At 42.1% G+C, this 144,179-nt stretch overlaps 1 protein-coding gene across 11 annotated transcripts; it reads left to right on the forward strand.

Moving 5' to 3' along the window:
* Positions 1-44,699: 44,699 nt before the first annotated feature.
* ARHGAP12 (Rho GTPase activating protein 12) lies at positions 44,700-113,437 on the forward strand. Of its 11 annotated transcripts, none has more exons than XM_053409610.1 (19): positions 44,701-44,868; positions 51,464-52,196; positions 75,153-75,416; positions 79,424-79,564; positions 82,115-82,195; positions 95,248-95,373; positions 98,070-98,138; positions 98,375-98,449; positions 99,747-99,808; positions 100,624-100,705; positions 101,351-101,452; positions 101,735-101,833; positions 104,018-104,120; positions 104,564-104,683; positions 106,849-106,947; positions 108,715-108,792; positions 110,037-110,171; positions 111,210-111,312; positions 111,872-113,437. In XM_053409610.1, the coding sequence occupies exons 2-19, from the start codon at positions 51,531-51,533 to the stop codon at positions 112,044-112,046; spliced, it is 2,580 nt and encodes an 859-aa protein (XP_053265585.1). In that variant the 5' UTR covers positions 44,701-44,868; positions 51,464-51,530; the 3' UTR covers positions 112,047-113,437. The 11 variants fall into 11 exon arrangements, with proteins under 11 accessions (XP_053265587.1, XP_053265590.1, XP_053265585.1 ...); XM_053409609.1 differs by having other exon boundaries at positions 44,702-44,868; positions 101,348-101,452; XM_053409612.1 differs by lacking the exon at positions 98,070-98,138 and having other exon boundaries at positions 44,700-44,868.
* Positions 113,438-144,179: the final 30,742 nt, after the last annotated feature.

The raw sequence follows: 144,179 nt of genomic DNA on the forward strand, positions 1-144,179 counted from the left end.
GCAAAAAATAATAATAATAATCAAATGCATGATGCAATAGTATGGCTGCAGTGTTTCCAAAGGAACATGCTGCTGTAAAATTTGGCTGACTGAGCAATCACTGTATCCTACCCTTTTTGCAGCACAACTTGCAGGGTAAGGGGTCACTAGGTTATACCGACACAGCTATAGCTGGTCAAAGATATGTGCTTAGTGTTCATTTAGCCACAAAAATAAAAAGTTCATTAGGTAGCACTTGGGGACACATAATTCTTAGTTTTTATACTGGTTTTCTTTGTGTATACAGTATATGTTATCTCAGTCATCTTTCTATCACCCTTGTAAGATAGATCAGTGTGCTAACTAACAGTTCATCCTTGAATATATGGCACACCCATGCCTCTATATTTTTCTTTACTTTGCAGAAAGAGAGACTCTCTTTTGAGGCTGAGTGAGAGAGAGTGGCTTGCCTGGTACATTCATGTCTGAGCTCAAATTTGAGTCATGGGCTTCACAGCTGACAGCTGACACTGTGCTACATGACCCTAAGATGTTTACTCAAAAACATCCCATTGCATTGAATGGAAATGCTCTCAAAGAAGCATGTTTAGGCTTACAGCCATGCAGTGCAACCATCACCATACCTACTGAGTTCAGTGGCATTTACTCCCATATAAGTGGGTTAGGACTGCAGCCTTAGTCATCGCTCTGCATCTGCTCATGTACTTGGTACCATTTTCCATATCCGTCAACCTCTGATTGCCCTTCCCTCAAGTTCTGCTACGCAGCTGGAGAACATGTACAGATATACATACACCTGGTCTCAATGTAGCCTTTTCACTGGACACAGCTGGGACAGATTCAGGTTATATGTGATTTTGTTGTCCAAAAAGAAAAAAAATGGAAAGGAGATAAATGCAGATTAGAGAACACAATTTCTCTTTCAACATAAATCCATAGTTATTTAGATGTCCCGTTTCTCCCTCTCTCTGCCTCCTCATATTTGTTCCACAGTCTCAGATAATGTGTAGCTCAAATGAGGTTACCCTTGACCATTTCACAGCTGCACAAAAGTTGAGTAAGAGGTTACACAAAAGGAAAGGAAAACTGAAGGGGAGAGTTCATCTTGGTTTAAAATGGTTTCAGGCAAGAATGCTAGTACTGTCTCATTGTGACCAGGCGATGTAGATTGTGCCTCAGGTGGCAGATTGTGGGGTGCCATCATCAGTTAGGAAACTGTCAATTCCTTAATTTATTTTCATCGTCTGGATTTTCCTCCTCTGGCACAAAAATGCATTGGTTTATAAGTCCTTGAGGGTCCTAAAGACAAGTTGCAGTAAGCTATCTAATCAGGATGTTGATGGTTCCCAAGGTATTATCTGTGGGCACAGCCTAAACCACTGTTGTCTCCCCCAGAGCAGCAAGAGCACTCATGTGCTATAGGATTTTTTACCCCCTGGCAAAGGCTTGTGCATATTCCAGGGCAGGCAACTTTGCAAGCCTTTCTACATCATCCCTTCCCACTCATGACGAAGCTGTGTACAGGCCCAGGGACAAAAGGGAAGTAATTTTAATTGCACAAGGGATCACAAGGAACTCCAGGGAATGGGGCAATTATTTTCACAAGCTTTTTGAGTCAGGGAGGTGCATGTGCTTTTGACATATGGCATGGCTGTGATTCATAAGGAATACTCTCCTGCCCTGTGGTGCAATGTGCATCCAAAACAAATGCACCTGACAGTGGGATTGTTCTTTGGATCTGCTCAGTCACAATGTGCACACTTGTCATCCTTTGTACAGCAAAACTATTTGGGCTGTGTTGTAAGAGCTGGGCTGGCCTATAGGATTGTTTTGCTTTGCTTTACCGTACCTTGACATATAAAAGTGCTGCTACTTCTTTTCTACTTGGCTGTTTCTCAACTGTTCTGGAGGCTTGACCACTTTGCTAGGTCTGGGGTCCAGCATCAGGACACCACAGGAATGAGACTGTTTTCTGCTTGGGGGTACTCTACGGCCTGATTGGCATAGATGGCATGTATGGGGTTGGGTAACGGACTTGTGTATTGGGGTGCCATGTCCTTTAAAAACTGATTCGATCTCCAATTCTATTACTTAGCTTCAAGCCTCTTTTTATTTATGTCCCGTTTTGTCTACAGGGCTCTGATCACATACATTGTCTTTGTCTTTGTCATCATTATTGCTGTCTTCTTTCAGTAATTACCTCAAGTACTTTAAACGAGACACCCTTGATGCCTCACATCCAGACACTAACACTCCCAGCTCATTCTTTCAGTGCCTTCTCTATTTAGGCACAGGTTCAGTCATTGAAGGGAAACCATACTTCCTCATGGGGTTTGGTAAGTGACGATTAACTTCAAAGCATGAACATTTTGCTGTTACTCTTCAAACATTCATTTATTTACATGCCCCCTTTTCCACGGTGAACTGTGCCCAAAGCAGCTTACAATAAACATTCAAGATACAGAGCATTGAGATGGAGGAGAGTCGATGTACAAATCAGTAAAACCAAACTGACAACCCCTCCCCCCACAAATTTAGCAAACATAGAATAAATTCATTGTTGTAAAGGGAACCAGTCTTAAATAGAAAGCAAAGCAAAAGTTAACCGACATTGAAGTACCAGATTCTGGTATGGCTGCACTCCAAGGAGCCTCAGTCACCTGGCTTAAGTTCAGTTCAGCAGTTCAGCAGGCTAGATGGCATTCAGCTGATTCTCACAAGGCTGCTGCGGGGGATGATGACAGCAGCAGAAAGGAAATGCTGGGACGGCAGTGATGGGAAGGCCTCTTTGCCTGCCGCTGGGAAATTCCACCTGCTGGGGCAGGTCTTACTGCACGAGGTCGTCTCACTAGGTTGGGTGACATACAGCAAGCACCTACATCTCTCCCCCAGAGGGGACCAACAGCAGCAAAAGGGAAATGTCCTTGGAGGGCAATGATGGTAAGTCCTCTTCCCCAGCCACCTAGCAGAGCACGTGCTTTGAATGCAAGAGGCTTCAGCCTTAAATCCCTCGCTGTATCTTCAAGTATGACTGAGAGAATCCTTGCCTTTGGAAAGAGCCACTGACCGTTAGTGTCAACATTACTGAGCTAGATGGACCAATGACAAGGCAGATTCTTATATTCCTGTGTGTATTGTTTCAATGGCTTGTGAACATGTGAGAAATCCAGCTCATTCATTTCTAAGCCCTTGTCCCTGTTTCACATTCCCTGTTGCATCTAAGCAATGTTCTTAACCTTCCCTTTGGCCAGGGGCATAGGAGCCAAGGCCTGAGGTCCCTTTGCACCCCCCCGCAATAAAATATTTGAGGGGGCCGCTCCCCAAGTTTATGGGCATTGACATTAAAGTTATGTGCATGTACCATGTCTTGTGATTGAACATGTGGGGTGAGGCTTACCTGTCCCCCATATTTTATTCAAGTTGGCACCTCTGGCCAGGGTGGGGAACCTTAGGCCTAGAAGCCAGGTGTGGCCCCTCTCTGGGCCCCTCTCTGGGGACCTTGGAACTCTCTCCAGGCCATTCCCTCACTGATCTTGCTTTGCTTGCTTAAGGGTTTTTGCCTGTCTGGAATGTGTCCTTGAACTCTGATGATATCTTTAGCTTGCCTGGATATTAGACAAGAAAGGGTTGTGAATATGTGCAGCCTCCTGTGCAAAGGTAAAATTAACATTTGTTGCACCACTGGCATGTGGCCCTCAGAAGGTTGTGCAGACTGCAATGTGGCCCTCCATCTGAAAAGGCCCCCCCTCCTATCTTAGGCAAGGCAGCTGCCCTTTAGTCCAACAATCCTTGTGCACTCCATATCAGAACTAGGGGCTGAGAAATCCCCCTTAGCTACTCAAAGAGATGAGTTTTGATAGTCCCAAGTCACCTTCAGCTGTACACTTGCTGGTTTGCTGAAAGAGGGAATTAGGTGATTAGAATTACAATGCCGGCATGGAATTGTTCACTGGGTATTTCTGAGTTCATTGAGGGAGTGAACTATTTAGAAGAGTCTACTATAGCAACGCATTATCTGTGTATTGCTACATCTATTATAACTGCCTCATAATTTCATCTGATAGCGGCCGCTTCCTGTATTCCTGAGCATTAGTAAAATAAATTTTTACAAATTGCTGGCAAAAATCCAGCTCGGGTGTGTTCTACCATTTGGAAATTGCCGCAAGCAGCTATTGACCTACAGTGTAGCACTAGACTGGTGTACAGTAAATGCCACTCAATAATTCCACTGCCTGGCTAATTCCAGGGGATCATGACTTGCCTGCTTCTGAAAGGCTGGTGGTGGATGAAGAAGTCTGAACTGGCCCTGTGGTGTCTTTGTGCTCTGGTTTCGCTCCAAACTCTTAGCAGGGATAACAAGAACCTCCTGGGCACAGCTGCTTGTCATTCTTCTCATATCTGACTGAGGCTCTGTTGGCACATTTCTGGTTCATCGACTCAAGAAAGTCCTGTGTCTTGTCTTTGTGGTCCATGTTTAATGGGGGCAGGCATTCCACTCTGGGGAAGGACACCAGGCTGTGTCACAAGGCCTGCTTTAAACACCCCAAGCTGGCCACTGCTTCTGGAGGACCCTGCCCAGTGTTGAAGTAAGATTCAGTAGCCAATGGGGCTGATTTTTGTATGTGGCTCTGCGGAGGGGAACATCTTGAACATTGCCTCAGGCAGCCACAAGTCTTGGGCCAGCCCTGATGCAAGAACAGGGCTCTTCTGTAGAGAATATGGAGGAGGGGCTAATTGATAGCATACTGTTGCTGTCCTGCTGTTGATGTTTTGTTGCGTTCTTCATTGTTGTGCTGTGTTTTTAGAGGGGAGGGGGACTTTGCATTTACATTGGTTTTACTATGAATTGAGAGGCAGCTTGTTTGTGGATCTTAAGATGAAAGAGTGGGATAGAATTGTTTTAAATAATGACAGTCCAAAGGGTGTATGTTTGTTCTCTTATGGGTATAATACAGAAACAGGAAGAAAGGCTGAAGGACAGAAAAGACATGGCTCTCACCTTGCAAATCTGCAGATAAGGCTGGCAAAATGCTAAAACCACAAGCCACTTGGAAGAGGAAGCAAAACATGACACCTCCTCACAATGTGATTCTCATTCAGCCCAAAGTCATATAAATGCTTGTGTGTCCCTTTATAATCCTTGGCTACAGGGCGGCTTCAGTCCTCAAAACCTGATGTCAGAGCCTCTAACAAACCAGTTGTGCTAACAGCTGCAAGATTTGAGACCATGGTGAGGAGCACATTAAATCCCTTTTTAATAAGCTCCTTATTAAAGTGCAAACATATTACTTATTCTTTCTGATGTAATGGATGTTTTATTCCTAGTGGATTTTGCAACCAGCCCTAGCAACACTTATGTTTTTGCTCTCTTGTGCTTTTTTTGTGTGGACTGGGTCAGAGGGGTTTTGTTTATTTTTGTTTATTATTATTTTTGCCTCTGAACAAAAATGCTCAAGCACTTATCTCATTGCCTTGTTTTCCTTCCTTGAGATCAGAAGAAAGTTATCTCATTTATGCATGTGCCCAGGGCCTTGGAATTAAAAAGAAGTTTTTGTTGTCTCTGAGAGAGCTGCCATCATCCATTTCCAGGGTTATTCAGTGTGTGTGGATATATTAATCCCCCACAGGCATACACTGAAGCATCCAAGACATGGGCCTCATTATTTCTTCCACCATTATCATCCCCCTGGATTTGCTTTCAGGCCTTGCTTCCCAGAATGCAAAACTGGAACAGACTTTTTTCTTTTACCCACAGGGATATTGCAAGAGATGAATACAGTATATTGAATACTGTCAGTTGTTTGGTTACTATTGCACACAGTTTGAGCTTCATATAGAGTTTTTAACCGCGATATTCTTTGAACTTTGGAGTGTACCTACAGCACAGGACTTTTCTGAGCAGCCTGAGCCCTGAACTCTAGAGGGTCTTCTAAATTTGATCACTCGGAACCTTGCAGTATTTTAATACATAATTTAGTTTCAGTATTGTGTCTTGTGGTGTGTGTGCAAATGAAGGGTTTGCTACTGCATCTTTTATAAACCGCAGTCTAATATTTTAGACACAGTCGTACCTTGGATCCTGAACGCCTTGTAAGTTGGAACGTTTTGGCTCCCAGAAGTGAGGGTTCTGGTTTGTGAATGTTCTCTGGAACCTGAATGTCCGACGCGACTTCCGCAGCTTCCGATTGGCTGCAGGAGCTGGCACACCTTGGTTTCCAAACGTTTTGGAAGTCGAACGGACTTCCGGAACAGATTCTGTTCGACTTCTGAGGTACCATTGTACTGCTTTATAGTCCATGGTGTTTATCTGACTGGACACACGTGCATCATAGCATCTTTGGGTATTGTTCCATATTTAAAATAACACACTTTAATGGTTCCAAATATTTTGTGTGTCCGATGGCTAAAGATGTCTCCTGCAACCTGCACTGGAGATGCCCTGCATTTTTAGATCGTATTTATTCTGCTTAGCATGTATCACAAAGCCCATCACTCACTTATAATTAATTCTGCCTGGAGATAATTTTAAGCCAAGGTTTAGAGGTAGCGCAGGGATACACTTCTTTATATAGCCTCTGTACCTTAAGGAATGTGTTATAGATAGCATGAGGAGCGACCGGGGGATTGTCCTACTCAGTAACTAGGGCAGGGAGATTGCTGGGTTGCATCCTTTTCTGTTCGTGGCCTATAAAGCTGTGAGGAAGGAAAAATGTCCTCCCCATCTCAGGTCTGTAAATAAAAAAACTCAGTAGAAGGTATGCTGCCATAGATTAATAGAGACACAGAGCCGTAGAGCTGAAAGGGCTGATTAAGGTCAACTAGACCAACCCCCTGCAATGCAGGAATCTCTTTTGCCCAACGTGAGACTCGAACCCATGACCCTGAGATTAAGAGTCTCGTGCTGTACTATCCCAGCTGGACAACAGTAATCAAAGTTTCCCTCTCATTATTCGATTGATCACTTAGATTGTTTTAAATGGAGCTGACAATTTTTTTATTGTCTCTGAAAAAGCAGTTGGTTGGTTGGCTGGTTGCTTTTGGTCTGTTTAATAAGACCGACATGGATTTTATTTGCTGTGGAAATAAAATCGCAACTCCACCCACTGCTTCCCTGACACTCTCTGATGGCTTGGTACCTGGAGTAGAAGCAAGAGAGACCACAACACCTGACGAACCTTCAGAGGAGACATTCGAGCGTTGTGGGAACGACTGGTGGGCGGACTTTCCAGATGAGTGTCTTCATGTGAAGTAAAGGCACAGTTATTACCTTGGTGTTGCAGGGAATCCAATTCCTTGCTCTCAAGCTGAAATCCTTTCTCTGTGGGAAAACGCAGCCCCCATTGCTTCCTCCTCTCACATCTGCTTAAGTTTGAGGAGTTAATTGTTCCTGGGAATGGATCGAAACTCAATGGTGGAGCATATGTTTTGCAGACAAGACATTTTGAGGTTCAGGCCTTGACATCTCCAGTTAAAAGGGGTCAGGTAACAGCAGGTGATGTGAAAGACCTCTTCCCAAGAGCTGCTGCCTGTTAGTCCAGTAAGGATATGTGTGGACATCCGTATGTGGATGCACTGAACCACACTGTGTGAATGGGTCGTATTATATGCATGTGGTGGTGCTTTGCTGGTTGCCATCTACTGCTTCACCTCCTACTTCTGTTTGCTATTGGCCAAGAGTACAACCTAGCCTTTTTTCTGCCATCAGCCCAAACAAAAGGATACATCGTGCCTGTTTCCACAGCCACAGTTCTATCACCTCCAGACAATTTTCTAGGGTTCTAGGGAAATTCCCCCTTTTAAGCACACTGGGAAATTCCCAAATAATTACATCAAAACCCCCAATTTGGCTATACTCCTACTCTGCGGCTGGCATAGCCTAATGGTTAATGCCACCACAAATGTCCAATTAAGAATGCCACATGGGTGTGTGTCTTGTGCTGTTGTAGTGCAGTGGAGAACCAGGTCCTCCCATCCGGACACCGTTCTCCCCAGTGAATAGAAATAGAAGCGTTGGAAGGAAACAAAATTCTTACGATGCATCAAGTCCGATTTCTCTTAATAAATATTTTTCCCCACCCTTTTCTGTTTCTCATGGAGATTAAAAATAAATGGTGATGTTCCAAGGACTTTCACACATAAGAGCCAGATAATGAGAGCAGATGTTCAGGGTAAACAATCTGGGAACATGGCTTTTGAAAGGGCCGTTTGTCCTTTTGCTTTGCTTTATGGACTGTGAACCTGCAACTGGAGAGTGTGAAGAACAGATAGGCCCTGAAACTATGTTCTTGGGCGAGACTCTAAAATGTGTGGAAGGCACTACAAATTTCATAAGAGAACAACACATTCCCTTGGAACGGAACCTTGCAGGACTAGTTTGAGCACTCATTGATTTATTTAATTCAGAGTTTTAGTATTTTGGCAACATTGCTGCCAAGTCAGATGTTCATATGCCTGAACCCTGAGAAGGTTGCCTGGGCGAGGGTGTTCAGCTGTGCCCACATTTTGCTGGTACAGTGTTGCATATCCAAGTCCTGTACTGAATATCTGAGTTTTGTGGGGATGAGCAACCTCCAGGTGTTGGGTTCTCTGGCCAGTGGTGAGGGATTGACAGGGTCCGTCATCCAGCAAGATCTGGAGGGCAACAGGTTCTCCAACCCTGCCTAATAGAATACTGGATTGCATGCTGAGCACTTGCTGAAAACAGCAACATGGATCTGAGCTGCTTCTGCTTCTCATCCTCTGGAGTAAGTTCTCAGCTTGAGAGGCAAACATCTCTTCTCTCTGCTACAAAGTCTCTGTTTGTTCTCTAGCACTCTCAGAAGGGTACTTACTTTGGCATTGCAGTGATGTGCAGATTTGCAAATATAATCTAAATATTGATATATTTTAAGGATTTGTTCTCCATTACCTGGGAGTTCTAGTAACAAACAGCTGATAATCGTCTCTTGTTTCAGATCAGAAATGTTCATTCTTCAGAATTCCTAATGTTTCCCACCTATGCACTGTTGTATAACCAGTATATCCATTCAAAAAGCAGATGGTCAAGTATATGACAGCCCTAGAGATGCTGGAGAAAATGACTGTCCTGCCTTCACTTGGGCTCACATAGTCACCCTCCCAGACTGAACAATCATGGCCAAGGCAGATGAACCAGGAAGTCCACCCTGCTCCAAGAACTGTTTTCTCCTCATGCTGCCTTCTCAGCTTGGCCTCATCCTCACACTTACAACTGGGTGAAGATAGTGGGTGGGTAGTGAAGTGGGTGGGTAGGTGTGTGGGTGGAGAGAGCCATGCTTGAGCAAGCAATGAGATAGTACTTTGGAATGTGGCAAGGCTTTTTTTTTAATATAATATTTTATTTTTTAAAATGGCACCGTGGTTTTTGAGGAGCTTCCTCCACAAAGCAGTTTACAATCTCCAATAAAAATCAGCTCCACCTAAAGATAAAGTAGAAAAGACAGCACAACTGAACAATAAGCCAGCATGAAAGGTAGTGGATAGAAATAGAATGTTAAACGTACAACAAAAACACCATTAAGGAATTAAAAAAACAAGAATTAAAAGGGCAGAAATGAAAAGAAGCTGATTTGGGAGAAATGGATAGTTTTCAAGAAACATCGCACACATAACAATGTTGGGGCTTCACGTCTGAGGAAACAGAATCCCAGAGAAGGTTAAAGGCTCATGCACGAGTCTTAGCACACTTTGCCAAAGGGGCATGTGTTGTGCTAGCAGCTCATGAAAACATTTTACGGCAATCCACCTAACAGGATTGGAGCAGAGGAAACTGTCTTCCTATGTTTTACTCTGCATGGCAGCAGTTCTCTCTGGGGTTTCAGGCAGGGTACTTTCCCAGCCGTCCCTCAAGATGCCAGGAACTAGATGTGTGACTTCTTCCATGTAAAGCTTCCGTCTACCACAGAGCTACAATCATTCTCCAAGTGAATCAGCATCTGACCCCAGTGGCATATCTGGTTGCAACAGTGCCATCGCCAACCAGAGAGGAGGCTTTTGGTAGGCAAGAGATATTACCTACTTTTGACTGGAGAAAGGATTGAGTGTGGTTGCATTATTTCAACACCAACACCACCACGATGCATGAAAAGCTGATGGTCTTACAAGAGATGTCTTTTTCACAGCTGGATGTTGAATACATCCAGTAACTTGTTTTGTCTTGTTCGTTGTTCTCTGTCCCTACAGAAATAGCTGTGTCTCCTTTCCTTTTCCCTACTGGGAAGTTATAATTACCAACCCTACAAGGTGGTAACTGGTGGTGGCTGTGTGTGAATGCAATAACCCCCCTTTAAGGAGGCAAATTAACAGTGGCATTGTGTCTGGAGGGTTATGCCAGTGTGCCTCTAGGCAAAATGAGTTTGCAGGCTGTTTCTGTTTTGCTTTTACAAAGCAGCTATATTTCTCCAACTTACGTTTGTTTTGGGCAGTTTCACAATGCTTCCTTCACTTACAGAATTTGGGTAAAATATCATTGGGGGTGGGGGAAGAAATATTTTCTGCCTTCCAGTCTTATTAAATTACAATGTGCCATGATGAGAAAGCAAGGAATGACCCCATCACTCTGGAAAAATGGGTGTTTTTGTGAGTCACTCACAGTCCCTCAGGGCACATATATTTTTCTGTTTATATAGCAGAAGAAATCGGCCGCCAATCCTCTTCCTTGCAAAATGAGTCTCTGCATGCACTTTTCTGTTGGGTTCCAGTCATGTGACTTTGTGAAGAGCGACTCACATAACTGGAATCCAACGAAAGGTGCACTCGCAGGCTATGCAGTCTGCTGTATTTGTATTTTGAAACCTGGGTGACAGGAAAAAAGACATGCATTCATTCTGTTTACTGCTTGAGCTCTGTGACTTGACTTCCAGGAATCTTGAAATTATTATGTGGTAGTTGACCCTGTCTTTCCGGGAGATGGCAATAAGTCATAACGGATGAGCAGGACAAATGGAATGTTCTAGTCATGGTGCAGTCGGGTAGGGTGTGGACATTGTAATGAAAAAAGGAGCTGCCACTGTTGTAATGGGGGGAGCTACCATCCAAGAGAAACCGAGATACAGAAACAATAAATAAATGATTGTGAAAACGATTAGAGCCATGCATGTACCAAGGAAGGAAGGAATGCATAATTCATCAATCGTCCTCTTGATGGGATTTAGAGTAGGCAGGTTTCTCACCATCTTGTCGGCTTTTAAAGATGAATTAAGATGAACATTGTGTTTTTCCAAATTATTTGCAGGGTATCTAGAGAATCTTAAAAAGGTGATTTGTGCTAATGTTCTTTGTTAGGGTAGGCTTGTTGTGGTTTTGAGGCCATCTTTTGGCGTTTGGGGACAGTCAGGTTGAGATTTGCCAATGCAGGAGAATTAGGAAAGCAGACCTGGAGTACGTTTTACTTAAATTCCACTTGTACGATACTGCTATATATTTTTAATGGACTCCCTGATGGTAGGGGAATTATTGCAAAATGCATTGGGCATTTAAAGCAGAGAAATACTGTTGTTAAGGGCAGCCTGTTCTCTTATCAATAGACATTTGTGGCATAACATCTGCATTGTTGTTTGAGAGAGAATAACTCTTTTATTTTGCATTAACTGGTCTTCAGGTTTTCCTCTAACTCTGACCACAGTTATGAGCTTGATTCAGATCACAGCAACACTCCAGCCAACAGGATAGTCCTGTTTTTCCAGGTTCTATTCAAATGGGGATTTGAATTTAAGTCTCCAGGTCCTAGTAGTCCAACTCTCTCACATTTATTTAGGCTGCAACAGTTAGCTATATACATAATATAAATGTATATATCATTTTGGTTTTTGTTGCACATTTAAAAAAAAAAAAGGTTGAAATCCTATACAAGTTTACCTGTAAGTCCAACTGGACTTTGAATAAGACATGTAGAGCATCTCATCGTTTGACTGTTTATATGCCACCCAATAACAGATGCTTTCTAGGCTGCAAAATTCAGTTAACCAATGCAGGCTTCCAACCCCATGGTAGTTGAATAGCTGGAATTTATTTTTTTTGGGGGGGGGAGAGGGGTGTTAGCAGAAGATGATCAAGATGGGGTGGCAAATAGAAGTTCTTCTGTGTGTCACAACCATGTCATGGCTTATCACACTTGGTTTTTTGCATTTTATTAAAACATACCAAAAAAAGGCATTCTGCTAGGATGTGGTTTACTGGCTTTCATACAGGAAACACATTTCATGTCTTATATACAATCCAAACCTAATAGTACTGCAGGCCAGGCACACCAGGTGCACAAGATTAAGGCTGCCATCTATTCTCCATATTTCTGGACAGTTGACCTTTGCGCATTAAGAGCATGATAACATCATTAAGTAAAACAACAGCTGGATTCTGGTAGATCCTGTACAGAAGTGACGGTAAGCTTGATTCAGGAACAGGGATATGAATGGCTTGTGCATGGTACCATGAACCAGTTGCCCACACAGTTTCCTGTTTGTTGCTCAGATTGTCTGGAGCTGGGCTGCTAAACACACACACACTTTCTAAATATTTTGCATTTTGAGTATTTTGTTTGTTTGTTTGACTTGATCCAAAGTGGAATAATTTTTCATTTCAAAATGTTGATACTTTGGTTTTTCTATCTGAGAGCATTCTTGCAGTGAATCTTACCTATTGTTAGACCTGGCCCTTATCAAGTTGGTGGTGGGATGGTATTAAGTAGTGGGTTGACAAAGCAGACGACACAGAAATTCCTCCAAGTAGTTCTTTATAAGCTGGAACTGAACTGAACTGAACTGAACAGCTCAGCCGGCCTGCTTTTATAGGCAGCCGGCTGTCAACATTGTAACAACAGCAACAACCCAGGGTTTCCCGCCTAAATTAACTGATGTGGACCTGAGTGAAAACTATATACACCATAACCCTGGTGGCCAGGGTGAGAACTTCAATACATAACAGATGGAGCAGGCCAAAGGCAGAGGAGGAGTGTTAAAGTGGCTTGTCGCTGACGAAGGCATGAGAAGAATTACCCAGTTGCTCGGAGTAGCAAGCACGTTTTAGTAGGAGTTGAGGAATACATGCTAGAACATAAGAAGAGCCTTCTGGATCAGGTCTGTGTCCCATCTAATCCAGCACCCTGTTCTCCCAGGGGCCACCCAGATACCTGTGGGAAACCCACAAGCAGCAGGACCCAAGCACAAGAGCACTCTCCCCTCCTGTGGTTTCCAGCTGTGAAGGCAGAACATTACCACCTGCTTTGGCTTACTTATAGCGACCATGTGCCCTGCCTCACAGAGAACAGTCCTCAGCTTGAAAGGATGCGTAGTGCAAGTCTAGTTTAAAGTCAAAGAAACATCATGAGGTGGGGAGGAGACTCCATGTTGTCCATCTAATAATAAATAATAATAATAAATTTTATTTATACCTCGCCCTCCCCAGCCAAGATCAGGCTCAGGGTGGCTAACATCAGATATAAAAACAATTGATTGAGATACAACTTAAAAACAAGATTAAAATACAACATTAAAATGCGGCCTCATTTCAGTAGGAACTCAAATCAAAAACTTTTTTGGGGATGAAAACATCAAGGCCTGGTCCTACGTGGGCCAGAAAAAAGCCAGGGAAGTCCCCAAATAGGAGTTCCAGTTAGCTGGAACTACAGTTAGCTGCCAGACAACACGGCTCTCTCACTGAGAGAAAGCAGGTGAATAGGTATCAACAAAAAGGTGCAGCCAGGACTGGCCAGTGGCATCCTGACTGGGGCTATGGGCCTTGCCTGTTTCCTGACAGTGCTGACACCTGAAACCTGCCCTGCTCACACAACTGTGGTCCCTCACATTTTCATAGCTACTTCACTGGCCTCAATGCATTTTTCACACCAAGTCCAGCCAACACCCTGTTTGACATTCTATATTTTGTATCGCCCCTTTTAGAACACATTTTAAGCATAAGTATCTCAAGAGTTTCACTGCAGACTCTCTCGTTCGTTCCCTAATGGGATTATTAGGCATGTCCTTCTAAACAGAATAAGCAAACACGGAACACTAAGCTGAAAAATGCATTGTGGCCAAAGAATGAACAGACAGAAGTCCTTCCACATCTATGTTTTTAAAGGAAAGTACACACAGGTGGGGCACACGCAGCTGCATATTCCTCTGACAGGAACACTACACAAGCCAGCAGGCAGACCTTTGTTTTGTTTTGGTATGTGATAAATGTACGCGACACCCTGCAATCACAGAAAAAGATTCTGGTCAGAATGTTCAGCCAGCTGTGTGGCCTAGTGGGAATGGATATTCGCAGGGGCCTCTGCAATATTACGAAAGCTCCAGTCTGGCACCAACGCTTCATATTTCCTAGTTTAAGATTGGATGCTAAGGCGGCAACAATGAAAATCCAGCTCAGCTGGATACATTTTTAACAAGTGCCTTTGTTTAGCAGCCAACCAAATCTGCACATGTTGATCCTCTCTTTTGCTTTGGCTGCCTTGCCTCTAATATCATCATTTCAGATATCCAACCATTCTGATTTTTTAAATATATGTTTAAACCCACGGGATCCCAGGCTGCTTCAGCATACTCAAAGCTCTTATTTTACCTGTGTTGGACAGTTGGAGGTCCAGTCCTTTTGAGTAACCTGCCTGTGCACACCCTACAAATTAAATGCAATAATGAAACAAGGAGATGCACTACAGATTGAATAATCTGTAAATATTAGTTTTGCCCATCTTTCCAAGCTTTAAATACGCTTTGCAACATTTCTGCATTAAGTTGTGTTTTTCACTTTTAAAAAAAATTCACATGGAATTTGCATGTGCTTTCATGAGCATTTCTCCTGATATCTGCATTTCTGTATGCTATTCTGACTAATGTATAAATTTGTGCAAGCAAATTCCCCGAGTAGAATGTAGCTTTTGCATATTATTCTCACGAGTAGCTGCATGCTTGTACGCACTTTTTTAGCTGGAGAACTGCGTTACAAAATGTGCAGAAGTGCAAATTTTGAAGGACAGCTATGCTATGTTTTGGTTCACTTATTGTGCGAATTAGGCAAGTGCACATTATAACATGAACCAGACAAATGTTTCCCCCTATAAGGAGCACAATCCAGTATCTCTAGTCTCTATCATCCTGCTGTCCGTGAGTGATAAGGGCTTGCTGCGTGACTGGAGAGAACCACACGGCACAACACCCACACGTCCCTCTGAACATTTCACTCTGAATAAAATTTCTGTTGCTGAAGGAATACTGTTAACCTCCATACTTCCTAAATAAGCATTTTCTCCAAGTGTTAAAAGCAGGGACCACCTGTTTCTTGTTTTAAATATTGGAAAGAGAACCTGATTATTTGCACAAGTGACCAAGCAGAAGCACAAAGAAACCTAACAGAGAAAAAAGTGGCCCGATAAATTATACATCAGAGCTATGATAACTAGAATGAATTATGCATCAGAGCAATGATAAATAGGACTCCTGCAGAGGATCCTCTCATTTGTGCTGTTCCACGTGTACCAACATCACATAGTGAACAGCTTATACTGCGCAGCTGTAGCAAAGCTAAGGCTGGGGGCCAGACTCCCAACCCCAGAGCAAATAAATGTGGGGGTCAGAGAGTTGTCTGCACCCCCGCCTTGCATTCAGTCAGCAGTATCCAACAACATTGCTGCCCTGGAGCCCCAGGAAAGCCAGATCACAAGGACCAGAAACAGGGCTATGCCTGTCCATTCATCAGCTCACAAATGGATGGCATTAATAGTCTGAAGAAGCAAACCCTTAAGGCTGAAGCTCAATTTAATATGAATTCAGCTTCATCAAATTAAAGCTGTTTATCTTCAATCCTTCTTTAGCTAAGGCAATGTGCTGTCCTGGTGTTGATCGCAGAACAGGGAAAAGCATAACTAAGAGACTCCGCTCATTCTCAGTTTCATTGTAATCCTTAGAATTAAGCACAGCAGACAACTCAGGTTTTTATATAGTCGTCTTTGGTAATTCAGTGTTCTGTTGTTTCTGCAGTTTGATCATGATAAAAGCTGTTTTCTTTATGTTAGCAAAATAGTGTTTCTCTATCATCTGCTCGCCAAGTGACCTAAATCCCCTCTCCCTTTAGACATTTTTCTTTTTTAAAAGGCTATTTGGATAGACTAAGGCCTTTCTCAGATCGTTCAGGAAAAGCTCAACCCCAACAAAACTAGGATGGGGAAGGAAGCATCATGATGTCAACCTTTGAAGGGCAATTCTCCTCCTCCTCGATTTGTTCCAGGACAAGTCTTTCCCATTGCCTTGTTTTGACTACAGAGCTCAACATTTGTGCATGTTTTCAATTCCCGTCAACTTCAGTGGAACTTAGAAGGGCTACAAGTGAACTGAGGCTGATGACCTCAAGTTAAACCAGTGGCACTGGGCTGGCTGGTTTAACAGCTTTCCCTGTTCGATACATAGGAGAGAGAGAGGGGTAAAGCAACAGACCAAGACGCATAGCTGTATAATATATAGCATCCATTAGAGCAGGAGTAGCTAAAATAGTGCCCTCCAGATGATGCTGGACTTCAGGTCCCATCAGCACTGATCATTGTGGCCAAGGATGATGGGAATTGTAGTCCAACATCTGAAGGGCACCATGTTGGCTGGCCCAGCACTAGGAATAGGGCCTTCCTGCAGTGGCCTCTTCTCTGTGGAATGCCCTCTCTTATCAAGTCCATGTGGCTACCTCCTTCTTAGCTAATACATTTGCATCCTGTCAAACCCTTTTGGTGCAATGTCAGTTCTTCTTGCATATTGCATTGGCTGTCTGGCAGGCTCAACTTGAATGCTGCTTTTGAACTCCTAAAACAGGGATGGGGAACCTATGGTCCTCTGTGGTTGGACTACTACCATCCTTGATTGTTGGTTGTGCTGACTGGGGTTGATGGGAGTTGTAGTCCAAAAATATCTGGAGGTCCATGTGTTCCCCTCTCCTCAACAGCTTGGGACCTGGTTCATTCTAGGGCTATCTGTGTCTGTAGATTCCTGCTTGCCAGTTAAAACTGTTGTAGGTACACCTGCTTGTGGTCTTGCCTTAAGTGACATCGTACTGCTGTGTGTCCAAGGCAGCCTTTCCAGTGAGCCTGTTGAATTCCCTCCCCTTGGAGCAAAATCTGGCCCCTTGTCATTTGACATGTAGACATTTACTGAAAACTACTATTGTTTTGGGAAACTTTGGGTGCTTGACTTTTGACTTTTTGCTATAATTTGCTCTTTACCTGCTGCTGTCTTAAACTCTTTGTTTGTCATTCATACTTCAGTGTTGTTGTTGTTTATTTAAAAAAAAAGGTTGTAAATCATTTTGTCTGCCCATGACAGAAAAGCAGTGTAAAATAATACCTCAAAATTCAAAAGCAAATCTTGTGGGGCTTATTCTGCTTCTTTTGTGATTTGATAAAACATTTTCTTCTTCTTACATTTTAAAGACTGCAGTTTACAGCATAACCCTAAGCATATTTACTCAGAAGTAAATCCTGCCATGTCCAGTGGGGTTTACCCCCCAATAAATGCGCACAGGACTGTAGCCTTACAGTGCAATCCTACACTGTAGCATTTGCTCCCGTGTAACTGAGTATATTATGACCACAACCTTAATTATTTGGGTTTTAAATGGTTCTTATTGTTATAAGCAGCTGGTGGTAATGGGTTTGGCCTGAATCTGCTTCTTCTTATGGAGAGGCTGTCTTATTCTTCACACTACATCACTGGCGGGGAGGGGGGGGAGAGAGAGAGTAAAAATAATTCCAAAAATGTTCTCTTGGTTGTGCAATCTCTTGAGTAAGCAGAAATGCATGAGGACTGCTGTAGAACTCACCTACTGTAGCACTTTGTGAACTCCTGTGCAGGCGGCTGTGTAAGAATTTGCAAAACACCATTGCTGGCTCTAATCTTTCTGCTTGCTGTTTTTTTAGATCCAAACTAGGATGGCCCACATTCCCTGTAAAGGATGCTGTTAGGAGAGCTCTCTGGTCCAACTCTGGTTTAAGTTAAACAACCATCAGTACGGAGAGCAGGGAGAGGGCCAGTGTCAGACTTCTGTTGGCCCTTGGCACAGTGCTGCCAATGGCATTTCTTATGACAGTTTTGTAACAAATAAATAGTTCCTAGCAGTGCTTTTTTGTGGGGGTACTGAAGGGTATGCAGTACCAGCACCTTAAAAAAATTAAAGTATGGCACTTTCAAAGGCAGAATTGATGTCTGGGGGTGGGGGATTTCCAAAAGGTTGCACTTTCTCCTGGATCAATCGAAAAATCGTGTTTTTTGGTGTTTTTGTAAAAAGAAGCTCAATATTTTTGGGATCTTTCTATAAAAAGCTTAACGACTTTTGGGGTATTTTGGTTTTTACTTTTTGAAATATGGCAACCCTAGTGCTGACATCTTTTTTTTTTTTTAAGAGCACTGGTTCTTAGGAAAATGCTGAAGTGTCTCAGATGTTGTGTTCTGCTGTTCCCGGAACATAACACAGAGAAGAAAACTAGGTTCCCCAAGTGAAAGAGGCCTTGCTTCCTGTTCATTCATTGTTCAGGCTAATAATGTTTGCAAGGTTTGCTGTTTACTGTGCTGACTCAGCACAGAAGGGTTGAGATCTCTAATACTGTACAAACAAAATAATCATACCCTGCACTTCTGTGCCATTTTCCCTTTTAGAATTCCAAAGAACTTATGTAAATAATGTCAAGCCCTGCGAATGAAGAAAGTGAGGGAAACCCGTTCAACAAGAGTCAGCAACAAAAATCACTTTGATTAGTCCAAGAGATGAGAACAACAGAGGCTGCTGGAGATTTGTAAGGTAATGTTTTGTGAATAAAGGGAATGTTAGGCTTACGCATAAAACAAAGTTCATTAACAATCCATGTAACAGTGTCTTAGCAAGAAACTCTAGAAGCCCACCAAGTGCTTTTTGGATTTTAATTTAACCAGAAGAGAATTTCACCATTTACAGCTTTGAAGGGCTTTTCCTCCTGTGCTTCATCATCAGACGTGCTTTCACTCCAGCTTGGTGTGTACTGGCACATCTAGGTACTTATTAACCATCTATTTGCAGTGGGTGGCAGCTGCCATATCCACATCGAACTTCATGCAGACATAACAAGTATGTGCATTCATAACCTATCCAACATACTTAGCAAACTGAATTTTAATTATAGTATGAGGCATTAGAGCTGTCCTGTAGGGTCAAACTAAGGGAGATTTAGTCCATTCACATCACAATCCTATACATGTCCATTGAGAAGCAAGTCCCACAGAGTGCAACTTAGATTATTCCCCCACTGAGAGTGGTTATGGGATTGCAGGCTGCATAGGCAGTTTTAGGGTAGCACAGCCAGTGTGGCCACACTGCAGGGGGCACCACAACAATGCTGTAGAGCAGAATGTGGGAGGTGTTGGCAGGGAGGACTAATTTAAGCGTTGCACAGGGCGCTGCTGAAATTTGAGAGCCCAAAGTCCTCCATTGCAGCCTGTTCTCTGTGGAATGGCCAATCCTTTCAAAGAGCCATTTAAATAAGTGAAGAAGAAGAAGAAGAGCTTGGACTTCATATCCCGCTTTATCACTACCCGAAGGAGTCTCAAAGCGGCTAACATTCTCCTTTCCCTTCCTCCCCCACAACAAACACTCTGTGAGGTGAGTGGGGCTGAGAGACTTCAGAGAAGTGTGACTAGCCCAAGGTCACCCAGCAGCTGCATGTGGAGGAGCGGAGATGCGAACCCGGTTCACCAGATTACAAGACTACCGCTCTTAACCACTACACCACACTGGCTTTGACCATCTCCCACAACAGTTTACCCACCAAATGGTGTGTGTGTGTGTGCAGTAAAGTTGTGCTAGTTGTTGTTCATTTCTGTCTGCTCAAATTCATTCTTGGTCTGTTTGGTAGGGCAGAGTTTGTCCATTATTTACTTGCCATCTATCTGTTTTATGTTCAAATATTAAACAGGCAAAAGCTAGAAAAGCAAATAAAACAGCACCCTCATCTCAGCCCCTTAGTGGTCCCTTCATTAGTTGATGGCATGAGCTGTCTGTCGTGGGGAAGAGCCTTGTCTTGGAGGTGGAACATCTGCTTTGCATGCAAAAGGTCCCTGTTTCAACCCTCAGCATCTTCAGGCAGGGCTGGGAGAAAACCCTGCTTCAAATCCTGGAGAGCTGCTGCCCAATAGTGTAAATAAGGCTGAGCGAGACAGACCAATTGTCTGACTCAGTATAAGGCCGCCTCCTATGTTCCTATTCCCTGACATTTGTGTTTCCTTATAGCACCATCATAACAGAACCTGGTCTCAGAAGGAAGCTACAAGGAAACAGCATCACAGAACAGTAGGGCCCACTCCATTTTGATTCTGGGTCTTGTGACGTTGGCCAAACCGGTGCCTAAAAACATACACAAAGCATACAATTTATTTTTGGCAAAAAAGAAGCAGCATTAAGTGATTGTTCACTGCAGCAGGTGATGGGAAGCTGTTGAAAACTTTCTGCTAGAAATCATGGGAGTGTGCCCATCTAACCAGAAATGTTTTCCTCGTGCTGTTACAATTGCGCTCCGAGGAGGCGGCATTTGTATTGTTTTATGTGTGGAGGTGGCAAAAGTATTGCTATAAAAGAGGTGAGTAGGAAGGAGCTGACAAGGAACTGAACTAAGGAACAGAGCGGAGAGGCGTTTTGCCTGGAGATGCTTGCATGTCAGGCTTACGAGATGGCTTTTAAGAAATAATGACTAAAGCTGCAATCCTAGGCAACTTACTTTGGGAACAAGTTCCTCTGAATTCGGTGGCCCATGAGTGTGCTTGGACTGGGAAGCCCTGGGCTCTAATCCCTGCTCAGACGTGGGTTTACCGGATGACCTTGCACCAGGTCGCAATGAGGATCAACCTGAGTCTTTCTTATTAGGAAAAAATCACAAGGAAAACAATGGTGACTAGAATTAGTAAGCAGTAACCCTTAGTTACCGAACATTGATTCAGTTTCTGGCTTTCTGGATAATGAGGTGTTCAACTCATATCACTTGTTTCATATAACGCTCACTGGCTCAAAGGGACTTGCTTCTGATATTTTACAGGATTGCATCATGCATCACTGGTTCACTCATTTTATTGAGTGTGTTTGTGTGGTATTTATTGGTTTAAAGACAGACAATTAAAGCTCTATAAATACATTTGTGGTTTTATTGCTTGTTTCCTTGATTTGTGAGCTCCTCTGAGAGTCTTTTTGGCTGAAGAGTGTGGTAAACAGGCTTTAAGTAAGTAACTAATCCAATTATTTCTCTGGGACGCGAATGGAATGGTTGTCACAAATTATGCAACTGTTGTCTAAAACACAGTGAAGTACATTGTGTACAGTACATACTATGGAAAACCCCTGTTCTTTAAGGACTGTGCGGTCACTTAAGAATCGTTTAATTGATAGGTATTTGACCACCAGCTCCAGAATGAGTTTCACAGATGTTGCTTACAAAGATAGATAATAGAATTCATTTTAAGGCCAAGATTATTTAACATAACTGATTCAGTTTCTTTCCCAAATCTTAATACCAGTTCAGGCACAAACTATGCAAAATCAGTTTGTTTGGCAATCCCTAGGAAGAAAAGAAGAAGTAAATAATAACAATAATGATTAAAAACCCACCTTTCTGCTCACCACTAAAAGTGGAAACTATTGGAAGAAAAAGAGATTTATCACTTGCTGCTGCTGCCTCAACTCATTGCTAGTTCATGACAACATACCATTTGGCAGCTGATGGTTGCATGCATGTAGCAGCAGATATCATCTTGATGACGAAGGGCCAACCCTACCCACAAGCTGCTGTTTCTTTCTTCCGTTCCTCATCCTGCTATTAGACTCAGTGGATTGAACTCCACTTGCAAGGCTGTACCTTGAAACCTACTTTGAGACAGGCAATTGGGAGTTCTTCCAGAAAAATAAAAAGTAAGAAAGGAAATCCTCTGAACTATAAGCCTGCCTGCAACAATATCTGGGCTACAGTGCATGAAAGCTTCTGTCACAATAAATCTTTGTTGATCCTCTGAGCCCTTCTGCTCTGAGTCTTCCTTGAATATGCATTGCTCCTGCTTCTGAATATGCATCTTGGCTACAGGCTCTGAGATTACCCTGGCCCTTTGTGTTTAGGTTCTAGTACTGAGAAGACCATTACATGAACCTCAGTTCTTGCTTTCAGCCCAAGGTTGAAATCTTAAGACATCCCTTACAAATACAGTCATACCTTGGTTCGCATTGTGAGTCGAATGCTTTGGCTCCCAAATGCCGCAAACCCGGAAGTGAGTGTTCCAGTTTGCGAACGTTCTTTGGAACCCCTAACGTCCGACGCAGCTTCAGATTGCCTGAGCTTCCTGCAGCCAATCAGAAGCCGCGCCTTGGTTTCTGAATGTTTTGGAAGTCGAATGGACTTCTGGAACGGATTCCGTTTGACTTCCGAGGTACCACTATAACAACATGAAGATACAAAAAAGAGAGAAGGGAAGCAAACCACCAAAGTTAAATGGAGATTACCCTTTCTGGACATTATAGGTGATATCCAGAGTTAGTCATGCTCAAAATAAACCATTGATTTTATATGGGTCTGCTCTGAATAGGACTATATTTGGATATCACCCTATGTTTTTGAGAAGGAAATCAGGTCATTTGAAAGTTAACTGAAAGGAAAGTCATTAAAAAATTCTCTAAAGATATCCCAGTGGGCCTGCTACTGCACTCTTGCATATGGATCTTTATAGCCTTAAACATTTATATCCTTAAAAAACCACCTTTCTCTTATACAGCACTTTTCATCCCAAAGGGCTTTAGATTTAATTTAGGCATCAGCAGTGGGAGTTGCATAAATGGTTTGAGGGCATTAAATGGCTGGGTGTAGACACCTGAATCATTGCCTTTTGTTAAGGAACAGCCAGCACTGAGGAATTAACTTGACAGCCATCCTTCACTTGCTAAATTATTTTATTGGGCTGTTTCCAGGAAAGGCCAGGAAGTTAGACGCTTATGTATTATACCATGTTGGTGGGTTAAGAGAATATACTTCTCACCAGAACAGCACTGGAAGAAGATATCCTGCTTGTCTAGAGGAAACGTTTATGTGATGAGAAGTTCTGCTAGGCATAGAATTAACATAGAATCATAGAGTTGTAGAGTTGGAAGGGACCATGAGGGTCACATAGGCCATGCATGGGCCAAACCACATTGCCATTGCCCCACAGGAGGATTTGCCCAGATACTTGGTCTCTCTCATGGAAGTCTGCACAACTCACTAAATGCACTGACTTATAATGGCAGGGCCTCAGATGCATAGGTAAATGTTTCAGAGTACTTTCAGGAAACAAATAATAATACCCCCAACAACCTCCTCAGAACGATATGAGGAGGCTGGGGAATTCTTGTTCTCTGAAAGTACTCTGAAACCTTTACATGGGCATCTGACACCCTCCCCATATCTTTTGGCGTACAGTATTTAGCAACAGTATGCCAATCGTTCCTCTATAATGTGCCAGTTCCCACAAACCTTTGCTCATGTTGACATGAGAGTTCCAACAGGCATGTGTCAGAGGCAAGCCTGTGGCAAGCTGGTTCTTGTGTTGCTTAACAGCTTACCTATTGCCATTCAGTACGATGAGTAAACTTTTTGTACCCTGTTATGCACGCAGAGTATCAACCCTGACGATTGCTTCCAGCATGCACCCAGCTGTGGTGTATGTCCCAGCCTTCGTATCTTGTCTATAAAGGAGGATCTGATAAATAAAATATCTTGCTGGGATAGCTCAGCAGGTAGAGCATGAGACTCTTGATTTCAGGGTTGTGGGTTCAAGCCCCATGCCGGGCAAAATATTCCTGCATTGTAGGGGGTTGGACTAAATGACCTTTGTGGTCCCTTCCAACTATACAATTCTATGATTCTAATAGGTTTCGTAGTTGATCTTTCTTCTTACCACTCACTTATCTACCTGGCACTGCAGAGCCCATCTAAAATGATAGAGGCACCACTTTTTGTAAGAAATGAATAAGGAAGGCTGCTCCTAAACAGGAGTTTTATACTTGGAAATGCATCCAGTTTCAAGAAGCTTGTTGCAATAAAATGTTTCTTACCAAGGATTCTGTTCATCTCCTCTTTAACTTCCCCGGGGGAAACCTAACCATACTTCATAGTGTTAAGCACAAGGAAAGGCATTCTAATTTAGACCAGGGATGTTCAGCTTCAGTTCCCATCAGTCCTAGCCAGCATGGCCAATGGCCAGAGATTATGAAAGTTGTATTTTTTATTATTTTTATTTTATTATTATTATTATTATTATTATTATTATTATTATTATTATTATTATTTGTATACTGCCTTTCATCCATAGAGCTCAGGGCAGTTCATAGCAGCTGGAGGGACACAAGTTCCTTATTATTGATATAAATTAATATGCCTGCCTTACAAATACTGTACTTCTGCATATGACATGACAACGCTTATTGTCTATCTTCCCAGACATGTCCTGTCTTACACCATTCAGCAAACCAAACCAGACAGCATTCAATAAGCTGAGTAAACTGCTGTTTGCAATAAATGGTAACCTTTGGGAGCAAATGGCAGCAGGGGTGGCAGTTTTCAGTGGGAAACTACCATGAAGCCCTGATCCACATTGGGCCACATCAAGAACCCTGTGCTTGCTTCTCTTTCAAAATAAAAGTGGCAACATTAAGCATACTTAAAAACAACAACAAGCATGATTACTGTAACGTGTGGTTTGGCCCCTACTGTGAGAAACAGGAGGCCAGCCAAGTGTATGTGGAATGATATTATTTTTGTTTAACTTGAGTTCACTGCAGAATTCAGTTCACATCATTGATAATATTGGAAAGACTGCATACGAAGAACAGGAGCTGCAAAATACAGTTAATTAAGAATATTTATTTTTTTAAAAAAATTCTTTGTCAGCTGTTATTTCTTATTTGCAGAGAAAACCTGCTCATGCTTAGGATCCCCACAAATGACTCCCCCCCCCCAACTGAGTGATTGTTCTTCCCATTTTTCCATATATTTTCTCCTCTTGGCTGTTTTGGCCGACCCAGCTGTCGCCATCCCTGGACTCCCTGCCTGTTTTCTTCCTTACTTTATTAGTGATCATGAGCAATTAAGATGTTAATGCTGTTATTTGAGGTATGATGAGATTAATGGAGCACGCACAGTTCAACCCTTTCAATTTAATTGCTGTAACTATCTGAAAGCTTTTGCACTTATCTTGCCATCCATTTTCTTAGCTCCCACATTTTAAACGTTCAGCAAGATATTAGTTTTTTTTCCAGCTGTGTGGCCTAGCCTACAAAAGAACATCAATAAAAGATTAAGCAAACAAAATATGTGATATGGCTCAAAAAACATACATTATGCAGGATTTGTCTGGTCTGTCAGTCAGGCATTAGACATATGTGAGCTGAGACAAAAGGTTAGCAAAATATCATCACGCGTATTCCTTTCTGTCTGGCAGCATTTAAAATTTAAAAACACATTTAGCTGACCACATCCAGAAGGTTTCATTTGAAAGATCATGATAACTGAAAGATAGTTGACAGCCTTATGGTGTCTACTCAGAAGTAAGTCCTGTTGAATTGAATAGGGTTTAGTCACAGGTACGTGGGGTTAGGATTGCAGCAGAAGTCATATTCTTTTTTTTTTTAAGTAATATTTTATTAAGTTTAACAATAGAAAAGTAGAACAATAAAAACACAAAGAAAATATAAAACACAACAATACGAACTTTCACGATACAAGAAAACAAAACAAAAAAAGACAATCAACACTCAAAAAGTAGAATAAGAAAAACACAAATCACTCTTTTCCAATTATTCATCTTCAATTAACTTATTTTCCTGACTTCCTCACGCCTCCCTTTTTTATATCCCCTTTTTAACAATTAGTTCAGCAAATTCATATCCTACTACTTTATCCTTATTTATTTTACCTCCCAAATTTCAATTTTTTATCTCTTATTACTAGAACCCCTTCATTTTAATTCAATGTCATCAGCATTCATACATTTTACAATACTTCTGTAAATAAGTTTTAAATTTCCTCCAATCTTCTTCCACCAACTCTTCTCCCTGGTCTCGGATTCTGCCAGTCATCTCAGCCATTTCCATATAGTCGATTACTTGCATCTGCCATTCTTCCAAGGTGGGTAATTCTTGTGTCTTCCAATACTTTGCAATGAGTATTCTTGCTGCTGCTGTAGCGTACATAAAAAAAGTTCTATCAGAAGTCATATTCACATGGTTTAATTTAATGCAAGTTACTGTATTTTTCGCTCCATAAGACGCACCTGACCATAAGACGCACCTAGTTTTTAGAGTAGGAAAACAAGAAAAAAAATATTCTGAATGAAAAAGTGGCTGTATGATTTTTGTGGTTCATGCTGTGGCCACAGACATGATATGTGATTTGATGGTGAGTTTCTCTCCTCATTGCTTGCTTTAGTATTCCTGTCTCCTCTCCTTGCAACTTCGCTGTCTTTACCTCCCCCCTCCCAGGCAGCCTCCTTTATCGCTAGAGTCCCTTGTCTCCCTCCCAGTCGTTTGCCGATCAGTGGCTCAGCAGCTTTGTTTCAACACCCCCTTCCCTCTTTCTAAAAAAAAAAAAGCATGATCTGCTTTTTGCCCCTGGGCAATTCGGCTCTAGGGACCACACATTCGCTCCATAAGATGCACAGACATTTCCCCTTACTTTTTAGGAGGAAAAAGTGCATGTTATGGAGCAGAAAATATGGTACTTTCTCAACCTTAAAGTTCATATCCAAATTGCTCTTGACCCTCAGCTGTCTACCCCAAGGCTAGCCAGGCTCTCTGTAACATCAGAGCTACTAAGTCTCTAAGTCAGGCATCCTCAACTTTGGCCCTCCAGATGTTTTGAGACTACAATTCCCTGACCACTAGTCCTGCTAGCTAGGGATCAGGGGAGTTGTAGGCCAAAAACATCTAGAGGGCCAAGGTTGAGGAAGCTTGCTCTAAGGCAATGTCATGGACTGGTTGGATGCAGAGGAGTGGTGGGAGACAAACCAGCTAGGGAACCCCCAGGGGAAGAAGTCTCAGAGCTGGGGGATTGGTGGTGGCATGATGATGCGTGGCCAGAGGGAGAAGAGGGAGCAGGCTGGGAGGAGGAAGAAGTATCAGAAGCTAAAGAGGTAACAGGGTTTAGTGAGAAGGACGGGGCTGTGGCAGAGAATAGTTTAGGCTCAGAGGCAGGAGATGAGTCTGGAGAGGAGGGGGGCCAAGAGGCAACAAGGAGGCAGCCTAGGGAGTCTTTCCCTCACCCTGGTCTCCCAAAACATGCAGAGATATGAAGTGTGTGGAGCAAAGAGAGGGGAAGAACCTGGGGAGGAGCCTTAGAGAGCTGTGGGAAGGACCTTCAGTCCTCGCAACTGCCTCCTTGGGGCAACACCTACTGGAAATAGTTGCTGTGCTCACTAGGCCTGTGCTGTTTTGGGTTTTTTGAATGAAGAGTTAACTTCACTGACACTGGTGTTTTCATTGCTGACCTACTACTGACTCCAGATCCTGACAGGCAGACGGAGGGAAAGTTACACCTTTGCCTGAAATGCATCACTGTGACGTCATAGCAGTTCAGCCACTCACAGTGGGGCAAAACAACCATAGAGCTATAAATATAAGGGCTATTAATGAATAAGGGATTGTATTTTGGAGTAGGCTTAATGAATTATTTTTTAAAATTATGCAACTCAAGCACTTGAAAAACAGACGAACCAATTTATTTATATCTTCATCAGCATGTTTTGCAGTTCAAAGCTGTTTCCTCTTCCCTAAAGGGAAGATACAGGGGATAAAGAAGAACATCTGTTCCCTTCTGCCCACATTAATTATAGTATGCAAATACCCCAATGTGTGTGTCCAAGCACTTGTGCTCATACAGTGGGGCTTCTGCAACTTCTGACTACAGCTCCTCATGCTGCCTTAGGCTTCTCCCTTCAGTTTCCAGGAATGGTTTCTTGTTCTTATACATTTCATTTCTATAGTGGATAGAGCAGGGCAGATGTACTCAAATTGTAATCTGTGGACCATTGGTAATCCATGAACTCCACTCAGGTTGTAGAAAGGTTCAACTCCATGGAAAGGTTGTGGAACATGTAATAATTATTATTGCACTTACTATTAATTCTAATGATGATAATGATGGTGATAAATTTATTATTTATACCCCGCCCATCAGGCTGGGTTTCGCCAACCACTCTGGGTGGCTTCCAACAAAATATAAAAAATACAAAAATACATCAAACATTAAAAACTTCCCTAAACAGGGCTGCCTTCAGGTGTTTTTCTAAAAGTCAGATAGTTGTTTATTTCCTTGACATCTGATGGGAGGGCGTTCCACGGCGCGGTCACCACTACTGAGAAGGTCCTTTGCCTGGTTCCCTGTAACTTCACTTCTCACAGTGAGGGAACTGCCGGAAGGCCCTCAGCTGAACTATGGGGGTGGAGACGCTCCTTCAGGTATATGATGGAGAATGAGACTCTCTTTACCAGGGCTGGATTATCAAAGCAGAACAATAATGCCCTGCATTAAAGCTTGTGGTTTTCATAATGAGTCTAGAATTGACAGTGATCCTGGCAGTGAAGAAAGAAACCCAAAGCATGTGCCTTGATTTGTAGAATCAAGAAAGGGGGGAGGGAAGCTCATTAAGTTATCTGCTGAGATCCCCATCAATTTTCAAATGGTCTGCAGGGGGAAACAGTTTAAGAACTGCTGGCAAAGGGATCTACTGTGATAAGAGAATGGGCCTCAGAAGCTCTAGGTCACGGGGTGGAGACTCTGGTCCTCTGGTCCTCCATACATTGTCAACTCAGGGCCAGCCAATGGCCAGGAATAATGGGAATTGTGTTCCAGTAACATCTGGAGGGCCATAGGTTCCCAACCCATGCTCTGTTGATGTGCTGACGTCCTTTGGATCCTGCCCACTGCTTGCTCATGTGCGGCCGGTGCTCCACAACCCTAGAAATCCTGCCTGCACACCTTTAGTATAATGGAAACATGTCTGGAACAAGATTGCAGCCACAGGCTACCTAACTGCTGTGCTGGCCTGTGAATACAGTTTCAGTTCTTAATACACTTAATCAAGTTTATAAATTCTAGAGAAGATAAGAAATCTTAAGTTAATGTAATTGATTATCTGATAAGGAGTGTTATGTACTGAAGTTCTCACCCTGGGCCAGTAGGGGGATACTGTAGATAGTTATGCAAATGAAGGATCGAAAAGTGCCGTTCAGTGATTGGATAGTTTTGTATGCAAATGAAGGATCGAAAAGTGACGTTCAGTGATTGGATAGTTTTAGAAAATGGCAACAGTTACATTGTTCTGGAGCTCTATATAAGCAGGCTGACTGAGCTCCTCAGCTTAGTTCTGTTCCAGCTTACAAAATAAAGAGCTGCTTTGGAGAAATCGTTGTGTCGTCTGCTCATGTGCGGCCGGTGCTCCACAACCCTAGAAATCCTGCCTGCACACATTTAGTATAATGGAAACATGTCTGGAACAAGATTGCAGCCACAGGCTACCTAACTGCTGTGCTGGCCTGTAAATACAGTTTCAGTTCTTAATACACTTAATCAAGTTTATTAATTCTAGAGAATATAAGAAATCTTAAGTTAATATAATTGATTATCTGATAAGGAGCATGGCCTAAGGCTGCAATCCTAACTCTATTTACTGGGGAGTAAACCCCATTGAATTCAAGAGGACTTACTACGTAGACGCAGATTGGATTGTACTATAATTTTTCCGTTTAGTGTACCATGTTATTTGAAAAGCAGCATAGTATGAATATTTAACTGCTCCAACATGAATATGCAGTGAATGCAACGCAAGATTACCTCTGCTTCTGTGGATCTATATGGACAGTAATTAAAAATTAACTAAGATAATGGTGTTTCAGAGCTCTATAATTTTGGTTTAGCATTGAACCTGAAACCACTCAGTGGTTTCTTTTGGTTCCTACCCAAAACCACGACGCATAGTTCTATCCTCTTTCACTTCCTATGTCAAAAACTATTATTGATTTTTCTCTGCTCAAAAGAGGAGCAGACATTACACACCAGTGTCAATATACTGGGCTGTGGTATTACGCAGTGTCACCACATTACATATTCTAAATGCACATACAACATTCATACCACACAAATTATTTACGGAAATACAAGCAGAAGCTTAGATGCATTGGCCTTCTTCAGACATAATGATAAATTATTATTTGTTGTTATGAGGACGAGCCTAGGGCTTATGTGCTCACTGTACCCCTCCTCCTCTTCTGTGGCCACAACGGGATCAAAAGCTCTCACTTCTGTTTTTAACTAATGTCTGAACCGAGACAAACTCTAGTTATTCAAGTATGATTTACAGAAGCAAGCTAACTTCAAACTGTGGTTTATGAAGCTGGCTTGTTTCTATAAAGCACGGCTGAAATCAGCCACTCACTCTTTAGGGTTCAGATGTAACGCTAAACTGTGGCTGATTGAAATCACAACTGAAACTTCCTCATAGGTGTGCTGGATGAGGAGGGAGGAGTGCATGTGCCCGCATAATGATAAACACACATAATGCTTATGAAAATGTTTTACCGATGGTCTATCACACTGGTAAAATTAGCAAAAATGTATAAGGCGTGTAATAAGTGTTGGAAATGTAAGGAAACAGAAGGAACGTTTTATCACATGTGGTGGGAGTGTAAGAAAGTGAAGGGATTTTGGGAGATGATATACAATGAAATGAAAAAGATGTTAAAATGTACATTTACAAAGAAACCAGAGATATTTCTTTTAGGGATTACAGGAAAGGAAATAAGAAGAAAGGACTGTAAACTTTTCCAATATGCAGTTACAGCAGCAAGAATTCTACTGGCCCAGAAATGGAAACAAGAGGAAATACCGACGGTAGAAGAATGGAGACTGAAGCTGACAGACTATGCAGAACTGGACAGACTAACTGGGAAAATCAGATATCTTCGAGACTTAAAGTTCATCGAGGACTGGGGGGAATTTGTTGAATATCTGAAAAGAACGTGTGATGTGCAAACAACGCTAGTGGGGTTCCAAGAAGCACTGTGAAAGTTGAGATATATTGTTTGAAAGAAATAGAAGTGGGAGGGAAGGTTAATGGCAATATAAACAGAAGAAATGCGTAACTGGGAGGTAAATATGGATGATTGTCAGAGAAGCTGAAGGAAGTCCAAATAGAGTTAAATTTGTGGAAATTCTGATATGATTGTTTATTTGTGTTGGAAAATTAATAAAAATTATTTAAAAAAAAAGATAAACACACATAATGTACATAATGATAAATCATTGTTTATTGCAGGGTTAGGGAACCTGTGGTCTTTCAGGTTTTATTAGGCTGCAGTCCCCTGAGTCCATGATCGGTCAGAGATGACTGGATGGAGGCAGGGTGCAGTGAAAGCAAGGCAGATCTTTATTTTTCTGTTGCAACAGAATTCCAAGGAGGCAAGAGAGACCCTGAACCAAGAAGAAACATCTCTCTTAAGGGTTTGCATTTTGGCGTGGAGAAGGACATCCCCTCTACAAACAGTCAGAAATTACATCACACATAAGGTGGGGTTACTGTGGCTCAGGCAGGCCAAGGTGGGATATTCCTGAGGATTTAGCAAGTTTCACATAGTTCCAGACACAGTTGATAAGACAATTAGAATGCTGGTCAGACATCTGGGCAAACATTCACAATTAATACAAAAGAGGTTCATAGATATAGGAGAGAAAGGCCTTCAGAAACTTCCCCTGATTGCTATCTGCCTACCTGTTCTCAGGCAAGGGGGGTTAAGGAGGCAGAGGAAATATTTATAGTCTTTAGGAGAGCCAAGATGGCTTTTGGATTGCTAGCCTGTACTTCTGTAGACATGTGATTATGTATGTGTGTTTACCTTGTGCAATTATCCACATTTATTCTATATTTGAGACCTTAGAATTCCTATAACAATATCATCACTGATTCTGGCTGGACACTTTAAGAAACAGGGTATTGAACTAGATTAATCTCTGACATGATTGAGTAGGGTTCTTCTTACATTCCCAGCATCAACACTCATCACCAAATTACAATTTCCAATGTTTTTATTGTACTGAGAAGCAATAAGAAGCAGATACAAAATGGATACAAATGTGCTATGAATATGTAAGGGCAGCAATAGTGGGAAACCACATCTAGGATCATTCAGAGCAACTGTATCGACTCAGATCATGAATAATTAATAATAATAATAATATTTTTTATTTGTATCCTGCCCTCCCCGGTGAAAGCCGGGCTCAGAGCAGCTGACAAGTAAAAATAGCACAGTGTACATAAAATCACACAGTCAATTAATTAAAATACAGGCGTGAATGCGGGAAGCAAGAGAAAATAGATGACAATAAAAATATAGAAGTGGGCAAGAGTGGCGTTGTGTGATGTAGAGTTTCAAAACAATGAAAATATAAAGGCATTCTTAACTTGATAATAGCATGACTGTTCTGTGTGTTTCAAGGCAAAGAGAAATAAAGGTTGTACAGTGGTGCCCCGCAAGACGAATGCCTCGCAAGACGGAAAACTCGCTAGACGAAAGGGTTTTCCGTTTTATGAGCTACTTCGTAAGACGAATTTCCCTATGGGCTTGCTTCGCAAGACAAAAACGTCTTGCAAGTTTGTTTCCTTTTTCTTAACACCATTAATACAGTTGCAACTTGACTTCGAGGAGCAACTCATAGAACGCAGTGTACATAGTAGCCTTTTTTGAGGTTCTTAAAGACTTTGGTGATCTTTGAAGCTTTTCCAAAACTTCTTTTGCAGCCATTTGGTAAGTTAAGCTTTTAAAACTTTTTTGGGGGGTTTTGGATTTTGGGTTGGGGTGTTTGGAATTCAAGGACTTGGTGTTGGGGAGGGGTTTGCAAGAATCTGGAAGCTTGTGTGGTTTTTTTCCTGCATTTTTATGATTTTCTGTGACCATTGGGACACTCTGCTGTTTTTTAAAAAAAATTCTGGATTTGAATTTCTGTGTGCTTGGGTGGCTGGGGGAACAGTTGGGGAGGGGTTTGCAAGAATCTGGAAGCTTGTGTCCCCCCCCCCTGCATTTTTATGATTTTCTGTGACCATTGGGGCATTCTGCTGTTTTTTTTAAAAAAAATCTGGATTTGAATTTCTGTGTGCTGGGTGGCTGGGGGAACAGTTGGGGAGGGGTTTGCAAGAATCTGGAAGCTTGTTCCCCCCCCCCCTGCATTTTTATGATTTTCTGTGACCATTGGGCCACTCTGCTGTTTTTTAAAAAAAATTCTGGGTTTGAATGTTGAAATGCTCTTTACAGTATGTGTGACTTTAAAGAGCACTTAATAAACTCTTGTTGTACCAAATTTGGCTTTGTTTGGACTTTTTTTGACCATAGGAACGCATTAATTGATTTTCAATGCATTCCTATGGGATTTCGTGCTTCGCAAGACGAAAAATTCGCTAGACGAAAAAATTCGCGGAACGAATTAATTTCGTCTTGCGAGGCACCACTGTACTTGAAATGCCTGAAGGCTTCTTTATGCAATCTGGATACTTCTGAAGAATGTCAGCAACAAGCAACAAGTCTTGGTTCTTAGCTATTTCATTGAGGAATAAGTGTTCATGCAAACAATAGTAGGCCTGTTATCTCTGATAGGTGGGTGGAGTCAATGTTTTCACAGATAAAGGCAGAGACCTGCGAATGACCCAAGACAGTCAGTAAAAGGCTGGTGCCTAAATTTATGGATTCCCTTGTTCATGTAAGCAGCAGTTAGCATATCAAGACTGAAATAATTTGAATCCTTATTAGGAAAACATGAAATTTATTAGCAGAGCCCTTGTGTGTGTATTTGTATGGATATAACCATAAATATATATTAGAGTGGTGCATCTCTGATGATAGCTGAAGTCATTTTCCAAAATGATATTCCTCTTCCGCTTTGCTGTTCAGCAAAGGATGCCTATAATTAATCAGTGTGCTGCATGGCCAGCTGTATTGTAGGATTAGGAGCATATTGGAAGAATAGAGGGTTATTTTAGGGCTAGGTTACAGACTTCTTTGGACTGCAGCAGAATTTCAGAATGCTGATGGCAGATCACATCTTTGAATGTTCTCCCACATTAAAAAAGAAAAGAAAAAGAAACCCACCCAGCACATTAAATGAACAAACATTGCCTAAGCTAATACCAGGCTTGCTAGTCTGAGGATGCATACAAACATGATACCCTATTGTAAAGGTAAAGGGACCCCTGACCGTTAGGTCCAGTTGCAGACGACTCTGGGGTTGCGGCACTCATCCCGACGTACAGCTTCCGGGTCATGTGGCCAGCATGACAAAGCCGTTCCTGCGAACCAGAGCAGCACACGGAAACGCCGTTTACCTTCCCGCCGGAGCGGTACCTATTTATCTACTTGCACTTTGACGTGCTTTTGAATTGCTAGGTGGGCAGCAGGAGCAGGGACCGAGCAACGGGAGCTCACCCCGTCGTGTGGATTCGAACCGCTGACCTTTTGATCGGCAAGCCCTAGGCTCTGTGGTTTAACCCACAATGCCACCTGTGTCCTTGATACCCCATTGTAGGCATGGGCAAACTCAGCCCTGTAGATGTTTTATGCCTACAACTCCCATGATCCCTAGCTAACTGGACCAGTGGTGGGGGATGATGGGAATTGTAGTCCCAAAACATCTGGAGGGCCAAACCTGCCTATGCCTGCCCTATTGTATTCTCAGTGGTATAGTCCAGGAAGGCGGACACAATGTGATTCTTCAGAGTGGGTTGAAGATATTTGTGTGTGTGTCTAGCAGGGAAGAGAACTCAGACCAAACAAAAACAATGCATTCTGAAGAATCCTGGCAAATCCAGCAACTCTTGTATGGATCACAGATTAATTAAATATTTTGTTCCACTTTCTGCTTGTCCTGTGACTTAAATGTCTGAATATTGGCTCCGAATCAGAAGACGTGTTATAAGTTATCTTACAAAGGGAAAAAATATTTTGAAGCATCTTAAGCAGGGGTCGGCAACCTAAGGTCCATGGGCCACAAACGGCCCATGGGGGTCATTTAACCGGCCCATGGACCTCCGCCGCCCACTTGGGTACCCCTGCCGCCCATTTAGTCAGCTCCCGTGCACTGTGCTAAACTGGCGCAGAGCAGAGCGGGGACCGCCTCCTGTGACACTGGCTGGCTGGCTTCCCATTGGCTGCAGGAAGCTCCTGCAATCAGTGGGAAGCTGCACGTGCCTCCTCTACGCCGGAAGGAGCGCTGGAAATACCGTTTGCGCATGCGTGTGTGTGTGCACTTGGGCCCACCGTGGCGTCTGCGGGACCGTGAACCGGCCCAAGCCACAAAAACTTTGCCGACCCCTGATCTTAAGGATACTTCATTTGTTTCTCTGCTTAAAAGGTGCAATACGTTACCTTTGTTCAGACATGTAATCGAAGGCAATATAAGCTAAAAGCTGAAATAATTATGAATCCCTGCTAAGCTGGAAGAAAAACAATTTAAATAATTTAAAATCCAGTTATGGGTATGTGCCATTTTTTCCAGCTGAATGCAGTTTTTTTTTAATTACATAAGTATAAATTAAACTGCATAGAGAACATTTTAAAATAAGGTGATTTTAATATTTTGCCTTTTGTGACATTCTAGATATATTGCATTAAGTTTTGTTCATTTTTTCCTGCATTTTGACAACGTGATATCCTTTTTTATATATATAAAAAAAGGATGATGGAAGTAATTATATTCTCACGTGGCTTGTGATGTTTAGGTTTGAGGAAATATAATTATTTTTGAAGTGCAGGATAAAACGGACAAATCTAGATTGTGTCTATGATGCACACCAGCTGCTATCATAGAAAACAGAATGAACTCCCACTAACTTAAGTGGGACTTGCAGAAAATGTGCTTAGGGTCAGGCTACATTGGTAGTGCTATCCTCCCAAGTCATAACCACCGATGTAACATTCCTTGGGAATTGTGAAGAGATCATTATGGATGTGTGTGAAAAGAGTGATTTTAAATGGCCTTCAACTGTGGTGGGATGCTGGATGCTGAAGAGCTGAGTCTTAAGTTAATTTGTTAGAGCAGGGAATGTGAGTAGGAGGGAATTTAATGAAAAAGAGAGAGGAGGAGGTGAATAGAAGGGAATGTTAGCATTTTAGACATCGGAGTCATGGCAGACTTGTATGCAAGGATGAAGGAGAGTGCTTTTCACATTTCTGCTGTCAGGGATATTCTGTTCCTCAAAACTGGAGCTGTCTTCACATACCCTTCACAACTTCCTGCCTCTGTTCCTCAACAATAGCAGAAAGGCATATGTGAAGAGTAGGGGGGGTGATATTTTAGCAATGTAGATTGCAACACCCGAGTACAGAGTGGGAAACAGATAAGAAAAATGAAAGGAGAATGAACAAACTAGGGAACTGACTCTTATGCAATTGACCATATATAAAACCTGCGGACCAAGGTTACACAATATCTAGTTTCCTGAAAATATTACTTGACCACAACATATTTAGTGCCATGCTGGCAGAGAAATAAGTCCAGCCCCACTTTACAGACACACCCTGTTAGTGATGATGACCATGAATGTGTTATACGTGTTCACAGTACTTTACAGAGAGATAAGCAATGAGATAGGTCCCTGTTCCTAAAGGGAGGACAATCCAAAATAGATAGTGGTGAAATAACAGAGGAGAAAGTTGCTTCAAACTGAGTTGCACTACTGGTTCATCTATCTCAGTATTGTCTACACTGACTGGCAGCAGCTGACAAGATTCAAACTTGGAGAGTCTTTCCAAACCCTACCTGGATAAGGCATGGAACCTGGGTTGTTTTGCATGCACAGCCTGTTCATCTATCACTGAGTGACCCATACACAGTGAAAGAAACTCTGGGCACATTTTGCTGCACATGCAAATGTAAGCCTTGGTAACAGGAATGAGCATTAAAGAAGATAAGCTACAATACATGTTGGGGGTTGTGTTGAGAATGTCTGGGGGCATTGGCACAATAAGCTGGGGAATAATATTTTATTTAGTCATTTATTTTATAAATCTGTCTGATCCTTCGTTATAAACATTTCCAGGCTAGCTAACAATACTGGATAAAACTGAAACAACCATAAAACCACAAAAGAATAAAATATTCAATGGATTTCTGGCATTAAAACCATATTGTCAAATGTTAAAAAGCCTGGGTAAATAAATAAGTGCTGAAAGGACAATGCAATTCAAAACTGTTTAAATCCACGCTTTTTCATTTAAGCTGCTTTTGTCTTGTTTAACTCGGGGTGCATTCGTATCTACCCTCTCGCTCAACTGTAATCCAGCAGAAACAATAGTGAAGCCTTAGATTAGCAGTACCCGGAGGTCCAGCGGTCCGCCAACCCCGTGGCCAGAGGGGAAAAACAATTCCAGAGACTTCTTGGTCAGAGAAAAGAGATTTATTGCAAATCTGTGCACAGAGACAGTCAGCAGAATATAGTTTCTGAAATCTGACTGTGTTGTTACCATGTTCAGCAAGCATTTTTATACCTGAAAGCATTCACCCTCCTCCCATACCTCCCCCCCAATATTTGCTGGCTAAGGCTGCTAGCTAAGCACTTCCTCTGCTGGTTAAGCATTTTCTCTGCTCAGTAAGCACCCCCTCCCACCTTCTTGTACACGTGTCTTTCTTTTGCTAGCTAAGCATTTCCTTCGTATCTCTTCTTATCTTGCATTACTTAAAGCAGAAGTAAAGCAGGAAACATCTTGCTAGTGGTTTTTAGTTGACAGCAGTTTTTGGCTAGGCAGGAAACGACCTTCTGACCTGTAGCTAGCATCAGCAGTTTCAGATAGCTGGTTAGACAGGAAACGGTCTCCTGACCTGTCTGATTTAGGCTTTGCAAATAACTGCATTTTTGAGTTTGAGCTTGTGTAGCCATCCTAGCAGAGTGCCGGAATTTACTATGTGTAGATAATATTAATGATTAACCGTTCCCCTCTCCCTTCACTCCCTCCTCTTCTTCTGAACAACCTAATACTTAGGTTCGTTCTGGGGTATGGGCCTATACTCCCTCATCACAGCGATGACTGTGGGTCCTAGCTTCCGTGACAGGAGTCTTTGCATCATTTGCTGCAAGCATTGCAATAAGCAGGGGATACAGAGGCAAAGAAGCAAAAGGATCAATAGCGGTCCTGCCAATAATACTATAACATTCCTGAGCCAACTGCCATCAGGGAGCCAGGAATACAACCAACCCCATGCATCACTCCCTGTGGCTTTCAGCGGGTTTTCAGCTATCATTGTTTCCATGTGGTTGATGGTGACTGAAATATTATCTAGGACATATCTATTTTATTGCTGAAGGGCCCACTGATACTCGTGCTCTATCAGCTGCCTTGCTTTTTGGGAGGTTGTGTCCCACCTCTCTGAGGAGGAGCCTATTATCTTAACCAATTTTCCCACCTGTCCTTGTGGATGCTTAATACTCTCATGATTTCCTCCCAACATACTGTATCCGAAAGGGGCTTCTCCCTCTACATATATTAACATATACCCACAGGAATATATATCCACCCTTGCAGAGGCCTGACACACGGAGTGACCATATCAAAGAGTTCTGGCCCCAATATCAAAAGTCCTGGCGGTGCCTCAGAATTTGCTGGGGAAAAAAAAAAAAGTCTCTACGTTGGGGACGCTGCCCGCGGGCGTCCCTCCCATCCACTTGTCCAGTCGTCTGGCGCTCTTCTGGAGATGGTTAGCTTCAGAGGATCATCAGGATTTGGTGTAACTGTCCAGTCTAAAATAGCCTTCTTCACTTAAGTGTGGTGGACCCAAGGGGTGAGGTCAGCAATTTTAACAGCAATGGGCCTGGGTCCACCTGTTAAGACAGAGAGAAAATCTCGGGAGAATTACTGCACATAATTATTCAATTGCACATCTTGGCTAGCATATGGAGTTAACATTCTAACATATGGAACTGGTCTTCCAAACAGAATCTCAAAAGGAGACAGGTGGGTTCGCTTTGACGGGAGACTGCGGACCCTGAGTAACGCCAAGGGCAACATGGTCACCCAATTAGTCCCGGTTTCCTGTGTCAGCTTGGACAGCTGATTCTTTAGAGTCCTGTTCATTCTCTCTACCTTTCCAGAACTCTGGGGTCTATAAGCAGTATGCAGCTTCCAGTTGATCTGGAGCGCTTTTGCCAGTCCCTGTAGGACGGCATGAACAAATGCTGGTCCATTGTCAGATCCTATGGACCTTGGCACTCCATAGCGAGGGATGATTTCCCTAAGCAGGCACCTGGTTACTTCAAATGCCTCCTATGTTGGAGCAGTCGCTCTAGATGCACCTACACTCCTTCAGTCGCCCTTCGTGGGATGGGATACTTATTTACTGCAACAGGATTGACAAATGGCTTGGGCTTCACGATTATTGGTGGGATATTCTTTGCCATTCCTGGGGGGTTCACTTGTTCCAGAATACTGGCGGGGATGGGTCCCTCCTCTTCTTTTACCATCATGAGGTGCCAGTACTCCCTCAGGGGTGCCTCCACAACCAGTTCCCCAAGTGACATATTGGACAATGTGGCTTCTCCCGATGGCTTAAAAGTAATTTGGGCTTGCAACTTTACCAACAAATCTCTTCCTAATAATAGAATAGGGCATTCTCTCTTCCAGTGCCCTTCCTGTCGGCAGATGGCGCACTGATTCCTCCCCAGACGGCTTCGCCCTCCTCCCCGGGCACTTCCTCTTTCCTGAGGGGTGGGTGTGGTAGCCTGTAATGCCGTCAACTTCCTTGTTTGATACTACTTCAACATCTATTCCAGCCCATGATCGATGCACCCCTCATGCTTCTGGATTTTTTCTTTTGGCGAATATTGGACGCTGCTTGAGCTACAAAGGCAGCCTTTATAATGGGGCGTTGGCAATATCATCTGGGTTCTCCTCAAAGGTAGGGTTCTAATTTCTCCAATTGCACACATCAGCACTTGAAAAAGGCACATGTTGGACTGTATAAGTGCATGGTGGTGCTTCCCCACCCTGTCCTGGGGGGCTGGTGGGTCATACACTCTGCATAGAGGCATCATTGCAGTCCCACCCTTTTTCTGTGCCTTATGGGACTTATAGAGGGACGCACTGGTTGCTGCTTCTATCCATTCCTTCTGCCATTACTTCCCTTGTGTTGGGAAACATCCTGCTGCTGCCAACAAATGGGAACTAACATCCACTTCTTTCGCATAGGGTTGTACATACTGTTGCAATCTCAATGTCTGATACTGTGTCCACATTTTTCCTTTCTTTGCTAACTCAATTAGTCCCTTCATAAACTCCTCATCATCCTCTTCCTCTTTGCTCTCTAATTCATCAACCTTGGAGGGTTCAGGCTGAGGGCCGGCTCCTCCCTGGTCCTGGGGCCCTGGGCCTGGGGGATTCGCTAGAGGGGCAGCTGGTGGAGCATAGGGTGGCGGCGGTTTAATGACTTCCCCCTCTTCTCCTTCCTCTCCTTCCGGCTCTGATATCACCGGGGGCTTTTCTGACTTCCCTGCCGGTTGGACTGCACAAATTGTATTTTGTGGGGCGTCGCCTCGGCAGGCTTTCAACCACGGTGGATTCTTTTCTACATTGGTTTTCCAAGTAGAAATATAAGGGATCTGGTCTGGGTGGACGTTCAAGATATTTTGATATAGTGGGCTGATTAGTTGCAAATCAAAGCTCCCCTCCGAGGGCCAGTTAGTTTGTTGGGGCCAATCAACTTCACACAATGTCCTCATCCTCTGTCTTCTCAATTTGAACCCCCAATCATCATGCTTTGTGGCCGCTTTCCAGTTCTTTAAAAAACATTCCAGAGGACTACATTGGCTTGCCCCAGACCCCATTTTTTTTTTTTTTTTTTTTTCAGATACCCCGCACCTAATGGGCTGTAAATTCTTTCACACTCCACGCACTACAGATTGTGACCTGCCGAGGTCGCCCTGGCAGAAAATGCACAACCCTGCAATCGCTCGGCCAAGGGGACGCTAAGCCCCGACCCACACTTGACAACAATTCAGTCACTGGGGTATCCGACATGCAACATATAACATACAAATCACACCATTATAATTTCAACATGCAACACACAAAACACACCAATACAATTTCCCCTCTGTTTCCCTTTTACCCAACCTTACTGGCGGCACTCTACTGCAATCGGCCAGTTCCCTTCCTGGCGGCCCTCTGCACAACCAGGTGAGGCTTGATCAGACCTCGCCCCCCTTTTCCTTGGGGCCCACGCCCTTTCCCTTGGGCTTACCGTTTTCCGCTGCGGATTCCTCCTTCGGCCGTCCTCTTTTCTCTCCCGACTGGGTGTCTCGGCTCAGGCACAGCGTGGCGATCTCCCCCTACAAACTGGCAGGGTGCGCGCTGGAGATTGCGAGCCCTGGTCCTGGTTGCTCACCCGGTCGAGTCTGGCCCCTCGGTCCACCTTTCGTGGGGTGGGGACCCATCCCGGACACGAGCCCCCAAAACTGAAGCCTTAGATTAGCAGTACCCGGAGGTCCAGCGGTCCGCCAACCCCGTGGCCAGAGGGGAAAAACAATTCCAGAGACTTCTTGGTCAGAGAAAAGAGATTTATTGCAAATCTGTGCACAGAGACAGTCAGCAGAATATAGTTTCTGAAATCTGACTGTGTTGTTACCATGTTCAGCAAGCATTTTTATACCTGAAAGCATTCACCCTCCTCCCATACCTCCCCCCCAATATTTGCTGGCTAAGGCTGCTAGCTAAGCACTTCCTCTGCTGGTTAAGCATTTTCTCTGCTCAGTAAGCACCCCCTCCCACCTTCTTGTACACGTGTCTTTCTTTTGCTAGCTAAGCATTTCCTTCGTATCTCTTCTTATCTTGCATTACTTAAAGCAGAAGTAAAGCAGGAAACATCTTGCTAGTGGTTTTTAGTTGACAGCAGTTTTTGGCTAGGCAGGAAACGACCTTCTGACCTGTAGCTAGCATCAGCAGTTTCAGATAGCTGGTTAGACAGGAAACGGTCTCCTGACCTGTCTGATTTAGGCTTTGCAAATAACTGCATTTTTGAGTTTGAGCTTGTGTAGCCATCCTAGCAGAGTGCCGGAATTTACTATGTGTAGATAATATTAATGATTAACCGTTCCCCTCTCCCTTCAATAGCAGTAAAATACTAAATTTTGGAAGATGGAAAGACACGCTAATGGGGACAAGTGATTTACAACACAGTGAGTTGGTGGTGAGAATACAAAACAGACTTTGTTTACAGCTGACATTGTTGATGAAGTAAACTACTGTTATTTGAGAGGAAAGCTGTCAATGTGCCCTTACTGGGCCCGTACCAGCTTGAATGAAACATGAACAGTTTAAGCACCTTGCGGCCCACAGAATGTAGACTACACCCAGAAGCAATGCATGGCATACAGCTGAACATACAGTGGGAAACCAAAATGCTGGAGAACCATGTTGTTCTTTCCTAGTATATTTCAGATTTCTATTTTGGATTTTCTATGAGAACTGGATTGCAAAGTTGGAGTAAAAAATTGGTACCTATTGACACCAAGCAATGATTGCACTAGAGAAAGAAGACAGTGACTGTGTGACATAGCATTCCATCTGGGAATACTGCTTTCCCTTGCCACAATTCTGTTACTCTTCTTTCTCCTCTCTGTTGATGCAGAATCTATTATGAATGACCTATTTCCTCTCTCTCCATTCAGGCTTACTTCTCAGAGGTCATAAAGCTGCTTATTGCCTATAGGTGAAGGCACATATGGCGGAATGCTCCACCATGTAAAAAATGTCTCCACACATAGATGCAACGTATTTGCCCCATCTATATATAGCATTGGAAGAAAAACCGCTCTAGAAATTATTCATATGAGAGTCTTCCAAACACTTCCTCCTATTTCCTTTATAGTAAAACACAACAGAGGAAAAATAATTGCTTCCTGAATACTATGAGAATAATCCTTGTGGAAATTGTTCGGTTGTGTATTTTTTCATGTTTCATTTATTGTTCATGATTACTTTTGTTATGTTGTAGTTACGTACTTTTTCATGTTGCAAGTTGCCTTGAGCATGGTTTGAATTGTGGGAAGGTAGCATACAAATAAAATTATGTATGTATATTGAAAATGCACAAAATCACAGCAATTATCAGTAATAATGGCAACTCCAAAAATTTCTATCTTAGCTATTGTTAACAAAGATTATAATCTTCAAGTATATGATTCTATTGAAATATTGGAGATATTATTTTAGGCTGCAATCTTAAATACACCTATTAGGAATGAGCACAGTTGTATTTACCTTTGAGTAAACATGTGTATGATGGTTATTACATCGTTATTATTTATTAAATTTATTAGTTGCTTTGTCTCGGCAGGGCAACCCAAAACAACTTACAACCAACTATGCAGTTCACCAAGAAACAATGGTTAGAAAGACACAACTCTGCAGGGAAAAGGTGCATTAAAACAGCGAAAATAACACAACAAAATGCATTGCATGAGGGGGAAATGGATTGCAAAGTGTGAACATTACCGAAAACACCATTTCATTAGGTATCCCATTTCCAACCATCAAATTTGAGATATTGACCCATGAGATCCCAAACAAATGAGGTATTACTGACTTGGCGCTTGTGGTTTAACCTTGAGGCTATTAATGGTGAAGTACTACACGTGTATTCTCAGAAGTAAATTCGAGGGCAGGTAAAAAACAACAACCCAGGCATCTGTAAAACCCAGCATAAATTGATTTTGGGACATACTGCCTTTGCACCCTCAGGCTTTAATGTCAAAGCACTCCTAGTCCCAGTGACGTGTCAGGGTTTGCAATATCACTGCAGGAAGGTCTGTCGGGAAGCTTCTTCCGTGCATTTCCCAGCCCTTCCCGCGAGGCAGCTGCGTCGAAGGCTGTGGCTAGCTTGGACATGCCCACAGCTTAGACTCTTGCATCCCAGGGCTTTTCTTTTTGTGCGTGTGTCTCCACTGTGCAAAAAAGAACCGGGCTCTCTCCCGCTCCCAAAACCCTTACAATTCCCCGGCTTCCAAGACGTCTCAAGACTTGCGGGTGCTTTTCCTATAGTCCTCCTCCTGCTGCCCTTTAATATTTTATCCCACCCCCTCCGTATATTGATTGCAACGCGTGTCCGTCGGATTTACACGCTGCCTTTAACCAACTGTTGCGGGGGTCGCTTCCATTCGCGCGCCGTGGCGCCTCCTGCCACCTTGAAATCTTTCCGTTTTGAGGATTAAGGTTCAATAAACGCATCCCTCTGCCTTCAGAACAAAAAGTTTCTCTCTCCCTCTCCCCCTGCAACAGGTTTTGACACAGCTTAATCTCGGACGAGACTCATAATATAATATACAACGTAATATAATAACAGACACATGCTTGTGGCGTGTTTCATGTGTGCTTTATTTTATTCCTTTTTTTGTTCTGTGGAACAAGCAGCCTAGGCAGAGAAAAGGGACGAGAGAGAGGGGCGGGGAGAGGGCGGAGGGCGGAATTCAAATGAATAACCGCAGGCGCCCTTCTCTCCCTCGCGCCCCCTCTTCCCGCCTCTTTTTCTTCTTGTCACTCCAACCCTCCCCTCCCAACGGCGCCGCTCCTTTCCACCTTTTGCCCCGCCTCCCCTCCCTTCCCCCGGCACGTGACGGGGGCCTCTGACGCCGGGCGGCGCGGTGCCCTGGAGCTGACACTCGGCGCGGAGCTGAGGCCGGGAGGGGGCGGGGCTCCTGGGCAGGCAGGCAGGCGGGCAGGAGGGAAGAAAGGAGCGAGCGAGGCGAAGCGGAAGGAGGAGGAAGAAGAAGCGGCGGCGGCGATACCGCCTTGTAGTCGGAGCGACCTGGACCTCCGGTTTGGGTGAGTGGGCCGTTATTCGGGGGTGGGGAGCAGCGTGCTGTGCTGCGCCTGCCAGAAGTGCGTTGAAGTACCGTGTTTGGGGAGGGGGCGTTGCTGGCTTCACAGGGATTCTTTCTCCCCCCCCTTCCTTTGCAAGGAAGAACGGAGAGACACGGGTTCCCTGTTTGTCCCTTCCCTCCCCCCTCCCACTGTTGCGCTTCTTGTTTAATTAAGCCGGAGCAACTCTTCTTTTTCTTCCGCCGCCCCTTCCTCCTCCTCTCCCCACCCCTCCCCCGCCTGCGCCCCCTATCAGAAAAGCGCGTTGTAGCCTCCGCCCCACCCCTAGGTGGAGCGTGGAAAGGTGTGCGGAGGGAGAAGGAGGAGGGACGGAGGGGAGCAAGCCCTTTAAGCCACACTTTCGGCTACTCCGGTGGGAAAGCGTGACAGCCGGAGTTTAAAGGGGAGCCGGTGGTGCGTCATGTGCACACGGCCGTGTCAAGTCCTAATGCTGATAGACGTGCTGCGTCGGGTTTCCTCCTCGCGACCCCCCCCCCCCCGCTTGACCTTGGGGTGTTTTCATTCTGCGACATGAGCAGGATGGGATGGGGGGCTGACTTGTTGGTTCCCTGTACAGTAATCACTTGGTAACTCTCGTGTGTATATATATGGGTGGGTTTGTAAGGGCAGGAGGGAGGAATGGCAATCCCACCTCTGTTCGCACTTGGGCCCAGTTTTAATTTGTAGTTCGCTGTGTCTTGATTGGTACAGCCTGATTCTGCAAATATATATGAATTCTAACTTTAAGTGTTTCGTTTACCCTCGGGAGCCAGGGCAGTTTCATGCCTGGAAGCATTCATGTTTGTGCAACTGATACACAGATCGATGCTATCTCAGTATTTTGCCTTGTGTCAAGCTGCCTGTGTGGAGAAGGGTCCTAAAGTGGTATATTTTGCTTCTGTAGTAAAAGCCTAATTTGGTTATAAGTTATTTTGTGTTATGCATACACAATCTATATGATATTATTATTATTATTATTATTATTATTATTATTAAATATAATAATAAATTTGTCAGGGTTGCCCAGGGCAACCAAAAGTGACTTACAACAGAGTCATACATATAACATACAGCTTGCAGATGTATGTATAGTTGACGAAATAATACAGACACATAGATACATTAAAGGAGAGTACATTGTGTAACTTCATTTCTCCAGTTAGGACAAATTATGAAGGAGGAGGCTAGCTTAGTTACCAGCTTGAGCGGAAGTTCTGCATTCTCTCTTCCTTGCCAACTGTCTATACAGGCCTTAAAATGATTTGAGCCTTAGTTAGTATGAGTTAACCACAATGTATCAGTCACAGACTTTTCTAGCTATTTATAGTTTGCAATTGTAGTCAGCACAATAACAAAAGAGTAGAGTAAGAGAGGCAAGTAACTGATATGATGTTATTCCCTCCCCCTTTTAATAAAAAAACTTTGGGGAAATTGGCTTTTTAAAGCTGTTTGGCATGTAAGTACACTATGCATTCAGATTATGAGAAACTGAGTTTGTAATCAAGCTTCAAGAAAGGTACAATTTGGCTTTTATTTTAAATACCATATTATTGGGGAGCCCGTTGTCCTCAAATGTTCCCTAGTGTAGGTGTTCAAGAAGGAGCTGACCTTTTTTTGGTAATTGGTATCTACTGTCCATGGTTACAATCTCTCCGTGTGTTTAAATCTTTAGGTTCATTTTGAAAGTATTTGAGTACAAATGAGTCATACCAGCTGTCAAGCAAAATTATTCTGATGAAATTTCAGTGTGTGAAATTGATTTCCCTCAGCAAATGTGAAGAGAATGTTGTTATGAAACTCATGGACTTGGCCTTGCATTGTGTGTTTGCTTTTCTGCCATGGTGACTAGAAATGTTTTCTGTTACCCTTTCTCCAGATGACTGTGGTGTACTTTATTCTTGTCAAAAATTTTGATCTTAAACATCGAGAATAATGCAAGCCTTCACATCCCTCTGATGGACAGAATTCTTGCCTGAAGTGAAACTTATAGGTTGCAGAAAAATTTGCATAAAAGACAAAACTGTTTATGCCAGGGGGTGTGCATTATATTTTCAAGTGATAGGCATCCAGAAATTGTGGGCTTAATGAAAATGTGCTTAAATTAAAGCTTGTTGCTGAGATGCTGACAAGTAACAACATAGGAGAAAACATCAATTGTGCAGAGGACAGTTGGCTGGGTTTTATTTCATCTGGCCTTCAGTTGGTAAGAACCTATGACATGGGGATCTAAATGTCCTCCAATACGACTTCAATGACTAACTTTGTTTGTATCACAACATCATTAATGTGCTCCTTGCAGCTGTAGGGGATAATGTTTGCCAGCACAATAGTCTGCGGTAAGAACCAAATGACACTGAGAGAGCTTGTTTGTATTTTTGGTTACATAAATAGTAGCATAGTTTTTTTTCAATTTTTGTTTGGACTGTGCTATGATTTTTTGATTCTGAGCTTCAGTTATTACACCGAGTGAAGCAAATTATAATTAGTTTTAAATAGTTTCCAAGATAGGAATTATACACAGATATGTTATGATGATTCTGTTATAATGCTTTCTAACCTTCTAAATGTTTTTGTACTCTTTTTTGTACAGTTACTGCTGCTTTGAAAGTAAGGTTGGATTCTAGTACTAATTTCAGATCTTGCTCACCCTTTGTTGACTCACATTGGTTTAGTGAAGTGTGTGGGCTTTAATGTCATGCTACTTCACTTTTATTGCCTCCTACATTACATCCACTCTTTGAAAAGTGCAAATTTAGTGTATAATACAGTTTACCATATCCACTGTTCTAATGCTTACAGCACACCTACTCAGAACTGATCCCCTTTGGCTGCATTGGCACAGTGTTTATGAGCTGGTTGCAAGTTATTGTTAATGTTAATCATGTTTTGCTTTTTAAACAACAACAACAACTATGTTGTTTTTTTATTTGGACAAAACAAAAGTGAAGCAAACTCCTGACAGCGGGAGTGGTGGAGACTTGAGCTCAAGGCTTGCTTGTAGTTTGTTGTTGCTCAAGCACACATCAAACAGTGGTTTAACAAAAGGAGGAACCAATGTGGTGCGCTACAGATGCTTCAGAGTATAACTTTCATCATCCCTAACTGTTGGCTATACTGGCTGAGGCTGATGGGAATTGAACTACTTTTAGCAGCCTCAGCTGGTATTACCAACAGTATGGATGTTTAGAGTTGTGATTTAAAATATCTTTAGGGCACCACATTAACTACCCCTGGTTTAGCTTGAAATACAAATGTAGCCATTAAGTTTGGATTGAAGCCTTAGTATTCTCATAATGCTAATGATGGATGCCTCTTCATTTTTATCCTACCCCCTCACAAGTCTGGTTGTCTTTATCAACCATTGGCTACAGCAGGTGGTGCTCATTTAAGTGCTTAAAAGGGGGGGGGGATGAGGCTTTTGAGAAATGGCACTTGAGAGATGGATTTTGTGAAATTAGAGCTGCTGCTCAACATTTGAACAGAATACAAATTTAAAAAACACTTTGGTTGGTTATTCCAGCATAAATAAATTATTTCAGCTAGTTAGGTAGATGGATTTTATTCCCCAGTTGTAGTACTTTCATCTCTTGTGATGATTATATAGGAAATTAAAGTGACAGGAAGAAATAATTTATAGAAGCAAAAAGTGGATAAAACACTAATTATTGGTGGCAGTATTCTATAAAGTTACAGTCTTTCTCTTGTAGTTTTAATAGGGCACATATGTTTTATTTCTTGAGCTGACTTTTCTATTCCCTCTTCATTTACAAATTTTGGTCTCAGTCCAACAAGATCCTTAAGATGCACTGCGCTGGAGCTGAAGAATTTCCCTTACTCCTCATGTATTTTCTTTCATTTGTTCTACATTACAATTGGCTTCTTAAACATGAAGATATTTTAAAGAAAACGTAAAGCGACTTATAGTTGCAAAAAGTTTTAAAAGGTCTTCAAGAGACACCTGACACTGCCTGCGAAATCTCTGCTGGAATCAAAGGATGGTTTCTGCCACAAACTAGGCCCAAATGCAAGACCTGTGCTCCTTCACACTCCCTCCCTTATAGTCCCTCTTAGCTGTTTGTCGCTTTCCCCATCTTTTTAAGTATGTGTGATATAATCCGCTTTTAATTACTAGTTTTTACTCCTTACCTGTTTTAAGTCTTATGTGTTCTGTTTATCCGTATGTTTTATCTTATGCTGGTCAGTGACCGAACTAAAGTTTGATACTGATACTGATGCTGAGTGTTCCATAGCATGAGACTGAGAACACTAAATAGCAAACTTCTAGTTGAGGCCAGTTGGGCCTCTAACATGGATTAAGGTGGGATATAAGGGCCCAGGTGGTCCTTAATAAAATATGCAGATATCCACATTCAAATGTACATCTCTATTCTGGGAACAACAAATCCTGTGTGTCTAGCGCTGACTTGATGCGGTTCCCTTCTGTAAGCATGCAGAAAACTTTTGTCTACTTCTAATGGTGTTATTTCTGAACCAGCTCAATAAGAACCATGGGTACATAAATGGCCTAGGAAGGATACTTTGGCTTGCATGCTCCCTTTCCTCACCTTGCATGTTGGAATTACTTCCTGGTTTGTGGCAAACCATAGTTGTTTGTTCCATCAGACTGTGGTTGTGTTTGGCATGCAAACCAAGTCTGGAAGCTAGGATGACACTTTGGTTTGCATTCTTGATTTTCAGGAGGTCAAGTGCAAGCCATATCTTGCCAGTTCAGATGACAGTACTAACTGGTTTATTTTAATCTGGGGAGGAAATGAATTACAGTGCATGAGAAGGATAAGGGAGTCTGTGAGCCCAAGTGTTCTTACAGTCTTTATTTATTTATTTATTTATTTATTTATTTATTTATTTATTTATTTATTGCTATTAGCCCATAAATCTTACAGTCTCATTTGCGTATAGTCAAACCATCTTTTGGAATTCAGTTGAAATAATTTCCTTCATTGTGAATTATCAGTGTCTGTAGCCTAATCAAGGATTAATCTTTGTTATTTTGTTTGAACAGAAACAACCCCCTTTTGATGTTAAATGTATAAGCTGGGGTTTTTTCCCTGTCCCACTTTAAAGACTCAAGGAATTTAAGAGGAAAGAAACCCTACACTAAAATAAATATATGTAACAGCTGAAATATCTGCAATGTGACCTTGGCAAAGCTGTTTTATTAAAATGTGGGAAGCATGCTTAAAGAGTATATATTCTTATTAACAGTATCCTGACCTCTATGGTTCATAAGATTAGGTAACAGAACTTGAAGGGAACACTTTCCAAGATGTTTGGTAATGATTTGTGATTTATTAATTTGATGGCACTACAGAACTCAGGAGAAGTAATACTAAAGGGATATCTGAGCAGAATATGGGAGCCAAATTAAGCAAAACCAGTGTTTTATTCCTCACAAGGTTTAATAATACCTGAACTAAATAAATCCTCTACGTAATCATAGGATTGTCTTGAACTAAAAAAAGACCTGATCCATTTTGCTAAGTAACTGAAACAATAGGCTTAGTAACAGGCAAAGAGCAAGAGCAGAACATATATGAGGGTCCAGAAAAAGTTATTAATGTTTAACGTACTATCTTACACCTATGCAACTTGTGGGCAAAAACCCCCTCTTGTATACCACTTTAGCAGAATATTTATTAATTTCATGGAATAAGAGTGCAGTGATTCTCAAAAGAGTAATCTAGTAATGGGAACCTAGTAGCTCAAGAAAAATTGGTAAGTGGGTGTGATATTTCTGAAAATGGAAATTGTTATATTTTATTTATTCCACTTTTCAGGATACGAATCCTCTTGCAAATACAATCAGAATATATTAATAGAATTACAGGACGGGCAACTTCCCATTTGTGTGGGGTTGCATTTTGGGTCATTGCGCACGTCAGCTGTCTCATGTAAGCCTGCCCCGTTCCACCCTCTTCTGGGGCTGAAAATGATGTGTGTGTCAGTGGTTATGCATCAATTGAACATGCACAAAATGGTTGCAACCTGTGAACAACATCAAAGCACACCTAGTCATCAGGATGCTCCCACTTAAAGTTGTAGTTAACATTTTTCATATGGTTATGCCTAGAAAGCACTTATATTTATGTACACTGCTATTCATCCATGATCAGAGTTTTCAGTACCCTGAATTTTACTTAAAATGAATCCTAGGTTAATTTGTTGTCATGTACTAAAATATGTGGAGGTATTCATTGAATTTATTGGGATATAGCACACCACTCAAATTTTATTGAATTCCCTCAATCCAATATTTCAGTTTCAACTAATTCTGACAATTTGGAAAAACTTTTCAGATATTTACAGTATACTGCATGTGAAACTTAAAAAACAACAGCTTTTGTTTGCCTAAATGTTAGCCAATTAGGGAAGGGGAAACATTTCAGAAAAGTTTCTGGGGAAATTTCTAGTTATGGCTCTGAGAGAAAAAACTTTGCGAAAGATTTGGTTAGCCAGTTCTTCCCAAATATGACACTAGTCAATAAACAGCATGCAGCTGAAACTCCTTTGTGGTAGTAACATTTTTTTTCCCTTACAGGGGGAAAGAAAGACCATAATGTGGCTTACCTTTCACGTAGAAAGGTGAATACAGTTTCTTCCAAGAGATGGCCGACAAGAGTGGAAAGATTCTTTCAGGTCCATTATACATCGAAGTTGAATATGACTATGAATATGAAGCAAAAGACAAAAGGATTGTGATTAAACAAGGGGAGAGATACATTTTAGTGAAAAAGACGAATGATGACTGGTGGCAAGTCAAGAGGGATGAAAACTCAAAGCCATTCTATGTGCCAGCACAGTATGTGAAAGAAGTAACTCGCAAAGCACTAATGCCACCTATCAAGCAATTGGGTGGGCTGCCAAACAGCTCTTTAAAACTTATGCATGGGTTACAGAGGTCAACAGAAAATGTCAGTAAGTCTCCGGAGCTTTCTAGTTTTGGGAAATCTTCTCCAGTTCAAGTGTCTAGCACAGTTCGGGATGCCAATCAGAATTTGGGACCAAACGTTAGCCCAGGTCAGAATTTTGGCCTGAGCTTGGACCTTTCCCAGAATAATGGGAAATTGAATGAATTTCAGTTCCCTAAAGTTTCCAATCAGAACAGAACATTCTCTGTGTCCCATTTTTCTTGTTCTGAATGTGTGGAGATAGAAAAGACCAGCTTTTCGCAAGAACAGTCCTGTGATTCTGCAGGAGAAGGCTCAGAGAAAATCCACCAGGATTCAGAATCTGGAGATGAACTCAGTAGCAGTTCCACAGAACAAGTACAGGTAAGATGAGATGTATCACAGTCAAATTTGAACTATTTTGTGTCTTAAAAAAAGGTATGAAGTAACAATTTAGCAAGAAGCTTGTTTATGTACACAAACTTTTTATACTAAATGTATAAGAACTAAGCTCACTCAGCTACTGTGAGTTAGAATAGTGAGAGAATACTTAATATTTCTCTGGTGACACCCACCTGGTGGTTTGTTTTCGTGCAGTTATCCATTGATTTGCCATTTTTCAGAAATTAACCCTTCTTTGAAGGGTTCATTAAGCATGAGAAGGATGATGGAAAGGATTGGATCAGTTTAGCCTGTTATGGTCAACGTATGTATCCTCTTGCAGAAGTTCTTATTAAATTGATAGAAATTTCAAATGGCCAATAGAGTAGAAAGCTTTTCATATTCTGTAGCACATCTGGGTGGTCAGTGCTCGACACTGAGTTAGACATGCCATTTTTATTCACAGAGGTTTTGGTAGTTCTTATCAGCTTATTTTTAGGAGTCCCTGAGCTGTACCACAACGACAACTGTAGTACAGATGCATTCAATGGATGCTTTGTTTCATGTCATCCTTGTTATTTTTTGATGTAGCAGCCATCAGTGATGATTGATACTCCTTGAGTTGATAATTACCTACGAGGGTTTGATAAACTGATGTGCCCTGAACAGTGAACATAATCTTCATAGCACTTATTATGTTATTAATCCAAATTAGCTGACAACCATCACATGTACCACTTTCACATTTTTTTTAAAAAAGTATTTATTTATTACTCACCCTTCACCCTAAGGTCCCAGAGCTGGTTACAACATTAAAAACACAATAGTAATACAACTTAAAACCTCAAAAATAAGGGGTGTTCTCAAAATGTACCCCTCAAGTGTCAATAGCTAGGGTAAAGAGATTAATCTTCAACGTTGTGTAAACTTCAGCTGTGTAATGAAGTTGAAAGATGTGCCTTTGTGGGGTGGCAGTTTCACATCTTAGGGCTGCCACAGAGAACGCAGTCTCCCAGGCTTCCACCCCCTGAACTTCCAAGGGCAGAGAAACTAACAATAAGGCTCCCTCTGCCCATCTCAGCACTCCAGGGGGTCTGTAGAGAAGGAGGTTGTGTTTAGTTGGGGCCTGAGTCATTTAAGACTGTAAATCAGGGCTCAGCAAACTTTTTCAGGAGGGGGCTGGTCCACTGTTCCTCAGACCTTGTGAGGGGCCTGACCCACCCTCTCCCGAAAGGACCCCCCTGCCGCCACTCACTGAACAGCCGCCGACGCTGCCTCGCCTTCTGCAGCATTATCGCCGTCCTCAGCCTCGGCCAGGGGTCTGCAGGGTGCAGAGCCCATGCCGCTGGCCTGGGCAGCGGAGGCAGCCTCCCTGCCACTGCTGCTTCCTCCCGCTCAGCTCTTGGCCATATGCGGCTGCCTCAGTGGGAAGGAAGGGGCATCGCCCAGAGGCATCCGCGGCTTTGGATTGGCTGCAGGAGCTTCGTGCAGCCAATCCGAAGCCAAAACCACCACCCGCCCAGAGGCGTCCGCAGCTTTGGATTGGCTGCAGGAGCTTCGTGCAGCCAATCCGAAGTCGTGTCAGTGTTGCGGAAGTCAGTCCCCGCGCGGCGAGGCCTCCGCACCGAGCTGGTTGAGCGCGGGGACTGACCAAGCAGGCAGCAGGGTCCATGGGCCAGATTTACGAGCCCGGTGGGCCACATCCAGCCCCTGGGCTGTAGTTTGCTGACCCCTGCTTTAAACACTAATGTGAGCACGTTGACTTGGGCCCGGAAACAAACTGGCAACGGGTGTAGCTATTTTAAAACTGTGAAACCCCAGACAGATTGAAGTTTCTGAATCACCTTCAAGGAAATCCCCACATAGAGTGCATTAAAGCAATCCAATCTGGAAGTTACCAATGCATGGAACATAGTGACCAAGTTACCTCTATCCAAATGGGGTTGTAGCTGGTGAACCAGCTGGAGCTGAGAAAAGGCACTCCTAGTCACTGAAGGAGCCTGAGAATCCAGTGACAAGTGTTGAATCCAGGAACATCCCCAATTGCTCTCATCAGCATTTTTTATTAGTGACTTTGGCTGATGTTGGTATTTCCAAATAGAAGCACTAGGGAAACTGTACTGAACAAGTTTGATAAAACTTATAATCAGAATGCAGGAGTTATACAGATGTCCTGTATGAAAACCACCAGCTCCCTGTGGACTGACCCAGTGCAATTCAAGAAGACCTGTTATATGCAATACAGTATGTAACAAATGAAAAGTGCAAACAGGTCAAACAAAGTATGGCAAGCAGTTCTTCTTGAACAACACTCACTTGTAGAGCCAGTTTGCAGTCTGGATAAGGCTCTTGGACCTAATTTTACTACTGGGTACTCAGGTGTCAGCTATATATCCATGCTGCTTGGGGGTGGGGAAGCGTCTAGCCTCAGAATGCTCTCTCTCATTCTCACTAGGCAAGAAACAGATCTGTCACAGTCTCAGACAACAGTCTTAGAAATTTGAAACTGTAACATTACAAAATGGGTGTAATATTTTATCTAGGTATGATGCCCACAAGCTATGTTACTTTCAACATAGCTATGAGTGGTGAAAAGCTGTCATAGCAATTAGACATCAACATTATTTTAATAAGCAAGAAAGACACCCTATAGCCTGGTTCATTGCCCTGCAGAATGTAGTAAATTATAAATATTGTAATAATGTGATTATTCAGTTTGTAACTTCAGCAAAGTACATTAAAATTATGATTGGGAGAGTTTAGGTTCAGGAAATCAAATTACACCAAAACTGGACTGAACTTCATCCCTGAGGAAAACCAGAACCATTAAATGAAAGTCTGTTGGAACTGAAAATGGAAAGAAAAATTCAGACTAGTAGATCAGAATAAGAACAAGCAAACTTGTTTCCTCTAGATCAAGCAGATCTAGAGATTTAAATGCCTGTTAGATTTTACTGAACTACCCTCCTGCTTTTTTAAAAATCTTTCAATAGTGACCATTGTTTGGCAGAAATCAGCTGGGTAGAAATTAAGGTCTTTGCAAGCTGTTCTTATGACTGTTTGTTGCCAGAACATGAAGTTCCAGGCTGCGTATGGTTACCTTGAAAACAAGTGTTAAGCTAAGTGAGTGTTAGCACTATACAGTGAATGTGAGATGTCAGTTGCCTTTATGCCAGTTTATGTGGAGGCCGAAGAGCGTTCTTTCTTCATTAGATCCTACTTTTAACAGGGTTTGCTGTCTGTGTCTTGCACATTTTAAAGTCTGTATAAATGCATTTTAGAAAATAAAAGAAGTTTGTGTTTGTTGTACACAAGAGAGTCTGTGCAGCAGCTCATTGTGGGTTGTAGGAATGCATTCCAGTTTTCTTTGTTTGAACCTATGAGAAGCCTCCTATCAGTTTTACTGGGGGGGATGGGATTGAATTTTCATTAAACAGGTTGTGCAGCAGGGCATATACATCCCTTATGTTCCTGATTTTGCGTGATCTGTGTTAGATTCTCACTGTAAACGTAGAATACCCAATGGCACAAGCATACACAAGCTTCAATAAAAAAGTGATACTAGATTCAGTGTTTTAAAAAAGTGACTATGTTTCCTTTCTCCTCTTTTGGTGAATGGTAACACCACAGGATGTATTCTCATTTCACTCTGTTATGTGACCTTATGTTCCGATGGAACTGCCTTTATTGTGGCTGTCAGCAGCTATCTGTATTTCTGTGGGAAGGATGTGTATGGCTTGCCTCTGCTTACTTGCTGTTGTGCGTGGTGGGATTAATTGCAACAGCCTTGTTTTCTGATTGTGGGCACAGTTGCTTTCTTTTGGTCTCAGTTCCACAGCTGCATAGGGGATCCCTAATAAACACTATGCATTTTGAAGACTTTTCTGCCACACAGACTCATCTGAACTTTGGCAAGATTATTTTCTTCATCAGTGCCCTATCTTCATGTAGGAATTAAAAGTGACCAATTCTTGCTGGTGTTTTGAAAGCAAGAATTTTGCTGATTGTTTTTAATTGTCAAATTATTAAATAATCTATATCTAGCTTGCATAACCATGAATTCATGTAACATGTACATTGAAGCAAGCAGTACTTAATTTGGGGAAGGAAGAGAGTGTGAGGTGACCATTAGGCAGCTCCTTATTTGAATATACAGTATATATAACCAATGTTAAATCTCTGTAGGACTAATTTTGGTTTATCTGGCCTGTTGTTGTGGATAGGACTCTCACAATAATGCAATCAGCTTCCTGCCTTCTTGCCTCACACCTATCATGTTTGGTGAAAGCCAGTTGGGGGAAGGGTGTTGATTAGATAGGTCCAGGATGTGGTGAATGTGTCTTTACACGACAGAGTGGTGCATTCTGCTCTTAAAAAGGTGTGAAAGTGTGTTCACTCCTGAAGAAGCCCACCCTGAATCCTATGGTTTATAACAACTACTGTTGCAAATACCCCATTTTTGGGTAAGGGGATAGAGAGAGTGGTGGTTGTGCAGTTGCAGGAGTTCATGGAGAGTGCAGATTATCTAGACCCATATCAGTCTGGGTTTAGGCGCAGTTTGGGACTGAATCAGTATTGGCTGTCCTGATGAATGAACTATATTAAGAACTACATAACTTTTAGAAGACATCTGAAGGCAGCCTTATATTGGGAAGTTTTTAATATTTAATGCTTTATTATGTTTTATATATTCTGTAAGCCACCCAGAGTGGCTGGGGAAACTCAGCCAGATGGGCGGGGTATAAATAATAACATTATTATTATTATTATTATTATTATTATTAAGAGTAGGACGGGGGTGTGGGACATTGCTTCTTTTTCTTGATCTCTCTGTGGCTTTTGCTACCATTGACCATGGTATTCTCTTTGGCAAGCTCTGTGAAATGGGTATTGGGGGTGCTGTTGGACAGTGGTTCCTGTCCTCCCTGTAGGGTTGTATCTAGAGAGTAGCATTGGGAGACTGTATTTCAGCTATGGTGTATCTTAGTACAATCTTGTCTCTAGTGCTGTTTAATACTTGAATGCAGCCTCTGGATGTGGTCATTCAAAGTTTTTTTGGGGGGAAAGGGTCATCAGTATGCTGATGGCACACAGTTCTACTTCTCTACAACATCAGCGCCAGGAGAGGATGTGCATGATCTGAACCATTGTCTGGGTGCAGTGGAGAAATGGACCGGTAAGTTGTGCTTGAACCATGGGAACATAGAGGCACTGTGGTTTGGTGGTTCCCATGTCTACGCAGTTGGCTAGGGTCGGGGTTGTGCTCTTTGTCTCTGAAGTCCAAATTACTGCCTATAGCTAGTAAACCAGATGTAGCCATTCTTGTAAATTAGTAGTGTGGTCACAGTGATTTATGTATTGGCCACCTCAAGATTCCATTATTGCCGTGTGCTCTATGTTGGGCTATCTTTGCGCCTGGTCTGACAGTTCCAGTTGGTGCAAAATGGTGCAACAGCTGGACTGTTGATGAGGACCAATGATTGCCAGCAGATACATGCAGTGATCAAAAGGATACCTTGGAGACTGGCCGCCAGATCCCTTATATCCCTGCTCAATCAATGAGATCTTCGTGGGAGTCACTGTTAGTGGCCTCCCATGGCTCAGATGCATGGCTCATATCCACAAGAAGCTCCTTTCCCTGTTGAACGTACGGGGCTTCTGAATTTATTCCAGCAAGCTTTTTAACTGAATTCTGATTTTATACCGTTTTACTCATATTGTATTGGGTCTCCTCTACATTACTAAGAGACAACCGTAATTAAGTGGTATATACATTGTTGAAATAAATAAAAAATTATAACACAATAGGTAACAATGAAATTCTTTCTTCAACCTGCAGGGCATGAGATCTTAGGGGAGGGGAAATGAGCTTCTGGACATGCTTTGTGCCAGAGGGTGGACTTTTGGATTTGTGGCCACCTGTTCTTATCAGTAGGGATGGTGCAGAGGTCTTAAGAGGAACTCTGGGCACTGTTGCACCCGGAATGCTCTAGTCTCCCTTTTAAAATATGTGCTTGCTTTGAGTAGAACTGTTATGGTGACATATGCTCATTAACTTTTAAAATCTGTGTGAAGGTGCTCAGTGTAATCTTTGTATGCTGTGTACAGGAAGTTCATGTCTGATTTAAATGCTTCCCATACTTTGTATCTAATGTATCATTTATAGAGAAGTTGCTATAAGTAGCAAGTTGGGTTAATAATTACAAATATAGGCACTGACCTATTTGCAAAGATTGCTCTGTCTTTCATCCTCTTTACTAATTGACTATTGCATAAACTGTGAAGCACTAGAGGGATTATCACTAGGCTGTGTCTTGCTTTGATGAATCTTGTGTAGTAATGATCTTGCAAACAGACTCTCTCCTACCACTGCAGGTTTACCTTGAAAATATGCACCTTGCTAAAATCTGTAACACTGCAAACAGACACCTGTAAGACATATTTAAATATCTCTTTTGAATGACTGTTTCCCTCAAGTTCAGATTAAGTGTATTTAAAATGTGTCTTTTGTCAACATGACTGATCCCACACCCCCAAGCAGGCCTCTGGTGGGGGTGAATTTTCTTTATATGCCATCTTTCCTTCCAATCAGGAGCAAAGGGTGGTATACAGCGTCAGTAAAATACAATCAAGTCAAGAACACCACACTTTAAAAACCTCCCTACATGCAACAGAACTTGTCATAAAACAACACTAGCATATTTCAACAGCTGGCTCCCCAGGGCATTTATCTCCTTAAAGCCCAGGTTGACCGTGTCTTTAGTTGACCCCTAAAGGCCACCAGTGAGGGGAACAAACATGCTGCTTCAGGGACAGGGAGGGCTCCCTAATTCCTGGACCAGAGAACCCCATATTCACAGGACCGCCATCTTATTCAGCTTTAGTTCCTTGGCCTGCACCAAACCATCATTCCCTCTGGACACTGGTCCCCTACCTGCACAACCTCTTCAGATGGGATGGAGGGGTAGAGCTAATTGTCATCTACATACTAATAGCACGGTGCTCTAAATCCCCAGGTGACAGCTCCCAGTGGTTTCATATAAATCAAGAATAGGGAACTTATGGCCCTCCTGATGTTGTTGGACTCCACCTCCCATCAGCCCCAGCCAGTATGGCCGAAGGTCCAGGATGATGAGAGTTATCCATCAACATTTGCAGGGCCTCAGGTTCTTCATCCCTCATACAGATTTTAAATGTCACTTTTGGTGGGGGGGTTGGACAGGATGGAACCCTACAGGAACATAAAGACACATCTAGTCCAGCATCCTCTTCTGACAGTGACCAATGAGATCCCCATCAGAAGCAGCCCACAGCAGGAAATGAGTGCACTAGCATTCTCGCCACTTGTGTTTCCCAGCAAGCAGTATACAGAGGAATACTGCCTCCCATAGCCATGGTAGAACACAGGCGGCATGCCTAGTCCTATCCTTTGTGAATTTGTCTAACCTTTGAAAGCCTTCAGGGTTGGTGGGCATCACTGCATTTTGTGGGAGCAAATTCAAGAGTTCATTTTATGTACTTCCTTTTGTCTGTCCTCAATCTTCCAACATTCAGCTTAATTTGATGGCTGCAGGTTCTAGTAGCATTAGAGGAGAAAAATGTCTTTCTCTCTGCATAATCTTATACAGCCTGTATCATATCTCCTTTTACCTTTCTTAATGGTCCTCAAAGGGTATTGACCTATTATGATAAACAGTATATTTTTGCTGCTATATCACTTGCTGGATAAACCCCTTCCTATATTTGAAATATGGGCATGGTCCGTCCTATTTGTGCTATGAGTCAACAAGATTGCTAATTATGTTCAAACCTGTTGATGCTAATATATGGCTTTGAGGAACTGAGTTGAGCACCATCCTTTATCTTGTACCAAGTGGCAGATGGTAGTCCCTTTCTGTCACAAATAATATTATGCATCAGAATGATGGATTTGAAAGCATAGAGATTCCATATCTCATTACTTATCCTTGATTCTCAGTTGCGCTCTTTATTCTTTGTTCAATTTTATTAATCTGGCATTTTTGTTCTTCTACAAAAGGAAAGAAAATAAAAATAAACAAGATGGAGGGGGAGGGGATGGAGAGAAGACACTCCATTTTGTTGCAACCAAAACAAAATGGGAGTGAAGTTCTCTGGCTAAATCTAGCTTAAAATTGTTTTTTAATGAACAAAATGTTAACTTGATTCTACATGAAACTGTTTTACATGAAACTGTTTTATATGCATAATGACTCATAGGTTGCTTTTGAAGGTTCAACTGGAATTCAGGCTAGATAAAAGTCTGCCCACCAATATGTCATGTATGTTTCTGAATCTATTAGTTTTAGTTAATAGTCAAATTCTTAAGAAACACATTAAGATTTGCAGATTAAAATTTATTTGATGTAATCATAGCATCATTTGATACCTTGCAAGAAGAGTGAGGGAACTGGATCTGGTCAGCAGGCCAAATCCTTATCTCAACACACTTCTGCTGGACAGGTAGGTGGGACTGTGCACCTGTCAATCAACAGATGTCACAGTGCTGTCAGATGACCTGCTTTTGACCACATGGTTTGAAATCAAACCGCGTCAGCAAAAATGTGGGTGCAGGGCTTCCCAAAGCCCAACAGTCAGCTGATAATTGGCACTTGGGATGTGATGTGCAAGCTCTGCCTTTACACCAGATATGACATTAGGTGTAGGGCATGTGGGTGTGGCTTGGATGAATCAGCTTCATGGGCCTCACAGCAGCATAAAGAACTAAGACTCTTAATTCTTCTGTAGGCTGTCATTCATTCTCATTAGTAGATGACTTGAATCTCATTTAGTTTTCTGTTGTGTGACACAAATTTTAAGCTAGGATAAATATGTGCTTAGGAAAGCAGCTAATACATGTTAACTAACTCACTGAAGTTAAGCTGTGGGAAATGAGGAAGGGGATTTCTTTAATTTTTTGCTGGGAACAGCTGTGTGAACTATGGTTTAATGGAAACAAGCTGGTGCACATTGCAAGCCTTGACATGTATATATCATAGAATCATAGAATTGTAGAGTTGGAAGGGACCGTGAGAATCATCTAGTACAGCCCATATATATGGTGCTATTTTTTAAAAAAGTGAAGAAAAGAAAAAAGTTTGTATCTTAAGTGTTAATGAAGCACAAACCATTTTTGTGTAAACCAGGTTAGTGAGTGCAATGTAGGCATCCCTGTTTCCTAAATGTTTTGCGTGTAATTTCTTATAGTGTAAATATCTGGTTGAGCTAACCTGAGAGAGAGTAAAAGCAGTGTGGTTTACAAAGCTTTTTCAAGAAAAGAATGGTTTGAGATGGGCTTTCTTATATTGGGGTGCATTGCATGGTTCCCCCCCGATGCCAGACTTAAATGTGTGTTACATTTTCTATTCAGACCTTCTTCCAAGGAGCTTATCTAGCTTCTGTGTGAGAGGTAATGCTAAAGGAGTATGACTTCACCATGTGTGATACTTACCATTGCCCTTATACAATAGTTTACTAGGTACCCTAACCATTTTAGACTCTGTTTGTTGGTTAGAATATGGTAGCCCATACATGCTTTGTTCCAGACAGCAAAACCTTGGGAGCTTATGAAAACAGAATCTGTTTGCTTTCAGCTGCTTTAAGTGGCCAAATATGATATTGAGGCTAGAGGTGCATTGCAAATTGCTGACACCCACAGATTACTTTTATTGTGGCTAGCCAGACGACATGATCGTGGCGCCTTTAAGACACTGAACACTGAAAGCTTCTCTTGGTATCACTGTTATTAAAACACTTTATCAAAGGTGGCCTGTTGATTTTATGTAAGAGTCCAAGGAGCAGACTTCTTGAACTTTGGCTTTCTACATGCTAAACAGATTATTTCTACTTTATTCATGGTGGATCGCTTCTGCTGCGTATGCTCTCTGTAGGCAGCATTTCTTGTTTTCTGTATTCAGAAGAATATTTTGGCTCAACAATAAGCAAATGAAGAATGAAGATGTGGCAACACTAGACATGCAAAGCGTTCAAGTAAGTCTGCGGACTAAGTTTTCTTTTTTTAAACTTCCTGTTCTGGCTCAGCAGGTTGGTGAAATGGAGGTTTTTATATGTGCACATGTGGAATTAGTATTAACCATGGTATTAACCATCTGCATTAATGTAAAAATGTTTTGCTAATACCTTAAGGAGAATGGCAAGAGGTGGTCCTGTACGTATTACAATAATATTTGAGATACTGACGTAACTGTGCCTACATTTGAGGAGTTAACAAGTGTGTGAAATAACCAAGAGATACATGGAGTAATTACTGAGAAAAGCCACCCCAACTTCTTCTTCTAAAGGACACACATATATTTTGGCTCTTTGTAGTTTACATTATTTTAAGAGAAAGAAGGCAAAATACTAATGTTATGAACTGTTACATTTTTGTAGTTGTATAAAATGTCATAAGCAAATGGTAAATTGTGCCTCCTTGTTCTTTTGTACTGGGTTCATTGGTATCCTGCTATCACTTCCAGGATTGGCATGTTTTTTGTCCAATGTAGTCAGCCCTTTTCCTATCTAAATAGCTACTGTGGTGTCATTAGAATTTCTGTTGTTTGCATACTTTATATCTGGCAGATTACTTTTCTTTTGGCCTTTTCATAATGTGTTAATAGTTTTCCTCAGTATTACTCAGTGCTGTGATAGGTGGCCTTCAACTCTTTCGGAAGTAAGTATCATAAACAATTTGCCAATTCCTTCGTTCATTTCCATTGATGGTGGTCTGGGTGTTGTGTGTTAAGCAAGTTTGGGAATTGTAGCATCTCAGAAATAGGAAGTGTGGAAGGAGACGAGAAACAAGCCAGAATGCATAATTCAGGCTTCAAATAAACATTGAAGACAAGAACAGTAATAAGTTACTGGACGAAGTAGATAACCCCTCTAATGCCAGAATCTGATTTGGGCAAAACTTGGTTGAATAAGCAATTGATTTGTGGAAAGAGTACAGTTAAAAAATGTACATAGGAAAACCATCTAGTGATAGATGACATTTGTAAAAATAAAAGTAAAGAAATGCCATACTGCTTCATCTGATGAATTTTTTTCAGCCTTATATAGTTCAATTTAGCCATTTCAGCATATTCCTGCATTTTCCTAATCCATTCATCTGTCTCTGGTTTTTTTTTATCGTTTGCAATACTTTGCAAAGAATAATCAGGCAGCTGTTATCATGTGACTGAATAGTTCTGAATGTTCTCCTTTTAACGTATATATCAATAGTAATAGTGGATCTAGGCTTAGATATTTTAGTATTTTTTTAATAATTATATTTGTTTTATTGCAGAATTAATTTGTGGCAAACCATGAATTTCTATATTTTGCTTGCGTTGTTGGGAATGAGCAGACAAAGATTATTGCCATTGTGTTACAGCGATGCTGATATAAATGAAATCCATGTTCTTGCTGCCGAAGACAAATCAATTAGATTAGTCCTCTGTAGGTAAGATAAAGGGCATATGAAGGAGGGGAACCTAGATTAAATGGAACATTTTTTTAAAGAACAGACTACGTTGATAAAAAGCTTTATAACCAGGTCTGGTTTATATCTGATTTTGTATTCCTTTAAAATATTTATAGATGTTTTAAGACTCCATAATTTTGTTTGTTTTTAAATAGAAATAGCATAGTTTAAGATGAAAAAATGTATTTAAAATTTAGACTCATATTCCCATTATTCCTCTTTTTGTTTTGTTTTGTTAACGGTGGTACTATATTCATCTTAAAAACAAACCCAAAATCTGCCCACTATTATTATAGGCTTTTTCACCCTTTGTTCCTCTAGGGTACACCATGTTATGAGTTACCAGAATCAACCACTGTGGGGGACCTGTTTGATCTTACTCACCCATATTATATTAATAGAGTATCTGAGCTCTACGCTAAACTTAGTTTCCAAATGAAGGATATTTATGACTTTGCCTGCCAATTGAAGATGGATATTTGTTCTCCATCTCATGCCAAAGCCTTAATCTACTCTGTAACTACTAGCTCATGCTTCTGGAAAGGTTGGGCATGTAGGTTTGCTGTCGACTTAATAATTGGTCTATTTACATGTGGCTAGATTAAGCGTGCCTGTTCCTTATTTGGGGATTCCTTTCCATTTAGCTTCACAACTATGTAGTTTGCAGTGTTTGAAAAAATTGCACCAGAGTTGCAAATTTATAAAAATTAGGGGGAAATGCTTGAGTGAGAGCAGGGAAGTACAGAAGCCCACGGTGTGTTTTCAAACTATGATTATGAGACTGGGTTCTATCTGCAGCCTGGATATGGTCTGAAGGCATATGAGACCACCACATTGTTGAAGCTAAGCAGGTGTGAGGTCTGTTTGGATGGGTAGAGCACTTGGAAACCACACACATTGGTAGAATAAAAATGTAGTTAAAATATTTAGTCATATAAATATGCAGATTGTCCACAGAATGTTGCATGGCTTAGAATTAGCTGGACTATGCAGTTGCTAGTAACTCCATGCCTTCACCCAAAACTCTGCATTTACCGTAGAATTTTGGGGAAAGTGCTGCTTCTCTGACTCCAAAACTCAGCAGTGTGGCTGTAGAAATTTTACCTCCCTTATATTTGGGGACCAGGGACTTCTTTCAGCTAACTGGTGATACATGTTCCTCATGTACAGATTCCCTAGGAAAGGCACATTCAGTTTGAATGCTAGAGGAATACCATGGGAATGAGTCCGCAGAAAGCAAATTCCACAGTATTTCTATAACATTTAAAGGACACTAGTTGTATATCACTTGTAGGTATGACTGAACCAAAGTTTAGTACATAGTAGGTCTTTTGTCTTCAGTAGGAAAATTAATTGTGTGATTAACATCTTGGCTAGATTAGAGCTGTTGTTTTGATGGCTATAGGAAGCATTTAAGTTCACTTTTGTTTTGAATTACAAAATAGGAAACTTGATTTCTTTTCTCTTACTGAGTCATTAATGCTTTTAAAATGAGTCAAACCTAGCTTAAGTTGCAAGGGTAGCTATGCTTCTAGTCTTTGCTCGTAAATATATGTAAATTTCCCTTTTCTGGTAAACCTAAGCAATATTTTATGTTCCATCTTTTTATTTTTTTAAATACATGCAGACTTTTTTGGCTACCCTCTGTGATCTTTGACATCCCTCCTGCAGCCTTCTGAAAGTTGGTTAAGCGAGGCTTTGGGAAGGAAGAGTGAGGGCCCTGACTTGGCCATAGAGTTCTCCTGCCTTCTTCCAGAGCCTAATTAGTGCTTTTCCTGCTTTGTGAAGGAAGTGGGAGGGCTCGAGGACCCTGCCAGAGCCCCACCCCTCCTTCTCAAAGCCCTATGCCTCACTTAGCTGGGTTTGAGAAGGCAGCATGAGAGTACGAAGGGGGACATCAAATTTTGGCCTCCCTTTCCTCCCCGGTGCAACAAGACTCTGTGCAGCTCATGCGTTCCATGTCAAACTACTCTTGCAGCCCACTTGGTAAGAAAAGTTGGATCGCCCTGCATCCCTTCAGCAATGCTTGATCTGTTTGTGTTATTTTACAGTGTGTGCACGCACATGTGATTTAAAAATGAATTTTAGGACAATCACTCAAGAACGTGGGGATTAATAGCTTTAGGATTCAAAACTAAAGATCAGTTCAGGGAAAAGCAGGAGTCTTAATAGGTAATTATAATCTTTAGAAAACCTAAAGCTGTATTTATTTTTAAGAAGACTTTAGAATACCGTTGTGTCTACATTACATATCAGTCCACCTGAGATAAGTTATTTGAATAGATATATTTGAGGATTTTTTTTGAGGTGTATTTTCCACATATTAAACATTTCTGTACATTTTCTATAAAGCGTAATATATTCATGTTTTGTTCCCAGATAAGCTACAACTCTTCCATGTGCTTTTACAAACTCGGTGAATGCAAAAACTTGCAAGTGAAAAGTTAAGGTATAGGGATTTTATTATTGTGCATAACATATACTATTTAGAATTTGAATGCAACACTAGAAAACACCGTAGTTCCCAACCTCACAATGTGTACATTGTGCAAACTAGTGCAGCTCAAACTTTGCACTGGTGGGAAGTTTAGGTCCTCTTATTGTTGAGGCTCAGTAATGACAGCTGTTATCGAAAGCACAGTTCTGTTTAGCAAACCCTGCAGGAGGGGCACTTCAGGTCCACTGTAATAACTGCAGGGCTGTAAATGTTGGGGCAAACGGCCAAGTTCTTCATGTCCCTCTGTGTAATTCAATCGGAATTTTAAAAAGCACAAGTTCTATACTTAAGTTTGGTTATTTTTGTAGGGAATGTGTAATTAGTAGAAATAATGAGTGGTGAAGGGAGGAGGTTGCTATTCTGTGAAAACAAAGGATTTGGGTAATGAAACCTATTAACGTGCCTAAAAGTTGATACATAGATTTTGATAGTCTTTTTACAGGTTGGTACAGTATGCTGCTGAGTAACCTCTGTAGTTTAGTAGTGTTTCAAGTAATCCATCATCAGGCAACACAATAGCCTGTGCAGGACCGCCCAATGCATTTTGTTGCTGGAGGTACAGCAGCACATAGCAGGTGCCTTTCTTCCAGCAAAGTGCATAGTATGCATCTGATTACAAGTAGTGGGGAATCACAGGTGGGGAGAGTGCTATTGTGCTCACCTCCAGCTTGTGAGTTCACATCATCATCATTTTTTCTTTGTATACCATCTTTCTATCTTACAATACTCAAGGCGGTTTACAAGCTGAAGAAACAAAAAATGTACAACTTATAACATCTAATGCAATATAAAAATGTGATAATAAAACAAAACTTTAAAATAAGCAACCTACATCAAAAGTAACATTCAATAATTATTAGAATAGTACAAAATAATAATATCTACATATAAAAGTTAAACAGAAATCCACTCAACAGTTACAATAAATAATTTCTAAACTATAATCAATAAAACAATGGCAAGCCACAGTACATAAAATAATACTGTACAATGCAAATGGAGAAGCAGAGACTAGAGGGTGGGGCAAGGCAGGTGGAAGGAGGCCTTGCCTGACAAAGTCCCTCCCCTCACTGCTCTTCCTCCAGGCACAGCTTCCTTTTGAGGAGTCCCAGAAGGAGTTCGCACAGGGATCTGGTGAGAACAGTATGCTGGACTAGATGAGCCTTTGGTCTGAACCAGTAGGGCTTTTCTCAAATGTTTATGTTACCCAAGATCAGCCAAGTTCTTATGGCGCTTGAGGGAGAAGATTCCACAAGCATTTTCCTTCCTCTCTCCCTGGCAGTGAAAATACTACAATAATACATGCAATGAAGAACAATTTGCTACCTTTTCATGATACACCAGCCGTGTGAGGTGGTGGCCTCTTTTCTGCCTAATAATAGGGCTTATCTAAGTACCTTTATACTAAATTTGCAACTAGAAATATTGGCAAGGAAGTTTCAAAAGCATAATGATTCTCCTGTGTTATAAGAAAAAACTGCTCCTTTTCCCTTATGGGGTATCCAAGAGCCCCTATAGAGTCCTTAAGTTGGTTCTCTGTTGGTAGGAGAAAATAACAGGCCAATCAGAGAATATTGAGAAGCAAAGCAGCTTCTAAGCCTGATCTTCATTAAACTGTTGCAACAGGATGCTCACTCACCACACATAGGAGGAAGGAGGAACCCAGAACAATGGTGTGCAAGCCCTTATATAGACTTTTGAAATTGCCCACCCTGTAGCTCAAGATCACGCCCCAAAACATCATACATACATCACAGAAGGAGGTGGTCTACAACAGAAATCCTATCTGCCAGGATACCTGACAATGGCCAGTGATTGCTTACTTGGGCAGCCCAGCCATTCTTTTGTGATGGTAAATACTTTAATTCCTGAATCCAGGTCACACAAAGGTGCCCTAAAGACAAGTAAGCAAAAGACAATGGAGAGGCTTTCCCATTTCCTTCCTCCTTGCAGAGAAACATTTGAGGTCAATTTGGGAGAGGCAAAATGGTTTCAGGTTTGCTCTTCTTGTACAATTTCAGACACATGGTTTATATACTTACGTATGTGTTTGCCTTGTAAATTTATGAACATTTAATTTATATATTTGAGACCTTAAATTCTTATAACACCTCTGTGGTGCTTTAGCACCCAAAAACTCCTGAACAACTAACTGGAAATCATTTGCTGCCTTTTCCTAAAGAAGCCCAAAGGAAGAGATAAACTGTAGACTTCAAGCAGGATGGTCACTGACAAAACTTTGGACAGGAAACTGTCAGCTTTCAGCAAACCACCAGAATTACTGTTTGTGAAGCTTAAGAATTCGCTACTAAGATCTGTTCTGCCTTCAGTATTTTCCTCATTTCATTACTGTGCTGAAGGGCACTGGCGGAGGAAGAGGGGTTCAGGGGAAGTGCACCACCCCGGCAGCGCGATCCCGGTGGGGTGCCATCGTGGCTGCCCCGCACCTGCGCTGGGTGCCATGCCCCTGGGACGCATGCCAGCCACGCCCCTGCCTGCTCTCCACCCCCCACCCCCGGTGCCAGAGCATGAAGCTCCACCACAGCTGAAGGGTCAAAACTTTAAAGGTCTTTGATGACTAAAACGGCACTAGCTGACTAGCAAGTAATTTCCCACTAATGCTTCCTTTAAGGAAGTAACTAGTACTTTTTGTTTTTTGCTGAAAAATCAGTTGGATGGGGAAGTATACTTAAGGTATACTTAAGGCTGGAATGTGTAATTTGGATATTTTTCTGCAACACATTTCATTAATGTTTTCTTGAATGCTGAAGTTTTTCAATTTGCTGTTTGATAGTATGCAGAGATCCAATGCATTTTCAGTGAGAGTTCGTATTTTGTAAGCCCTTTAATGAGTTGCTGTGCTGCTTTATTATCCTATTACAGTTTTTAAATGAGAATGTTCTCCAAAGAGTTGCTGTTCTAGCTGATCCTCTGAATGCTGAGTGTGGTTTTATAATTGAGCCACGTGAATGTGTGTGAATGTTAAGGTACCCAATAATTGCTTTGTCAGCTGTAAACTATTCTTGCCGTCTCAGCTATAGGGCACTGTTGGTTGAGGCATTTCCTTACTGATGAGGGCTAATGGATCGATGATGCACAGCATTTTATTATTAGTAAAGTGACTTTACACTAAGCCCTCACAAGATGTTTGCTTGTATCTGTTTGTTTTAAATGATAAAATACAAAGTGACTCATTTTAGCAAATCTGATGACGTGGTTCTGTAAAATACTGCTGCTGAGGAAGCTAGTGACTTTAAATTAGAGGTCCAGACAGCTATGATTAGTTTGTTAGCTTATTTTTCATACTTATAGCCCACCCTTCTCTAAATGCACCCAGGGCAGCTTACAAAAAGCAACACAATTAAAGTAAGTTCAATGTACATACAAATAAAAATAAAACCACAAAAACAACCATTAGATGAGTGGTCAGGGGTTTCACACAACCAGCTTTAATTACCCTTACATTTCTTGGCTAATTAGAATAAATGATCCTTAGTCTTCGCTGTATATATTTGATTCACTGACCTTTATATTTTACAGCAGGGGTGGGGAACCAATTTAACAACTGAGCACACATAAGTGTAACATCATTTATTATAGAATGTATGGAATTACTATAAAACAATCTCACTGGTTTGGCATCAAGTATAGCAACACCTTCAGTTCTGTACAGAATTGAACCTGGAACCATCTGCATGCACAGCATCATCTCTACTAGTGAGTTATGATAATTTCACCCTGTGACTAGAGTCTTCAGAGAAGGCTGGAGTCAAGTGCTGTTGGGGCAGCAAGATGCTAAACACAAACTAGGAGAAACCCACTTAGTCTCTTGCTTGCAATGTCTTCATGGCTGGACACATCATGCCCAGAGGGAGAGGGAGAATGTTGCTAGAATGGTTTCTGTTTGGGAGGCATTTTAATTAGATTAAGGTCTTAATTGGCTGATGCTTGCAGCTTAGCATAATGCATATGAAATATTTTAAATCATGCAGATTGGCTTGTGTTTAAAAGATGAACCAGACATTAGTCTTAATATGTTTCTCCTGATACTGCTTTCTCCATTAGGATGAGAAAAGTTGTGCACGCAAATCAAATAAAGTATTTTTGTAGGAGTTGCAGCATGTCTTGAAATTCATTGAGCTATCCTACTGTGAGCAAGGCTAGGAGCTGCTCTTTCAGAGGTTTCACACTGGAAGAGGGGGCTCCACTTCCTTCTGAGCGTTTGGTGACTGTAGGGAGTACTTGGATTCTGTCAGGCTTTCCCTAAACCTCTGGATAAGGTAGTGCAAAATTTTCTTACTTTGAAACTTCTTACCCTAAGAAGTTTAAGCAAAAATATAGTAAGCATTCCTTTGACTTCATTTGTATTGGTTGAAATGGGACCAAGATGCAAGGATTTGTTTTCTCCTACAGTGGTACCTCACAAGACGAATGCCTTGTAAGACGAAAAACTCGCAAGACGAAAGAGTTTTTCGTTTTTTGAGTTGCTTCGCAAGACGAATTTCCCTATGGGCTTGCTTTGCAAGACGAAAACGTCTTGCAAGTTTGTTTCCTTTTTTGAGCCTTTTTTGAGGTTTTTGAAGACTTTGGTGATTTTTGAAGCTTTTCCAAAACTTCTTTTGCAGCCATTTGGTAAGTTAAACTTTTAAAACTTTTTTTGGGGTTTTTGGATTTTGGGTTGGAATCCGTGCTTCGCAAGACGAAAAAACTCGCAGAACGAATTAATTTTGTCTTGCGAGGTACCACTGTACTCTCGTCTTTTCTGTTTCTTTTTATTTTCATGGATAGATATGATTGGGGTTTCTTTCTGCTTACTTTAGTCTGGGAGGTTCGTTTCATAACTTGGTTCACACATTGCCTTTAACCATAGTTAAAATAAACTTAACTTGGATTCCACTGATAGGTTTGTTTTTCTGTTTTTTGGTCAAACTATGGCTTGTTTCCTGGCAGGACCAAGGGAGGGGTGAAACACCTGCGACTTCCAGTAGTATACACCAGAACACTGCTAATAATATTAAATAATTAAATTATGTTCACTAATTGTAAAAAAAGCTATAAAATGCATTTTTAAATCATGTTAAACCAAAGTTATTTAGGTATGGTTTAATATGATGTGTAAACTGGGCTATTGTTTCACTTTCTCAAAGGACAGAATAGAAATAAATCTATTCAGGTTTGCTTCATCTTTTGCTAGAATAGAAGATTGAGGAAAAGCTAACTAGGTTAAACTGGTTTTGGTTTGTTAGCTCTACATCACTAAATATCATCGTGTGTGTGTGTGTGTGTGTGTGTGTGTGTGTGTTTCTGTAACTTCTGTGTTTTGTGTAGCATAATGTGAAGGAATGAAGCAAAACAGAAGAATGGCCCCATATTGCTCAGGAGTAAATGGTGTATTAAGTGGTCCAGGTTTGCTAAGAAATGCTTTACAGATATTTCAAACATCTGCTGGGGTCCACAGCAACACCATTGGCCCAGAAGGGCTAAAAAAACCCCTCAAACTAAAATTATTTAAAGCACATGGAGCATATAAAATAGGTGGTTTGGAAAGCAATTAACGGAATTAGTGTTCAGTTAATATACAGGTATTGGGCTCCACAGTGACATCTAGTGGGCAGTCTCTTGCTTGTTAAGAGTTTTTAAAGAAATACAGTGGTACCTCGCAAGACGAATGCCTCGTAAGACGAAAAACTCGCAAGACAAAAGAGTTTTTCGTTTTTTGAGTTGCTTCGCAAGACAAATTTCCCTATGGGCTTGCTTCGCAAGACGAAAACGTCTTGCAAGTTTGTTTCCTTTTTCTTAAAACCGTTAATACCCAGGGTGCATTGCTTGAAGAGGTGCAGTTGCGACTTGACTTTGAGGAGCAACTTAAAAGTAATGTGACTATTTATAACGAGAAACCAACCGTGCTGACTCAAATGTATACAGTGGTACCTCGCAAGACGAAAAATTCGCAAGACGAAAAAACTCGCAGAACGAATTAATTTCGTCTTGCGAGGTACCACTGTAGCGAATTTGAAGTGTTTTGCTTGCTGTATCATTAGCAAGCTTTTCAACATGTGCAGTCTAATTTAAATAAATCAGATCCAAGTATTAGGAAAAGTTTAGCTCAGTGAATGGTTTGTTAGAACCTGAATCTACAGTGTACTGTAGTTAAACCTATGTTGGTGCAGACCCCATTGGTAACCTGGATGGATGCCACTGGGGATCCAATTTAAGAGTAAGATATAAGTTTAATAATCAAAACATAGAAGTTGAGTGTTCTTACGATTGAGGAAATGTTTTCAGGATACCCTAGGTAGTATTTCAGAATTCAGAAGTACCAGGTGACTTTGTCGACTTGATGGAGCTGAAAGTATGTTGTGCCTTCTTGGTGGGGCTTACTTTAGTGACTGAGACAGAACTGTGTAAATAAGAGTGAACATACAAATTGGTGTGGGATACATTTTGAAATGGCTACTGGACATAATGGTTAATAAATGAATCTTGCTGTTCAGAATTGGGGCATTCCAGTTACTAGTGCTAAAGACAAATAGGACATTTCCTATTTCCTCTCTCAGAAACCTTTCTTTATAATTAAATGTCCTGTGGATATTACATTTCCCTGTTGACATTAGCATGGTGTAGTATCTTTTTTAAAGAATGAGCAAATATACTAGTTTGTTAATGCAGCACAACCCTATGCATATTTACTCAGCACTTACTCCCACTGAGTCCAATGCGACTTAACCCCTGATAGATGTGTGTAGAATTGCCACCTAAAAGATAAAGCAATAGAGGTTATAATTTGTTTAGCCTAAAGACACGCTCACTTTTATGGTGTGTTTTTTTTTATTTAGAACCAAGAATAAACTTCAGCTGTGCTAATTTCAGCGCTCAGAAGTTGTGCTGTATCAGTGAACACACCTAACATCTGCATACATGGAAATTGTGATTGCACAGTTCAAGGGACATTGTGCTGAAGAGAGGGAGCTGTGGTAAAGGTTAAGATAAAATCTCCAGTTAACCACATCCCTGGCTGTTCCGGTTGCTGCAGGCCTCTTGGGTGCGTCCTTATGCAACCCCTAATCTACCTGCTATAAAACTTACATAAAACGATTAAGCTGAAATGAATAACCTGACATATTAAATCTGCATCCCATGCTGGTCTAATATTGGCCACTAATATAAAACATGCACAAAACAGACTCTGACTTTGGTAGAAATGGAACTGCTTTACAGATCATGGGTTTATGCAGTTGCGCTGCTTTGGTGTGGAGTAAATATGCAACACTGTTCAGCACTGTTTCCCCTGCAAGTATTAAGCAAAAACAAATGTCTATGAGTGACAGATAAGCAAAATCTCACACCACCGGTAGGAACTAAAACCCCCTACTTCTGATAGTTTGTGGTTCTGGGGATTCATTTATAATAAAGTGATGAGTCATGTACAAACTCCAAGAGCATCATTAACCAGCACCATGCAAAGTTCATTCTGTGGGTTGCAGCTTTTGTTGCACTGGATATTCCTTGGTACAGTGGATTTAGGTGTGCCTAAGCTTAGATTGGATATCTACTAGCTTGTAGTGTACAGCTGATGAAATGAACAGGGTTTTTTATAGCATATTCTTCACATTTTCATAGAAACTTCTATGATTGTGCATGGTTTATTATGCTTCAGTTTTGCCTGAAAAAGAAGGATGTTGATTCCTGTATGTTTTGAATTCTTGGGATATACACTGGTAGAATCTGCTTTAATTTTTGAGGATAGGTGGGAGAATTCTTCCTGTGAAACCTGTGGAGGTTTTTGAGCCTTTATAGAGAACTATTCCCTGTATTATATTTGTCTTTGCCATGTTTTTTAAAACCTTGACTTCGACTCCTGAATTTGAATTTGTGACCTTTGGATGAAGAATGATGGAGAATTTTTTGATGTCATTGCTTGGCTATTCACTGTACATGTGTACTGTCATACCTCATGTTATGGACGCTTCAGGTTACATGTTTTCGGGTTATGGACCACGGGAAACACGGAAGTACCAGAATGGGTTACATGTGTAGAAGCGCTAAATCATGCTTTGCGCATGTGCAGAAGCACCGAATCGTGCCAGCGCCTGCGCAGATGTGGCACTTCAGGATGCGAACGCTGCGGGTTGCGGACGTGCCTCCATCACGGATTACGTCCACAACCTGAGGTTCCACTGTATAAAGTTATAATAATCCTTTCTGGTTCAATTTCTGCTATGACAAGTCTTCTAGAACCCCCCCCCCCCCATAATTCATGTAGCAACTTTCTCTGCACAAAGGCTAGCGGTGTTAGCCCTAGTGCTCTAGGCTAAGCTGTTGCATTCCGTTTTTTCTCTTGTCCAAGACTTCAGCTCAAAGCAGACCAATTCGGGACGATGTGGGCATCTTCAGAGCATGCCATGGAGCTCCCAGCCCCTTCCAGTTTGCTTTTTTGAAATTGAGTGACTAGTTTTTTTGCTTTGTTTGTTTGTTTGTTTGATTGATTGATTGGAGGGGCATTTCCTCTGAGGTGGAGAGGGGTTGCCTTTTTCTTGGTTGTCAGTTTTGGGATGTGTGTACAAGAGTGCTGCATGTTGTTTTGAAGAAACCGTTCTGAGCATTGGCTGGTTTTTCTTCTGTGAAATGGATATTTTGTAGATCTCCAAATAATGCCCCTGCACTCTGAAGGGTTGAAGGCCTCTGTCCAACACTATTTGTTTTAGATATAGTGTATGTACTGCCCTTGGAACCTTTGGGTTGAAGAGAAGAATGCAGATTTAACTAATTTAACTAAATCTCAGCCTCTTTAAATCCATGGGTTACCTTTTTTTTTTTTTTTTGCAGCTTCAGTTTATTCGGCTGTTAAGTGTTATAAAAATGTATTGTGATGAGATATTCTTTGGAGTTTAACATATATTCTGATGTACAAATTTTGCTGCAATGCTCTCAATGTTACTATCATAATATTTTAAGTAAAATGCAATTTCTTTTGTTGCAGCCAATCACACCACCAAGCCAAGGAAGGCCAGATTCACCAGTTTATGCTAATTTACAAGAACTGAAAATATCTCAGTCTGCACTCCCACCTTTACCTACAAGCCCTCCAATCCAAATCAATGGGGAATGGGAGACCCACAAAGATACTACAGGACGCTGTTACTATTACAACAAAGGAACACAAGAGAGAACCTGGAAACCGCCACGTTTCACTCGGGATCCAAGCATAAGTAAAGCAGACTCTGTGAATCAAGTAGATCAAGAGGTAAGTTTTATTGATGCTAACAGCATCCAGCAATGGTGGACAAACTTCAGTTCAAGAAACCCAACCAACCAGTGGTTTTAATTTCCCCACCTCAGTTATGGAACTGTTCACTGAGCTTTTTGCTTTAGTTTATTGAGGAGGATATCAGAGCCAAGTCTAATCAAATGGTCCTTGTTTAAAAGTCATGCAACAGAAGCGCTTGACGCTATTTTTTCCCCTTTAGGGAGCATCCCAGCCTAGCCTGCAATGGTGACACATGTTTTCTCAGACCTTGTTCACATGTTGTGGGAAGCAAATTATGGCTTACTGGGACTGCATGAATGTGTGGGTTCCCAGTGAGGAGCTCCTATCTGAGCTAAGCCAAAGTTTGGCTTAGTATATCATTGGAAGAGAGAGGTTAATCTCTCTTCTCACCAACCACCATCTTGTCCACACCTCCTGGTTAGCAAGGAAAGAACTGAACCGTTAGTTTTGGTTTGGATGACACACTAAGCAAAACCTTAGCTTAGCTTTTCGCAAGAGAGGACTTAAAAAGACCCAAGAGGATCAAAGCAACTGGGATCTCTTCTGTGGGAGCACTCATGTTTGCACAGTCCCAGTTAGTTATAGTTTGGCTTAACAGTGATGTGTAAACGAAACCATAATGTAGTAAGAGCAGGGGGAAACCCTTCCCAGTTTTATTGACGGTTACATCTTTAACATGTTATTACTGCAAGAGCTTCTTGGTTTCCTTCTCCATGGTCACTATGACTTTGAATTAGCTTCTTATGTCTAGTAGTATGTGTGGGTCTTTGCCAGATACTCTAAAAGCAATTTTTAGTGTTGTGACTGATGTGTCTTAACATTAGCAGAAAGAACAGAAGGCCTTAATTCTAATGAAATGTGTCTGTGTGTCCAGTCAGTGTTTATGGGCTTGTTGGCAGGGGAAATATTGACAGGCATATGGAAAGCAAAAGGAAAGATGTGGAACTGAGAGAAAAGATCTGTTAATAGCTTGGGGGGAGGGGGAATGTAAAAAGTATATTTATTGTCTAGAGCATTACTACTTTTGTGTGTATCCATGTGTGTGATACTTTTTCTTGCGCTTGTTTTAAGGTGGCATACACTTACCTTCCCCAGTTTTATTGACTGACATTTCTGCCTCTTCATTGTTTGTTGGGTTGGATTACTGGTATGTCATCTGATAATTTTAAAATAATTAAGCATTTTTAGTTTTGTTACCTTAGATTTAACAACATTAACTGATATCTTAAACCTAAGTTAACAAAATTAAGTTATTGAGGGTCTTTAATAAGGGATGTGATTCTCCTTGAATTAGATTTTATGTATTCATCACATGTTTTTGGAGTGCCCAGAACATTTTGGAGTGCCCAGAACATCTTTCAAAATGTTTCAGGGTTCAACTGGATTTTTTTTAAAAAATCCCTAAAATTGAGAATAAATTATAACCATTTCACTAAGTATCTGATTCCGCCCCCCTGAAATGCCTTACTGGACATAGATTTTTAAAAATTAAAATGTATTTATATGCTGCTTTTACATAATTGTGCTCAAAGTGGCTCACAGAGTGAAGACATATCAATATTTGTATACAACAAATGTACAAATTTGTAAACATTTCATAAATTGTATACATTAGCTATAGTTAACAAACAAAAGTTTTTTCCTAAATGTATCAATTATTTTGAAATTTAGAACAATTATCATAAAACAAATACTTTTAGTTATCAAACCTTTCATTAATTCATATAACTAAAAATATAAAACAGCAAAATGCATAAATATCAAAATATTAAGCTTTTAAATAAATTACGTTCATCTATCAAAGCATCAGCATTTCACTAAGTCAGCCGAAATTCCAGGTACATTAAATTCAGTTAAGATAAGAGTATCAGAACACTTGACATTCTTCAGAGGTTCAGTAGTATGAAATTTTGAGGGGTTTCTTGATTTTTTTTAGTATTGTTAAATGAATGTCCTGCTTATAGTGGTCACTCTTCATATTTCAATTTCACTTGAAATTTTGATTGTGCCATATGTAAAAGGTAAAGGGACCCCTGACTGTTAGGTCCAGTCGAGGACGACTCTGGGGTTGTGGCGCTCATCTCGCTTTACTGGCCGAGGGAGCCTGCGTTTTGTCCGCAGACAGCCTCCGGGTCATGTGGCCAGCATGACTAAGCCGCTTCTGGCAAACCAGAGCAGTGCACTGAAACGCCATTTACCTTCCCACCGGAGTGGTACTTATTTATCCTCTTGCACTTGATGTGCTCTCAAACTGCTAGGTTGGCAGGAGTGCCGTATGTAGATCTAGATAAAAATAGAGATATATATTCAGGCCCATTCCCAATGCTCCCCAGTGTAGAATTTTCCTTTTTCACAGCTTCTGCATACTGTGTTAACTTCTTCATAGCTATCCAGTATGACACCAAGGCCTTATTCCTGTCAGTCACTGGCAACTCAGATCCCATTAGCATATATGTGAAATTACGATTCTATTTGTCCCAATGTACCTATTTTCCATTTGCTATTTTACTGCTCGGTCACTCAGTTTAAATGTATCTTTTTGGAGTTCCCAGGAAACACTTTTTGTTTTAACCTCTCCTATCAGTTGGGTATCATCATAAGAACAGCCCTGCTGACCAACAACCCTTCTAGTCATGCGTCTCACAGTGGCCAACCAGATCCCTATCACCAGCCAGGTTGACTACCTCACTACACATCCCTAGCACTAGATAATTTATGAACAAGTTAAAAAGCACAGGTCGAAACACAGAACCCTGGGGCATTGCACTTACTATCCCTCTGGTGGGGGAACTGTCCATTTCTGCTTGCTGAGCAGTGAACATTCGCAGGGAAAACTTGATAGGAAGACACAATGATAAATATTAAATGTTTATAGATCACACTTTTCATAAAAATACTACATACATGCATAATTTTATTTGTATGTTGCCTTCCCACAGCTCAAACCATGCTCAAGGCGGCTCACAACATTAAAAGAATGCATAACTATAACATTTAAAAAATATACAACCAAACTGAACAATTTTCACATAAATCACAGGGTCCAAAATAAAGATATAATAAACCAACAGCAATAACCCCACCAAACAATACCCCAGCCCAAGGGTATATCCCCAACATATGGTATACAATGTACAAAATTACAGTAACTTTGATAAAAGCTTGTTGGGGAAAAGAAATTCCTGTTTCAAAGGACTTTCTGACTAATGGATTCAATAGATGTCTGAAAGTAGGCAGGGGTTATTCCTCCCAAGCCTCTACTGGCAGGGAGTTACACAGGTCTCAGGACCTGCCACAGGAAAGACACAGTCCTTCGTAAAGGCCAACTGAACCTCATAGGTGTGAAGAACCCACTAGAAGTTCCCTATCAGAGGATCTCGATTATTAAGGTGGAACATAAAGAATCAAGCAGTACTTGGGGGGGCTTAAAGTGCTCTGAGCTAAAGTTGCTTAGGGGTTTGTGAGTTAACACAAGCACATTTGTCCCTGACCCAGTAGTGATTGGCAGGCAGCTCAATTCTCTCAACAAGTTGCCAGTAATCTGCAGGCTGGTTGTTGCACTGTGCCCAAGCTGGAGCTTCCAGATTAGATACTCCCATCCACTGCCTATTACCTGTAAGTGCCCACCTGCAACCACATTCTCATCAGAGCTCATAGTATGCTTCAATCTCTGTGGATCTTCTTTGTTAGCCTCAGACTTCAGTAGGATGTGTATTGTTCCTCTAATGTAATCTCAGCTAAAATTATTCTTTTTCAACTTTGAAATGCCCAAAAGGCATGTGAGTCTCACCTGACTAATCTCTTCCAAAAGCTTTCTGTTCAGTAATAACCTGACCTTTTCCTTTGGAAGTAGATTGTATTTCACTTTCTGCCTCTTAATTCATTTTTCATTTAAAGTTTTGACTTCTAATCAAGTTCTAACCTCTTCTAGAATTTGACCTAATAAAAATTCTCAATACTTCTGTATGTTTGACCATTTATAGACTCTTTCATCACAAGAAAACTCCTACAGTTCTTGTAACAGCCAGTCAGATAGTCAGTATGGTTCTCCTCCCAAAGGGTGGTCAGAAGAGTTGGATGAACATGGCCAAACGCTATATACCAGTGACTATACTAAGGAAAAGGTACACACTTTTCTTCATCACGTATATTCTAAGCTAGTAGAAATTTAGTAAGTAAGAACTCAAATAGGTGTGATTTTGTCATTGGTGGTGGAAAAGTATTGCTTAGTGACAGTTTCTTCCCACTCCCTTGAACATATTTGTTTTTTGCTCATTTCTAGGCACTTTTTTGTTTGGTCTCTAAGAAACTGCTCTTATGTATTAGGACTGTACTGTGTTTAGCTTCCATTTTTCCTGCAAAAAAAATTATGTTTAGAAATGTCATTGTATAGTCTTATATGTACTCTGTAGGCTTCTTAGGTAGGATAGCAAATTTTTAAAGTTTTGACTATGTATTACCAACCTGGTGTCATGTTTGACAAGTTATAAAATTCCATTAATTTTCTTATCTGTGGACTGCATAATATCTCATTATCAACAGCTGCTTTCCCTCCCTACTGAGTTACATGTTTGTTTAACAAAAAGTAACTCTAAAAATGATGCTTGAAGGAGAACCATTTCTCCCCTCCATGCTGGAATAAACAGATTACTATCCTATTAATGTCATCTATAAAATTCAATATTTGAATTATGAGAAGCATAATATTTAAAACTTCGGAGATTTCTATATTAAATCATCATCGAAAACAACCATGTGCCTGGTCACACTAGCCACAAGGCAAGACAAACTACACTCACTATCTCCTCCTACAAAAGAGAGGAAAATGGCGACACACTCTGTCTCCAGAACCAAGGTCTCTTGCTCTAAAAGTGGAGAGTCTTAGGGACAGGGCTGTGCCATGTGCTGCCTCCAGAATAGAGCTCTGTACTGCTGTTGTCCTCTTGGACAGATCCTGGCTGTTTTGACTGATCCCCATTTTTTGTCCCCCTCTAGCAGTGCGAGTAGAAAAGAGAGCAAAAGCAAAATCTAGTTCCAGTGTGTGTGCCATTCTATTCAGACTCAGCAGACATTGTTCCTGCTTTTCATTCTGTTCCCCACCTCCCAAAATACTGTGAGAACAAGCTGTGCTGCATTTGAATGATGGATATATCTGAAGAGCTATGTGAGAGACTGAGTTCTGAGATACTGCTTAGATCAGGGACTCCTGTGGATTTCCCTCTTTCCTCTCCTCCAAAGCCTTGTTCTGTTTAGATGCAGTGTGTTCAGTGGGGGGGGGGGCGGTTGTTGTTGTTGTTTGCTTGGTTATAAGTATTCAGGTAGTGGAGAATTGCCTTCAGTTATAATAGTTGGGAATTTAGCCTACAGTAAACTGTTCTTCCACTAAAAAGAATGAAATGTACATCCAATTTTCCTTTAATATGTTAAGCAAGATTAAGTTTTCCTAGTACTATATGATAGTCATGAATCACAACGCTGCACCTAAAAACACCATTACAGACAATAAGACTTCTAAATCAATGCACTTAGGATCATATCCTTTGGAAAACTATTGTTAATTGTATGTCCTAATGTGGTGTGTGTGTGTGTGTGTGTGAGAGAGAGAGAGAGAGAGAGAGAGAGAGAGAATATGAATGAATTTTACTTTACTTTAACTTCAGTGAAGAACTTGGTCCCCTCTTGAAATGCATACCTTGTGGAGCTCTTCTTGATTGCAGAAGCACTCCACTTAACTCTTGGGAGTATGGGAATGCCTTGTGTTACAACAAGAATATATAGAAGCTAGACAGTTATGCCTTTGTGGACAAGTGGATGATTTTTTATTTTGATGTACTGCTTAGTGCCTCCTGATTTCTGGGATTCTCCTGAAGGAGGTTAGGCTCAATAAAACTTGGTATGATTTTGTTCTTTTCGTGTTCTTAAGAAAAAGTGTCTATTCAGGATTGTGTAACATGGCTAGTTATGCCTTTAACTGTGAATTGTTCTGAAGCATGCACTCCTACTTTGTTACCTTAAAATGCTGTGGGATAGGGGTTTTAGTAAAAAATATATTATACTATGGAAAAATAAAGTTAGCCCACCTCATATAGGGTTCTTGCCTAAGGCAGAAGATTTTCACATGCAAAATAACCCTATTTTGAATAAAATAACAATATGGCTCTTTTTAGAATGTCTTCAAAAATGGAGTTGACAATAGGGAGAAGAACCAGTTTTATGTTGTAAAAAAGCTGTTGTTCTTATTTAGAAACCATGGGACTTAAATGTGTATGAAGCAGAATTTTAAATCATTACAATTATTATTTCTTACAAGATAAATTAATTGTGGCAACAAAATACTGTGTACTGTACATTTATTATAGTTCCAAGTATGTGACCAAAAATGCTTTCAACGGACAGCCATATTTCAGGAATACTCTAGTTTTGGGTTTCCTGGACTAAGCAGGGGGTTGGGCTGGATGGCCTTTTAGCACCCCCTCCCTATTCCTGGGTGTGATTCCATGGATCTTTATAACCAGCTATATAAAAACTGGCTATATAAAAACAGAGGTTTTCTGTCTGTGTGTTTGGAGGGGGCTCAGAATCTGAAGTATTTCTGTTCTCCCATTTGACATATTTATAAATTAAAGATCTGGGTTTTTTTGTATTAAGTATTTTATTAACTTTTGTTTCTGTAGTGGATAAAGCATGTTGATGAACAAGGTCGGCCATACTACTACAATGCAGATGGATCCCGGTCAGAATGGGCACTGCCAAAAGTGAGTAACCAAAGGAAAATAATGTTTCCGGCTTCGGTCAAAAGCTGTATCTTGCTGCAATTCATTCTAAAACACATGGTTTTTTATATCTCTGGAATAGGTGTTGTTGTGTACTCTGCTATTTGGCAATCCTCTTTAAACCGATTTTGCAAAAAACAAAAATCCTGTTGGGCCTGCCCCAGAACTTAGGCACGCCCACATTCAATAAGAATATCCCCAGGCATAGTGGGAACCCAAGATTTTTTTGAATTTTTTAAAAAAGTATTATTCCCCACCCTCCTTCCAGGTCCATTGAGGACTGAACATGTTTGCTAACATTAAGTTAGTTGAGAAAGAAAACCAGAAGGGAGGGTGAAAATGGAACTGACGGGAAGCTGTGAGTGAACTGGAAGATGGGGCTGAAGCAGCCCAGGAGATTTCCAGACCCTGCTGATCAGCTGGCTGGAGAGGCTATAGCTGAGAGAGAATGCAAGGAACACACATGGGGCGAGGAGGAGAGTGGGAGGTAGACGGTTGTATCTCCTCGGCATCTGTTCCTTGGCTGCATTTCCCTTCATTTCTCTCCTCTCTTTCCAAGAGATTGTGAAAGAAGATTGAGAAAGTGTCAGTTAGAGGCAATCATTTCAATGTCTGGGTGGGTCACTTCCTAGTTCACAATGGCAAACTATTTTTAAATGTCTCCAAGGACAGAAGTGAAAGTCACCCATAAGAAATCCAAGACTTAATGTGGCAGGAATTGGACACCTGCTTATCTGCCCCCCCCCCACAAGGTAGTAGCTAGAAGGAGAGTCACTGCTCTTTCTAACTCATTGCTTATTTAGTGTGAAATATTTTTCTTTCTTTCTTTTAAACAAACTTGCTAATGCAAAAGCTGCTAATGCACCTCGTTGTTTGCAAATTGCCTGTTAGGAAGGGCAGTTGCTGGGAGAGTGTAGTTCATGACTGCCCTGCAGTGCAGTTAACTGAATACTGCAAATTAGTCTCTGATTGGCTTGTAACAGTCCTGTAGTTTTGTCTAGAGGCATTCCAGGTTGAGCTGATGCTGTGAAAGCAACTCACAACAACCCTGCAGTACTTCCCCATTGCTTTTATACCTGAGTTGGAGATTGAGCTGAGAGTAGTATACAACAAGTCTGCAATGCCTATTATTAGAGAGAGGTGGTTGTACTCTGAACTTTGGGTAGCTGTGCAATGTAGTCCACTGTTAATACTGCTGTGCATTGGCTGGCCAGGGCAAATTCAGCACTCATATGCATGTTGAAGCCACATGCTCTACTGATGTGCATGTACACTGGTTGAACATCAGTTATCGATGCTTTTTAAAACGTCACATGAAATAAGATCGAAGTTAGAACAGGGAGTTTTGGCTTTGATGCTAACTTTTTTCCAACCCTTTCAGCTGCACCCTCAGGTGACACGAATACACTGTAATGTTTTGTTGAAGAGTCCCAGTTATTATTTGTAACCTCTCCCCCCCCACCCGCACACATAAGTGGACAAACACCTTGAAATAAGGCCATTGACTCTGTAAGGAGCTGCTTTTCAGCAAAACCATAAGCAAAGGGAACAGTCATACGGTATCCCATACAGTAAACTGTCTTAAAATATAAAAGGTAAAGGGATCCCTGACCATTAGGTCCAGTCGTGGCCGACTCTGGGGTCGCTTTATTGGCCGACGGAGCCGGCATACAGCTTCCAGGTCATGTGGCCAGCATGACTGAGCCGCTTCTGGCGAACCAGAGCAGCGCACGGAAAATAGGAATTGGCAAATGTGCTTATGGATTCATTGAGATGTTGGGAGAATTGTGTTTCCTTTGCCTCTGTGATCCTAGAGGTGATGAAGCTGACTCCTTCTTAAATGAAGTTAAAAGATTTGGAACTAACTTCAGAGCATGCATATACTCTCTTCTCACATTTTCCCAGCATATTGATGCATCCATAATTACAGTGCAGGAAAGTCTGTTTTAGAAGAACATCATGGGGACGTGAGAATGTTAATTTGAAGAACATTGAGTGGCAAAGCTGTTCCAAATTTAAGAAAAGGCATGAGAGAGGTCTCTGATACAAAAGAATGCAGGAAACAATTGAAAACTTTAGGCTTTATATGCCATTGTTTTCAGAATATGGCCCCAAATCCTTCAAGGCATTGGAGACATCTGCTTTCAGAGTTTGTGCTTCAATCCTTTGCCATTAAAATATTTGACATCAATGTGCATAGCAGTTTGCAAGGCCAGACCTTTCCATTGGAAGCCTTGTACAGCTTTAGACCAAGTTCTAGGCCAGATTTCCGCCCCCCCCCCCCAGCCCTATAATTGCAGAACAGTTACATCTTGTTTTTAGAAGATGAGCTTGAGATTTTGGTGTGTTTTACTGATATGTGTATTGAGGATACAATTTGGCTCAATTTTGATATGATTGTTTAGTTTTATCATTAGCAAAAGGCTGGAATTTCAGGCATGTAAGCATAGTTGGTCATAAGTCAAACCGTTTTGTTAAATATCTGGTTTTGGGGAAAGGGGCACAATGTATCATTTTTGTAGAATAACACTTTAAGTTATTTAGTTACATTCCATCTCTAGGTATCTCCTATCTTTCAGAACTGTTTACTGTATATTCAGACATGGAACTAAACCATGCTCCTCCAGTCCATTTTCTAGGTCCATATCCCAGTCTTTTACCTCTTCTTGACATGCATCTTTGGTTCATTGGTTTTGATTCTGTCCAAAATGCTGATTATGAGCTTCAGAAATAAATGTGTGTCACTCTGGGAAGCTTACCCTGGGCTGCCTAACAGCAGACACCATGCAACACGTTCAACCTCAGTGTTGAAGAAGAAGAAGAAGAAGAGTTTGGATTTGATATCCCGCCTTTCACTCCCCTTCAGGAGTCTCAAAGCGGCTAACAATCTCCTTTCCCTTCCTCCCCCACAACAAACACTCTGTGAGGTGAGTGGGACTGAGAGACTTCAGAGAAGTGTGACTGGCCCAAGGTCACCCAGCAGCTGCATGTGGAGGAGCGGAGACCCGAACCCGGTTCCCCAGATTACAAGAGTACCGCTCTTAACCACTACACCACACTGGCCAAAGAGTTCTTCATTTCTGAAAAACATATTGGTCATTTTTGTGCAGAGCTTCCTTGTATTGTGACGAAATATTGTCATGCTACTGCACTTGAGACTACTAGGATCGATGCCACTTGTTGTGTAGGTGATGAGACTCAGTCAGTCAGTCAGTCAGTCAAGTTTATTGCTTATAGCCAAAGGCTGCTGCAATGTATCCAATGTCATTCAATAAAATATATACTAGTTTGATACAAAAACTGGAAACATTTACTTTATCAAAACATGACCTAATCTGCACAAAGCTATAGAAACTCCTTAATATACAAATTGAAACATTAGACAATAAAATTTATAAGCTAAAATCACCGCGGGGCCCCTAATATATTCATCAGTCTTTATTACGGTCCAGAGACGCAACAAATCGTTACAAAGCAATGCACAATTCATACAGCCTACCTCCAGGTTAAACAAGCATTTTCTTCAAAAGATAGGGATCATTGGTTCTTGCAACCACCGATAAAAACTTTGCCACTGCTAATGTTCTAGCATTTGTCCGGTCTTCCAATAGGAACCTGACATAGTGAGCCTCTGATTTTCCCAGGAAAGGTACCAGCAAGGGTAATATCAGTTCAGCCCTGGCTTGCTCATATTTTGCACAGTGCAGCAAAATACCGTATTTTTCGCCCTATAAGACGCACTTTTCCCCCTCCAAAAATGAAGGGAAAATGTGTGTGCGTCTTATGGGGCGAATGCAGGCTCCTTGGCTTCAGCGATAGCAACGCGAAGCCTCCGAAGCCTGCGCTCCGGAGGCTTTGCGTTGCTTCCGCTGAAGCCAGGAGAGTCTGCTCTTTGAGGCTGGTGGTGGGGGAAAGCAGCGCCTCCTCCATCGCCAGCCCCAGAGGATGGGGGGCAGCGGGAAGGCGAGCGACGCCTTCCCGCTACTCTCCAACCCGGGTTGGAGGCTGGCGGTGGGGAAAGCAGCGCTTCCCCCATCGCCAGCCCCAGAGATTGGGGGGCAGCGGGAAGGCGTGCGACGGGAAGGCGTACTCTCCAACCCTCCTGTGGGCTTTTGCGGGAGATGGGGGAATTCCCCCACCTCCCGCAAAAGCAGGCAAAAGCCGTGCGCTCTTTAAAGGGGCTCCGCGGCTTCTGCTGGCTTTTCTAGGAGGTGGGGGAATTCCCCCACCTCGTAGAAAAGCCCGTAGGAGCCGCGCACCCTTTGAAGAGCGCGCCACTCTTGGGGGCTTTTCCCTGAGGAGGGAGAAGGGACTGACTGGCCGTTTCAGTCCCTTCTCCCTCCTGGTCGAAAAGCCCATAGGAGTCACGCACGGCTCCTGTGGGCTTTTGCGGGAGGTGGGGGAATTCCGCCACCTCCCGCAAAAGCAGGGAGAAGGTCTTGGAGTAGCGCACAGGCTGCGTGCAGCCTGTCCGCTGCTCCCAGAGCTGCGGGGGGGGGGAATCATATTTTTTCCTTGATTTCCCCCCCTGAACACTAGGTGCGTCCTATGGGCCGGTGCGTCCAATAGGGCGAAAAATATGGTATGTTTTATGGAATCAATGTCTTGAGCACACGAGCAAAGTCTGTCCTGGTAGGGAACTCCTCTCAACCTGACATCCAACACTGTAGAAAGAAAGACGTTTAGTCCGGCTTTGGTGAAAAGCCTTCGATAATTTGGTACTGTCAGGTTTTTAATGTAAGGTGTTAACTTACAGACATGCCCATATACTAATATATTAAAAGATGAGACTCCAATATATATAGGGGCTGATTTTCTTTGACAAACTGCTCTCTCTTTGTGTGTGTGTGTGTGTGTTTAAGTGACACAGGACTGGATTTTTCTCTTAATGATACTGGCAGATCTTAATTGGGATAATTTTTCTGACATTTGTGGCGCTCTTCTTAATGCCTATAGCTTCCTTGAATTCAGTACTAGGTTTGTGGAACTGAAAATTCTTCATCAGGCTATACAACTAACTCATTGAGGTATGATACACATAAGCTAGATATCTCTGTCTTCCCTGTCATCCTTCCCTGTCTTCCCTTCACCTTATCCTAGACAAGGCAGACTTGGAGAGGAATAAGGAATGAACCAAGTTCTTAGTTTCTAGCCTGAGGTGAGAGCCAAGGAATACTCAGCATGCAACGTAGCTGCCAACTTTAGTCTGCAACCAAATATACTGGATCAATTAATGCAAGAAAAACACTTAAGTGATTTGATTGGGGAAGGGGTGGAAATCAGTTATGCCACATACATCTAGGATTGTTATCCATTTCCCCCTCATGCTAATTTACAGACAGCCTTGACTATTTTTATCTGGTTATTAATAACAGAGAAGAATGCTAGGGAAGGTTCCAGGAATATCAATACTGTCACATTCTGTGCTATCTGCATTGGAATGAGAACACTTCTAATGTTAATTCTGATACTTTGTATTTGTTTGTTACCAGTGGATTTGGGAATGAATTTGGAAAATTAAGAGTCAAGGAACAGCAGAAAAATCTTCATGCACCTTTGTAGAAATGTTGGAACAGCAATCCATTATTTTACATGGAAGTGCCGTGTAATATTTTAGATTTAGTAAACAAATTTTTATCATAGTGGTACCTCAAGAATGGTACTCTGGAGGGAAAGGGTTTATAGAGGGGCTTGGCTTGTACCACAGTAGGATTATGTTGACCTATGATACCAGCCTAATGGAATTGGACTAAAATGCCTCTGAAGAGACTGGAAAATAATCTGTAAGCCATGGTATCAACTTTTTCTGCTGTATAAAATCTCAGCTGCCACTCCTGTCTTTTACGATTTGTAGCATCAGGAAAGCCTGCTATAGAAGGAGCCTTCCTATTTTTTGTAAAACTGTACTCCAAAACACATGAGTTGCAAAGTTATTCAATTCAAATATTGCCTACTTGGACCAATGTAATTAAGCCCAGTAAGATACTAGTGTCTTTCTGTGGGGCCTTACTACAGATTTGATTAATTGATTGGGTAAGTATTGCATGGGCAGGAGGCATCTTTTGTGTGTACTGTAGGCTCATATACGGTCTACCTTCTGCAGCCATTCACAGCAGAGGGAGAGGATTAGCTGAGGGGGAAAACGGAGGGAAATTCAAACCCCACCTACCGCAGACAGGTGAGTCACGGGTGCTTACCCCATGATTTATGCAATGCCCAAACAGAGACATCTGTAAAATAATAGCCCTCCCCCTTGCAATTCTTAATCTGGCTACTTTATCAGACAACTAGAGAATAAAAATAGGCTTCACCTTTCTTATTCACCTTCCTACAAACAACAACATACCACATGACTCCCCAAGAGTAATTTCATTTGTTAATTTTGACTAAAATAGCTATTCTATAACGTGTGTGCGCGCATCTTTCCTCACATGACTGGTTCTGTTTCCTCCACTCCCCCACCCCAACTCCTTAACCAAAAGTTTTTAGGCATGAATAACAGTGTAAGTGGCATTGCATGGGTTGAATTAATTCACAGAATGTTACTACCCATTTCAGCATGGTTTGGAATCCATACGGACACATGGGGTATCTCTTATCGCCTATGCAAACCGATTGTAACTGGCAAAGCAAGACTAGTAATATTACTGTCTCAGTTCATAGTAAACATATACTGCTTCATTCATAGCCTCAGCAATCCTTAAAACAGTCATGTAAAAAAACCCAATTCTTTAAAATACTGTTCCCACATTACAGACTGAAGGCTGGAATTGAGAGATGGTGACTTGCTTAGGACCATCTAGTGAATTCATGGCTCAGCTCAGATGAATTGGAGCCTCCCACTTTACTGTACTATAATACACCTTCTGTGTTGACACATCACTGGGATTTTGTATTTGAAATACTTCCTTGACACTCAAACCTTCTAATCTGCATCCATTCTGCCAGTTTCTGCTCTCTAGCACATGCCAATGTTCCTTTAAGAGTGGCAGTGCCCTCATAACAGGCAGCGCCTGTTCAGATTATGGGACTTGCGCATCTTGGCAAAATATATTTTTAGTCTTCGTGTAGTTCAGTTACCTTACTTAGTATTCTACATTATGTATTATTTTAGGGTGTGTGCTGTTGAAGTAACAAGGTTTTTTTAAAAAAAACCCAAAGAGCTCAGCGGTCCCAGTTTTACTGCTTCTCAAAGCAGACGGGCTGTATATTATAAAAACCCATAAGCAGGCATGCTCTGTCTGTGTAGAGATAGCACTTGACCATTATACCAAAGGCTTAAGGCAGTCTTCACTTCTGATCGCTACAAATGAGGACAAAACTGGTATAGTTAGAAACACAGGATTACTCTGCGGCAACTTCACCCGTCCAAAGTCATAGAAGTTGACAATGAAACTGTACTTTTAAAATGGGCAGAAAACTCCACCGTACACTGAGCAGAGAAGAGCTTTGAAAATGTACCTGCAATTGAGGAGAAGAAGGTTTCCAAAGAGCTCTCATTTAGTTTGGGGTTCCCTCTGGTTTCTTTTCCAGTTGCTTTCTTTTTGTGAAGGTGAACTGCTCAGCATGTAGCAGCTGTAGTGTAACCCTCCCAAAGTAACCAGGCCGTATGAGTAGTCTGGATATATTCTGCGATGTGGTCTCTGTTGCCTTATTTCAGAAAATTTATGTGCCTGTCCTGTTCATGAGGTTGAGAGGAATAGGTATTTCTCTTTCTCTTCTGTATTGTTTCATCCTTTCAAAATGTTAATGGGTTGGATCTCAAGTTCCCATAAGTGGAAATTCACTCACACGCTGTTGCTGCTCCTGCGTGAAGAGGGGGGAAGGAAGAAATTTTTGCTGATTCTTCCTGTTTCGGAGCATTGTGGGACCTTCCAAAACTACCTTCCAACCCAGTCTATTTCAGTGTAGTGAATAGTGGTACTTCTCTAGAGATTTAAGTGAGAGAACTGTAAATTATATGAAGTTTTACTTAGAAAGGATGCTTTAGGAAAAACATGAGTGTGTCTAGATTGATTTTTGCAGTAGTGTTGCTGGGTATTAATAAAAGATTTTGCCTGAAGTTATGCCACAGGGGAGAGTCCTCCAATCAAAGAATTCAAGAGAAGAAATGGTTGAGAGCGAAAATGAAGTTAAAATTCATATAACTCTGAGAGGCCATTTTCATTCGTGGCACTTAAACTATGGATTAGTGTTTTCCTCCTCCCTGAATAGCTTCCTCAACTAGAGCCAGGGCTTTCTCGGCTGCGGCTCCAATCTGGTGGAACGCTCTGTCACAAGAGACTAGGGCCCTGCGGGACCTGACATCTTTCCACAGGGCCTGCAAGACAGAGCTGTTCCACCAGGCCTTTGGTCAGGGCGCAGCCTGACTCCCTCCTCTGGCAATCTGCACAGAATTTTGCTTAACGGTTGCCATCAATTTGATTTTAATTAATTTTTATAATGAAATGTTTTTAGAATGTTGGATTATTTGATTGTTGTTAGCCGCCCTGAGCCTGGCTTTGGCTGGGGAGGGCGGGATATAAATAAAATTTATTATTATTATTATTATTGGTCCCCTCTTTGCCTGCTTCAAATTCTTTTTTGTTATTATTATCTTCATCCAAAGATCACAGGACTGTTCACAACATGAAAGTACAAAATGAGAACACAAAATACATAACAGAAACAAACCAATAACTCTCCTCCCTCCAACATGTTTTAAAGGATATAGAATGTTAATCAGCCAAAGAAAAAGAGAAACATTCCACAAATAGGGAGCCACTGCAGAAAAGGCCCATTCTCATGTTGCCATCCTCTGGACCTCTCTTAGAGGAGGCACACAAAGATGATGATGATCACAGGCTCTTAATTATTTAAACAGGCACGTAAATCCATTTTATTATGACAACATTGTAAAAAAGTCAGAGCCTATGATTATATGGATTTTAGTTTGCTGTCTCTGGACATTGTTAATATCATTTTTTACACTCTGTTTTGCTGTTAGGATTATTATAATGTATACTTATTTTTATTTTATAAGAAACGTTGTGTATATCTTATCATAAAAAGGTGGGATATAATTGCTAACTTAATAAATATAATACTTTCCAGTAACATGCAAGTTAACACAGAAAACCTCAATTGATTCTAATTTCTCTACTGTGCATGTAAAAAAAAATACTGATTGTTCTCCAGCCAAATATGGGAGTGTTTTCACCATTTCCAGCCTGCCTTGCCTTTCCTTGCACAGATTTACCGTATTTTTTTTGCCCTATACGACGCACCTTTTCCCCTCCAAAAATGAAGGGGAAATGTGTGTGCGTCCTATGGGGCGAATGCAGGCTTTCGCTGAAGCCTGGAGAGCGAGAGGGGTCGGTGCACACCAACCCCTCTCGCTCTCCAGGCTTCAGGAAGCTATCCGCAACCCTGCGGAGCCCGGCGGGAACTCTTGCGGGCTCCGAAGGCTTGCGGATAGCTGCCATAAGCCCGGGGTGCGCAGCGGGCTACAGTGCCACGCTCCCTGGGCTTCGGATAGCAGCAAGCTCCGGGAGCGATGGCGAGGTTGAGCGCAACCTCGTCATCGTTCCTGGACCCGGGCTGGGGTCGGGGGAATCTCAGGCTTCCCCCACCCCCACCCCGGCAAGCTCCGGGAGCGATGGCGAGGTTGAATGCAACCTCGCCGTCGCTCCCGGACCTGTTCTGGGGGTGGGGGAAGCTCGGGCTTCCCCTGCCCCCAGCCCGGCAAGCTTGGGGGGGGAAATAATTCCCCCCCTTTATTTCCCCCCCCCAAAAAATAAGTTCGCCCTATGGACCGGTGCATCCTATAGGGCGAAAAATATGGTAATGGCAAAGAAACCTCCCTTCACAATTCAGAATTCTGTTTATACAGCATTCTAATACAGATTTGAGTTTTCCCATGTGTGTGGTTGTGCATTCAAAATAACAACATCCCCACACAAGAGAGAGGATCAGCAGGCTTGGGCTATGTGTGTGTGCACCCTAGAGGTTTCCAAAATACATGCAGACACACAAAATCTGAAAGGAAAACTCCAAGGGAACAAAACCCCTAAGGGAGAAAGCGGCTTATGAATGCCCCGGAGCATAGTTCACCTTAAATATTGCAGCTCAGACTCTTAAGAGCACTGGTTCTCAAACTTTTTTCCTCTGGGCCACACTTTCAGAATAAAAATTTGGTCATAGCACACCAATTTTTTTAATTGATAAATACATTGGGAAACAAAAAGAAACAACTCTCAGCAGTGCTTAATTTTGAAAAGCTATCTATCCATATTCTGCAAATTAAAATACTATTTTTATACTAATACTATGCTTCTTCCTCTTCTTTCTTTGGCAATCACTCGTAGCCGAGTAAGATGGTCTTCCATAAACATGGTTTTAAAAGTGAGACCGTAAGTGACTGTGGAGGCCAATTCTGGATCCACATGTCCTTCCACAGTGGGGATATAGGTTTCCAGGCAGGAGTTGATCACGGTGAGGGTTTGCCAAGTGTGCCTTCCTCTTAACGCGTTTCTCCCTTTCATCCTGAGTTCGAGCATCTTCAAAACCCATGACGCCTTATGGTAAAGGCTGTTATCCAATTAAAGTGCTTGCAGGCCAGTGTTTCCCAGTTGCTCTACTATGCTATGCTATACTATACTATACTATGCTATGCTGAAATGTTTAAATGTTTTTTTGATTGTCCTTGAATCTTCCTGCCATACTTGCTGTCCTCTGCTGTAGTATAGTTCACTGTTGTAGGTTGGGATCTTGTGCTGAGAGAGTAACTTACAGTAGCCCTACAAATTAGTTCACTTCTAATATTGAACAATGGTGGCAGCGGAGGCGAGGTTACATACCCCCCCCCTTCTTCCCAGGCCAAATTAAATACTTAATTGCTCTACTGGTTTATCAGTGTTTCTCAAACTTGGTTCCCCAGATTACAACTTCCATCATTCCTAGCTAGAAGGACCACTGGTCAGGGATGCTGGGAGTTGTAGTCCAGCAACAGCTGGGGAACCAAGTTTGAGAAACACTGATTTAGACTGAGACCAGTTTAGGGTTGCCATATTTTGAAGAGGAAAAAAAAGGACGCTATGACAACTCATTTTAAATACCCCTACTATATGTAGGCTGTAGAAGCTGTGATATGTTGCTGAGGGCGGCAGGAGAAGAGGAAAGCAAGTCTTCAACTACTGGTTAATGTCTATGTCTCATCCAGAAAGTACAGCCAGAGACATTTTGGCAAATATAAAAAATCCACCCAGACAAAAATTTTACCCCTGAAAAAGAGGACGTGTCCTGGAAAAAAAGAGGACACATAGCAACTCTAACAGTTGCACTTTTTAAATGTTCAAAAACTTTTAATACATTGGGTTGCATTCAGTGAAGTCATCCTGACAACAGACATAGTTGTCATGGCTGCCTTAAGTCTATTGATTTCATTGGATTTACTCTGACGTAAGACTTCATTGGGACACGGGTGGCACTGTGGGTTATACCACAGAGCCTAGGACTTGCCGATCAGAAAGTTGGCGGTTCGAATCCCTGCGACGGGGTGAGCTACCATTGCTCGGTCCCTGCTCCTGCCAATCTAGCAGTTCAAAAGCACATCAAAGTGCAAGTAGATAAATAGGTACCACTCTGGTGGGAAGGTAAACGGTGTTTCCGTGTGCTGCTTTGGTTTGCGAGAAGCGGCTTAGTCATGCTGGCCACATGACCTGGAAGCTGTACGCTGGCTCCATCGGCCAATAAAGCAAGATGAGTGCCGCAACCCCAGAGTCAGCCATGACTGGACCTAAAGGTCAGGGGTCCCTTTACCTTTACCTTTAAGACTTCATTGGATGCAACCTGTAGCATGTGAAGTAAGACCCAAGTTACTCCTTTCTTTGAGGCTAACTTTGGGTTTTTGTGTGATAATTTCTATTCTTTTTTTAAAAAAAAAACAGACTAAGCAAGACATCCTAACATACAGGAGAGTTAGGAGGGTGGCTGGGCACAGAAGAAGAGGAGGGGAAGAGAGTTAGGGAGGGAAGAGGAAGTCTGTTTAAATTGCTGCATTACTCTTTGTTAGATTATGTGCCATTTTAGGTTACTGCCCTGAAATTGCTTCTTCCAAATCATCCCTTCAACTAAGTTGCTTAAACAGGGTGGTTTATTAAGGCCCTGTAAACTTATTCCACTAGATATGTTTATATACAAGGAGTGTGCAACTTAGTCACCAGTTAAGGGCCGTATCTGAAATTTATATTAGCTAAAGGACTGCACCATGCATGTTTAAAGGGCACTGAATGAATGTAATTGTACATAAGTAAATGGCAGGTGCCTCCTACAGCTGCACAGGAGAAACTGCACTACTTGCTGCTACTTAAGCTACCTTCAAATATGAAAAGCTGCCAGGCCTTGATGTAGATGTAGCAATTGCAAAAGTTGGTTGACTGGCTTCCTTGCTTCCAGTTTTTCATTTTTTAACTATCAGGCTAAGTTTTCCATGTAGCTATTTCCCTTCCTGTAAAGTTGCTTCCTTTAAAATTAAACTTGTGTACATGAAGACTTGAATAGAGTCCATAGTGAGTGGGATATATAAGGGCCTCATGTGTCTCCATCCCTGGTTCTGCATGGCTCCATCCTTGGCATGCCTTGACACAGTGCTTTGGGCTTAGATTTCCTTCTGCATGCATTATGAATACCTTTTGCTGAATATTCAGGTAGCTGGTTGGAAATCCTTCATATCTTGATGCGAGTGGGGCCATTACACTCCTTGAGAAAAGGAGCTGTGCCATACTTGAGTCAGTCATAAGCTGGACTTGCAGGGTTCAGTAGAATAATTTCAGGACTAAAAGCTGTGGCATGCTGCAATGCCCCAGCCCCTAGGAAAACTTCTGCTGACTATTTCAGAGGAAAGAGATGACCCATGGCAGGAAGTGTAGCCTTTCTCTTTGCAGGTTTGTATGTGTGAAAGCAGCTAAGAGTGGATTGCATGTGCTTCACCTGCCTTTGTTTCAGTACAATACATTTACAGTGTATGGATTTCCTTCTGCTTTCTTTTTTAATAGTTTAATGCTTCGCCACAGCAGCAAAGGGAGATTATTAAAAGCAGGAGTCTGGACAGGAGGCTACAGGAACCAATAGTTTTAACAAAATGGAGGCACAGCTCGATTGTGTTGGACACTAATGACAAGGTAGGAATGTCCTAAAGAACATACTGGAGTCTGATCAGTTGTCGTGTATTATTTATTATGTATATTTTTTATTTTACTGTGCACTAAAAAAGAAAAGAAAAACACTGGTGCAAAATGGTTAGGTTGATCCCTGTAAGTTACATACAGTGCAATCCTATAAGTTGTCTACTCAGAAGTAAGTTGCACTGATTACTCCCAGATAAGTGGGCGTAGGGCTGCACTCTTAGCCTGACTAATTGTGTTTTCAGCGAAATAATTATTGTACAGTTATGTTTGCTTTCTTACATTAATGTAGATTGTTTACTTTGTGTTAGATTCAGAAAAACAATTCATTTCAAATGTGCTCTTATTAAAGCAAACTTTGCTATGACAGGCTGTACTTATTTTCTCCTAAAGAAGTCAGTGGTACAGAACCTGCCTTGTACCCCTGATCATGGAGTTGCTAGCTTTTGGAATTGGGGTCCTACCTCGGCTCTCTTCCCAGCAGCAGTTTTAATGTCTTGCCCTGAGCTCACTGGCCTGATTTTTTTGAAGTCATGCAAAGTCATAGTTAAGCAGGAGCTGGAAAGAGGCTCAAGTGAGCCTCAGGTTCATGTTGTTTTCCCTTCCCTCTGCTCCTCCTGTGTGACCAGGAACAGTAGTTCAGCACTGTTTATTTTCAATTTCCCCAAAGCTTGTCTCATTGTATGCCTCCCTGGCTTATGATTTAATAATCAAGTCTGGACAGCTTCAAAACAAAGCCAATTTCAGACCATGAGTTATGAAATCGGCTTGTTAAATTAACCTGAGTTTGTTATACACCATGATACTTGGTTTGCATGCAGTGGCAAGCCAATATTCAAGGAAAATAAAAGTAAACACAGTCTACCTCCTGGCCGTATGGAAGGAGTGGGGAGGGGCAAGGTTTCCTAAGGCTAATTCCAGCTTGTGCATGATGCACTAAACCATGGTTTGGTGTACATGGCCACCAACTGCAACATTTTTATTTGGTTAGACATCATTTATATGCTGCGCTCATATCTAAAATAAAATAAAATCTCAAGGCACAGTCTATGTAAGATCAAGATTACAAACAATTAAAAAGAAATTTCAGACAAAGCAATGGGAGCAAGGATGACCAAACAGTAAAGCAACAGGCACCAATGCAAAGCAGCAGATGTCACCTGTCCCTCTGGTTCTGCAGTTAAATGAAAAAGTATGTTTTGGAACTGTCTCCTGCAACTGAAGTAGTGAAGAGGCCAGATATGTTCCTTTAGGGAGAGGGTTGCATAATGTGGAACCCACTAATGAGAGACAATTGTGTTAAAGCAGTGGTGGCCCAACTTGGCCCTCTAGCTGTTTTTGGACTACAACTCCCATCACCCCTAGCTAACAGGACCAGTGGTCAGGAATGATGAGAATTAGCTGGAGGGCCAAGTTTGGCCACCACTGTGTTACAGTCTCCCACAGTACCACTACTGCATGTGTGTGAGAGTGTGTAAGTGGTGCAAAGTCTCCAAAGATGGCCATTGGGCAGAATCATATGGGAACAGGAGGTCCTTGAGATATCCTAGCAGAAGACAATGAGGGCATCAAAGCTCGGGAGGGACGACGACCGTGAGAGTCTTTTGGGTTGTGGCCCCCTGTTTGTGCTCTCTCCAGTGAAGCCTGCTTGACACTGGCATAAACAACTCTTCTTCCAGTCTGTTCTGTTGGATGTTTAAATTGGTTTGCTTTGTTGTAGTTATGGTATGTGTCTCTATTGTGGGGGGTTTGGGCAGTGGTATTGCTTTTAGAATTGTATCGGGAAAATGAATTTTTTGCTGCTATCCCTGTACTGGATGTTTTTATACTGTAAGTTTCCTCAAGACAATTTTTAGTAGAAGGAATCTAAGAAACAGAATATGCAAACATGAATCTGGCCAAAGATGGCAAGGGGTTTGAGTTAAAAAAAAAAAGGAACTGGCAACAAAATGTTGCATCCTGGAGATCACATGTTCACAGCCATGCCCTCCTCTGATCTGGTTTTCCATTCCACCCCTGACCCCAAGTCAAGTTAGCATTCTGTGGTTGGTGACTGCACAAGGGCACTTCTTGGGGTCCTCCTCTCAGGGTTTTCCCACCGGGCTTCTTGTACATTTCTGCCCTGTCTTCTCTATTTGTGTATGGTCTGTGCCATTTTGGCTACATAAGCGTTGGTGCTTATGTCTTAATAACAAGAATACAGGGATTGCTTTTTAATGCCCAAGTTTACAAATATTTTCAGTACTAAATAAACTGAACAAGAGTATTGGAAGGAGATAGGTATGAATTTCAGGAACCTTTAACCTATCCTCAAGCGTAAAGAGAATTTCTCTTAGCAACATAGTTGCCAACAACACAGAAAAAGAAACTTCACTACAAAGCAATTCTTTCTGTATCAGCTATCCCTGCAGGAATTGTATTCCGCTTTTTAACAAAGAATGATCATTGGCCTGCCTTCAGGAAACATGTCCCCAATTTCTTTCTAACCTCCTTAATATTTCAAGTTAGCAGATTTTTGGGTGTGGGTGTGTGTAATGCATAATTTATGCATAATTCAAAAGCTTGACACTCTCCAAGGATGCAAATCAGTTCTGATTAGATGACATTGGAATATACATTATTTTATTATGTTCAAGATAACCGACTCTATGAAGCAATAATGATATATTAAAATAGTTCTTGTATTTTTACAGTTGCCAACTAATTCTTCTGATCCTCTCTTGCCTAATCCTGCATATTTGTTCCCAACACACCATGAGCAAGTTAGTATCTGACATATGATTTATCTATAGATAGTATTGGTAGATAATTAAATTTGTGCAAGGAAAAAAACTGTACTAGAAAAATTAATGAAAGGAATGACTGCTTTAATTTGAACATAACTCATTGTCATTCCAGTATCAGACACATTTTCTGTTATGTCCAAATTCTGTAAAGCTTAAGGAGATTCTACTTTATTTCTGTGTTATAAATATTTCAATACGTCTTTATTCCTTAGGATTCTCCGGTTGCTTCAAAGACTGCTTTTCCTGAGAATGAGTATTCTCCTTCCTCACCAAAGCATCAAGCCACAGTCAGTATAAATATTGTCATACACAGATTGTTGAGCTCACTAGTCTGAGGCAAATCCATGGTTGTTAATGTATGCTGAACATTGTTACACTTCACATAGCGGATCAGTCTGTGTCAGGAAAGAGATTGAAGCCGCTTCTTGTGTTGGGCCTTCTCAGTGTAATCAACTTCAGCGGCTTCTAGAGCAGTATTTAGAAGATGCATATCTTCTGTTGACTTGTAAGATATATAGGATTTAGTCATGTCCCCAGCATTGTTCAACCAGGCAGCTTCATAAGAACACTGTGTGCAAATAGATCAGCAGAAAATGGAGGTAGTGGTGTTATCCAGTCCTTCTTAAAGGAGGCATTTTGTCCTTTTTAAAAGCAGCCTTGTTGGCCCCTCATAACATTAATAAACACAATACTGCTTTTCCATATTGCAGTCACTGGCGATCTACTTTTTATCCTGTGACCAAGTTAGATAACATCAGTCACTAGCAGTTCGTCACACCTTGATAGGGAAGTCTGCCTGATACTTTTGAGATCTGTGTTACATAGGAAGAGTGTATCGTTTGAGTTCTTACAGCCGAGTCTTACAAAATGCCCTTGTACACTATTACTTTAGATCAGGCCAGGGAACCTGTGACCCATCAACCCTAGCCAGTATGGCCAATGGTCAGGGGTGACTATCAGTGTTTACTTGAGATGGATAAAACAGACTCAGTAAAGCGTCTCAATGAATTTCTTGTTTTAAAAACTCGCTCAGCATCTAAATCACATAGCATCTGATAAATAATAACAATTCGTTAAGGTGCAGATAATACCAGGTGTAGACAACTGCATTGCATTTCTGATGGATTTGGCAATCTGTTTTGTCAAACAAAGACAATTTTTAGGAGCAAGCTGTTTACCACGAATAAACTGTGAAAACAGAAATGCTTCAGATATTGAGAATATATAGGTTTTGTTTTTAGGCTACAAATAATGAACAGATGTAAGCAGGTAGGTTACATCAGTTTAAAAAAATGTTGTGACTTAGTAACATTAGTTAAAAATCTGGTTTAGCACATTTAGGCTGCAATCCTATACCCCCTTATCTGGGAGCAAGCCCCATTGAATTTAGTCATCTTACCTCTGAGTAGACACATATAGGATTGTGCTGTTAATGTTAAGTTCAAGGAACCATGTCTCTGCAGTTCAGGTGTCAGCTATTTAGCTCTTCTTGAAAGTAGTTGTGGAAGGAAAGAGATTATTTTCTAATTTAAAGGAATAACGAGCTGCTTTTAAAACTGTTTTTCTGTTTGTTCTCTTCCCCAGGACCAAGAGAAGTATGGATTATTAAATGTGACAAAGATTACAGAAAATGGGAAAAAAGTTCGGCAAGTATCTCCAGCACGCTTCGAAGTTTTGACGTTTAGGTATTTTAAATTTGGTCAGGCAAACATTCAATCATCAAAGCAATGTAAGGTTGCAAGTGGGTTACTTGTCAGCATATTTATATGCAAAGAAACCCTGTTTCAGTGAAACTTAAAGGAACTGATCATCATTTTAAAGCCTGCAGCCACACTCACCACAAGGAACATGTTTAGGAAAGCAATTTTAAGTTTCTTGGATTTTCTGGGGAAGTTTTCTGGAAGTGAGATAAATACAACATTTTTGCAGTGTTATTGGTTGAAGCCAATCTGTAGTGGCTCTCTTTGCAACTGTTAGGGTTCTAAACGGAGCATTTTAATGTTAGAGAATAAATAGAATAAGCCTGGCTACACATTGCACATACAACACACAAATGTGATATAGTGTGTACTGTAAGTTTGAGCTACTGTGGCTCAGGCCCATGGCAGGGGGTGGGGACAGATGGGCACACTGGCCCCAGGCTTTGGAGGGCACAGCTGGTCAGGGGCCCCTGCCAGGAACCGGCTGCCTTTTTGTTTGAATTTATAGCTTTATTCCCACCCCAGGCCTCAGACAAGCTCTGTACAGACAAGCCGGATGTGACTAGTTAGTCTCAAAAAACGATTGCTTTTATGTAGCATTCCTGTTTCGGTGATTTCAGCAGGCCAAATTGGCCTTTTGTCAATAACAGCTATACCTGTAGACACGGTAATACAAAGGGTCATTTGTCAAGCACCACTGGGCAGTCTCAGTTATTTGATCAATCTCCTTGACTGTGTACAATTGCCTACCTCTCCTACAGAAAAAACTGGATGTCATCATGGGCTGTATTGCAAGGTCCCTCGTTATTGTTTACCAAGACTCAAGGAAGTGGGACTAGCTGGGTAAGTACTGGAAAGTTACTGTATTTTCAGACTCCTCCCCCTCATCTCTACTGTTAATGCAACCATGTGGAGATAACCGTGCATTAATGCAGTACAAGTGATTGCAGGGTGGGGGTTAAAACAAGCAGCTCCACCTAGTGGAGAAGCTTTGTTCTGTATGAAGTGGCCCACACCCGTGGAACAAAGAAGTGACTCTTTTAAACTGATGGAATTCAAAATGGGGATTTGTAAGCACTCCCAAGCCATCTGAAATGCCCATCTTTCCCAAGGTTGGTTAAGACAAAACACAAGTAGACCCCTTGTCCAGGCCACTAAACGTCAGTAGCCAACAGGGCCATGGTGGAGACAAGTGTTGCGGTGGGAATTTAGGAATATAATATAGGCAACTCCCAAGGGGTTACGTTCCAAGGCATCATGTGTTTATGTGAAATTGTGTGTATTTGAAACAGCCTGCAAACCGCTGCCCCACTCCCTTTTGTGACTTTTGGGGTAACTTCTGAGTTTGACGTGATGCACGTGTGCCCAGTTGCACACGTGTCGGACACGCCGAAAACAGTCATTGCCTGTATGGGCAGGTTGTGCAATGTCTGGGGCAGGGAAGCCCTCTAAAAACAAATTGGCAATGTTTGTTTTTCCCTCCAGAAGTTTGGGGTCAACCAATCCAAGCCAGAGTTCACAGTGGATCTCAGGGGTGCATTTGTCGACTGGGCTTCTAAGGAGAAATCTAGCAAGAAGAATGTGATTGAGGTGACTGTTTTTGCCTAACTTTATTTTGGGTACTTAACATGACCATAGAAAAAAATGGGTAACGAGTTAAGCATTTTACAAAAAATATTTACGACAAACCTTTAGAAGTCTTATAACTTAGAAATGTGAATACTTAAGTGGCATATAAATGTCTTAAACTGTCGGGGTTTCTTAGAATAGATAGAGTATAATATAGTAATTGACCTAGTGGTCGGGTATTTTGGAGCAACACATAAAATACGTACTTCCATTCTAATGCCCAGATTTCTTTTTATTTTAAAGCTGAAAACACGGCAAGGAACTGAATTATTAATCCAGTCGGATAATGACATTTCTGTAAATGAATGGTTTAAAGTTCTTAATTTTGCTATCAGTAACCAGGTATGTACTTATGATGGTTTGCAGATAAAAGTTTATAATCTAAGTTATTGCTTTCCCGCACCACCATTCCATTTCTACCTCTTGCTTGACCGTTTGAGGAATACTTCACCCTGAAACAACTAACTAAACCACAATATAGGACCAAAGCAGCAATTGCTCTGGAATTTTGAGACACATCAGTGGATGAGGATTGTTTTTAGAATGTTTTTAATGATTTGTTTCCCGCCCTGGGCTCCTTTGGGATGAAGGGTGGGAAAACTGAATAAGATGATGATAATAAAAATAAGCTAGTGAGATCATCATCTTTATTATGGCCAATAGAGGAAAAATCATCACCTCAAATAACCACAGAATATATTTTTCGAAAACTAAAAAGATATTCTTGTATTTCTAATTGAGGGTTGTGTCCAACTAACGTTTAATGTACCTAAATTAGCCACTAATTTCAGTGGGTCTCCTCTGAGTAAAGTTTAGTTGACTGCAAATCACAATAAGAATACAATGATAAAAATATGTTCAAATGTTGAGATTCAAAAAGGAACATTATCTAGTTCATGGTTTATGTGGAATATGAACTACAGTGGTGCCTCGCAAGACGAAATTAATTCGTTCCGCGAGTTGTGTCGTCTAGTGATTTTTTCATCTTGCAGAGCGCGGATTCGCTGGGTATTAACGGCTTTAAGAAAAAGGAAGCAAACTCGCAAGACGTTTTCGTCTTGCGAAGCAAGCCCATAGGGAAAATCGTCTTGCGAAGCAACGCAAAAAACGAAAAACCCTTTCGTCTTGCGCGTTTTTCGTCTTGCGAGGCACCACTGTAGACATTTCTAGCTTATGTCCTGAAGTATATACTGTGTGAGCTGAATTGCAGCCAGGTCTTCAAGACTTGTTTGGACCATTTCTTTGTCCCTTGATACAGTCCAATATTATTTTGGGATTGAGAAGAGGCATGTGCAGATGTATGTGTTCCTGTACTGCAATTTCCAAAGGAATCCCCGCAGTAGTGTTTAGCATGTGGCGTTGATAAACTTGTGGCATTGCACCTAATGATCTTATCACTTTCACTGCTGCATATACAGATTTAGATTCTTGAGATACTCAAATGTCTACCAGTTTTGTCCCAAGCGGACAAATATGTCTTGTACAGATTTATCGGTGTTTCAGTTTTGCTTAGTCTGTTAAAGATTTGATTTAGCTACTGAAGAAAAGGACCTTCTTAAGCAGGAACATGTTTTTGCACTTTCTGTAGGCTCTGAACTGCTATTGAGTGATGCATATATCTGTTGTTCCTTTTGTACCTTTGTTCTGAATGACTCCTGAATTTCCAGGGTTAAAGATTTTTTTTCTCTGATTTACAAAGAGGAAATAGGTTAGGGTAGAGAGGGTTAGAACTGATTTATAGCTTTCTAACTAGAAAACTAGTTTCTATTTTCTTAGGCTTATGCATAGTAAATCTGTGGGTGCTCAGAGCAGCGAATGTGGACAGTTAACTATTTTGTTGATTGACTTACTCGAGAAGGAAAAGTGCTGGATTTTGCAATCCTAGAAGGAATTTTAGAGTGGAGAATCATGGTGTTTCAGTATTAAGGTCAAACAATTAAGTCAAACAAACTAATAAAATAACTGGCAGTTTGCTTGAAATGCTGCCCCAAACATCATGTTCCAGGTATGTAGCCTTACTGGGACACTGCCAGTAGCTTTCCCAGTTTGCACAAGATTTGCCTGGCACTAACTGAATGATTCCATTAGCGTCAGACGTTTAGCCGAGAGAGTCAGTAGAGCTTTGTTAGGTTGACTTAACTGTATAGTTCTGATCTTTTGCTTGAGAAGACTTTTGCCAACAGGTGTTTCCAGAGTATGAAACCACCAAGACCAATTTTCAGTGCAAATTACACCGGTGTTGCATCTTTGTCATACAAACAAGAGTGATTAATTTGCTCGCAGCAGTGCCAATTCTGCTTGCAAAAGTGATTTACAGATGCCATGTGGATAGGGAGTCCATTGGAAATCTATGTTCCATTGTAAAATGAAAATGGCTTCAAAATCATTTTATCAGTTTCATTAAATCATGTGTTAGTAATTTTGGAATCATCCTAATGGTGTTAAATGAAGGATGTCACACTTTAAAGAAGAGCTGTTAAACTTGGTAGCAACAAAGACATTGAATCCTTTTCTTATTCTCAATAGACAGTAGAGTCTGATGAGCCATTCGATGATGAGGTGCCAGATTCTCCTGGGGTGGAAAAACAGGACAAAGAAAAGGACCATAAAGACTCCAAAAAACTTCGTTGTAAGTTTAAATTCAGAGTAAATGCCTATGCTTCACTCCACCTACCTCCAGCAGTAATACCACCACTGGCCACTTCTGCCTGCTGTTTGGTCAGGGGCATCACCAGCAGAGACTAACAGGGCTGGGCAGAAGGATTTCTCTGTCTCAACTACGCCAACTCCATAGCAGATTGGATTGCATTATAAATCAGTCACCTGAGTTGGATTGGGGCACAGCTCTGAGTCGAGCAAGTGAAGAGAAGAAACGGTTCCCCCTCTCTGCCATAAATATTTGGAACTTCCTAGTAGCTGGTCTTATAATTGATATTCAGATTTGATATAATGGTGCAATTTCTTCTTCTGAGGATTTCACCTTCAGCACAGGCTATGTTTTATAAATTAGGACAAAATAGCTTAAAACACACCAGTTTTTTTATATGCAGCTTGCTTGTTTTTCATTTGCAGCAATAAAATTATCTGGCAGCATTGATGCTTCAGAACAGAAAAAGACCAAAACGAAACTGAAGAAATTTTTAACCCGCAGACCCACATTGCAAGCAGTCCGTGAAAAAGGCTATATCAAGGGTAAGCTTTTTGTTTTCAATATTTGTAATAACCCTTGGCTAGCAGATTATTAATATCAATTTCTTATGTCTGAGTAGGATAGCTATTTCCTCAGGAAATAGCAGTGAGCTTGGTTGCTTGCAGCATTAATTTTTTAAATCCTAGATAGCTGCACACTGAAGATCCATGTTGAGACGAAATTCAAAATAATTTTTCAAGATAAAAATAAATGCTATAGTCTTCCCAGTGAAGATTCTTTGTAATCTCTCTGTCCACCCAGAAAGAAAATATAAAGCATGAAGTTCAGCACAGGCATGCTTTCCATTTTTTAGAGGAGTCCTCAACTTTAAAATATTTGGTGTTATATGGTTCTTGTTTCTGCTTCCACAGCTGGTTTTGCTGTTCTTCTTTCTGTATGTCTGGACAAAAAGAGACTACTTGCAGCATGGGGTTGTGATTGGGCTTACCTGGCGTGGCTTTCACTTATACATTCCTATGTGGAGGGAGAATATCTTCTCCCATTAGTTCCCACAAGGACTTTCTTTGTCCACTGTAGTCCTGGTAAAGAGAGAATAAAATAACAGACACCCAAGACAACCACAACACATCCTGTGACATAACACATTTGTTAGTCTTTGTTTTTACTGCAACAAAATAACATGGCTTCTCTTCTGGAAATCTTCCAGGAAAACAGAGATCCAGCCAAAGCCTTACAGCCCTAAGAGGAAATAGCCAGCTTCTCAGTATTTCTTAGCTCTCGCCACCCCAAGGGTATCTTACGTCCCTAGGAAATACAGCCTTTGAAGTGTCCACATTAAAGACCAAAAACAGTATTATTCTGAGGATTACACTTAACATATTTAAGCTGTCCTTGCAGCTCTAAGGCTCATTGGGTTGAGAGAAAATACTTTTCTCAAGACAACCCAGAATGTTGCACAGACAGTCCCTTTCTGTATCCATATATGGATCTGTATACAGATGTTTTCAGTAAGAAATGTAACACACTATCCCTCAAATCACACTTTTTCCTTTACAGGGATGCAGTGTCAGGCTAGACTTGTCACTGAGTAGTGACAATCAGTTTGTCTTCCAGGTTGTGTGCTCTCACCCTGCCACTGGTGGTAGTGAGGACTGCTAGAAAGTTGGGCAAGTTTTCTGGTTCCACTGATTCTAAGGTCTCTTTCATTTTCCCCAATTCTGGTCAAACTCGTTCACTCAGGAGCAACTTCTGAACTGCATGCCATTCTCAGAGGATATAAGGGTTTTTTGAAACTGCTTTTCTCTGGAAATATTACAAGTCAGATCTATAATTGGTCTAAAGTTCAGAAGACGTCAGGGTCTGACTTAGGTCATTCTGTCATCTGTTGCCAAATAGGAGCACGTCTTTAATAAAAGAGGATTTTGCCCAATCTTCTTGTGAAACTGTTTCACACAAAATTCCCTACAAAAAAAAACCAAGTCCTTTCAAAAACCTGGAATGAAGGAAGGGGGAGTCTTTCCACACGGAGGGGAGGTTATGTTCTTGAGTATGGGTCTTAAGTGCTGTGCCTCATTTTGTCTCTTTTCGCATGCCAACATTTCCGCTCACAAGCAGAAGGGAAAAGGTAGCCGATTTCTGATTCCATTCTGTAAGATGCTGCAGTGGAGTTTCAGGGATGTCATCTAGCTTCCAGCAAAGGGGAGAGATCAGCTTCCTATAAAAATAAGCTAGCTGCGCATTCTGGCTATATGCCTTCCGAGGCCCAGAGCATCACATTACAGTCTGTCACTAATTTAAGATGTGAAATTGAGGGAAGATGTACAGCAGTGCTGACAATCTTTTGTTGCTGGCTTCTTTGCATTTCCTTCTTTGCATGGAAGCAGAGGGGTTAAGCAGAGGAAACAGCACCTGGAGAGAAGGGGCCATCTCTCTCTCTCCCTCCCCCAGGCTTTAGGGCCAGGGAACAAACAAGTACAACCCCAAGTCCCTTCCTGAAAGGACGGCCCTTTTCTGCAAAATGAAATAACCTGCTGGAGTACAGTACAAAAGGTGTCACAATGGGCCATGTCAATAACTTGCTGCCTGCTAGCAAGACAAGGCTGGTTGGGAATCCCCTCCAGCTGGTATCATTTTTGTTGGAAGCCCTGTTCACTCTGAGAAGTTCAGCTCAATCACTTGTAAACTGCTGTCTTTCCCTGTTTTTCAGATCAAGTGTTTGGCTGCAATCTAAACAGCTTGTGTCAAAGAGAGAACAGCACTGTGCCAAAATTTGTGAAACTGTGTATTGAATATGTTGAAGAACATGGTAGGTGAAAGATACCTCACTTTTTAATATATTTTTTTTTATAGTAACTGGTTAGAGGCTTAGTAAAATTTTTACATAGAAGGACATGTGTCAGCGCTGCCCAAGGTCCCAGCTCACACAAGACCAATGCTGCTTCTTTCTCTAGTATAAAAGTCTTTATTGAAGTTCAGTTTCACTTCCAGACGCGCAGCGCGCAACGCTACGTCTATACCTTAGACCGTCGAAGTTCCATCTGAATCTCCTCCCCCCTGACACCAGTTTAAGATTCTAGCCTTACTCCACCTCTTCCTCTGTTCCTTCCTTCTCTGGGTCCGCCTGCTAGTCGGAGTCTCAGCCCTCCTAGACTCCTCTGACGCTGAGTCCCCTGACTCTTCTCCCTCCCTCCTTCGGGCCTTTGGACCTGGCTCCCAATCCGGGTTTTCTGCTGTCCCGCGCTCCTCCACATTTGAACTTGGCGCGCGCGCGCAGCCTCCCACTTTCCTTCTGACCGTTACACTTGTGTCACTGCTCCCTCTTTCGGGGAGGCTAGCTGGACCTGGCCTTCCCTCCGTTCCCCCACTTCCCGATGGGGGCGTGGTTACCCCTGACTCATCTTCTCTCCCCGCTGGAGGAGAGGCTGATCCTGGCTCATGTGACTCTTCCCCCCCCCACTGTGCTCTGGTGGGGGAACTGGTCCTGATCCTCCGCTGCTCCCTTGGGAGTCCCCGCTGGTCCCTTGTTTCTGGAGCGTCCCCCCTGGGACCCCCCTCGCCCTTACCAAAGGCGCCCCCTTCTGGGAATCTTCTGATTCGCTGGAGAAGCTCATGGAATCTCTCGGGCCACTGTCATATTCCCCTACGCTCCCTTCTGATTCCTCTCCTCCGCTCTCTATTTGCTCTCTCCCCTGCGCTTCTGCTCCTGAGCCTCTGACAACATGTTACTACTATAGACACATATCTGGGCATAATGTACACTCTGTGAACCATAAAAATAGTTTCTCAGCCCTTTTCCTCCTTAACTACTGGAAATGACTTGCTTAGAAACTTTAGAATCTTTCCATTTTTAACTATTCCTATACAACTGTGTTTTAATGCTTTATAGTGCAATCATGGCCTATTCAGAAATATGTCCCCCTGAGTTTAATGCGAGTTACTTCCAGGTAAGCATGTAGGATTGCAGCCTGATTGTGTTCCTTCTGCTATTCCAATAGGAGAGGCACAGTCTACAGCTTCAAAAAAGAAATGCAAGAGTATGTTGTAATAACAAGTTTGTTTAAATACCTTGTTGACCTCCAGAATGGCTCACTTTGCCACATAGATTTAATTTTAACAAGTAGACAGAACTTTTCAAAGCATTAGCAGAAGCAAACTTCTCCGTCTATTTGAGTGCCTGCTGCTGCAGCGATGGAGAGGTCGAGGATGACAGACAGTGTACTCTTGATAGTTGCCTGCTACCGCCATCTGTCCAGTTAAGCCTTGAAATGCTGGGCAAAATTACCAACTTCAAGAGACTCTAGGAAAAGCAACAACCCCAACACTAAAGGACAATTGGAAGCCCATTGTGATAGAAAATAAGGAGGAGTTTGTCAGCAAATGCTGGATATTGTATAATTCTTCTTGCTTATGAAAATTGTATCACCTTTTTGAAGGAGTGTAATCATTTCTTTTTTTTTGGTGCATTTTATTAAAATAAATGTTGTTCATTCTAAAACATATGAATTTACACCTATAAATGCAACCCGCAGCGTTCGTAACCACTTACTGAACAAAACTTTAAAATTTGTTCTAGGATTGGATGTTGACGGGCTGTATAGAGTTAGTGGCAATCTTGCAGTAATACAGAAGTTGAGATTTGCTGTTAATCATGGTAAGTTGCTATACGTAACAATTAGTAGTTTGCAGTGTTAACACTAAATTTATTTAGTTCTTAGCATCTGTAAAGTACCAATACATCAACTAACAAATTATATTTTGTTTATGAAATACTGTATTTTTCGCTCTATAAGACGCACCTAGTTTTTGGAGGAGGAAAACAAGGAAAAAAATGTTCTGAATCCCAGAAACCAGAACAGCAAGAGGGATCTGGCTTCTGGGATAGCCACCGAAGCCTCTCCCGGGAAGCGGGATGAAGGCTCCCCCTGACTGGAAGAGGCTGCGTGCGGCTAAGCTGCCCTCTGTCCCCTCCCGCAAAAGCCAGCCAAGAGCCGCGCGTTCTTTAAAGGGAGTGCGGCTCTTGCAGGTTTTTCTACAAGGTGGAAAAAAGGACAGCCTGTCAGTGATGGGCTGCCCTTCTCCCTCCTCGGGGAAAAGCCCCCAAGACACGCTAGGCGCGGCTCTTTAAAGAGCATGTGGCTCTTGGGGGCTTTTCTGGGAGGTGGGGGAAGGGCAGTCCGCAAGAGCCGTGTGAAGGCTCCCCACTGCCCTGCGGAGGCTTTGGGGGGCCCAAAGCCAGAATAGCTAGAGGGAGCACTGCGCAGCACTCGCTCTAGCTGTTCTAGCTTCGTGCGAAGCCTCCGCAGGGCATGAGGAGTCTTCATGGGCTATCCCAGAAGCTGCGCAGCGCTCCCTCATACTGTTCTGGCTTCTGGGATAGCCCTCGAAGCCTCCGCAGGGCAGCGGATGAAGGCACCCCGCTGCCCTGGAGAGGCTTCGCGCAGCTAAGCCAGAAGCTAGAACAGCAAGAGGGAGGGAGCGCTGCGCAGCGCTCCCTCTCCCTGTTCTGGCTTCGCCGCGCAGGCTCCTTTCGCTCCATAAGACGCACACACATTTCCCCTTACTTTTTAGGAGGGAAAACTGTGTTTTATAGAGCAAAAAATATGGTAGGTTTTTAATCTTTAACGTGTGTGTGTGCATATACAGTCATACCTCAGGTTGCAAATGTGACCCGTGTGGGAGGCACGTTCACAACCCACAGCGTCTGCGCATGCACGTGATGCAATTTGGTGCTTCTGCACGGTGTGCAACCCGCAGCGTTCGTAGCCCAAGGTATGACTGTGTGTGTGTACACACGCGCGCACACACCCCCTTCATACCTTGTTTGAACATTGTATTCTAGAATAAGAACTGTGATGGCTCATGTAGCTAAACACTCTAATACTGTATCTGTTTCAGATGAAAAACTGGATTTGAACGACAGTAAATGGGAAGATATCCATGTGATTACAGGAGCTCTGAAAATGTTTTTTAGAGAACTGCCAGAACCACTATTCACTTACACTCATTTCAATGACTTTGTTAATGCAATCAGTAAGTATATGCTAAAGAAGCCTTCCACCCTGACACAGTTGTATAGCAACTTCAGAACTACGGCCATGTCAGACAGTTATACAAAAATAAGATACTGAGTTGCAAAATCAGAAAGCACCCCCCCCCCAATTCAAATTTCACCTTGGTCATGACCTCACTAGGATTGTGGCTTAAAGAAATCACAGTCTGTTGGCCTCAGAACTTCATACTCATCTGCAGCGTTAGGATAATACTGATCTACTTTGCAGGCTATTGTTAGAATTGCAACACAATTATGTATGGGAAGTGCTCTGAATATTCCTTAAAGTTGGACTGCACACCTGTGGCTCTCCAGATGTTGGAATCCAGCTCTCATCAGTCTTAGCCAGCATAGGCAATGGTTGGGGAGGTGCTGTTCAGCCAGACCTGGAGGGCTGAAGGTTAGCCATTCCTGCTGAAAGGAAACAACAGAAAGCACTTAAGTGGGTAGGTGCAGAGAAATGATGAAAATCAAATTCATTTCAAAGTGAGGCAAATGGTCAAGCAGTGCACTATATTATGCAGAGCACATATCCAAGCAAAATGAATATGAAATTCAAACTGTGTGGATATGGCCCACTCTTTTTAAAATTCCTTTTGTTTATCTGAAACATCATTGAATATGATTTTCAATATAGCGAACAATTACACATGAACATGCACACACATTTAATTAAGCTATTTCACACATGTGGGTGAATCACTTAATTATTTTCTGAGCTTTTGTAAACAGGGAGAAGTGTAAATATACACCTAAGAGGGACAGTTACTTTTTGTAGTGAACTGCCCATTCCCAGGTTTCATTTAAGCCGAGTTCCACAGCATTAAGATGCTGTAGAAGTCTCAGGAGTCAATTCTGCAAGAGGCAAATACATTTTCTCTAGTTTTGTTGTTGTAGAATGGCTATGTTCACTATGGCCACTAGGTGGTAATATGCATTAGCTAATGTCCTTGCAATCAAACCATAAACAGTGAAAAGCAGTGTGCTTAAAAGTTCTCTCTCCCCCTCTCCCTCTCCAGAACAAGAGCCTAGACACCGTGTTCATGCTGTAAAAGAGCTGATTAAACAGTTGCCAAAGCCAAATCAAGATACCATGCAGGTGCTCTTCAAACATCTCAAGAGGTAAGTAGTGCATGGAAGAAAAATTTGGCTCGGTCTGTTTTTCACATCCACAAATGAAGAAACATGATGAAATCACGTTTCTATTTTGCTCTGGAGGTCACCTTGCCCAGCCAGTCCCAGCCCCCTTGTGCCTGCCTTCTAGAAAAACAAGTTCAAGCATTGCTTTTTTAAACTCAGTTTTGTGTAAATTTGTGGTGGGAAAAAGGGGCCAGACCTATAAAGGGGATTTAGCTGTCTGTGAGAGGTCTTGATATGCGTTGGTGCAGATATATGTGGCTGCGTGCTTTCCCAGGGAGAAATGGAGACTGATCATGCTGCAAATTTCCAGAAGGATACAAAAAGTATGCGCAGGCTTCATTCGTTTTATAATCTGAGAAAGCATCCTGTGAATGTGACAATTGCTTAGTTGAAGCTGTTTGCACATATCAGTGTTTCTGGATTAGGATACCTGCATACAGAATTTCATTAGGGAAGTTATTATGCTATCTGCCTTCTCGTTTGTGACATGAATTTGTATTGGAAGTTCAGTGTTTGCTCTCTCTCCCCTCCCCTCTCTCAGAATTGTAGAAAATGGAGAGAAGAACCGAATGACCTATCAAAGCATAGCCATAGTCTTTGGTCCAACCCTGTTGAAGCCAGAGAAAGAGACTGGCAACATAGCCGTTCACACAGTGTATCAGAACCAGATTGTAGAATTAATCCTACTGGAATTGAACTCCATCTTTGGGCGCTGAATTTCTCCGGTGAAACTGGCCTTAGTAGGAGAACTTGGTTTCAGCAGAAACTGCACCTCTTTTGTACATTTATGCATTTGTGGACCAAGCAGCAACTTGATGTTTTTTGCACTTTTGTGGGAGAGGGAAGAGTGTGTGATTTGTTTTACCTGGGCTTTTGTGGAACTTATTAAAACTTATTTACAGTTCACTTAATGTTGTGAATGTTTCAAGGTTTTAAACTGCATAACTAGTACACACTGGATTCCACGGGGAGAGAAGCTAAGCCTCGATCTCAAACTGGATAACCTGGAATAGTGTTTTAATATTGATTTTTAATTTTAGGTTCACCACTTTGTTTTGGGGAATATAACCCCCATAAACTGACTTTGAAAACCTCCATGGGCATTTTTAGCGAATAATTACATAATATGCTTACGTGTTAAACCTTAAGATCATTCCTGTATCTTGTCCACAGGGTTTCTGCATTCCTATTTGACAGGCTTAAACAAATGCTAACAGTGGCCAGTGTAAATTCCTCACGTGAGGTTTGCTTTTTTATTGTTTGAACTTTGCACATATTCTTGCTGGCTCTCTTGAATGCACACTAGTATTACTTCACACACTGAACTGGTACACGTATCCTGCAGAGGATATGCCATGGTCTGTGATGAACCAGAGCTTTCAACTAATAAAGTTCATTTTTTCAGGATATGTTTTGGGCTACACTTTACCTAAATAGTACCTAACAATCCTAACTGAAGGTTGATTTCCACACTGTACTGAATTATTGTCATGAACCTGTGGTAGTGAAATTGGATGTAAATACAGAATTAATTCTAACAGTGTTTTTTTCTTTTTAAAAAATATCTATATACACTGTTGCATATAGTTTCAGAGTACCTCCTTGTCCTACATTTCTAATAATGTGTAGCTAAGTAACTGGTATTGTGATGCCTCAAATGGATGTCTTGAGTTTCCACAGAGAAATGGGCTACTTGTGCACTTTTAAATGCTAATTACATCTGCATGCAAATAATTGTAATGCAAACGGTACTGGAAAAATACTGAGTGTGCTTGCTTACATGGTTAATGCACTACAAGCAGAGCCTCTGATTTATTTAATATGTACAGGAGCTACATTAGAGAAATGTATGACAAATTCTAACATCTATAAATAGCAGAAGCCTATGCTTGAATAGATGGATGTTCGGATATAATGAAAATGCTAAATTTCAGGATTCCTTTTTACATTAATAATGTAGATTGATTTGTAAAATAGGTTTCAGATTTTGTTACAGGAGATGTGGTCTGCTGAAGATTTTTTTAAAATGTATTTTTCTAGACTAACCGCTGTATCTGACATTTGCTATGTGGGATCTGAATAAAGAAAATTGTTAGCTGTTTTGGAATTTGATGCTCCAGGTTTGGATGGTATTAGATTGCAGTGAAACTGTGTGTACAAGCTAGCGTATCACCTGTTTGTTGGTAGCAATTGAATCAGGTACTGATTGTATTAAAATCTCTAAACAGCCTTTTGAAGTAAAAAGTACTCAAAAGTGACATGCAAGCAAGAGTGAAACACATAAAACCACTAATTGACTTAATCTGAAAACTACTGCTGGTGTTTGATCCCTGTGAACACAGAGGGCCTGAAAGATTCTTAAATCTTACAGCCTGCTGTGAGCCAGAAAACCTACTTGGGGGAGGCATTCCAAAAGTGTGGCACCACTGCAGAAAAGACCCTGCTTAATACATTATGATCACAGAAGTTGAAGGAGTGAATTAATTTCTTAAAACATGCTGGGAGAGATCCCCTCGAGGCATTATAGGGAAGTACCAGCATTATACGTTCAGCTCTGAGTTAGCATGTGTAATATACACCACTCACCTTTTTGCCTTAAAACTGATCACAATATTCTCCCCCAGCTGCAGTTTATTCTTCAGGGAAGTCCCTTGTCAAGCGAATGCAGCAACTTATCTACAAGGTAACCAGATATGCATTACAGTAAATAATTATTGTCCTTCAGAAGGAATGTAGTTGCATCTGATGAAAGACATTTCTTGCAAATCACTTGGGCGCTCAGGTGCAAGAGGGAAGTCAATGAAAATTCCTTTACGCAGTATCCTTTATGTACCTCCATCCACAAATCAGCTGCCAGCTATCACTACCTGGATCTTTAGAATATAAGCAAACTAGTATCATCACAATTAAGATTGCCCTGTTACACACAAGTGAAATGGTGTGAAGCAGTGGTTAAAGTTCTACACCAGGACTAGAGTGATAGAAGTTCAGAATCCTACTCGGTTTCGAAGGTCAGTGGGTAGTTACAGAATAGACAATACCTCTTAGCCTAGCCTACCTTACAGGGTTGTTGTGAAGACAAAATGGGGGAGGAGAACCAAGGTCTGCCGACTACACTGGCTGCCAGTTAATTTCTGGGCCCAACTCATAGTGGTTTACAAAGCCTTAAACGGCTCAAGACTGCAATACCACAAGGACCACCTCTTCCCATATGAACTGACTCAGACCCTGTGAACATAATCTGAGGTTCTCCTTCACATGCCCCCTCCAGGAGAGGTTTCGAGGGCAGCAACACGAGAAAGGGCCTTTTCTGAAGTGGCTTCCCACTTGTGGAATGCTCTCTCCAGAGAGGCTCAGTTGGCACCTTCGTTGCATATCTTTAGGCACCAGGCAAAAACCTTCCTCTTCACCCAGGCCTTTCACCAGTTAAACAAATTACAACCTTTTAAACCAAACAGGGGTGTCCAAACTTTTTTCAAAGAGGGCCAGATTTGATGAAGTGAACATGCGTGAGGGCCGACCACTGCTGCAGGCGCTGGATTAAACCGACCAGCGGGCCAGATTAAGCCCCCAATACGGACTTTGGGCATGCCTGTTTTAAACTTGTGTGTGTTTGTTTTGTTTATTATTAAGTTATGTATTTTTGCACTTTTTATACTGTAAACCACTGGATGAAGGGTGGCATATAACTCAAATAATAATATTTAATTCCCTGAAGGAAAGGAGAGAAATAAATATAGTGAACACTTACACCACCTTTCTAGGTGGCGTAGTGCAATTTGATGATTAATGGTATTGAAAGCTGGCATTGGATATTTCAAAGAAACAAGAGTGGTATTCTACCTGTCCTTAAGCAAACATCACGGAACAGCCCTACTGAAGCAATTTGGCTCAGGTTTCAAGCCAGGTGTTGGTTTAGTATTTATTAGTAGACTTGGATCTATTCAGCCACTGCACATGTGAAAGGGCACTACAAGTCCAAAGTGATTTCAGGCCCATGGCTTTAGTCCTGATCTTCTCCAGTATGTTCAGGTCAAACACCTGCAACAGAGAAGCGACTTATGCTTGAGTCAGCTTTCTGCATACTTTGGAATTCTGCTTGTGGGCAGAGTCCACACCAGAATCCCTCCTGCAGGCATTTGTCCTGATCCCATGGGAAGCAGGAAAGGGTTGTGTGACAGCAGGGTCTGAAGGTGTGATCCCACAGGTCCCGCGTGTTGCCTCTTCCTTTGAGTAATGGCTGAGCAGAGTCGTTCAAGAAATTTAGCAGCTGAACATCTCCTGCTTGAAACCGGTCTTCTGCCAAGTGCTCAGTCACCTTGCCAAAAATAGTAAGTTACGGAATGGCTAGAAAAATTCCAAAGTAACTTGGATCAAATTGATAGCTGCTTAATTAGAAACCAAACTTCAGTTTCCTTCAGAATTTCTCCTGTAAAGGAGCAACTGATAATCTCTTGACCAATGGTGTCAGTCTCTGTACTGATCTGATGCGATAGGTAAAGGTCACATGCTAGCTAAACATCTCCAAGCATCTTGTCAGTTCTGGGATACCAATAATTGGCTCTGACTTGAGCAATTAGCATAAGCAGAGGCTGTAAGAGATTGCTAATGACTCTCTTTTCCTGCCTAATACGCAACAGAGGAAGGACCAAAGAGGAATGATAGATCAGAAGCTTTCTTTGTATTAGTGCCAGGTTCAATCACTGGGATTCCCAATTCATAGAATTGCAAAGTTAGAGGGGACCACAAGAGTCATCTAGTCCAACCCCCTGCAGTGCAGGAATCATTTGCCCAACATGGGTCTTGAACTCACCACCCTGCGATTAAGAGTCACATGCTCTACGAACGGAGCTATGCTCTCAGCAGAGCTGAAAAGACTCATTCTGGACTCTTTGGAGCCACTGCCAGTCACTATAAATTGGCATTAGACCAGATGGGGCAGTGCACTGACTTAGTCTCACAGGACATGTCCCACAACTTCCATGACAACAGTTTCCTGAATCTAAATGCTTAAAAAAAATGTGTGTTGCAAACTGGTATATATCATGGCAGGAATTGTTTTCATCGGCATTGACAGGCCTTTACCTTTTCTCAAAGGCTTTGTAAATTTTCATTTTCTTTTTTAAAAAAATGAGCAGAAAAGTTTATGATTTATTGCAGGGAGAAAACTTGCAAGTCCCACACTGAACTTAAAACACATTGGCACAAATGAGCAGTTTAAAATAACCGGAGTCAGGCATAATGTTTGCAATTAGCATATCAAAGCTGTCAGCTCTATCACATCGGGATCTATTGTCCTGAAGTGTGGCTGTGCTACACTGAGTTTTGCTAACTCAGGCATTGCTTTGTTGGAAATAGTTGCAGTGCTTTCCTTGGGGTGCTGGAAGGGAGGCCACCAATTAGTGACATTCAGAATATCTTGCGTTTTGCAAATTATGTAACTTTGTTTAGTCACCATAGATTGTGATGGCGGGTTGGGAACAAGACTGAATTTGATGCTATTTTGACTCGGGGAAGAAATATATGTTTAATCCCTCACATTTGCTTTAAGCAATACAATCTCTTAAGATCTTTTATGTCACACTAACTCTTTACATGTTCCTTCATTTCACACCCTGGTAGGAGTACCAAAGACCTTTATAGACATTCATTTTACGCCCTTGCCTGTATTGTGCCTCTGCAGATTCCTGACTCCCTAACAGTCGTTCATAAGGAGGGAAGCTGCATGGTCAAGAGTTGCGTTGAGTTTCCCAAAGCTAACTTCTTGGTTCTTATGGTTAAGCTTGAGCACAGATAGTAAGTCATTTTTCTGTGACTAGCCAGCTTTATGCCAAGGCAGAAAAGAGCAGCAATCTGTTGGAATCGCTAATTTATACGCCGTAAACTTTGGCTAGGACAAGTTGGACGCAGTGCTCTGAAGAGGGCAGTTGCTGAATGTCTAATGAGGCATTCCAAAGCCACGCAAGAGAAAAAGAGACGCTCCCAGGAATCTTAATGAGCTCCCACAATTGCAACACTGTGTGGATGGAGCAGCTGCAGAGGCCGTTTTCTGCCGGATCAAGGCCTTACAAAACACCCTGTCCCAATAAGAATGGATTAAGTGAATATTTTCTACATTGCAACTTTGCTTAAAGGAAGCATTTGTAAAGCATTCCATTAGAAGGGGGTGGTGGTCTCTGTCTCAGCTCCCCTTTACCCCTCCAGAGAATAAGCTAGAATTCTGCATTTTGATTGATTTTATTGATCAAAGAAAGTTGATTTTTTAAAAACCAACAACCAAAAAACTTGGCTTTGACCACCAGCTGCATTTTCCATTGCAGACAAATGATTATGCAACAATCCTTAAAAATGTGTTCTACAAAAGCAAGCATTACTGCACATGTAGAACTGGCTGCCTCTAGCTTCTTTTTTTATAATGGGTTGCAGAAAGTTTGTTAATCCATTTAAATCTTGCCCTTTAAATTTATTTACACAAAAGAAACATTTTCTCCAAGGAAAAAAAATCAATCTTCTCCCTTCTGCTTCCAAAAAACAGATATAACAAGTGCCCACTACGAGGACAGCTGCTTAGAAGCCATCAACTTCCTGCAGGTTGTTTATTTTGACTTGCTACCGCAGGTGGAGCTTAAAGGAGGCAGACAGGAGGGGGACCATCTGCAGTTAATGCAGCAGACATCTCTTGAGCACCTTTTGAGTGCAATGATATTTTTGTTTCAAGGCGCAGCAAACTCATGCAGATTTTAGGCAGAAGGAAGAGGGAACCCCAGCTGAAGTCTAAAAAGCTTTCTCTGTTTATTCACAAAGGGGAGGCCAAACAACGTACTATTTGTGCATAGGAGCCAACTCCTAGGGCCCAAGGTCCCTTTGCCCCTCCTAATAATATTTGCGGGGGCCACCTCCCATGGTGATGGGCATTCAAATGGGGTGTGTGCGCGCCACGTCTTGTGATCAATTATGTGGGGTGGGGCTTACCTGGCCCCTCCCCCCAATATTTCATTCAAGTTGGCACCCCTGGTTTTGTGTGAATATTGAACAGGCCTATTTGCTATTGAGCTTTTAGAAAGAAAGAAAAGAAAGAAAGAAAGAAAGAAAGAAAGAAAGAAAGAGAAAGAAAGAAGGAAGGAAGAGCCCAGACAATGTGCACACATTCTTGCAAATGATCAGCTTGATAACTGATACAGTTTAGAGAAGAATAAACTTATATAAGGGATACGATGAGCAGATTCCCAAACTAGCCTCAGTTTCACTCTCCCTTCATATTTAGGAGTACAAATAACCAGAAACCAACTTCATTGCTAACCAAGTGTGCCACGTAATCCCATACATCCTAGAAAACAAAACAAAATGATGGGTGCACATGGAGACAAGTGACAATTGAAAACACCCTACAACAACATACCCAATCCTCCAAAAGAAAAACTAAGAAAAATCCCCCAAATCACTAAACAGGTCCACACAGTCTATGCTTAAAGCGTGGAAGGAAAAAGTAGCCACTATTCCAACATGCAGCACAAAACATCCAAACAAAAACATGGCAAGCCAAAGGCTTAAACCACCTAACAGACTTATTTAAAAACAACAACCATACTGACACAAGAAACACAAGACAAACTAGGGGACACTCAAATACCCTGGATAACACACTCCCAACTGCATGTCTTCTTAACAGCCCAGCAGTAAAAGCAGAAGCCACAAAGCCTTTGACCACCTTCGACCTACTTCCTAAAGTACAGAACTTTAATAAAAAATAAATAGAATAAAAATCTATAGCAGGACCTGGTGGTTATAAACACAATGAGCTGTCCTGTTAGCAGCTTAAGGCCCAACTGAGCCAGAGTCTGTCCACACACCATACATGTAGAACACATTTTCCTGTCCCCCCAAGAATTTTGAGAACTGGTTCGTTAAGGATGCTGGGAGTTGCAGTTCTGTAAACTGCTGTTCCCAGGATTCTTTGGGATGTGTGTGCTTTAAAGGCAGGCCACTTATGCTTTTGGTTTCAAATAGGAGAATGAAGCACCCCTGCAACTTGGCCACAGTGGTGCAAAAGGAATTCAAAAGTATGCGAATCCATTGAACTCAGCAGCACTTACTTCTGAGTAAACGTGCAGAGGATTGGTCTGTAAATCATGTTGCAGTTTCCAGTTCCAAACTATTTTTAGTTATCTTTTCCAGGACTTTGATACAGCTTTTGGCGCTTTCGCTCTCTCAAACCACTCATGTCATTCCTTTCCCCTTTTTGGTAAGCACGGATAGATTTTCCTGCATGTCTTCAGCCGCCCACCTGCTATTTTGCCTGCCCTGAAAGTCAGTGTGACTGGAGATTGTTTGTTTCCTTATTTGTACAATCTCCTCATTGAGAATGTCGGCAGGAATGTGCACTGCCTGGCAAGCGCCCCGAATTCGCTGCTTTGCCTGCAGACAGTGTAAAAAGGGCTTGAGCAAGTCCTGCAGTTGCCTTCTAATGAGCCTGGGCTGGAAACGAGAGACACTTAACTGATCACAAATGTACTTGGAACAACTCTCTCTTTCCTTATTTAAAACGATCAAAATGGCTCTCTTTTACTAAAGATGAATGGGCAATCATTATCCTAATGCAATGCAAATTTATTTTATGCTAATTTACTATGTACCATCCATAAACCTGCTGTCAGTGTATTATACCCCTATATTCAATTTGAAGAGATGCATAATTTCATACACTAACAATTTACTTAAAAAAGACTCCTACATGCCAAGATCTTTGGTAAGGGGTGATCAATCTACTTAAAAACACTTGATAAAGGGGGGGCGGAACCACTCGATAAAATCAATAATGTCAAATACTTTATGTTCAAGCAGCTGCAAGCATTATTTTGCTAATTGTATTAACTGGAGATTTGATTGCATAAAGAGCCTATTCTTCCATTAGTAACAGAAAAATAAAAAGAAATTCATTTTAATATACCCTTGTTATGGGCAAATAACTGTGGAGGGTCAGTAGCAATAAAACAAAATATCTTACAATACAATCCTAGGCATGTGCACTCAGAAGTCAACTCCATTGAGCTCATCGAGACTCATCCTGTCGTAGTCTCACTGCTGAGCAACAACGTGCAGAGCTCAGTGGAGTGGGAGGCCAGTCAACCAGAAGAGTCTGAGGTGTACTTACTTGGAGGCCGAGACAGCATACGAAGTCAGGTCCAGTCCTAGGGTTGGGCAAACAGCAATCCGCATGGTCAAACAGTCCAGAGGTCAGGTCAGGTCATCCAATGATCAGTGGGTCAGGATGAGCAGGTAACAGCAAGGCAATACCAGGAACTACAAGCATTGTCTTCAGCATCTGACTGCTGCTGGAAGCTCTGCTTAAGAAGGCTGAAGCCAGCTGGTTCTCATCAGGGCCTTCTCCTCTGTGTCCTTGAAGGCTGATCAGCTGCAGGTGGAGTCACTCTGCCTTCTCCCCCTTCAGGCTGCTGTTCAGCAGGTCGAAGCTGACTCCTAGCCCATGGCACATTCCTAGGAAAGTGTATATAGGACTGCAAACGGAATATCTAGTAATCTTAGGATAAGTTTAAAATTAGACTCTTATCTAAATTGCCTTTGGCTTCAGTCATAGAAGATCCTAACAGATATTCATAGATTTCATTAAAAAAAAACCTCATATAGGTATAAAGATCTACCAAAGTTCCATCTAGTCCAGCATCTTTTTCCCATAGTGGCCAACCAGACCTACACTGGAACCTCAAAAGCAAGCAAGGGCGCTATAGACCTCTCAAGTGTTATCAAGAGGTATAGTCCTCCTTATCAAAATGGCTGACTGCATGTTATGCACAAACTAGTATAACAGAACTGCAGGAATGTCTCATAAAATGAGAAAAGCAGCTTGTGTGGGGTATTTTAAACTAAGAAGCAGTGAGTGATTAACCCTTTGGGCTCAGCCACACTTTGCTTGTGCCATGCCTAGAATAGATGGGTCCGATCAGCTTTCCGCCTGACCCACACTTTCTAGGCATGGTCTGAGTGGTTTTCCCCTTGCCCTGCTCTTTAGCGATAGATCAGAACAAATGATAATTTGCGGAAAAACCAAAATTGCTGTTTGAACGCTAAGGAGCAGTTTTCTCTGGATGAAAGCAGTGAGACAAGAGGAATTGTGGACAAACCCTTTGCCAGCCTGCCATTTCTTTGTTCCAAATCATGCTTTTTATGTGGTTTTCCATGGACTGATGTTTGCTCTGATTCAGTGGCAAAGAGCAGCTTTTCCAGGGAAAGAGCAACCAGTAAGAAAGGGAGGAGGATTTAAGCCTGGAGTGAAACACTATTTTAAAGGCTTGCTTTCCCTCTGGCAAGCTTAGCTAGTGCAGCAGCGGCAGCCCTGCTTAACTTATGCCACAGTGTTTCCCACCCGCTTCTTGTGCATAGGCTTGCTCCTTATACCTATACACTGTTCTTCACTCAAGATTCTGCCTTCCTAAGTTGCTTCTCCTATCTCTGTCTGTCTCAGTATCTGGGTTCTGCACATGCATTTGTGCATAGAGCTTAGTTGGCTCCCAATTTGCCCAATACATTGTTCCAGGTCTCACTACACAAGAGTGAGGGCTGGTGCCCATTGAGACTAGCAGGGCAGAAGGCAGGGAGACCAACAGCAGATGGGGTCAGAGTCAATGACAGGCAGAGATTCACCTTGGCTGGTTGTAAGGAACAAGGAAAAAGGGTAAGTTCTGTTTTGACAGAATCCTAACTTTTAACTGCATTTCTGATGTACTAACTGCTGCTGCGGGACGCGGGTGGTGCTGTGGTCTAAACCACTGAGCCTCTTGGGCTTGCCGATCAAAAGGCCAGCGGTTCGAATCCCCGCAATGGGGTGAGCTCCCGTTGCTCGGTCCCAGCTCCTGCCAACCTAGCAGTTCAAAAGCAAGCCAGTGCAAGTAGATAAATAGGTACCGCTCTGGCGGGAAGGTAAACAGTGTTTTCGTGAACTGCTCTGGTTTCACCAGAAGTGACTTAGTCATGCTGGCCACATGACCCGGAAATCTGTCTGTGGACAAACATCGGCTCCCTTGGCCAGTAAAGTGAGATGAGCGCCACACCCCCAGAGTTGTCTGCGACTGGACTTAACTGTCAGGGGTCCTTACTTTTAACTGCTTCTGCAGAAGCTTTTCCACTGCTAGGAATTTTGCTTTTGAGCAGACAGCTGCATTCCTTTTTAAGTCACAGAAAACATCTGGTACCTACTAACTTTGTTTTTCATTAAAGCCAGTTGTTCCCAAGCAGTTTTAAAACCTCAACAAAATAAGGAGATGTGATGTCCTCTGGCTTTGAAAATTCAAGACTCTTCTGTGATTCAGAATTTCCACTACTGACAAACGTGATTTGACAGGATCTCACTTCACATGGGACCAGCTCCTCCCTTATTGTGCCTGCCTGATTTTGCAGGGCTGTTTAGTCCTAGTGTTTTCTTTCTACTCCTCTAGGGCAGTCTGTGGTGGAGTTCATTACAACAGCCCCCTTAGCAAGCCCAAAAATTCAGGCAGCTGTGTTGATCCATTACCACACAGAAACTTCAAAGAGCAACAGAACATAGCACACTGCCTAGTTTCTTAGATTCAGCATGACTGCAATCCTATGCAGGGTTTTCCGGGACTGAGCTCCTTTGAACTCAGTGGTACTTACTTCTAACTGCACAGGTTCAGCTTGTAAAACACATTGAGCTTTAACAAAAGATCTTAGCCAGCTGAAATGAAACCTTTCAGCTTTTAATTAGAAATGAAAACAATCTTGCAAATAAGCATCACCACGTAAACTGCTAACATGAAGTTAGACCTCCATGAAATAAAAGGGAAAAAAGTATCCTGTCTCTGCTTAATTATTTTCCTCCTAGCTTGCTGGCAGGTGTGGAGGACATTTGGCCCTCCAGATACTGCTGAAATACAACTCCCACCAGCCTCAAGCATGGCCAAGGATGATGGAAACTGTAGTTCAGAAACATCTGGAGGCTCAGAGAGTCCCCACCCCTGCTTTATGGCTCTGCTAATATGTCTCAAAGAAACTTGAAAGCCTCCTTATCACCTCATTCACTTGTCAAGGCAAGGAGATTCCTTCAAGTATCCTGGTGCTCCTGCAGATTATGTCATTGCTCTTGCTCTGAGAAAAGCCCCAGAGCTGCAATCCACTGTATCGCCTAAATCTGTATTTCCAAACCTTGTCTGCAGGGGGAAAGGGACGACAGCAGAGAGATTTTCTTGTTTAACTGAAAACATGCACAAGCTGAACACTGTTGTTTGAAAGTGTGTGATACTCTCCATTAATGGGGGTGCCCATATATTGAAATAACTTTTAATACCTGCTGTTTCCTACTGTGGTAAATGGTACTCTACTACAATATAAAGAACATTACTACTAATAGTAGTAGTAATAATAATAACAGTAATAACTGGGGTTTCCCCAGCCACTTTGGGTGGCTTATAGATTATATAAAACACAATGAAGCATCAAACATTAAAAGCTTCCCAATACAGGGCTGCCTTCAGATGTCTTCTATAAGTTGAATAGTTCTTTATCTCCTTGACATCTGAAGGGAGGGTGTTCCAAAGGGAGGGTGCCACTACTGAGAAGGCCCTCTGCCTGCATCTCTGTATCTTCACTTCTCGCAGTGAGGGAACCAGCAGAAGACCCTTGGAGGAAGGTACCTTTTTTCTGTGTAAAATAAATGTGGAATGCTCAGTTAACACATTTCCCCCCTCTATCATATGCTTATTGCTGGTGTGGAACCAGGATGATCTATTCTAGGGAGCTGCATTTTTCTCATAAGGAAAGGAGTCTTCATCCCAGCTCAAGCCTTTTGTTTCCCCCAAAGGCTGCAAAACGTTTGCTAAGCTGTTATTTGCAGCATAATTATTCCCCTTTAATGCCTCGGAAACCTGAGATTCTTGATGACTCCGACTATGGGGACAGGGCCATTTTTCATGGGCTTTTTGAAATTTGCTGCAACAACTGAGTAGAGAGTCTCAGGGGAAACCCGGGGTGGGGGAAAGGAGTTGGCAGTGCAGTTTCCTTGAAGTCGTAGGGGGGATCCCTCAGGGCCTCTGAAACAATTGTTTAGGGGTTTGGTTCAGTGTGTTGCACATTTATTTTTAATAATAGTTATATACTGCTAACTCATGTAGATAATGCCCGAGCAAATATAAAATCACAGTAAACATATCAAAAATATAAATGCCATAACTGGCCAATCACCTAAACTCCATCCAACTGAAAAGGCCTGCCGACACAAGGTGGTTTTCAAAAGACATCTAAAAGTAAGAGCACCAGAAGGTAATAAAAGCCTGCTGGATCAGGCCAGTGACCCATCTAGTCCTCCATCCTGTTCTCACAGTGGCCAGCCAGAAGCCTATGGGAAGTCCACCAGCAGGACCCGTGCACAAGAGCACTCTATCTACTTGTGATTCTCAACAACTGGAATTCAGGGCCATGTTGCCTCTGACTGTGGAGGCAGAATATAGCCATTGTGACTAGTAGCCACTGAGAGCCTTGTCCTCCATGAATTTGTCTAATCCTCTTTCAAAGCCATCCAAGCTGGACATCATCATCATCATCATCAACATTTGGGAGAGTGAAATCCATAGTTTAACCATGAGGTATGTGAAGAAGTATTCTCTGAAGTTGCGCCGGGAAGAACTTTTGCTGATTTTCTGTAGCATCATTCAGGGCAGCACAGAATTGGGTCCTGGGCATTTGCCTTGGTACTATGAAACTAATGAAGCTTATGCTTCAGGGCCTCTAATCCTGAAGGGGCCCCAGAAGTGACTTTAGTCCACATTGCTTAATTTATGGGGGGTAAAGACCTGACTTGAGTCACACAATTCAGACCATTCTATGATGCATCATGCATGTATATAACATTTCCCTAATTTTACCCCCCCCCTCAATAACTTGAAAACTATAAGGCATAGGAAATTTTTTTTTGTACCAGTGACTTTGACATGTGAAATAATCCAGTACAGCAATTTTTTCTCTCAAAATCTCAGATGTAGTAGTTAATTTAAAAATAAATAAACTGTGATGATCTGTCATGGAACAACCCAATGAAGAAAATAACTGTGGTTACTCAGACCTCATTGCTGGTCACAAAGGGGGACCCATAGCAGTTCAAGCTTCAGGGCCCCCAAAATGTAGGTCAACCACTGACCTGTAGAAGGCTCATGACCAAAAAAATGTATGCTGTGGTGCCTAGGAATTTCTCTATCCCACTGACCCTGTTTAAACCATTGTTCTTTCCCCAAAGGTGCTGAAAGATCCATCTTGGTGCTGATTCCTCTGAAGAGCCTTTGCTACCCCTGGTGACGAAGAAGCAGGGTGTCTTCCTGCAACACTGGAGAGCCCAGTGTGGGAGTAGCATGACTAAGAATGGCAAATTAGGTTAACTGCTGAAGGAGGACAGGAGGAAACCACAATTGCCCCTAAGGAAGCAATTCTTGCCATTTCTAAAAAGACAACCACTACCTCTCTCTCACCGCCACCGATAACACTCAAGAACGAACAGGATGTTGCTGTGCTTTGGAAATCGCTGCTCAGCTACAATGCATATGAAACTGCACCTAGGCTGCAGATTAGAAGGCTATTGATTTTATCCATCACTGTCCAGGGGGAGAGAATAAGGATGGTGCCGTTTTCACTGCAGGCGGAGGAGGAGGAGGGGAGGGGGAGACCCACACTTGCATTCAAATGAGCTGGTGACTCTGTGCCTGAGCTGCCAGGGCATGAATGCTAAGCAGCCTTGTTCCCGGTTCAATCTGCTCAGTGCCTAGCTAATAATTATTCTCTGGAGAAAACCCTACAGGAGACATTTATTCCTCCCTCCTCTCCTTCGCTTGCATCTCCCTGGTATTTATGCAAGATTAAGGAGCCTGGTTACGCTGTTACCTCTCTGATTGGTGCTCTATTTTAACCTCGCTTATAAAGCACCGGCCCAAGCCTTTTCCTGTAGACAAGAGCAAGTGGAGCCTTTCTTCCTCCCCACATTTCTCTCCACCTTTTGTATGAAAACGGTGGCATGGATTGGCTGCTCTCAGGATTGCCTCGTGGCAGGCAACCAATGAGGAGAGGCGGGGAGGATAAATGGTGCCAGACTCCCAGAGGTGCTGTGGCACTGTGTAATTATTGCTCCAGACAGCTGAAAGCAGCAGGGCTTCTCCTCTCTCCTGCTTCATTTCAGCCTGCCATGATTGCTGGCACAGAAAGATGCTGATTATAAGTAAACATTAATTATGCCCCTGCTATCATGCCGGTTGAAGTACAGTTATCTTAACAGAGAAACAATCCTATTGCTTGCCCTCCTTTTAAAAGCAGAAAAGGCATTTCCCAAGCTGTGGGTTCAAGCTTCTAAGTGGTTTTCTTGTGCAAGGAACACAGTTTCTCCTGCACAGCTGGGGATGGAGAGCTGCCTGTTTTGTAGCTTGCAGTGGGCAAGGAGGCTCCGAGACAAAACTTCGCTTTATTATGGTGCTGTGTGGCCCTCTCGGAGGTCCAGAAAGTCCTAGGCTCCTTCCGGCTTTTGAGACCCCCCAGGCACAATAGGCACACAAAAACAAAACAAGGCACCAAATACAATAAAATGTGACAGTTTTCTAAGAATATATGATGAGTGTGTTGGATCAGGCTAATGGCCCATCTAGTCTAGTATCCTGTTCTCACAGTGGTTGCCCATGGGAAACCTAGATTACCCATAAATCCCTGCAGCAACCTGTTCAGTGACAGCTTCTCCATCATCACCAGATGCAACTTCATCCTCAAGAGTGAGGTACAAGCAAGGCCATCCCTGCCATTAGGCAAAGTGAGGCAGCTGTCTTAGGCTGGTGAGGTTGGGAGGAAAGAACTGTGTGTGTCACATGACTTAAGTCTTCTTGCTATCCTCAGGTGTGATAGAGGACAATGTCCCATCACCAGTGTTAAAGTAACATTCAGCTGGCACTTTGGTTGGCTTCTGTAAGAGGAACTGCAGGGTTAGAGGAGCTGTCCTCTGCCTCAAGCGGCAAAATACTTTGAGCAGGCCCTGGGTATAAATGGCAAGATAAACTACCTGAAGTCACATTCTGAGCTCCAGGAAGAATCAGGGTCTCAAAGTCCACACATTTTGCAGCCCATTTAGCAATGCTTGGGCTGGCTTGACCAGCTTCTCAGGTACTGAAGAGGGAAGGGATGACTGGTGTATACAAATAAATAACAAAATGCCTGACTGCCCAAAAATATGCCGAAACTTCTTTTTATAGAAGCCTGAACAAGATTCTCCTGAGTCAGGAAGAGGTTGGAATGCTAATGGTAATTCCCCCCCCCCCAAAAAAAAGCTGAATTGACACACTCACATGCATCTTCAGCGACAACTGCTTGCTTCTTAAGGTGAAAAGGGCTTAAAGTCTGTTTGGTGGAAATGGAACACTGGATCTCCTTAAAACTCTTGGCACTCTGCATCCCCCTCAAATTTCACGTATCTCTTTAGGAGGCAACACAAAGGGGCTGTCAATGGCAAACTGCTGCACTAGCTCTGAGCAGGACTTGCTCAGCCCCAAGAAGGATCGAAGTTGATCTTTGTGCTTCACAAATGGCTTTTGCTAGGTCTTATTTTGGCAGCATGCCCGCCTGAGAATGCTTTACAAATTACACCGTGTCTGTCTAAAACTGACATTCTGCCCCGTTGATAGCGCCCACATTACTGAAACTCTTATAGGACGCCTTATTTAATTGTGCCATGCTCAGGTTCATCCTTGCTGCACACCAGAATGTAATTTTGGAAAATGTTAATGCGCCCGCTTTCTCCAGATGTTGGACACCTTACATTATGGAATGCAGATGCTGCAGAAGCCAAATCAATTTTTTTTGCATGGGAATAACATTTCTAGAACGATAAAAGCTATGAACTTATGGGATTCTTCTGTTACAGGAATCCACTGGTGGGTTAAGGATAAGCTAAGGGGACGGCAGTCTACAACAAGGTGAGCTGGGGTTTCTCAGTGCTAGGAAGCCTGCTTTACAAAGGGTAAAACCCCTGGTCCATTTGCTCTCTACCTTCTACACTGACAGGCAGTGCACGTCCCGGGTTTGCCACCCCTACCTAGGTATGCCTAGATTTGAACCTGAGACTTTCTGCCTTGAAAGCATGTGCTCTATCAAATAAGCTTCCCCTGAAGCACGGCTGGGGAACCTATGGCCTACAAAATGTTGCTGGACTCCATATCCTTAATCACCTCTATCCATATGCCTGTATACACTCTCAAATAACTAACAGGTTTGCAAGAAAGGACTTTCCCTTACAGAAGCCATGCTGATTCTGCTTCAGTACGGCTTGTTCTTCTATATGCTTTAACAATACTTTCCACCAGTTTTCCAGGGACAGACATTACACTAACAAGTCTGTTATTTCCTGGATTCTCCCCAGATCCCTTTTTAAAAATGGGTGTTACATTGTCTACTTTCCAGTCTCCATACTCCTTCTTTCTCAATCTTCATCCTTCCATTTCTCCCTGAGAATAGTGGGAAGCCTATCCCTAAGGGTCAGACTACAGAGACTCTAAAGTGGTGACAGGGAATCAGTGTCCTTCCACATGGTTTTGGATTACAGCTCTATTGGCTGTGCTATCTGGGAATCATGGGAGTCCAAGAGCAACTAGAGAGCTGCAGGTTCCCCCATCCATTTCTAAAGAGATACACTTCATAAGACAAACAGAACAAACTGCAAACTATAAGGATACACCACTGTCTTATAGTACTTTGCTTTCGCTAGGCAGCTACATTTTTGTAAAAAACACCACCACCACTACTCATGCTGTTCTTTGATGGGGCAACAAGCATTATGAGTGAGTTGGAACTTCTTCATTCATCTTTTCTGAGAGGCTGGGGGGCTGTTTTTTCCTCTCCTGCTTCCAGCACCCAACACTTCAAATAGGAAATGGCACCGTATTTTGAGGTACTAAATTTTAGAAATGCACACACAAGTCTCCTTATGTGGTGCAATTGCACACATCGTTGGAGTAGACAATTACAGCGACTGCCAGAGTGCTCTTGAAAGGCAGCCTCTGCTGAGGATAAGATTTCACTTTCTTGTGACAACCCTGCATTGCAGTGGAAGAGTCTCAATTTGATTATCTGGCTGTTCCATAGCTCTTATATTTACAACCTTGCTGACCTCTGGGGAAAGGGTAAGGATAGCCAGCCAATCACTCTGGAGCCATTTCCAAAGGTCAAAGCAAGAGAACATTCACTCCTGGTAATTCACAAATGCTACATCTCTGAACCCTGGTCCCTCTGACAAAAAATTGGCAGAAGAACGCAAGTTAATGTGAAATATTTATCCATTTCTAGGGCAACTGTCTGAACACAAAGCATTAACCTCATTCTTGCTTCAGGTTTCAAGGCTACAGACTGAAGTGCTCTAACAGGATCTGAATATAACTGATATTTATTAATGGATGCTTTTGAATGCTTTCCATTTTCAGTTGGAAATATAGCTCAAAGTAAGTTCATGATGGGTTCCTTTGTCCTTTTATTTACTTGCCTCCCGTAGGGCTGCTGACATGCACAGCCACAATATAAACCATACCTTTTGGAATAACTTGCACTCCTGTCCAGTAATGAGCCCTTTGAGAGATTGCTTCACTGCAAAATCATGAAGGTGCTCATTCCCATCCAAACATTTCTGAGCGCTTTTCCAAATAATTAAGAATAAACATCGGGTCATAGCTGTCTTTGCTGGCATATCTGCTTGCTATGTGGGTGCGGCGTAACAACCGGACTTGCCCTGCTTTGGTGACATCATTGGTGGTGTGTGACCAATCTTAAGTGCAGAGTCAGACAAGTCTTAACACCGAGCTCTGTCACAAGTAGAGTTTCACACTTCATGCTGTCAACACAATCCATGGAATTACTTCTAACTTTTATGGCGAGATAAAACATAGCCAGACCATCTTGACTCAATGGAATCAACGCATCTTAAACATTTCTGACCGACTCCACCATCTTCTTAGAGATAGAAATAAATAACCCACGGTGTGTGTGTGTGTTTGTGTGCGCACGTGTAAAACTTTTACAACATGCAAAATGAGCATATTGCTACAAGCAAAGTGCTGGCCCAGTATGGCTGAGATTAATGTAGCTCTCAGCTTAGTGAAGCTCCATGTCTCTCCCAGCATCAGCAAGTGCTGACACCAGGGGTGAATGTACCGATGGGAGGACAAGGTGCCCTGGAGAGGCTGCAGTAGCTCCACTGCTCAGCAATGGTTGGTGCTGTGAAGGAATCAAAAAAGGAGACCAAAAGACAGCACACTCACACACTCAGAAGGGAGGAGAAGGCTGTGGGGATGAAGGAATAAGCTATAATCCCAGCTCAACATACATAAGGGAGCCTGGGAAACCACTGTAGAAGGGCGTTGGGGCCATTATAGGTTCCATGAGTGTGACTCAAGGAAGCTAGGCTCATTTCTGCCTCTTTTCTGTCAAAGAGTTTTCTGCCTACACTGCCCAATCTGTGACACTAGGGTAGTTTGGGTAATCTATATTGGAGGCTTCATTTCATACACAACCATACCCCAACCTTCTAGTGCATTATAGTATAGATAAGCACTGGAAAAAGGATCAGGTGTGCCAAAAAGACATCCCTTTGGAGGAACAAAGGCTCACTCAAGCAAGCAGAGACAGGCAAGACCTCTGCTTGTCCACCAACTTCACCAGGCGTGGTGGACAGAAACAATCTCTTGTAAGTGCACCAGCAGCCTCAAGCACAGAAGACATCACCACTTCCTTTCCAGGGGTTTCCTCTTGCCTGTAACATTAAGCCACCCACCCAGATGCATTTTTTAAATGTAGCAGCCTGAAGTGAATCATGGACAAGTTAGCAACAGACACCCCCTTGCTTAAAATAAGATGAGAGTTCAGAATAGCACGGTAGTTGCAGGGGAAACTGACAGCACAACCTAACACAATCCTTGCTCAGGCAGAAGTCCAACTGAGTTTAGCGGTGTTTGATGCCACGTAAATGGGTAAAGGATTGCAGTCCAAAACATGTAAAGGCAGGTTGAGAAGCTGGTAGGGAATGCTTGTATAGATAAGACAGCAGAGTAAAAATAAATAAAATTGAACTGTGATCAAGAGTGGATTTCATTTACTGTGACACGACGTTCAATTCTGTTCATCAGTATGAAGCAAAGTAGAAAACCACAGTGGTGCAGAATAGACATTTCTATGTATTTGAGAGCAATGGCATGTATTGATCCATAAGCTGTCACGTGTGGAGGAGGAAAGGAGAAAGTATGACCAAACCAAAACTGTGAGAGTTACTGAATGTTGTGCATGATAAATCTAGCATTCCTAAATTTGAACGCTTAGACCCACTTGTGGTGTTTGTACAGAGCCCCCGGTCGTTTCACGGACTATTGACCTGTACACCACCACTTTATTCTTCCACTGCCACCAATTTTGTGGAAAAAACCCAGGGTTCCCCGGTGAAGTGTTGAGTCTCAGTCAGGTAGGGCTAGCAATGAAGATTAAAGTTTATTTCAAACACAAACAAGTTTTAAAATATATTTGAAACACTGTGACTCTATTCCCTCTCAGTATTGTCCTTGTCTCTAACTCACTCTGACTCCTCTATCTCCCCCCCCCCTCCTAAAAGAACCAAGTGAACTAACTGTCAAAACCTCTGGGCTGAGCCTCAAAATCAGGTAGGCTCCACTCCCGGGCTTTCTTATTGGTCAACCTATTAACCCTTTCTCTCCCCCATTACAAACATATCCCCAAAGAATGGGCAAACGCCACATCCTTTCACAGTATTTTTGACACTGAAAGCTACCTTGTGGTCAGGGCTGTACACCAGCGGCAGACCTACATTCTGGGGGCCCTGCAGTTTGAACTGTTATGGGGCCCCCTTCACAACCAGCAACAAGGTCTGGGTACTCACTGTTTTCTTCTTCAGTGGGGTTGTTCCATGGCAGATCACCATACCTTTACAATGTCTTTGCTACTGACTCTCAGACAATGAGATTGTTGAAATCTATACAACAACAAAACAATAATTTTGAATTGTGCGAATTGTGTGAATCTGGTCTACTAGATGAAAAAACTTTAAGCAGTGTGGACTAAAGTCGCTTCTGGGGTTCTGAAGCTCTAGCTCCATTAGCTTCATAGTAGACCCACCCTTACCAGACACACAATTTTGCATGCAGCCAGGAAGAACATGATGTTGGCATCCACTGCCTTCAACCCAACTTTTCCCCATTCCAGGTGGCAGCAAGGAGACTATGGCTCTTGCTCTCACTTTGGGGTGGACTCACTTAAATCAATGGGGCCTTGGTAAATGCCTTCCTTGGTAAATGCCATCTAATGAAGATGTCTTCTGAATGTTCCCTAACATGTTTGCCATGTTTCTGAAGACAACAGGAATGGACCAAGATGGGTTGTGGCCCATTATTAGTGTCTGATTAATCAGAGTAGATTAGATTATTCTTTTGCCCTGCTTCTAAATCTGTGCCCTTCCAGTTAGCAAAGTTAGGGCTTTTGGTTATCCTGGCTGCAAGACTTGGCTGGCGAGAACAGGATTTGTCATGTGTACCAGCATCTTCAAAAAATAGGTGGCTTCGTGCAGAGAAAGTGCAGCTGGTGTTAGAAGAAAAGCTGTCTCGTTTCAAACGGCAGCACATGAAAAGTGACCTGCTATTTACTGATCATCTTGCCATGTCCCCTAAGAGGCTGGTGATGTTTCCAGCTACTTTGCTACTCTGAAAAAGGTGTTCCTAGGGAGACCCAGCTGCTCCTCTATTCACTTGCTATGTCAACTGCTTCGCTTTGCGGATGTAAAGGGACCTGCTCTTTAGATACTGGTGGGGGAGAGGGAGCAGGAAAAGGCCCTCTTCTTCACCATACATTTTCTCCCCCCTAATTTAGGTTTAAAACAGCTTCAGTCCTTTTCTCTCTAACCCTTAAGGCTCCATCTATGCTTCAATTACTCAGTCCAGTTTAATATTCCCATCAATAGACCAAAGCCTTACAAATCGAGTCACAGTGGCTCCAATAGCTTTTCGGATGTAAAAAGTACTCCCCGCCCCCATCCAGCTATTCCATTCATTTATGTAACGAACAACTTGATTCTATTACTTATTAAGCTACTAGCACATCCATTCTTCATCATTATTTCATTCATTTTCATTATTGTTTTCCCCTACTTTCAATGGGCGACCCAACTCCTCTTCAGATCCTGTAACTTCTTTTGAGATTGGCAGGATCTGCACAAACCTGGCTGCATCATTCCAAACCCTGCTAGTCATATTCTGTATCAATTGAAGCTTCCAAGTCATTGTGGAGATCTTCAAGGGGAACCTCACATATAATACAAATGGAGTAATCCAGCATAGATCACTGTGACCAGACTATCCTTTCACAGAAATATCTGCAGCTGGCAGAGGCTTATAGTGACAAAGTTTCTCCAAACTGTGTGCTTATGAACCAAGAATCCCATATGCAAAGATGTCGGCATTGAGAAAAGCTCATAAAGAAATAAAATTTTCCAAAACATGTCAGGCAGAAATGAAATTTGGCACTTCTTGAGAAAAACAGTAGTTTTCCCTCTGGATTTTGTGGGGGTCTGTTAGAGAAAAGCAAATATATTTCCTTCTCTTGAGTCTGTAGTGATCTAGACAGCTCTTGCTTAGAGCCTCTGTGTTTAAGTTACCTCCACTACTAAATGCTGAACCATTTTGTTTATTGTTATTTTACAACTTGAGACAAATGTCTGCTATTTTTCTCTTTTTAATCTCCACTCATCCTGTACATGTCTGCATGAATAAAGCCTTATACCTCCAGAAACCGTAAGTGATTACTTCAGTCAAATTTATTCAAGCTGTGAGGTTTGCTAACAACATGCATCCCCACTTTGTTTTGTATGATAAATTGTACCTGCCTGCAGCAGGGTATAAAAGAAAACAGGGAAGGAGGGAGGAATTTGGAGGGTGAGCTGTAAAGTGGGCAGTTTATGGTTAATTCACTTTGCCTGAATACGATAGTCTGCAACCAGAAATGCTTGTATCCTTCTTTCCTATATACATGCTACTCTTGGCCTGAGTAACTGCTTTATTTGCTGCAATCTTCTTGACTGGATGCAAAGACCAACAAAGTCCCTGTACCTCTAGTAACTGGGCAGAAGGTTGAATTCCGCCAAGTGCACTTTATCATGCAGGAATGAAACAAGCTGTGTCTGCAGACATTTCCTCTTCTGCACACTCTTGTGGCAGAGGAGCCCAGTTTCCCTTTCTACTTGATCACCTTATAGATCAGATGTTCCTTGCTGCTATTGAGTGCAATGGTCCAGATTCATACCACATGTTTCCATACCTCAGTATCCAGAGAAAGGTACTGACACCTTGCCTTTTACTAATTGAAAGCCTTTCATTTCAAGATGTATTTTTTTATACTACACTGACATCTGCAGGAATGCAAAATAGATATGGTTATCAGAGGGAAATTAAGGTTTTTAAATAATTAAACCAATCTTGCGTTGTAGATAATGGCTATGTTAGTCTGTTTCTGAGACGCACGTTGGACACACAGTTTCCACAAGAAGGTGCTATCTATTTTAACAGCCAAACCTTACAGTGAAAGCTGTGCTAATGCTGTATGTACTAGAAGACTTTAATTACCTCTTGCTGGTGGAATTGCTCATATGCCAGCATGTCACAGGAGGCCAAAAGAGTGCAGGACTTGCCAGCTGCAGACATTAGTCAGTTAGGTCAGGGTTATGCAGAAATTAGACTCACAGGAAAACTGACACAAAACTTGAACTAAGGGTTTTTGTGTGTGTGTGTGTGTGTGTGTGTGTGTGTGTGTGTGTGATTAATTGTTCTATAAGGAAAGAAGGAGCTGAACTTGACAACACATAGTGCATATCCTACTGGCAGTTGTAAGTCTTGCTAATTTCTTTTTGAAAATCTCATCCAAAGGTAATTAGCCAGGAGAAACTTAAAGAGCAGTTCAAAGATTCCATGCCACCATTCATTTGATAATGGAAAACCAGATATGAAATGTTTGTAAGAAAGCTTTTTTCTACAATATACTGTATTTTTTCGTGTATAACACGCCCCAATGTATAAGACGACACCTATTTTTTGGAACTGCAACAGAAAGGGGAGGGGGAATTGCCCAAGGTTCTTGAGCTTCTTTGGGAGGGGATTGCCAAGAGTTGTTGAGCTTTTTTGAGGGTAGGGTGACCGCCGCCAATCGCTCTACAGCAGGAGTCAGCAAACTTTTCAGCAGGAGGTCGGTCCACTGTCCCTCAGACCTTGTGGGGGGCCAGACTATATTTTTTGGGGGGGGAGATGCAAGAGCACCACAAGCCCTGGTGGCTGCTCACCTGTGTCTTGCGAGCGGCAGGGGCTGGCGGTGGTGGAGGGATGATGAGCAGCCTGAGAAAGGGTTCTGGACAGGGGCTGCTTAAAATGGCAGCCACTTGAGCGCTGCTGCTGCTGCTGGCACCAGCAAAGCCCAGCCCCTTTTCTCTTCTATGCAAGGCGAGGAGAAGCCAGGAAGAGGGAGGGAGGAGGCACAGCCGCCACCTCCGCCGTGTAAGGGAGAGGGAAAGAACGTGTGTGCTCGCGATCCACCCGACGTTTCCCAGACCGTCCATGGGCCAGATCCAGAAGGCAATTGGGCCTGATCCGGCCCGCGTACCTTAGTTTGCCTACCTATGCTATACAGCCTGCCCGCCAATGAAAATAGCACACATCGCCATGGCCACCACTCGTCTGCACGCTCACCACCAAAAGCCCACCTGCACTCTCGAGGCAAGCCCAGACAACTGCACACACGCCTTGCCGCTGTCATAAATAGCCTGCCCAAAGGCCTTCAATCACATACCCAATCACCGCTGCCAATCTCCTGCTGGCTACTGCCAACAATTGCCTGTCTGCTATTGTTGTACAAGACGACCTGAAATTTTTGCCTATTACTTCTAATGAAAAAATATCATCTTATACATGGACAAATATGGTATATTCTTCTGAGGATAAATGGTTATCCCCACAAAACTCCCAAAGCCTAGGAAAGTGCATTCATCTGGTCTTAAGACCTTACAAGAACTAGAGAGGTTTGCATTTTTGTGGCTGCTGCCAAGCAGCATGAGTAAGTAATAAAGAGATCCAGGTCTTTCTGCCTTTCACAATATTCGTATATTTATCCAGGCTCCAGGTTTATGAAGAACCTTTCAATAGTCAAAAATTGAGAGAGATGGGAATGATATGACATAAGGTTACAGTGACACAGGGCAAAGAGACACAAAGCTGTGTGCGCACATGATCTTGGAAATTGGACCCAATCACAAGGAGGAATGTGGCTCTCCCAAAAGCTCTTATAATGCTAGACCCACTCTCCATAGGGTGAGTCCAGGCGAGAAGCAGGCTAGCTGATGGAGTGCAGTTTATGGGGATAAACTGGTTGAAAGTAAGAAGGCAGGCAGGCATGTGGTAGTGGTTGTGGTTTAGGGCAGACTGAGGCTTGTTTGTTTATTAAATTTATAGCTTGACCTTCCTCCCAAAGGAGCCCAGGCTGAAGGGACAGTCATCCCTCAAGAGAGGGGCAAGCACATGAAAGTAGGTGGGAAGATGCAGGAGGCAAATATCTCAGAAAGGCACCATGTAGGAGGAAGAAGATTCTTCTCCCTCCAGCCTCAATACAGGATAAAGCATGTCATTACTGTATGTCACTTTTGCTTTCTCTTAACTAAGAAGATTGTTGATGGGACTGTGGGTAAATTGTCACACCCTCAACATCAACAAATTAGAACTGCATGATTTTCAATCTCTGCATTATTTCTGAGAAAGGAGGAAATTGTGGACTGAAGGTTTCTACCTTCAGACCTTAACAAACTAGGAAGAGCAAACTGCACATGAACCGGTTTTGGAGTGAGTTACAAAAATTATCTACCGAAAAACAAAAGACAAGGAGTTTGGGGCACTAGGTACAGCCAATCCTCAGAAATTATATGAACTGGAATGGGAGAAATCTGCGGAAAAGCTAACTTGTGCTCTCCCCATGTTCTAGTGGTAAGACAATAAACAAAAGTTGACAATTTACTGACCACTAATTGTACCCCAAAATCTATTGACTGATGCAGATCGTAGGACCACCTTGTTGTCATGTTGGCAACTGATACTCTTGCTGAGAGACAACCTGTATTTTCCTAGAAAGAATGTATTAAGCTTGCTTACTGTTGTGCATTTTTTGGTTTTGGGGTGGGTTTTTTGCAGCACAAGTACTACCTTAGAGAAAATTATCTGATTATCCATAACATTTGGGAAATTGCTGCAGTACTTTGAGGAAAGGAGTTTGGATCCTTGCTGAATAATGGCTATGCGTTTTTGGTGCTAAAAACTCACGTCTGGCTCTTAGACTTGCCAATCTCTGAATGATGGGAGTCTTTCCTGCAGCTAAGTTTGCAACAATCAACTGTTCTTTGGTGGTTCCTGCCAAGTGCAACAAAAGAAAACATAAATTCGCTGCTTTTATTCCCTCAACTCAAAGCTATTTTTAGCCTTGCATGGTCTTCCATTTAGATTTGTCATCCAAAGATTCCAGGGTCCAGGATATTGTACGACTTCCAGCTATTGTAGACATTTTAAAGACAATTAACGTCACCGAAGTGGTTGTGGACAGGAACCTCAGATGGTTTCTTTGTTAAGGCCATTCACTGGTTTCATCAACAATCAAAAACAAACTGCAGGATTGTTTACACAAAGGCATTTGCTGTCACCTTTATTTATACTTATATTTATAACTATCCAGGCAAGGATGTTCATGTGGTGTTTGACAACATTTATTATTATTATTAGAATTTATATACCGCCCTATACCCGGAGGACTCAGGGACAGTTCACAGAATAAAATCACAATATAAAACCACAAAATACGGTATATAATCAAAATAATAACAACCCCCTGAAAAAACCTCCACATTTAAAAAGGGCATAGTAAGATAAGAAAAGTAGAAAACCAGAAAACTAATTCTGAACCTAAAAACTTTCTAACTGCTAATCAATGCATTGTGAAAACAAGCTACAGGTAACCTGTGCACAGAGCAGGTGAAAAAATTTCATTGCAAGGGGCGAGAAGACGGTTCTGTTTCTATAAAACATTCATGTCGTGTTAGCTGAGCATCTGTTAATCACTTGGTGCTTTGCTGCCAGCTTTAAAGATAAATGAACAGGTGAACTTCACCTAATCAGGTTTATCTTACTAAGGCCTAATTAATCAACACATTATTTTTACAGTGATGGCCTTGGGCGACAGTAACTTTTTTGCATTATTTTTAACACAACAAAGTACCACATCATTTCTTATGGTGAAGCATTTGGATGAGGGGGCAAAAGCAAAACAGCAGGAAATGGTGTGAAGGCATGCTATGAAGATCTGGTTCTAGTCAGATCCTGAATGCGAGACCACCAGCGAAACCTTGAAAACGATGATAGAGGAATGGTGGGATACAAATGTTCTAGATAAGGTGTGAGGAACCTTTGGCCCTCCATATGCTTGCGAACGACAGCTCCTGTCATTCCTGATGATTGGCCATGCTTGTTGGGGCTGATGGGAGTTGTAGTTCAGCAACATCTGAAGGGCCAACACCTGTTCTAAATACATAGACACCTTGCTTGTCTTAAAGTGTTTTTCTCAACAGAAGGATGATATCTTACATAAACTGTCTGTCTGTCTATGAGAAAACATGAAGTAGAATTGATATGTGAGCACTTACAATGTCAAAATATAATGTGCGAATTTGAGCCTTAAAGGGGAGCGTGATAAATATTCACAATGAAGACAAACGAAGTAACTGGGATTCTGTGAGACTCAATGTACTGAGAATTAGGGCACTGTTTCAGAGCGCTTTCCTCAAAGACCAGAACTAATTCACTGCATCTGCATCTGCAACTTCAGATGTACCTGGATGAAGTGGATTACTGTATCTACATAACCCATTTCAGTTTGGCCTTAGGGCTGGGTATATTTACTGAAATAGCCTTGGTCTCCCTCACTGAAGACCTTTATTGGGAAAGGGATGAGGAAGCTCAATTCTGTCCATTTTCCTTGATCTCTCTGTGACTTTCAATACCACTTACCATGGTATCCTTCTGAAAGGACTTGGGGTGGGGAGGTATGAGATACTGCAGTGATTCCACTCCTTTTTGCAGGACTCTTACAAGAGAGTAGCACTCAGGGACCACAGCTGAGAACTAAGTAATTAATGCTGGGGGGGGGGGGTCCCTCAGGGACCCATCTTTCCCCATGTTTTTAAAAAACCCACAGTCACCAAAACTTGATCTAACTTCATTGGAAGCCCAATGTCAAGACTGAAGTAAGGTGGTTGGGGTTCCTGGTGTAGTTCCCAAGATAGTCTCTCCCCCCTCAAAGGAATTTATGTAATAAAGAACATACCGCAAAAAGTCTTGAGGTATCTTAAAAACTAACACATTTCTTATGTGGACTTGTTTTAAAAAAACCCAAACATATGTAGGTTGACAACTCTCCACAAGCTGCAAACAAAAACATTCTGCCAACCTTGAGAAGCAAAAAGAAAATCTGAACATGTGCACAAACTTAACAATGCTTTCACTCAATTTCTGCCTTGGACCGGTCACCAGTTCTCATTAACTATCTTACACAGCTGTTGTGAAGATACAGGTAAAGGTAAAGGGACCCCTGACCGTTAGGTCCAGTCACGGACGACTCTGGGATTGCGCGCTCATCTTGCTTTACTGGCTGAGGGAGCCGGTGTTTGTCCACAGACAGCTTCCGGGTCATGTGGCCAGCATGATGAAGCAGCTTCTGGCAAACCACAGGACCACAGAAACACCATTTACCTTCCCGCTGGAGCGGTACCTATTTATCTACTTGCACTTTGAGGTGCTTTCGAACTGCCAGGTTGGCAGGAGCTGGGACTGAGCAACAGGAGCTCACCCCATTCGAACCGCCGACCTCCTGATCAGCAACCCCTAAGCTCTGTGGTTTAACCCACAGCGCCACCCATGTCCTGAAGATACAGGATACATAAAATGACGGCAAAAGGGGATTTAGTGCTTGTTGCACAACCATCACATTCTGATTCCTTTGAGCAGAGTGGTGCATCTCTGAACTACATCTCTGAACTACAAATACTTCTTTTTTCCTGCAGCCTGCATAATCCTCCCCCTAACGACAGCACCAGGGTTTCAACCAATCTAAATCTGGCATTATTACTGCATGTTTTAGATCCACGAGTTCCAGCGGGGTAAAAAACCTGTTTCCAAACATGCTTCGTTCTCCACACCATACATTTAAAGCACTCTTATACCACTTTAACAGTCATGGTTTCCTCCAAACAATTCTGAGAACTATAGTTTGTCACTGAACTACAATTCCCAGTACCCTTAACAAACTCTGGTTCCCAGATACTTGGGGTAGCAAGGATGGCCTTATTAGAGGAAGGGGACCTGGGCTCATAGAACTCACTGCTTTGCTTGACAAAACATCGCAGGTTCAATCCCTGGCATTTCCAGTTTATAGGATCAGGTAGCAGCTGGTGCTGATGGTAAAGGCCTCTGGCTGACACCCTTGGGAGACCCAATCAGAGCAGGCAATTTGACGCTAGAAGGAAGAATTGTCTGACCTAGTATAAGGCAGGTTTCCTGTGTTTCTAACAGCTTATGTGTCAGGGAACTGCCATCGGAACTAGAGGAGGAGGCGAGGCTCCACAGCGATGCTGGAGAGGGGCCAAGCAGGGAGAGAGGCAGGTCTCCGGCTGGGGAAGAAAATCAGCGCAACACCAGGGATAGAGGGGGGCCGATGGGGGAAGCAGAGAGGAGGCTCCAGGACTTTTCGCAGGAGACCAGCGAGGACAGCACAGGTCCTCCGCTGCCCACACCCACCCTGCGCAGAAGACTTCCGCGCAGGGAAAGTAGGCGGCGACTTGGCGTCAAAGAACTTCTTTGCTGGAAGAGGTTCAAGAAACGCCCACTGACGGATTCTGCTAGCGACTGAACAGCCACGGAGTGGATGGCTGTCCAGACAGAAACGGTTTAACCAGGCAACCTACCCCAGAGCGGCGGCAACTTACGCACAAGCAACCCCTAAAGCCATTACAGCATGGTATCAATTTTTCAATAAAACCAATAATCATTGCTTTAATTGAACAATAAATAACCACGCCTTTGCATATTGTTCATTGTTCAGGTAACTCCAGTGTTTACTGGGGGTTATTTTGTCATGGTGCCTTTCTGTTTGGGGGTGACGTCATCTGTCAGTGAGGCATGATCTTCCATTTAAGCAGGTAACACTTCTATGAGCCAGAGATGGAACCAGCATCCTCACACACACATTTTGGCCATAGTTACATTGGGGAATCAGCTTCTCCTCTCTCATCCCCATTGCAGTCCCCAGTCATTCTCCTCCCCCAAATCCCTCATAGCCTCTAATAAGGAAACCCCCCCCTGACTTCTCTCCCCACTTGGCTAGGTTTTCTCTGCCCTTCACGTTCCACCCCCATCAAAGGGAGTGGCTGCAGCCAGAAATGCCGCTTTTATTTATTTATTTGATAAGGAAACGTCTGGAGTGTTTTGTTTTTAAATCTTTTATGTGGCCTCAGGGGGATCGGTAATGGAAGAACTGGCAGGAGGCAGGCCACGCTAATCGTCCCCTGCGATCCCACGCCGCCTCTTTCCGAGAGACTTTTCTGACAGGAGACTCGGGCCTTTGGGACGGGAGCACAGGAGTGCTGATAAATATTTCTCACTCCTGCCATCGTTAATTCAGGTACCATTTTTAAAACAGAGGGCCTGTAAGTTAAATAAAACCGGGAGAAGGCATGTATATAAAAATGGCAGGCTACAAATGTTCTCCCTTTGCCTAATTTGTTTTATAATTTGCTGGAAGCTGCCCAGAGCAGCTAGGGCAACCCAGTCAGATGGGCGGCATAATAAATAATAATAATAATAATAATAATAATAATAATAATAATAACAACAACAATAATAATTACTATTACATACACACCCACCATATAATCTCAGGTGCTTACCCATTAAATTCAAACTGAAGAGTGGGCCAAATCCAGCCACCTCTGCCCTTTCCCCTCCTCATTACCTAAACCTCATTGTTTTCAGATTTGGTAATCCAGTGTTGTTTTTGCCTGTAGCTCAGTTCCTTCCCCACCTTCTTGTCAATATTTCCATTGACTGAGACGGCAACTGATGAGGAGCCAATCTATTACTAGCTTCCTTCCTGCTTTACTCACCCAGCATCCCTTTCCCAAGACCAAACTCTCTCTCTCTCTCTCTCTCTCTCTCTCTCTCTCTCTCTCTCTCACACACACACACACACACACACACACACGTCAGACCATAGCAGATGTTCATACTAGCTTTATTTTGACAGCACACATGACACCATTCTGGCTCAGATCAAAGCCTTGGAGCAAGACTCAAGAAAAATAAGATTATTTTAGTCATGCTTTTTATTTTGGAAGGCTTGGGGCCAAATTCTGTTCTGTGTGAGCTCTGCTTGGACCTTCTGAGGGGGCTAAAGATTCTGAGGATTATGTCAGAGCGTGTCTACACAGTACACTTAAAAAACGGTTTTAACCTTCAGGGCTTCCCCCAAGAGGATTCTGGAGAACACAATCATGTGAGGCAGGCAGAAGACTTGGCCATTTGGAGCCCTGCACAAACTACAATTCCCAGGGTCCTTTGGGGGCAAGCTTTGATAATTCAAGTGGCATAAAGGCAGTTTAAAAGAGCTGCCCTCAGAGATAGCTCCCCTCCAGCTCATGCTTTTAAGAATATTCATACACTTTAATTCAAGGATGCAAACTATTAAGTCACTCTGTGGATCACACTTTAATATTTTTATGAAGTGGGCTACATCACTATATTAACCACAGAATTTTTGTTACAATTTTAACTCAGTGTTTTGCCTTTGAACTCTTTCTCTTTTAAACCCTCTTTATTCGTGCTGCACTACTGTACTGTTGAACCACTCTCCTTATTAACCCTCCCTCCTTTTTTCTGTTTATCTCATATATTTCTAAGCTACCTTTGAAGTCTATAGCTTTACCTTGTTCTCTTGGAAGGGAATCCCATATGCAGTGATTTTTTTCTGGGAGGATGCAGGGGTACGCATACCTCTAAACATTTTGTGGAACTTTGTACTTTTGTCCATTTCCTGTATTTATTTTCTCCGATTTGAACTATAAAATGGTGATTTTCTTGAGTCAAAATGAGAGTGCCCCTAAACATTTTTTTAGAAAAAAAGCACTGCCCATATGACAGGAGCCACTCCTGAGAAGGCCCTGTCTCTAATGTCAGTCAGGCTATTTGTTCTCAGAGGCAGCCACACAAGTAGGGCCCTCTGAAACTGATATTAAAACAACTCGCCTTGTACTCTCTCTTCACTATTGCCAGTCTGCTCCCACATCTCTGTTTCCCTCTTCTACAGCAACAGGTATCACACTTCTGTGTGTGTCCGATCCATATCACTGTCTCTTCTCCCTCCACATCACCTCACGTCACTCTGTACCTTTGGCTCTGCTATGCTTATTATTTCTATTCTTTCTCTATCCCACATTTTCTCAGGCTGTGTACAGACCATACATTTAAAGCACGACTTTTCTCCCAAAAAATCCTGGGAACCATTGTTTACCTCCACAAGAACTATGATTCCAAGCACCCTGAACAAACTACAGTTCCCATGATTATTTGGGGGAAGTCACATGTTTTTAAGGTATGACATGTATACAGCATCAGTCTCCTCTTTTAGCATCTTCAGCCTCCCCACTGGAAACTGCTTTAATATAACAGTGCTTAGGTTTTTCCAGTCTTGCA

The sequence above is a fragment of the Podarcis raffonei genome, chromosome 12 (genome assembly GCF_027172205.1).
Source record: "Podarcis raffonei isolate rPodRaf1 chromosome 12, rPodRaf1.pri, whole genome shotgun sequence".
NCBI classification, from domain to species: domain Eukaryota; kingdom Metazoa; phylum Chordata; class Lepidosauria; order Squamata; family Lacertidae; genus Podarcis; species Podarcis raffonei.

Coding starts and splice junctions, on each gene's coding strand:
- ARHGAP12 (XM_053409609.1), top strand. CDS start 51,531: ATGGCCGACAAGAGTGGAAAGATTCTTTCAGGTCCATTATACATCGAA. Junction 95,374..98,069: donor TGTTGGACACTAATGACAAG/GTAGGAATGTCC, acceptor GTATTTTTACAG/TTGCCAACTAATTCTTCTGA. Junction 108,793..110,036: donor GAGATTTGCTGTTAATCATG/GTAAGTTGCTAT, acceptor TATCTGTTTCAG/ATGAAAAACTGGATTTGAAC.